The 142476-nt window shown below is 43.6% G+C and overlaps 8 protein-coding genes and 1 long non-coding RNA gene across 22 annotated transcripts in view; 3 read left to right on the top strand and 6 right to left on the bottom strand.

The window, feature by feature from the left end:
• Positions 1-9266: 9266 nt before the first annotated feature.
• LOC110503851 (solute carrier family 13 member 2) lies at positions 9267-19637 on the bottom strand. Of its 2 annotated transcripts, none has more exons than XM_036962059.1 (13): positions 19379-19637; positions 17860-17988; positions 17398-17534; positions 16123-16370; positions 15890-15952; positions 15216-15396; positions 14625-14747; positions 14071-14280; positions 13667-13761; positions 11332-11447; positions 11062-11223; positions 10668-10805; positions 9267-10311 (listed from the first exon to the last, which is right to left on the bottom strand). In XM_036962059.1, exons 1-13 carry the CDS (start codon positions 19382-19384, stop codon positions 10183-10185), a joined length of 1737 nt encoding a protein of 578 aa, XP_036817954.1. In that variant the 5' UTR covers positions 19385-19637; the 3' UTR covers positions 9267-10182. The 2 variants fall into 2 exon arrangements, with proteins under 2 accessions (XP_036817954.1, XP_036817953.1); XM_036962058.1 differs by having other exon boundaries at positions 19306-19636.
• A 5643-nt stretch (positions 19638-25280) lies between these two features.
• Positions 25281-29546, bottom strand: LOC118944076. Its single transcript, XR_005039384.1, has 3 exons — positions 29263-29546; positions 27254-27317; positions 25281-27079 (listed from the first exon to the last, which is right to left on the bottom strand). It is a non-coding gene; the product is annotated as an uncharacterized LOC118944076 (long non-coding RNA).
• On the top strand, positions 29184-34533 carry slc46a1 (solute carrier family 46 member 1). The gene is made up of 7 exons (XM_021582410.2): positions 29184-29746; positions 30696-30930; positions 31165-31321; positions 31492-31976; positions 32466-32549; positions 32732-32888; positions 32989-34533. The coding sequence occupies exons 1-7, from the start codon at positions 29426-29428 to the stop codon at positions 33044-33046; spliced, it is 1497 nt and encodes a 498-aa protein (XP_021438085.2). The 5' UTR covers positions 29184-29425; the 3' UTR covers positions 33047-34533.
• Positions 34534-37539: 3006 nt separating this feature from the next.
• On the bottom strand, positions 37540-50002 carry LOC110503849 (NAD(+) hydrolase SARM1). 2 transcript variants are annotated; one of them, XM_036961760.1, is made up of 10 exons: positions 48658-50002; positions 46839-47226; positions 46454-46684; positions 42464-42649; positions 41627-41718; positions 41300-41493; positions 41091-41223; positions 40729-40918; positions 38584-38705; positions 37540-38347 (listed from the first exon to the last, which is right to left on the bottom strand). In XM_036961760.1, exons 1-10 carry the CDS (start codon positions 49134-49136, stop codon positions 38179-38181), a joined length of 2184 nt encoding a protein of 727 aa, XP_036817655.1. In that variant the 5' UTR covers positions 49137-50002; the 3' UTR covers positions 37540-38178. The 2 variants fall into 2 exon arrangements, with proteins under 2 accessions (XP_036817655.1, XP_021438084.2); XM_021582409.2 differs by having other exon boundaries at positions 42464-42676; positions 48658-50001.
• Positions 50003-64794: 14792 nt separating this feature from the next.
• On the bottom strand, positions 64795-73958 carry LOC110503848 (scavenger receptor class F member 1). 4 transcript variants are annotated; one of them, XM_036961546.1, is made up of 14 exons: positions 73474-73958; positions 72872-73196; positions 72589-72650; positions 72368-72469; positions 71369-71636; positions 70939-71202; positions 70508-70726; positions 70213-70341; positions 69878-69984; positions 69605-69713; positions 69393-69517; positions 67768-67905; positions 67465-67654; positions 64795-67259 (listed from the first exon to the last, which is right to left on the bottom strand). In XM_036961546.1, the coding sequence occupies exons 2-14, from the start codon at positions 72970-72972 to the stop codon at positions 66185-66187; spliced, it is 2889 nt and encodes a 962-aa protein (XP_036817441.1). In that variant the 5' UTR covers positions 72973-73196; positions 73474-73958; the 3' UTR covers positions 64795-66184. The 4 variants fall into 4 exon arrangements, with proteins under 4 accessions (XP_036817441.1, XP_036817442.1, XP_036817440.1 ...); XM_036961547.1 differs by lacking the exon at positions 73474-73958 and adding an exon at positions 73252-73464; XM_036961545.1 differs by lacking the exon at positions 73474-73958 and having other exon boundaries at positions 72872-73464.
• Positions 73959-75014: 1056 nt separating this feature from the next.
• Positions 75015-93897, bottom strand: LOC110503847 (RILP-like protein 1). The gene is made up of 8 exons (XM_021582407.2): positions 92928-93897; positions 92234-92363; positions 88929-89050; positions 86933-87121; positions 84413-84582; positions 82878-83000; positions 82699-82785; positions 75015-75494 (listed from the first exon to the last, which is right to left on the bottom strand). Exons 1-8 carry the CDS (start codon positions 93516-93518, stop codon positions 75371-75373), a joined length of 1536 nt encoding a protein of 511 aa, XP_021438082.2. The 5' UTR covers positions 93519-93897; the 3' UTR covers positions 75015-75370.
• A 2543-nt stretch (positions 93898-96440) lies between these two features.
• prpf8 (pre-mRNA processing factor 8) lies at positions 96441-122020 on the bottom strand. Of its 2 annotated transcripts, none has more exons than XM_036961096.1 (43): positions 121768-122020; positions 121058-121178; positions 120673-120841; positions 120224-120388; positions 119803-120021; positions 119272-119484; positions 119020-119145; positions 118782-118887; positions 118193-118383; positions 117784-117903; positions 117410-117599; positions 116887-117006; positions 114959-115093; positions 114632-114761; positions 114128-114324; positions 113594-113800; positions 113070-113233; positions 112771-112897; positions 112343-112535; positions 111929-112116; positions 111429-111667; positions 111098-111244; positions 110711-110921; positions 110282-110398; positions 108803-109050; positions 108320-108499; positions 107894-108029; positions 107520-107689; positions 107001-107130; positions 106758-106904; positions 106324-106484; positions 105901-106092; positions 105410-105647; positions 105057-105185; positions 104559-104672; positions 104129-104302; positions 102237-102430; positions 101785-102024; positions 101297-101438; positions 100868-101008; positions 100463-100602; positions 98365-98567; positions 96441-97250 (listed from the first exon to the last, which is right to left on the bottom strand). In XM_036961096.1, exons 2-43 carry the CDS (start codon positions 121164-121166, stop codon positions 97096-97098), a joined length of 7017 nt encoding a protein of 2338 aa, XP_036816991.1. In that variant the 5' UTR covers positions 121167-121178; positions 121768-122020; the 3' UTR covers positions 96441-97095. The 2 variants fall into 2 exon arrangements, with proteins under 2 accessions (XP_036816991.1, XP_036816993.1); XM_036961098.1 differs by lacking the exon at positions 121768-122020 and adding an exon at positions 121308-121494.
• Positions 122021-122956: 936 nt separating this feature from the next.
• Positions 122957-129829, top strand: LOC110503846 (arsenite methyltransferase). 2 transcript variants are annotated; one of them, XM_036962005.1, is made up of 6 exons: positions 122957-123600; positions 124400-124793; positions 124933-125002; positions 125154-125230; positions 125428-125558; positions 129687-129829. In XM_036962005.1, exons 2-6 carry the CDS (start codon positions 124621-124623, stop codon positions 129803-129805), a joined length of 570 nt encoding a protein of 189 aa, XP_036817900.1. In that variant the 5' UTR covers positions 122957-123600; positions 124400-124620; the 3' UTR covers positions 129806-129829. The 2 variants fall into 2 exon arrangements, with proteins under 2 accessions (XP_036817900.1, XP_021438080.2); XM_021582405.2 differs by lacking the exon at positions 122957-123600 and having other exon boundaries at positions 124121-124793.
• A 9193-nt stretch (positions 129830-139022) lies between these two features.
• The window catches only part of LOC110503843 (breast carcinoma-amplified sequence 3), a 350355-nt gene continuing 346901 nt past the window's right edge, over positions 139023-142476 (top strand). For 5 of the 7 annotated variants that reach the window (XM_036961229.1, XM_036961230.1, XM_021582400.2 and 2 more), the window contains exons 1-2: positions 139023-139479; positions 141508-141598. In XM_036961229.1, coding sequence (XP_036817124.1) covers positions 141528-141598 — 71 coding nt within the window. In that variant the 5' untranslated portion in view covers positions 139023-139479; positions 141508-141527. Of the gene's footprint in view, positions 139480-141228; positions 141384-141507; positions 141599-142476 lie in introns of those variants that run through there. The other 2 variants (XM_021582402.2, XM_036961228.1) reach the window with 2 other exon arrangements.

The raw sequence follows: 142476 nt of genomic DNA, 5'->3' as shown, positions 1-142476 counted from the left end.
AAATAAGAAGTCTGTTTATTCTCTGTAAACTACAGAAACCTTCAGTTCCCAGGCACCATGTCATTATGTCATTATGAAACCTGTCATTCATCTGTCGTAAAGATGTCATTATAACCTTTCCCCCTTGGAGATTTATTGACAGCTGTCATGCTAACAATTCTAACCTCTCAGGACTTCTCTAGATTATCTGATTGTCTCTGCGCCTCCCTCTGACCTAGATTACCTTGTCTCTAACTTTGTTATGCTATATAACCCTAGCCTCTGTCACAGGCTTTCACCTCACCATCGGTAGCACAGCCTGGGAGTGGAGGTTAATATATCCCTAACCCCGACATGATCCATATATTTGCTTACAAGAGCTTATCACTTAGCATTTGGCTCTACAACACCTAATCCATATATTTGAAAATCACAGATGCTTGGATGACAGTAATGACTGAAATCTGTTAAATATTTTATCATGAATTAGTTCATCATACAGTAGGGATAGTTACTCAGTTCATTGTTGCTGACACAGGGCCAGTGGGCCACTAAAGCATGTTTAAAGTCATTAGTCGGTGTCCTTTCAACCGTTAAACATCAGAGATGCAGGTAAGAAGACAAGACTCATCTTTGTTCAACGACACAGCTTTTCTTTTGACACTAGTGTCACCCCAGCAAACACACAACCACCACACAAGGTCCCCTCCTTGTGGGCCTTAACATGCTATACATGAGGTTTTTCAATGCAATTTCACAGGCATGTCACAGGTTCGCCATACTTGCTCAAAAGTTTCCAACCTTTTCACATTCTTGACCATTTAGAGATGCTCAACTCACCCTCTTTGACTCGACAACAATCTTGTTCTGCCTTATACAGTAGGCCACAGTATCTTCTTTAAATCTCGTAGAGTCAATCAATCATTCCAGTCCAGTCTGATGAAGAAGAAGAATTTATTAAATTCACTTGGCTTAGCCTATACACTTTGAACACTTTCCAGCAGAACGATTCGATTCGTCTGTTGAAGAATACTGTTGATGTGATATTGAGTCAGAAGAGTGTGGTAGTAGGAAGCAGAGCTGAAGGGCTGGTTCCAGCCTTCAGAGCATTAATCTCATCCTCATTCTCTCTCTTCTTTAACTGTGTCTCTCTCTTTTTCTCTCTTTCTGTCTGGCCCTCAGCCAAACCACGGCAGCCCAGCAGAGCGCTACGAGATACATGGAAGGAAACCTGTCACAACAAGTTCCAAAGGCCTAGCTACTGTACTGCTGAAGTCACCACTTCTGTCTCTCTCTCCTTCTCTCTTTCTTTACCTGACTCAAAGAAGGGGACTTGTGTGAATGGGACATCAAATACACCTTAATCACATCCCCTATCCACTGGCAGAGAGTGGGTAGTTAGTGGTTTCAGAGCTCGCCCACGGCAAGAGGACCTGTAGGATAGGATCTGGTTCACTCTGTGTAATTGCACCAATCATAAGAGCCTGTATAGCACATTAGTTAAATTAGCTAGTTTGGTCTATTGACACTCATTTTTGCATATTTAACATTTTTGACAGTTTGATGCACCTGCATAAAAAAAATCATCACCTGCATAAAATAGCATTAGCTAACTAATGAAACCACTGGATTAGACGTACCCAGGTGTGACCAGGTGTGTCACGGACGCGGCGCCAGGCAGTCAGGTGCTGAGCAGACGGCACAGGGTCAGAGAAGAAGTGCCAGGTGTGTCACACTGTGAGGCCGGTCACATGCCAAGGGTTAGATAGACTGAGTGGCTCTGGGTAGAGGAGAGGTGTCGACCCTTTGAGCCTCTCATTGACAGAAGACCTCTCAATGAGAAAGGAAATGATGGACTGAACCGCTGAAGACCTCTTCCAAACTTTTATACTCACAGATGGACCAAGATCCACACCTGAGCCTAGAGAGGGAGAGAAGGGGAGGAGGGGGGAGGGAGCTGGAGAGAGGTGGGGAGAGGGAGAGAGAGAGAGAAAGTAAGAGAGAGGAGTGGAAGAGGTATGTCAATACAGGTAAATTCCTATCCTACCCTTCAAGTGAACCAGGAAAGTAGCACCCTCCCTCTCCCTCTCTCTCTCTCTCTCTCTCTCTCTCTCTCAGCTACCTTATTATTCAAACCATGTCCTCATCAGGAGGGCAAGGCTGAGGTGAATGATAGATAGACAGAGGGATAAATTACTGATGAATAATCTCTTAGGTTACAGTGGGAGGTCTCAGCCAACCTCTCAACACAGTCAAGTAGCCGCAGGGGGCGCCTCCTGACAGAACCAGGGGTTTCTGAAGAGGTGTAATGTGGGAAAATATTCTGAAGTGCACTTTACTGAAATGACACCAAAACCCACTACCGTCTGGGTAAAAAAAAAATGTCCTGGAGCACTGAGGTGTCCTTATTTGCTGTTGTTTTACTAGAATGGTCTCTTTTCGGGCAATGGAAGGGGATTGGAGTGAATTCAAGTCTTGTATCATTCTGGCACACGCTCCAGACAGTCTCATCAAAACAAACTGACCCCGCAAATCTCTGAAATTATTCATGTTGCAACATTTTTAACAAAATTTGTGTGCTATGTTATTACATGGTAACAGAGTGTAGTGGGTGCTAAAGAGAAACGGACATGTCTGAAGTGAATTATACCCTGTTCCTTGTTACAATTGTATCAACCAGTTCCTAGACAACTAAGATCCTTAGATCAGAATTCTATCAACCCTGGGATTCCACTTGTGTTACATATCTACAGTATGTTACAGTGGGGCAAAAAAGTAATTAGTCAGCCACCAATTGTGCAAGTTCTCCCACTTAAAAATATGAGAGAGGCCTGTAATTTTCATCATAGGTACACTTCAACTATGACAGACAAAATTAGAAAAAAAATCCAGAAAATCACATTGTAGGATTTTTAATTAATTTATTTGCAAATTATGGTGGACGGGCAGGCGACTCTGGCATCGCCGGACGACCCTTGCAGCGCCGGATGGGCGGGCGACTCTGGCACTGCCGGAGTGAAGGGTGACTCTGGCAGCGCCGGACTGGTGCGCGACCCTGGCAGTGCCGGACTGGCGGGCGACTCTGGCTCTGCCGGAGTGAAGGGCGACTCTGGCACTGCCGGAGTGAAGGGCGACTCTGGCAGCGCCGGACTGGTGGGCGACCCTGGCAGCGCCGGACTGGCGGGCGACTCTGGCTCTGCCGGAGTGAAGGGCGACTCTGGCACTGCCGGAGTGAAGGGCGACTCTGGCAGCGCCGGACATGCTCTGGCAGAAGACTCTGGCAGAAGACACTGGCAGCGCCGGACTGGCGGGCAACTCTGGCAGCGCCGGACTGGCGGGCGACTCTGGCAGCGCCGGACTGGCGGGCGACTCTGGCAGTGCCGGACTGGCGGGCGACTCTGGCAGCGCCGGACTGGCGGGCGACTCTGGCAGCGCCGGACGGGCGGGCGACTCTGGCAGCGCCGGACGACCCTGGCAGCGCCGGATGGACGGGCGACTCTGGCAGCGCCGGACGATCTTCTTAAAGAAGAAGTGACAGGTCTGTGAGAGCCAGAAATCTTGCTTGTTTGTAGGTGACCAAATACTCATTATCCACCATAATTTGCAAATAAATTCATTAAAAATCCTACAATGTGATTTTTCTTTTTTTTTCTCATTTTGTCTGTCATATTTGAAGTGTACCTATGATGAAAATTACAGGCCTCTCTCATCTTTTTAAGTGGGAGAACTTGCACAATTGGTGGCTGACTAAATGCTTTTTTGCCCCACTGTACATAGGTATAGGGGCACTGAGGGTAAAGTGTTGCCAGTTAACTCTGATGTCACGGTCGTCATAATGAGGAGACCAAGGCGCAGCCTGATAAGAGTACATAACTCTTTTAATGAGAAGAATGAACACTGAACAAAACAACAAAACGAACCGTGAAGCTATATGACTAGTGCAAACAGCTAACTAAACATAGAATAACAACCCACAAAATATCCAAGGAATATGGCTACCTAAATATGGTCCCCAATCAGAGACAACGATAAACAGCTGCCTCTGATTGAGAACCAATCTAGGCAACCATAAACATAAAAACACCTAGACAATACAAAAGAAGAACATTCATGAGATGCAGAAAAAATGCAAAGATGCCGGAGGAGTACTTGACGCCATCTGTGAAGCATGGTGGAGGAAATGTGATGGTCTGGGGGTGCTTTGGTGGTGGAAAGTGGGAGATTTGTACAGGGTAAAAGGAATCTTGAAGAAGGAAGGCTATCACTCCATTTTGCAATGCCATACCCTACCCTGTGGACGGTGCTTAATTGGAAACCAATTTCCTCCTATAACAGGACAATGACCCAAAGCACAGCTCCAAACTATGCAAGAACTATTTAGGGAAGAAGCAGTCAGCTGGAATTCTGTCTATAATGGAGTGGCCAGCACAGTCACCCTATTGAGCTGTTGTGGGAGCAGCTTGACCGTTTGAGGTGCCCATCAAGCCAATCCAACTTGAGGGAGGTGCTTCAGGAAGCATGGGGTGAAATGTCTTCAGATTACCTCAACAAATTGACACCTAGAATGCCAAAGGTCTGCAAGGCTGCAATTGCTGCAAATGAAGGACACAATTATTGTTTCAATTAAAAATAATTATTTATAACCTTATATTTCCTATTCATTTTGCAACTAATTTCATGTATGTTTTCATGGAAAACAAGGACATTTCTAAGTGACCCCAAACTTTTGAACAGTAGTTTACATATCCATCTCTCTTTGGTGAATGAGAACTTTCAATCAATCACAGACTCTATTGCTGTGAGTTTTTGCTTTGGTTATTTGGCTCAGGTGCTGACAGGGGTGCTCCCTGGACACACCTGCTTACCTGAGAAAACCTGACAACAGCTGCCCTGGAAATAATACAGAGCTGTCAATCAGAGCTCTGCTCTCATTCTTATAGAACAAGACTGTGGGTACTGTATTGGTAGCTTGATGATGTTTGATGCCAATGTGAGAGGCAGGTGAGAGAGGTAACATGTTGATGACCTGCTTTACTCAGAAAGAGAGGAAAAATCATGTTCCAGATTCCAGTTATTGTGTCCTTATATATTATGATTTATGACTTTAAACTCTGGAGAGAACATACCCAGCCCGCAGGGGAACCTATACAGATGTATAACTTAGTGATTCCACTCTTGGCTGATGGTAAAGGAATATAAATTATATATTTATTTACCCTCCCAGTGATTCAATGGGGACATCCAAAGTGGCACCCTATGTGCTTTTTGATCTGGGCCCTATCAAAACTAGTGTACAATGTAGCAAATAGGGTGCCATTTGGGACAGATGCAATATGCTATTAAACAGCAGCTGTCTACCCAGCAGACATATTAGAACAATATTATGCAGGTTTCTTATTTTACCTCTCTCTTTGAAAAGAAAAATGGGCATAAAAACACACCGTAAAAAGATATTGTGTACCTTGTCTTAAACAGAGTGTGGTAGCCTACAGAAAATGTGTGAATGACCTATATGCTCCACACAGGGTCAAAGGGCTTAAAGGTAAGCAAGTCCATTTATGAAGCTTGGCCACCAGAAATACGCTAAACCTCATAAAAAAGACATATATGTTACCTTTATTTAACTAGGAAAGTCAGTTAAGAACAAATTCTTATTTACAATGACAGCCTACCGGGAAACAGTGGGTGAATTACCTTGTTCAGGGGAAAAACGACAGATTTTTACCATGTCAGCTCGGGGATTCAATTCTGCAACCTTTCGGTTACTGTCCCAATGCTCAAACTAGGCTGCCTGCCACCCCATCAATAATCATCATCAATCCACAATCAATGGCTAATTTCATAAGCTCTATCCAGTAACACTTGACAGAGAGAAAACATATTGCATATATTGCAAACATATAGGATAAATACATGGCTAGTTAAACACCACTCAGAAGGGGGTGTGGTGGACCTAAAACTAAAATGTATATTTTGTTCATTTATGAATAAATGAATGAATCAATCTAATGTATACAGCCCTTTCTACATCCGCAGTTGTCACAAAGTCATTTTCAAGTAATCCAGCCTACTAGTGGCCTTACTGACCAAAAAGTATAGAAATAAACCCAAAGTGTCCCTCTTTGGAAACAAAGTAGGAGATCTATTGAGTGAGAAAGAGAGAGAGGGAGAAAGAGAAAGAGAGAGAGAAAATGAGAGAGAGACAAGGAGGGAGAGAAAAGGAGAGAGAGACAAGGAGGGAGAGAGAGAGAGACAAGGAGGGAGAGAGAGAGAGACAAGGAGGGAGAGAGAGAGAGAGAGAGAGAGAGAGAGAGAGAGAGAGAGAGAAGGAGGGAGAGAGAGAGAGAGAGAGAGAGAGAGAGAGAGAGAGAGAGAGAGACAAGGTGGGGGAGAAAAGGAGAGAGAGACAAGGAGGGAGATAAAAGGAGAGAGAGACAAGGAGGGAGAGAGAGAGATCTGCTAAAAAGGTCTGAAAGACGATGATGATGACTCATCCGTTATTGGAACTGTGGTAGTTAGTCGCCCGTCACACTCCTCAATTCTCCGCAATACGGAGTTGCTGGAAGGAACCACCTGACTATGCATGGAACCACCCTAACACCCGACTATGCATGGAACCACCCTACCACCCGACTATGCATGGGACCACCCTACCACCCGACTATGCATGGGACCACCCTACCACCCGACTATGCATGGAACCACCCTACCACCCGACTATGTATGGAACCACCCTAACACCCAACTATGCATGGGACCACCCTACCACCCGAGTATGCAGGGGCCACCCTACCACCCGACTATGCATGGAACCACCCTACCCCCCGACTATGCATGGGACCAACCTAACACCCGACTATGCATGGGACCACCCTAACACCCGACTATGTATGGAACCACCCTAACACCCGACTATGTATGGAACCACCCTAACACCCGACTATGCATGGAACCACCCTACCACCCGACTATGTATGGAACCACCCTACCCCCCGACTATGTATGGAACCACCCTACCACCCGACTATGTATGGAACCAACCTACCACCCGACTATGCATGGGACCACCCTACCACCCGACTATGCATGGGACCACCCTACCACCCGACTATGCATGGAACCACCCTACCACCCGAGTATGCATGGTACCACCCTACCACCCGACTATGTATGGAACCACCCTAACACCCGACTATGCATGGAACCACCCTACCACCCGACTATGTATGGAACCACCCTACCAGTCAATCACTATTTACCTTGGTATGCTGTCGATTTACTGGTGTGAGCAACAGTCTTGAGTCTCCATTTCCAGTCTTTCCACAGTTTTTCTGCCTCCTTTTTATTTATTCTATGATGGAGTGATAAGCAGCTGTTGTGTATGTTTTTTTTTTTGTTTTGGCATTTTGTTTTGTCATTCATCTGTTGACAGCCTTCGTGGACCACTGATCGGTTCTACATCTTGGATTTTCCCTCACACTTTTAGAAGTTAAATCATTTTTAATTTTTAGACAGTGTTTTATGACCCTAACACCTGACTATGTATGGAACCACCCTACCACCCGACTATGCATGGAACCACCCTACCACCCGACTATGTATGGAACCACCCTACCACCCGACTATGCATGGGACCACCCTACCACCCGACTATGCATGGGACCACCCTAACACCCGACTATGTATGGAACCACCCTACCACCCGACTATGTATGGAACCACCCTACCACCCGACTATGTATGGAACCAACCTACCACCCGACTATGCATGGGACCACCCTACCACCCGACTATGCATGGGACCACCCTACCACCCGACTATGCATGGGACCACCCTAACACCCGACTATGTATGGAACCACCCTACCACCCGACTATGCATGGAACCACCCTACCACCCGACTATGTATGGAACCACCCTACCACCCGACTATGTATGGAACCAACCTACCACCCGACTATGCATGGGACCACCCTACCACCCGACTATGCATGACACCACCCTACCACCCGACTATGCATGGGACCACTCTACCACCCGAGTATGCATGGTACCACCCTACCACCCGACTATGTATGGAACCACCCTACCACCCGACTATGCATGGGACCACCCTACCACCCGACTATGTATGGAACCACCCTAACACCCGACTATGCATGGAACCACCCTACCACCCGACTATGTATGGAACCACCCTACCCCCCGACTATGTATGGAACCACCCTACCACCCGACTATGTATGGAACCAACCTACCACCCGACTATGCATGGGACCACCCTACCACCCGACTATGCATGGGACCACCCTACCACCCGACTATGCATGGGACCACCCTACCACCCGAGTATGCATGGTACCACCCTACCAACCGACTATGTATGGAACCACCCTACCACCCGACTATGCATGGGACCACCCTACCACCCGACTATGTATGGAACCACCCTACCACCCGACTATGCATGGGACCACCCTACCACCCGACTATGTATGGAACCACCCTACCACCTGACTATGCATGGGACCACCCTACCACCCGAGTATGCATGGTACCACCCTACCACCCGACTATGTATGGAACCACCCTACCACCCGACTATGCATGGGACCACCCTACCACCCGAGTATGCATGGAACCACCCTACCACCCGACTATGTATGGAACCCCCCTACCACCCGACTATGCATGGGACCACCCTACCACCCGACTATGCATGGAACCACCCTACCACCCGACTATGTATGGAACCACCCTACCACCCGACTATGCATGGGACCACCCTACCACCCGAGTATGCATGGAACCACCCTACCACCCGACTATGTATGGAACCACCCTACCACCCGAGTATGCATGGTACCACCCAATTATGCATGAAACCACTGAGTCTTTCTCTTGTTTGTTTGCCTCTGATTGACACTACCATAGAATGATCACGGGAGAATGGTACCTAGATTATAACCCAAATGTTTTTATATCTCATTATATTACCGGCTGCCCTGATGACCCTAGGTCATGGAATGGTCATCCAAAGGTCATCCTGTCCTACTGTCCAATGAACACGGCCCCATGCCAGTGGTTCCTTGGATTCATTCTATAAATTGTCATTTAATTTGATTAATTTCCTTCTTTAACCTAATTATTATTTTGTACTATATTTTCCTTTATTTTTTACCTACTGCTTTGAAAAGACTTGGAATTATCTGAAAGCTTTATAATTGAAAACAACAATAATAACATTGAAATAGAAAGGATTTTCCTTCTGTACCCTTGTCTCCGTTCAAACCCAGTGGGGTCTCCGCCAGTGGGCATAATCCTATGGATGTCAATGGGATTTGAGCCCATCATTTTTGCCCAAATTCATATTCTGCAAACCTACAGGAAGTGGGTATGAAGGGAGCCCTGCCACAAAATGTATGAACCCAAGAAATTAATGTGCAAACCAAATAGTAATGTCATCATCATACATGAACTATAATACAATTACAACCAATACAAATAATAAAAACACATTTAAAATACATTTTGATTTCGTTTGAGATGGCCTGTGATTGGACACTTGAAATGATTCTCCTATTTCGAAGGCTTGAGTTTTTTTCTGTGTGCAGTATTTAATACAGTAGACATGATACATAAACACTGTCGAAACAATAGTAAAAATATATATTTTGTGCAGCAGCTTTAAGAACGTTTCATAATAATATGCCACTGATGCTTTTCCTGACTACAAAAATAACATTTGTATTCCAACACAGATTGCCTTTCACATTAAATAGATGTTTGTTTGTTGTTGTTTTTGATATAATAACATAATCATAGATCTCCCTCTTGTGTCCGCTCCTCTAAGCATAAACAGATTTGACAACCTGCATGTTTTAGCTGTACAAAAACCATTGATTAATCTAAATTCATTTAATTCAAATCAATCTAAACTTTGACAGAGGGAAGGACGAGTACCAGTCCGACAGGGTAAACAGATACTGTGTGCGTTGTTATATGGAGTGTGTATACAGTAGTAGCCTAGAACACCCTGAGTGGGTTGACCATCAGCACTGTCTTCTGTTCACAGCCTGTCCCAGATAGACGTGTACATACAGTATCTCTCCCCTCTTCCCATCCCTCCGCTCTCTTCCTCCTCTTCTTTTTGTTCTCCCCTTCCTTCCCTCCTTCCTTCCTTCCTTGCCAGTGTCTCCAGATCAGGGTATGATGGTAACATTGGCCCAGTCAGGGAAGGTGTTGAGATTGAACATGGCTGCTCCCCAGGTGTTCAGTGCGATGTTGATGGTGATGACACCAACAATGTTCAGAACAAATCCAGCCTTCGCCTGTTGTCAGCATGGTGAAAAACAGGTAGAAACATTGGTCACAGACGGAATGATTCCCAACCATGTATTCTACGAGCCTGGATCCAAAGTGAATTGCTCCGTTTCACTTCTGGTTTCAATGATTCTATCAATGAATCACATTTACTGTATTTACAGAATAAAACTATTTTTATATCAGCAATTGTCACAGAGTGTTTTTTACAATGAAGAGATGCCCAGACTGAAACAGTGAAACAGAACAATTCAGTTTGGATCCAGGATAGTATTTCACTCTCTACACAAAGTACTGTATGGAGAGGGGTGAGGGGTGAGGGGTGAGGGGCGAGGGGTGAGGGGTAAAGGGTCATAGGTCGTACCATGTCCATGACTTTGAGGTTGCCATAAGAGAAGGCGATGGCATTAGGGGGCGTGGCCACCGGCAACATGAAGGCCAGCGAGGCACAGATGGTGCAGGGCAGCATGACGTACAGTGGGTGGAGCTTAATGGCTACGGCCTGGGAACAGACAGACCCCTCATACATGAGTCAAAGAGGTGAAATGAACATATAGTGTATGCTTAATATGCTGACCAAACCACTCACGGGCCTTTAGTTTTCCCGGTGAAATGGAACCAATGGAATGGTCCCAAAAGGAGCACCACTTAAAATCATTGATCCAGGTTTTCTAAGTGGGACATGTGTGTTACCATGTGTGTTACCATGTGTGTTGCCTGGGTATGTGTATGTACATTTCTAAGGGATTCTGTCTTACCATAGAGGCCAGTATAGGCAGGAACAGTGTGGTAGTAGCTACGTTACTGGAGCACTCAGTGAATGTGGCAGTGAGTAGACACAGGAGGAAGGAAATGGCAAAGGGAGGGATGGACTGCAGGGGGGCCAGACTTTCTCCTAGCCACTGAGACAGACCAGACACCTGCACACAGAGAAAAACATATCCACAATTTTCATCATTTTTGTTTAAAAAAAGAAAACACAGACCGACCGATTTGGACAGACTGACCAACCTACAGACAGACGGTACCTCACTTCCCCGGGCCAGAGCGAAGCCTCCTCCCAGGAGCAGGAGAATGTTCCACGGCATCTTCTGTTGGACCACGTCCCAGTTCAGCAGGGTGGGAGGGGCCTTCAGGGGCTTTCCTATAGGGACAAGACACACACAGGAGAATGACACCAGGTTTACCATCACGGTCCTTACAGCCTTGATTCCAGGCACTCCTGCAGGAACTTGATAGTATGGTAACTCAAGACTACAGTCCCGGAGATCTGTGTATTTACATGGTAGTTAGGAAGGTACAGTGTTATTAAAGTGTACAGTATCTCTGTCCAAATCTATATGGGCAGAGATTATACTGTTATGATGTACAGGACTCTGTCCTAGATAGAACTGTACTAACTTACTTACATTGATACTCAGGGAGTAAAGGCCATCGATAACTCCTAGACACTAACATGACCACAAAAACACTCTATGCCAGGAACGGAAAACCAGAAGTCAAGGAGCCATGACAAGGCACCTCAAAGTCTGCCTCGCAAACTCTGCTGCCTCGCACTCCGAACTCGAACTCTTCACTAAGTGCCTTTAATCATTGTGACACCCATTTATTTACCAAACACATTAAGCTGCTGCCGTTTTGAGGTAGGAGCTGCATTACTGGAGCACTTCGTTTTGACCTTGTCACTTATCAGGAGTAAGAACACTAAACTCAGTTTAGGTTACAGAGGGAGAAAAGTCCATATGTATTTATATGAATGAATGAAATCTTATTTGGTGTCAAATCGCCAGTTGGCAACCCATCCCTTATGGCATTAATTGACACAAACAAACATTACAATAATTCACTGTGAAAATTCAGTGATTCTTGTCGTTCCGGTGTTCTCTGCAGTGCGTATTGCATAAAGAGTGAATTAAATGTTTTAAAGGGCAGAACAGAGAATACAGCCGTGTAGGGCAGGGCTGACCTTGAGGCTAGCGCTATCACGCTGCAGCCCTCTGATGTGTCTCGAGTATGTGTGTGTGTGTGTGTGTGTGTGTGTGTGTGTGTGTGTGTGTGTGTGTGTGTGTGTGTGTGTGTGTGTGTGTGTGTGTGTGTGTGGTGTGTGTGTGTGTTGTGTGTGCGTGCAAGCGTGTGTGTGGTGTGTGTGTGTGTGTGTGTGTGTTTGTGTGTGTGTGCAAGCGTGTGTGTGTGTGTGTGTGTGTGTGTGTGTGTGTGTGTGTGTGTGTGTGTGTGTGTGTGTGTGTGTGTGTGTGTGTGTGTGTGTGTGGTGTGTGTGTGTGTGTGTGTGTGTGTGTGTGTGTTTGTGTGTGTGTGTGTGTGTGTGTGTGTGTGTGTGTGTGTGTGTGTGTGTGTGTGTGCGTGCAAGCGTGTGTGTGTGTGTGTGTGTGTGTGTGTGTGTGTGTGTGTGTGCGTGCGAGCGTATGCAGCCCTGAGAAGTAAGGGTGCTATCAGGACGATTACAAAGCACTGAGTCCTGAAGATTATATCTCTATACCAGGGGTTCTTAAACTTTTTCAGCCTGGGACCCAAATAAGTCCTTCTTGGGACCCAAGCTCATGAAAACATGTGAGATTTGTTTGAGGGGCCTCCCCTCCTTGCAGGCAAAACATTTTATAGGCCTCCTTCCTGGCGGCGGAGAGAAAGGTTTTACAGCTTATTTCCTGCAATTCTACACATTTTGCCATGACTTATGCCATGTTTATATGATATCTGAGCGAGAGTGATGGCTGTGGAGGTCAAGACCCCTGGCGAGTGCCCTGCTTGGCCGGTCGGTATTCGACCATGACTACTGCAAGTTTAGATAGCTGGCTAGACTAATTTACTAATCTAAAAATTGTTAGCTGACATGGCTAATTGAGTGACTGTCAGAGACTGTTGTCACATTGTGGCTCAGTTGGTAGAGCATGGTGCCTGCAACGCCAGTGTTGTGGGTTTGATTCCCATGGGGGACCAGTATGAAAATGTATGCATTCACTACTATAAGTCGCTCTGGATAAGAGCGTCTGCTTTATGACTAAAATGTACAAAAAAAAATCTGACAATAAGAGAAAAACTGCTGATGCCCAATCAAATTTCAAAAGTGCACCTTGTGTATTCTACTATTCAAACTGTCAACAGTAAGTTGAGACCCTGACCGAGTTTCCCCCCCCCCCCCCCCCCCCCCAAAAAATGATGTCACGACCCACCATTAACATGTTCGAAAGTCTGCTCTATACAATAGTATCACAGACAGACAGGTAGACACACACACAATGTCTCTCTCAATCACACACTCGTTAACACACCAATGTACTCTCACCACTCATAGATATATTGACAAAACACACACATGCACAAACGTGCGCACACACACACACATACCATCCTCAGAGTACCCGCCACATCTGGGTAGTTGGGATGGGATCATAAAGAACAGTGTTGACATCAGGATGGCCACCGTGCCATCAGTGACGTACCTGGGACATAGAAATCTACATATAAACAATGTCTCTTGGTCCCATTTCTCAATGTGTCCATATGTATTGATATGGTAGTTACATAGACATGTACTGTGTAATTACAGTTTATGTCCACATTATGTGTAAAGCTAAATTGTTAACTTACATTAGAGTAAGAAAGCGGGAAAGAGCAAAGCCTGGGATACACAGCAGAAAGCTATCAGATAAAAAAAAAGTGAGAGAGAACCAGGAAGAACCACAGGGAGTGACTAGCAGACACAACACCCAGGAGTTACAACACAGAACATACTGTTATCTATCACTCACGGTCTGTCCTTGTTGAAGAGCACAGTGGCCCAGCCGGGCATGAAGCCTGGTTCTCTGGTGAACCAGAGCAGGACCAGCAGGACAAACAGCACCAGGACACAGCCCTCAGCGAAGCGCATACTGCCCAGCTTCTTATACTCATTCTTTATCACCCCGTACGCCTCCTTGTCACCATCTTTATTCATCCCGCAGCCAAACGACTTCTTCATGCTGTGGGTGAATGGGCCAAATAGATCTGAGACATATCAGAGATCTCTATATAGTGTCATATAGGTCTCTGGGTCTTACATAGGCGTGTATCTACTTTGTCTATATGGCAATGTCTTACATAAATGGACAATGAAGTATCTATATAAGTGAAATATGAGCATAAACCATTACCTTCTATTGTTTTACTATGCTTAGTCATTATATTGCATTTTTATGTTTGTGAATGTGTCACCTTTCAATATGGATTGCAGGCACACAATCATATTGCTTCGGCTTCCAGCCACGAGACGGTGTAATGGATATTGTTGGCTGTAGATAAAACATAACAGGAAAGAATGACTCACTTGCAGCCCAGGTACATAAACTGCAGCCACAGCCAGGAGATGATCAGCATCAGAACCATGTTGGGGAAGGAGAAACCAAACCAGCTGGCAAAGTTGATGATGTCTTCATTCCCTGGGAACAGCCTGTGGGGAAAGAATGATAGAATGATAGAATTAGAACTAGCATTAGTTACAGGAACATTCTAAAGGGTACTCAACTGTAGGTACACCCAATATGGCCGCCAGGCCGGTGCACCTGCCACAAAAAACTGCTTTGAACGGGAATGTGCAGGGAATTCTAATGCTATGCTAATGCTATGGAGGAAGTGACAAAGATGTTAGCTAACTCCCAAGCCAGGGAAGGAATTGGAAACATGATCAGAGGAGCCACTGTACAGTCAGTGTATCCATCCTTGTGCTTTAGCTGCTGTAAGTAAAGTAGACTGGGCACTGCAGTACTCCCAGAGATTAACCGTTGCTTAACCGGTTTGCAATACTGTATCCACACACAATAACCATTTAATGAGAGCTACTCAGATGGGTATCTTACTGTATTTACTTGTAATACTACCCACGCATATTAAACATTTATAAACAGACATATAAACGTACTCATCGACCTGTCCCTTGAGGATGAGGTTCGGGGTGGTGCCGGTGAGGGTGGCTGTTCCTCCGATGCTGGCAGCGTAACACACACTGAGACTCATGCCTTTATCTAGGTTCAGGTACTTAGCCTCCCTCTTCAGCCTCCTCTCCCTCGCCTCCAGGCTCTCCTCCACCTCTGGCTCGGGCTCTGGAGGGGGAGATCCATGGGTCAGCCAATCAAAATGTTCAGGGTTTAGAGGTCAGTCTATCAGAAGTTTTCCCAGGGGTAACTAAGGGTTTAGGGCAAAGATTTTTCACGTTGTATTCAGGGAGAAACAGGGATTGAGAGTATCTGGTGGTGATATTGAACATGATGTTCAATGCATCCGTGTACTTTGTATTCTATCTCAACCAGATGAGACGATAAGTCCAAACAATCTTGTCTCAACCAGACAAAATCAACAAGGTCACATCCTGAATTATCATATCAATGACATATCAATATCTCTTACTTAACTGTGTTCCTCTACTAAGATGAATGGTTGAATAATTGACAGAGGGGTGTTTCAGGGAATCCACAACAGGTGTGAATGAGGTGTGTTATTCCTGGGCTGGAACAAAAGCCTGTACACCCTGTGGGTTTCAAGGACCATGATAGAGGAACACTGATGTGGAGAGAACACATACTGTATTCTACTTACCTAACTTGACCCCATTCTCCCTGGGCTTGACATCCTTTGTATATGTAGCAGCACCTCCATCATCTGCCAAATAAGGGAGATATAATTTATTACAAAAACAGAAAGATGTGGACTAGCTTGTGATTGTGAAAGCTCATGGTCGAACTAATGGACACATAATCTTGTGGTACCAGGCTGGTCACACACACACATACACCCCCCCACCCACACCACTTTCTCCTAACAACACATACCTATGGTAATGCTTTTTTCCTTGTCACCCATCTCAAAGGCCTGGTTTTCCTGGTCCTTAGGTATCCCAGTTCCAGTCCAGGCCCCCCTGATGGCCATCAGGTCCATCTCCCTCTCCTCTGCCTGGGCCTCGGAGTCACACAGCTGCTTTAGCACGGCGTTAGCGATGGGCAGCATCATGGCAGTGGAGGCTGTGTTACTGATCCACATGGACAGGAAGGCTGTGGTGCCCATGAAGCCCATCATCAGACTGGAGAGACAGTGGAGAATAGAGAGAGAGAGAGAGAGAGAGAGAGAGAGAGAGAGAGAGAGAGAGAGAGAGAGAGAGAGAGATGTGTAATGTTTACTGTTAATTTGTATTGTTTATTTCACTTTTGTATATGATCTACCTCACTTGCTTTGGCAATGTTAACACATGTTTCCCATGCCAATAAAGCCCCTTGAATTGAATTGAATTGAAATTGAGAGCGAGAGAGAGAGAGAGAGAGAGAGAGGGAGAGAGAGAGAGAGAGAGAGAGAGAGAGAGCGGAGGGAGGGAGGGAGGGAGGGAGGGAGGGAGGGAGGGAGGGAGGGAGGGAGGGAGGGAGGGAGGGAGGGAGGGAGGGAGGGAGGGAGGGAGGGAGGGAGGGAGGGAGGGAGGGAGGGATGGTTGTATGGATGGATGGATGGATGGATGGATGGATGGATGGATGGATGGGGAGAGAGAGAGAGAGAGAGAGAGAGAGAGAGAGAGAGAGAGAGAGAGATGTGTAATGTTTACTGTTAATTTGTATTGTTTATTTCACTTTTGTATATGATCTACCTCACTTGCTTTGGCAATGTTAACACGTTTCCCATGCCAATAATGCCCCTTGAATTGAATTGAATTGAAATTGAGAGAGAGAGAGAGAGAGAGAGAGAGAGAGAGAGAGAGAGAGAGAGAGCGGAGGGAGGGAGGGAGGGAGGGAGGGAGGGAGGGAGGGAGGGAGGGAGGGAGGGAGGGAGGGAGGGAGGGAGGGAGGGAGGGAGGGAGGGAGGGAGGGAGGGAGGGAGGGATGAATGGTTGGATGGATGGATGGATGGATGGATGGATGGATGGATGGATGGATGGATGGATGGATGGATGGGGAAAGAAAATGGAGATAGAGTGGAAAAGCAAGAGTGAGGAGGATAGAGAGGGAGATAAAAAAACATTTAAAAATAAAACATTTAAGACACTTAATATGAATAAAACATTGGGCTATCAGAACACTAGACCAAACAGCTCTGTGATAGAATCATTAAAACAGGTATCTTACAGAGCAGGCCTCACCCCTACTAGGAGCAGTACTCTGAGGGCGATGCGTTTGTGAAGGTTCCAGTATTCCACAGCTATAGCCACCAACAGCCCTCCGACGAACAGCATGTTAGAGTCCTTCATGTACTGGTTACACACCTGGATGAGAGACAGACAGGGGGGTTCTGAACGAGTGTACTGGCCTGAGACAGGTTCTGCTTAGAAATACCATAATGTACTAATAATGGGATCAACAGTAAGAAGTTTATCAACAGTACTTAGGTGCTTTATTCATACGTCCTCAACACTGTATCTACTAAACAAAGATTTACATTTCACATTTTAGTCAACTGTTGACCTGTTTATTCTGATCATAAAACAGAATGGTGTTGTCTCCATTACTGAGTCTAATGGGTGGGTAAGAACCAGTCATTAGGTATGGAGGTGGTTGAGTAGAGAGGGGAGAGGATAGTGGTGTTGGTACCTCGCTTGACTCCATGATGCCCATCATAGGGAAGAGGATGACAGGCAGCAGACCGGTCACAGCCAGAGGCATACACTCTGTACACCAGTACAGGGCCATCAGGATGATCACATAGCCACAACTAGCCTCCTGTACACACACATGAGACAGACAGGGACTGTAAGAGTGTTGTTGAGGTAGGACAACATGTACAAATGCACACAACACACAGTCATTCCTCTCTCAGGACCAGTTTGTTCTTAGTAAATAATCATCTGAGACAACAGCCAAGAGCATCAAAGCACAGACAAGCTGTATAACTATTTTAGAACATAAAGAAGTGTCCTTGTGTGCAATTCAATAAATCTATTCAATAAGTCAGTTATAGATCTTGCAATGCATAGTTAATAACAATCAATTAAAACAAATATCATGCCTACCCAAATGCATATTACTGTCATTTCTAAAGGTGCTCCAGTTCTCTCCAGTTCTCCATGGCCATAGTATCTCCCTTGTAACTTAACATGATCACTTTGTTGTAGGCCTAATCTTTAACCACGATGGAGACGTCAAGAGAGGTTGTGTCTGCAGGATATAAACTGTAGCTGGGCCAGCAATGAGTTGGCATAATTATGTAATTTAGTTACAATGCCCTTCAGTTAACCAATTAAAGCTAGAATCCTCAGTTGCTACATCCATTTATTGGGATTATGTATGAATTATGTACCTGTTGATTTTTGAAGAATATAACTCATGATCTTAGTTTAAGTGTCAGACCCCTTCAGAACCCAAAATATAAGCTTGTTTTACTACACTGTTTGTAAACAATGTCAATGCAAACAAACACTGTATAGCCTCAAAACATGCTTAAACTTATAATTGCTATATCGTGGATGGTCAGTCCTTGCATCCCTAGCTCTGTCTATGAATTTGAGAGTGGTTATACTTCTCCAGCTCCATCCCTCAGCTGTTTACCAAAAGTTTTAATCAGTGACGGGGGGGGTAGTTGTATGAACTGCAGATTGCCCTTTTAATATCCATTTTGATCAAACAAATCCATTCTTAGAGGGGAAAAACAGGCTTGGATTTTCTATAAATATATTTGTGATACATGGTAAGCCCTTGGGGATAAAAGATGAAGAAGGAACTAAAGTGACTGTCATGCAAGTCTTTCATTCCTGATGGTTTATTGTCCTGGAGGACAACTGTAACTCACAGCGAACTCTGAACCAGCAATGTGCATGGCTGATGAAGTTCTTATCTACAGTGTCTACACACACTAAATGACCAGTCTACAGTGGACTCCTGGATATTCTGAAATAATACAACCAGGACTTGAAATGCTACAGAATAACTTCTGAACTTTCAATAGGTTTAAAACAAACAAATCACAGCCTCTGCACAGTTAGACACAAACAAACAGACACACACACACACACACACACACGCATACACAAACACTCTTACCGGTCCCCCAACTATTAGGGGTAAAGGTAGAATCAACAGAGGGATGAAGAATATGATCAGGTAATTCCGATACCTCCATAGTCCACTTAGACACACCACCATGGCTGGTCCAGATATCCAGAGGGTAGCGCAGGTACACAGAGAAGAGAAATTGATATATTAAATAGAAAATCTAATTGGAGTGCGGGGGAGATGTTACGAGATAAATGAGGACACTACCACAAAGAGAGAACAGGAGATAAAGGTGCAGTATATATATCACACAGAGAGAATTAAATATTAACTTTGGAGTGAGGTGACTGGGCTGAGGAGGGAGTGTGTTGTACAACACAAGACAGTAGTGTAACTGAGTGAGTGAGTGAGTGAGTGAGTGAGTGAGTGAGTGAGTGAGTGAGTGAGATCACCTTACCAGTGAAAGTTTGAAATTACAGATTCCTATTGCAGGATATACTGTATAAGGATGAGCATGGTTTTATAAAGTGTGAGTGTACAAATCTCTACAATCCAGGGAAATATTGTGTACTGTTATTTTGTCCAAACATATTTAAGATGGATAAAAAAAAGCATGAAAAGGCTAAATAAAACGACCCCCCCCCCCCCTCCCCACCCAGCAGAGAGAGAGAGAGAGAGAGAGAGAGAGAGAGAGAGAGAGAGAGAGAGAGAGAGAGAGAGAGAAAGAGAGAGGGAGGGAGGGAGGTGAGGGAGGGGAAAGGAGAGGAGAGAGAGAAGCCTTCTATACCATCAAGAGGAACATAAATTTCAACATACCAATTGGGATCTGGCTAAAAATACTTGAATCAGTTATAGAACCCATTGCCCTTTATGGTTGTGAGGTCTGGGGTCCGCTCACCAACCAAGAATTCACAAAATGGGACAAATGCCAAATTGAGACTCTGCATGCAGAATTCTGCAAAAATATACTCTGTGTACAACGTCAAACATCAAATAATGCCTGCAGAGCAGAATTAGGCTGATACCTGCTAATTATCGAAATCCAGAAAAGAGCCATTAAATTCCACAACCACCTAAAAGGAAGCGATTCCCAAACTTTCCTTAAGAAAGCCATCACCTACAGAGAGATGAACCTGGAGATGAGTCCCCAAAGCAAGCTGATCCTGGGGCTCTGTTCACAAACACAAACAGACCCCACAGAGCCCCAGGACAGCAACACAATTAGACCCAACCAAATCATGAGAAATCAGAAAGATAATTACTTGACACATTGGAAACAATTAACAAACAACAAAGCAAACTAGAATGCTAATTGGCCCTAAACAGAGAGTACACAGTGGCAGAATACCTGCCCACTGTGACTGATTAAACTTATGGAAAGCTTTGACTATGTACAGACTCAGTTAGCATAGCCTTGCTATTGAGAAAGGCCGCAGTAGGCAGACCTGGCTCTCAAGAGAAGACAGGCTATGTGTACACTGCCCACAAAATGACGTGGAAACTGAGCTGCGCTTCCTAACCTCCTGCCAACTGCATGCCCATATTAGAGACACATATTTCCCTCAGATTACACAGATCGACAAAGAATTCGACAAAACATACCCAATTTTGATAAACTCCCACATCTACTGGATGAAATACCACAAGTGTGCCATCACAGCAGCAATATTTATGATCTGTTGCCACAAGAAAAGGGCAACCAGTGAAGAACAAACATCATTGTAAATACAACCCATATTTATGTTTATTTATTTTCCTTTTTGTACTTTAACTATTTGCACATCTTTACAATACTGTATATTGACATAATATGACATTTGAAATGTCTTTATTATTTTGGAACTTCTGTGAGTGTAATGTTTACTGTTAATTGTTATTGTTTATTTCACTTTTGTTTATTATCTACTTCACTTGCTTTGGCAATGTTAACATATGTTTCCCTTGGCAATAAAGCCCCTAGAATTGAATTGAATTGAGAGGTGGGAGTGAGAGCGTGGGAGAGAGAGATGTCCAATTACATAAGCCTACAGTACACTGTAAAATCCCCAAAAAGGTGAAAACAAGATCATTTTCATGTTCCCTGTTAAGGTATACAGTCTTGCTGAATAAATATACACTGAGTGTACAAAACATTAGGAATGTTTTCATGACCAGGTGAATCCAGGTGAAATCTATGATCCCTTATTGATGTCACTTGTTAAATCCACTTCAATCAGTGTAGATGAAGAGGAGGAGACAGGTTAAAGAAGGATTTTTAATTATTGATACAATTGAGACATGGATTGTGTATGTGTGCCATTCAGAGGGTGAATGGGCAAGACAAAAGATTGCAGTGCCTTTGAACATGGTATGGATGGTAGTAGGTGCCAGGTGCACCGGTTTGAGTGTTTTTTACAAATTTGATTTATTTGACCTTTATTTAACTAGGCAAGTCAGTTAAGAACAAATTCTTGAGGCTGTTCTGAGGGAAAAAGGGGGGGTGCAACTCAATATTAGGACGGTGTTCTTAATGTTTTGTACACTCAGTGTATCTCCCACCCCATCCCACCCCCAGCCCTTTAGGCACTGCTGGCTTTTCAAGTGTTACCTATTGCTCTGTTGATCTATTGGGCACCCTGTCACGTGATCATCACATTCACCTGAGGCTGCCTCTCCCATCCACCTCACCCTTGTTTGGGTTGTGCCAAAGTCTATTGAAGAGAAAAACAATAAGAGCTGAGCAGATGGCCTTGTCAGCCAAATACCTGCATAAGGGCCTCTCCTACAGATACCTGGGTGGTTTTCAGTAACCATAAACTAAATTAAACGGGGAGTTACAATCTGAATGTTTCTAACATGATACACTCATATTCCTTTTCCATTGTACAAATGTCGCTACAGAATGCCCTAATGAACACAACCCATGAACTCCATCTTGCAGTTTTTTACAATCCCTAGGACCCAGTTCTCAATACTTAAGTCACTTTTGGAAAAACTATTCACACAGTTCTCCTAACCAACTTTCAGCTTGGCACAGCAGTTAATTTCACATCCAATATGCACCAAAACACTTCATACATGTCTCAAATCAACTCAGTCTTCCATAACACTAGCAAAGGTTGTCACCCAACAAGCACACTTTGTCACTCATAAAACAATGACCTAAAAAACACTAACAACAGGTAACATTACACAATGTTTTATTTTGTAAAATGTCTACAAAACAAGAATGACACCTCTCTACTGTTTAGAATTCACTGCAGTATATGTTACATGAATGAATCAGACATGATGCAATATGCTCCAATATGTTTAATGTCATTTTTTGGCATTGAGTCATTCCAAAATACAAGAATTTGTATGTACACCATCTACCGATACAGATACAATAGCAATGCTAGTCAACCCTGTCTTCTGCATTTGGCCACAGGTTCTCATTCACATCACATCTTATGTTGTTTTGGGCAATACAGCTACTGTAGGAAATAATATTTTGGCATGCCTGGTCCATCCCTGGCAATCTTCTGCAGATATGTCTAGGCATCCAGCATTCATTGCGGCCAGGAGGGACATTTGATCATGTGAATGGTGGTCATAAACCTTCCACCTCCATGAGGAAAATAATTCCTCTATGGGGTTGAGGAATAGAGAGTAAGGTGGGAGGAAAAGTGACACCATCCTGGGATGGGGCTGCGTGCCATTCTGTGACTGCACGGGAGTGGGGAAATGACACATTTTCCCATACAATTAAAAACATTGGCTGATTTTGCCCCAGTGCAACCCTTTCCTCACCTGGTACAACCCTTCCATAGAGGTCATCCAGGAATGAAATGAGACGCTCTGTGTTGTATGGCCCAATTAGCGGTTTGTCTAACAGCAATCCATCAGAGGATATTGCTGCACACATTGTGATGTTGGCACCCCTCTGGCCCGGGACATCCACTGTGGCTCTTTTCCCCAATCACATTCCTTCCTCACTGCCATGTTTATGTGGGGGGTTTGTGGGGTGTTTGCCTGGCTTCAATCTCCATGACTCTCTAAAATAAATCCACAAGGCAGCAGAAGAGTTAGGCTATTATGGTAGTTTACATTATACCTACAAATATGCCATTGTGTGCCGCTGCCCTGTTTGGTTTTGTTCAAAACCCGTTCTGTATTTTATAGTCATCTTACCTGGACATATTGGTTCCTGAGTTGCTTGACTCGTTCAGAGTTCCTCTCAAAGGGGACAGTGTACAATTGCTTCATCCTGACTTAATGTTGTTTCAGGACTCTAGAAATAGTTATGCTTACATTGTGAATATTTCCAAATGTAATGTGGAACTAACACCTGGGTAGGTGTTCAGCTACAATGGCAATCAGCTGTGGTTGGTCTAATTGTTTTGATTGCCAACACTGTCCCGAATCTCTGTGAGTTTTATGCCATTGTTTCTGAAGACCATATCAACGATTGCAGTTTCCTGCATAGCATTGAAAATCCTACCTGTCCCACCTGTGGGAGGTAACCTTTGGGTCCTAAGCAGAAATACAAAAACAATTACACACAAGTGGGTTTGGAGGCTTTGCTCAATTTACTTCTGTGGTGTACAGTTCAGTCAGATGCCCTTGCAGAATGCATATATTACCTGTTGTTTTGCCGGAAATTTCTCACAATAGATGCCACTGTTGAGCATTGCAGATTTGGCTGCACTCTCAGACCAGCCTCTCTTATTGATAGACCATGATTTATTACATGATCAATTATAGTGGCCCTAATCTCATCTGAGACTACAGCTCTTGATCTTCCTCTCAGTCTTCTTCCACCTCGCAAACGTACTCCTCTCCCTCTTCCTCTCCCAGCCACTCTTCTTCCTCTGTCAGCCACTTCTCTATCTCTGGCTCGGTCCATGTTTACATTATAGTACAGCATTATTCCTAAGATGTCCCTTTTTGTAAAGATGGTAATGAAATTGAAAGACTAACACCTGGGTAGGTGTTCAGCTACAATGGGAATCAGCTGTGGTTGGTCTAATTGTTTTGATAGTATTTCATGTTTTAGATTTGGAATATATTTCAATACGGTATTACTGTAGAAATGTAGCAAATCGCTGTCTTATTCAAGTGTGTTATGTTCGGTTTTGAACTTAAGTTTAACAGTTTTGAAAAGAGTATGTAAACATGCAAATTGGCCTGTAGGTATATAGAGTTTTGGTGGTGGTTGTGTCTGAGTGAGAAAATAATTCATGAAATTTGAAAGATGTTGTCATTGAATGCATTTTGTGCCAAAACAATGAAAAATGATCCACAGTTTAGCCCACTTATACTGCTGTTGTGCTCACTGTGTGAAGAGTTTTGAAAAAGTGACCTAAGTATTGAGAAATGGGTCCTAGCAATTGTAAAAAAATGTTTTTTAAGAAAGAGTAAGAGCACCCCTCCCCCCATAAACCTTTTTTCTGACAGAGCAAATGACAGATTTTGGAATACCATCAACTTTTTCAGATAGGTTTGGATGTTTTGAAACTATTCACTCTCTTTGAAGAGATTACAAATGATTGATCCCAAAGCAAAACAAATGTTGAGCCAAATGAAAATGTAACACCTGAAATGACTTTGTATTACCTTGCATCACTTAAACATTAAGCAAGCCAACTATAACGGTAAGCTTGTAATGAACATGATGTGAGACAGAGAGCTGGTTTCAAGCGCAGGGCGCAGCAGGTGTTTATTGGAAAAGGGCCACAGGAGGAGGCAGGTAGCTGGGTCCAGGGGCAGGCAGAAGGTCATACACAGGAGGAGGCAGGTAGCTGGGTCCAGGGGCAGGCAGAAGGTCATACACAGGAGGAGGCAGGTAGCTGGGTCCAGGGGCAGGCAGAAGGTCATACACAGGATGAGGCAGGTAGCTGGGTCCAGGGGCAGGCAGAAGGTCATACACAGGAGGAGGCAGGTAGCTGGGTCCAGGGGCAGGCAGAAGGTCATACACAGGAGGAGGCAGGTAGCTGGGTCCAGGGGCAGGCAGAAGGTCATACACAGGAGGAGGCAGGTAGCTGGGTCCAGGGGCAGGCAGAAGGTCATACACAGGAGGAGGCAGGTAGCTGGGTCCAGGGGCAGGCAGAAGGTCATACACAGGGGGCCAAAAAAAGGCTACAGTACAGGCAGGGAAAGGCTAGTAATGTCATCCAGGAGATCATGCAATTGGTTGATAACAGGAAATCCGATAGGCTAAAGTACAGGCAGGGAATAGTTTTTGCCAGCCTCGCTAACAATGCCTATCATTCATGGGAAACCCAGCACTCAAAAAGCTGTGTGTCACAAAACAAACAACACCTCACAGTGATGGGGTGCAAAGAACTGAACTAAATAGTGTGGGTTAATGACATACAGGTGTGTGAACAGGTGATCAGAATTCAGGTGATTGGGATCTGGAGAGTGAGCTGCGTTCAGGGGATCTACGTGTTTGAGAGTGTGAGCTGGAAGCAGACGTTATAAAGCTAGTCAATGTAATATGTATGAATCACCAACGGCAACAGGCACAGACATTTCCCTGCATCTGTCCCTTTTCTAACCGGCGTCTATACATTCATCAGAGAGAGAGCGACAGAGACAGTGTGTGTGGACGTGCATATGAATACTTTAAAATACAAAGTGTAAACAGATATGAGATGAGACAAGAATTCTCACCTCTTGGCAGCTCAGTTCAAGGACTGAATGTGGGTGGGTGTGTTCCATTTAAACCAATGAAAATGATATTAAGGTAAATATATTCTCTGAGTTAAACTGAGATAGAACTTCATCTAATTACAGCTCATCCTCGTCCTTCATTGTATCCATCTTGGACAACTGCACGTACAAAATAATACATGTTGGACATAAATCTGATTAGTGACAGACTATTATCCATAACTGTAACTAAGGAAACAAAAAAAAAAAGATTTGTGTTTTATGCCACTTTTCTGTTGAAGCCAGTTTATTGTGCCATAACAACGGTCATCTGCTGTACAGTAGAATAATAGTTGTTGGAACAACCCTAGGCCACTATGTTTTCCAAGTGAATACATCATATTAGACTAGAAAATGCAAGCTTCTGAGCATGTTTGGTGCTTTAACCACTGTCATTACATGGCTTTAACCACTGTCATTACATGGCTTTAACCACTGTCATTACATGGTGTCATTACATCATCTCTGGGTAAATTGCCCACATCACTGTTTAGAAACATGAAGGAATATTCCTCCATGCCACCCATAACTCCATAACTCAGATTCCCAGATAGTGTGTGTTTGTGTTTGTGTGTGTGTGTGTGTGTGTGTGTGTGTGTGTGTGTGTGTGTGTGTGTGTGTGTGTGTGTGTGTGTGTGTGTGTGTGTGTGTGTACCACAATACGTAAACTAGCATATAAACTTTATTGCCCAAGTCAGCCTTGAATTGGGTTGAGATAACTCTTCAGCACAAATTCCTGTTGAGTTATAAAGAAAAGTCTTTATATGACCTGTGTAACAATGCACTTCAGTTGCTGCAGCTGGAAGTCAAAGTTCCCTTTCTCCCAACAAGCCTTTTGTTCTCAGTAATAGTGGAATTTGAACTGCAATAATGGAAAGTACTTTTTCATCGATATGATTGATTGCTTAATTTTGGGTTATTTCTGATAGTAAACTAGCTTCAAATGATGTTCTGGAATTCTGTGCCTTTACTGTACAGATGTTTCATAGACATTATTTGGAAATATTATGGAACGCACCTTTAATACAACAGGATATGTCAGGATATTTCTGAGAGGGATTGGTGAAACATGTGAGGACACATGCAGGATGAAAATTCCCACCCAAGGCAGCAGCTACTCTTCTTGGGGTCCAAACACACTAAGACACTTACATTACACATAAAACCAAAGATAAAACAACACATCATATAACATTGTTACACCACTATATATTTACAACAAAAAATGTATGATACCACCATACAACAATATTACAATTACAATGTACGTGTGTGTGTAGAGTGTGTGTGCTAGCGCCCATGTGTGTGTGCGTGTCTGTACCTGTGTGTGTCTCTTCACAGTCCCCTGCTATTCCACAAGGTGCATTCTTGATACACATGGGAAGCTGTTGAGCATTAAAAAAAAAACAGCAGCGATGGAGTTTTTGACACACCAGCACGCCTGGCACCTACTACCATACCCCGTTCAAAGGGACTTAAATATTTTGTCTTGCCCATTCACCCTCTGAATGGCATACATGCCCAATCCCTGTCTCAATTGTCTCAAGGCTTAAAAATAATGATTTAACCCGTCTCCTCCCCTTCATCTACACTGACTGAAGTGGATTTAACAGGTGACATCAATAAGGGATCATAGCTTTCACCTGGATTCACCTGGTCAGTCCATGTTTTGTACACTCAGTGTATATCCATTGATTTTTGAAAATGTATTAATGCCTCATGAGTACAACTGTCACACCACATCAGAATCCAAAATATATGCTTGTTTTACTCCATTGTTAGTAAACAATGTAATTGTTTTTTTTTTTAAACTCCTCAAAAACATGGTTAAAACTATTATTCTGGTATAATGGATCATGGACAGTCCTTGCGTCGATGGCTCTGTCTATGCATTTGAGAATTGTTTCCCAAAAGTTTTAAACAGTGACGGGTGAACCTTTGTAGCTGTTCGAACTGCAGATTGCCCCTTTAATATGTATTTTGATCATTAAGTTCATCAAATCAATTGTTAGAGTGGAAAAAATAGACTTGGATTTTATAGAAACAAAGGTATTTTTAAGAAACGTTTTTTTAATAAATGTAAGTTTATCCAATGATGTAGGTCTAGAATTAGGAAACATGTGTAATAACTATCTCATAACATAAAGAGTACAGAATGTGTAATCATTTGTAGATTAAATGTCTAAATGTTTGACCATTTTTTTTAAATAATTACTTAACGAAATAAAACAAATGCATGTGGTGACATTGTGACAATTTGATGATCGGCAATTCCAAAGCAACAGTGACACAGACCCAGATTTTTCACTTTAAAATGTATATAAAACCAAAACCAATTATTGTAAAGTTCAACTCCATGCACAAGGACAAGGCCTACTTTTAGCAATTCCCACAGACATTTTTACAAAAACACATTTACTTGAAGAACATCGCAAATGCTAAATTTGGTAACAGAATGACAGAGCCACAGATGAGACAGATATTTAACCGGATGTATAAATGTGAAGCATCCGTTTGGCATTTACACACACTACCAAATATAGTGGTGAGAGAAAGCCCAGTGGCCGGCAGTGGGAGAAGATGGATTTTTGCCGACATTCTGCAAATGTTCTCATCGATGAAACATTTTATCTCAATACAGTTTTCTGTTTCCAAAACTAGAATATGTTACGAACAGAGTGGACTAAGTTTTGTAGACTTTACCCTTTGCCAAAGTTTCAAAAAAATGTGTTGTTTAGGAGTGCAAAGGCGAATTGAGTTACTGCATACGCGCACTTCACAGAGTAGGTGTTCCTTAACTGAAATATGCAAATACATGCTAGAAATAATAGGCTCTCACTTGCTCGTGTTTGGTTCTGCCCACCTCCCTGCTTGTTCTGCCTGCTATGATTCGTTTGCTCCCATTGGAAAAATCAGGCTGTGTTCTATTTTGGGTTGGTTCTAAAAATCTCTGAGAGCACCAACAGCACAAACCATCTGCACTGTTCCTAGGCCGTCATTGTGAATAAGAATGTTATCTCAACTGACTTGCCTAGTTAAATAAAGTTTTTTTTTTAAATCTGTGTTTTTGTCAAATATTCTGAGAAAATTGTTAAAAGTAGTCATTGTGCATAGAAGTGTGTGGTTTGTTTAACTTTGCAATCATTGGTTTTTGTTTAGCATTCAGTACATTTGAAAGTGAAATCGATGTCACTGACATCGTGGAATTGTCCTGAAATGGGAGAGTAACAGAAGCTCGAGGTGCAGTTCGAAGCTTCGTCCAGATGGGGCAATCTCGAGTCCATTATGCGGACAAGACTAGTGTTATTAACTTCTAGAGGTTTTACTTACAGTTTAAGTACGTTTTGTCTTTGTTTCTGATCCGAACAAGTGAATTATTTGAAGATTTTGTCCGCAAACTATTCAGTCTTGCAAAGACGAGTCTATAATAACAAAGAAACCGGATATCTTAGTTGGGGTCTTGAATCTTTTTTTAGTATCCTACAAACTGGCAATGGAAGATTCGGACACCAGAGCAATTCTTCCCGAAGATACTCTATCGTCTGTAGACGACGAAATACGGATAAATGACACATTTTGTAATAACGAGGAGGTTGAGAATAAGGGACACGTTTGCTATAGACGGCCGCCGTTCGCTTGCCCGCTTTCGGTTTCTGTTGAACCCGTATTGTTCTTATCGATGTTCTCGCTGTCTCTTCAGTGGCCGCTGTCTACGCAGTACCTATGGGACCGCATCAGTGAAGACGTAGGTTACAACGGAACAAAAGGAGGGGGGTGTGCCAACACTTCTGGGCCCCCAGACCCACTTCAAAAGGTGGGGGAAACCTAGACAATCCTCTATCACTCCTGTTCTTGTGTGCACGCTTTTATTCCAGCCTAGCACTAACACGGCTGGTTTAGCAAATAAAGGTCTTGAATGATGGTTAAATAATTGCTTAATTGGTTGAATACATCAAATAATAATCAAACTTCACGTTTAACATCTTAATGATTATTATGATAAATGTTAACCATGATCTGTACAATTAAGTTCCAATCCACAAATGTAAATCACTTTCCACAAATGTAAATAACCAATCCACAAACAAACACCATTACATTTGTATATCGATATATTGCATTAGATTTATTTTTATTCCTACAGATATGCAGGTCATTTCCAAGGGCCTTAAGTAAAATGACTGCCATAAGGTTTGTACATAGGAGAGATATGGCAAACATGACAGTTATGGCAAATTATGTACATTTCTTGTGTTACTTTTTGATTGATTCGATTTTTTAAAACTTTAGTTTATTTAGAAAATATTTTATTTAGTAAATATCTATTTCTTGAACTGCATTGTTGGTTAGGGGCTTGTAAGTAAGCATTTCACTGTAAGTTCTACACCTGTTGAATTCGGGGCATGTGACTAATACAATTTGATTTGATTTGATACACATCAATATTAAAAGCAGCACGTCAGTAAAGGACATGTACATGACACAATAGAGTGCAATATATCAAACGACGGCCAATAAAATAAGTATCAAAATACTTAATGTAAGACAGAATCCTTCCTTACATACTGCAACGCCAACTAGTGACATCAGGTGACAACTAGAAACAACTACATGTCTCAACAACCAGTCCATCTATTTGTCCTTTGAACTCCTCTTGGGACACCAGGTACTGGAGTTTTAGGTTGGCATGCAGATACCTGACCATGACAGTGAACTGTTTGCTTTCATCATAACTCAAACCATATCCTCTCATCATTCATCAGGAGGTAGAGACCCTGACAGCCCACTGGAACCTGTACATCAACTTGGGAGGATTTGCAGTGGGGCTGTTTGTGGTGACTCTGCTTGGCTCCTGGAGTGACCAGGGGGGCCGGCGGCCCGTGCTCATCCTGCCCAGCCTGGGTCTGGCCCTGCAGGCTGGGGTCTACCTGCTGGTCATGTACCTCAAGCTGCCCGTGGCCTGGTTCCTCCTGGGCAGGCTGCTCTCGGGCCTCTCAGGTAGGGATATGTCCTGTATTGATAAGAAGATGGGACATCATTATGTTAGCTTCAGGAAGATCTTTACTAAGATACAACCAGATAATACATCATGTCCAACTCAAGTTTTTCAGAATAAATTAGTTGCTCGGGCCAATTAACCAATTAATCCACTTCTTAAAAATATTTTTTTGATCAATGTGGGCATCCTTGACCGACTTATCGATTAATCAACTAACTCATCCTTACTCTCAGGCGACTTCAACACCATCCTGGCAGGCTGCTTTGCCTATGTGGCTGACACCAGCGACAGGGGCTCCCGGACCTTCAGGGTGGCAGTGCTGGAGGCCTGTCTGGGACTGGCGGGCATGCTGGCCAGTATCATAGGGGGGCAGTGGCGTCGGGCACAAGGGTAGGTTATATCATCTTAAGATGGCCCAAGGTAGCTCGCTATCTTCTTCAATTCATTTTTTGATTACAGTATGTTTGTAAGCTTCTTAACTGGATAACACTTATACCCCTCATGGGGACTTGATCCATACTGAAATAACCAAATTCTCCACCCTTTCTTTTCTTCCCCAGGTACATTAACCCATTCTGGCTGGTGCTGGCCACTAACCTGGCTGCTGCCCTCTATGCCTACCTGTTTGTACCCGAGTCCGTCACCCCTGACCCCAGTGCCAAACTCTTTACCACCCGTCACCACCGCGCCGTCTACCACCTCTACTCTGCACTAGGCGACCCCACCGAGGCCGGCAGTTACACAAAATGGAGGAGGTACAAACTGTGGCTCTACATCTTCTGCTTCTTCCTGGTGGTGACGGTCCACTTTGGCAGCCGCGAGCTGTTTGTTCTATATGAGCTGAGCTCTCCGCTGTGCTGGGGCCCAGGGCTGATTGGCTGGGGGTCTGCAGCTCAGAACCTGGCCTACCTCAGCAGCCTTCTGGGGTTGAGGACCTTGCAGCGATGCCTAGAGGACTCCTGGGTGTCTCTGGTGGGACTGGCCTCAAACATGACCGGCCTGGTGGTCATCTCACTGGCCAACACTACTGAACTCATGTTCACAGGTGAGAGGCTATCCCAGAAAACAAAACGAGTTAAAATGACATCATTACAACCATATTACAATCAGTTTAGAGTTTACTAGATGTATTGACCCTTTTCACAGTTTATTATTAGTCTTAGTGAACATGTGCTCTTGGCTCTGCTAGCAACAGTATAAGTCAGCAGTATTACCCGATGGTGTCTGGAGAACAGTACACAGGGAGAAACGCTCTAGTAGCACACAGTAAGACACATGTCTCCCAGAGTACTAGATCAATAAGCCTGCCCTGGAGGACTTCTGTTTTCTCTCTCCTCCTGTCTGGTTTCTTCCACAGAGATCACACAGCTGGGAGGAGGTTGCAAAACTCACTGCTTATCCACTGTCTTCTAGTGATGGTGATAGATTATACATGGAATATCCCCATCATCATTGTTGTGTGTCCATTCCCCAAGTTAACTTCCATAGTGTACCTTTAACAGGTAAACGTGTGTCTACTCCCCTTCTCTAACAGGCTATGGGCTGTGCTTCCTCTACATGGCAGCCACTCCAGTCCTCAGGGCCAAGCTGTCCAAGCTGGTGGGGCCTGAAGAACAAGGTGAGAGAGCGCTTTCAAAAGAAAGCCCTTAGCTGGGATATATTCGCCTCTCATGTATACAGTTTCATAGTGCTCTATGACTACATCTATAAGGTGCTGTAAATGTTCATAAGGTAGCATAACACTTCATAAGAATATGCTTTAAGTGCTACGTGCTATTTCCTGTCCTGTGTGTGTTTCAGGTGCGTTGTTTGCGTCGGTGGCCTGTGTGGAGGGGCTGTGTTCCCTGGTGGCCAGCAGCCTCTTTAACTCTCTCTACCCAGCCACCCTGCACATCATGAAGGGATTCCCCTTCCTGTTCGGAGCCCTCCTCCTCCTCATCCCCACAGGGATCATTGGGTAAGTCCTTCCTTACCTGAAATTCCAATTTCAGTTTTCCCCATTTAAAACACTGAGGCCATAAATACCTTGTGATTCATGCATGCTGTTGTGTGTTTAGGATAGTTGAGTGTCGGGATCAGAGGACAGACAGAAGAGAAGACTCTGCAACATCCTGACACTGACAGACAGACAGACAGACAGACAGACAGACAGACAGACAGACAGACAGACAGACGGGCAGTAGATAAACTTCCTCACATCACAGCTTGAGCCTGGAAGGCCACAGCCTCTGCTGCCCTACATACACCTTTTTACCAGTGTGCTGGAGAGGTAGCTGACTGTCATTAGACCACACAGAGTTTGGATTCCGTGGCTTCAACACCAAAAGACCAAGACCAAAAAGCTGAAATCACCAGCCAACCCACCATATCAGACATCACTGTGCACTACGTCATCTGAGACTAGAAGAGAAAGAGGTCTGAGTTCTCTGTTGTATTTTAAACTGAAAACCTAATGTGAGCTGACATACAATTGTGGTCAAATAATACCCACAGTACTATATCAAACTATCCAAGGACAGGCAGAAAATACATGACTCAGAAAATATGAAATTCAATAACAGTGCATCTCAATGTCACCATAGCATGCGAGCAGCAGATAGATCGACTTTAGCCCAACTTGTCCAGACTCAACCATTAGTATCTCTGAACAAAACGAGACCCATCCGCTTCTAGCAGCAGTCAGGGAGTACTGAGTTACACTGCTTACAGTTTACTGTCATCCCTCCATTCAACAGATAACCCAGTCTAACCCCTTAAGTGCCCTAACACAGCAACCCTGTCACCCCTCCATACTATACAATAGATAGGCAAGTAAGTGTGTGTGTGTGTGCCAGTGTGCCAATAGATGGCCTAGTCTAAACTCCCTGCTCCCTAAAGTGTTCTCACATAGCAACACATGATAACCCCCCAGCACAAGGCCACAGCTAGCTCACACACACCACACACACTGTCCTGGGTTCAACCCTGCGTAGCACAGGGGGCAACCAGATATCTTATAACACATTTAAAAGGATGCAACAGAAACTGAGGGGTTGCGGTCAGGGGGAGAGTTGAAGCATTAATTTCACTCAGTATTTGGGTGATATATTTTGATTTGCTGTTAGGGAGAAGTAAGGCCTGTGATATGCCTACTGGCTTTCTGTCTTCTGTTAGGGAGAAGTAAGGCCTGTGATATGCCTACTGGCTTTCTGTCTTCTGAAGTCATGTAACCAATGTGTTCAATGCACTGACTGGAAGTTGCTTTGGATAAGAGTTTCTGCTCAGTATTGTGAATTGATTTTAATGTATGCACCGTACAGTATTACTGATTTTTAAATACTGTGAATGATATTTATCATCTTTAGAAAATGGTACGAATGAATGATTGAATCATGCTACTGATATATTTGACACTTAAAGTTAAGTGGCTTCTTATGAAATATTATTGCCTCATAAAACATTCATAGCATCTTGTAGATGCTGATGTGGAAAGCCAATTATATATTTGATAACATTTAACTGGCTTCTTATGAAATGTTATTGCCTTGTAAAACATTTATAGCACCTTGTAGATGCAGACGTGGAACATATGAAACTCTACAATAAAGCAAGCCACAAAAGGTCATGGTATATGATGAGTGTTTCACAACTAGGGGCCTTCTGCCTCATGCCTTACTGATTTAGTATACCGTTTCATAATACTATTGAATCTATTAGCTGCTATGAATATGTTAATAATAATAATAATAAGGCAATATAACGCTTCATAAGAATCCATTTCAAGTACAGTGTTGCACTGTATTTTAATGCACAGAAAGATTCACAGATTTACTGTATCCTTTTTATTGCGGCACTATATTGTAAAATGACAACCATGCCTAAATCTTGAAGTCCAACATGTCTATGTATACAGTATATAATCAACATACCTATATTAAGAGCAACACATATATTAAGGCAACAGGGGAAATAGCCCAGAAGAGCCATCAAAACAGTGTCAAGATATACAGTGCCTTGCGAAAGTATTCGGCCCCCTTGAACTTTGCGACCTTTTGACACATTTCAGGCTTCAAACATAAAGATATAAAACTGTATTTTTCTGTGAAGAATCAACAACAAGTGGGACACAACCATGAAGTGGGACGACATTTATTGGATATTTCTAACTTTTTTAACAAATCAAAAACTGAAAAATTGGGCGTGCAAAATTATTCAGCCCCTTTACTTTCAGTGCAGCAAACTCTCTCCAGAAGTTCAGTGAGGATCTCTGAATGATCCAATGTTGACCTAAATGACTAATGATAAATACAATCCACCTGTGTGTAATCAAGTCTCCATATAAATGCACCTGCACTGTGATAGTCTGAGGTCCGTCAAAAGCGCAGAGAGCATCATGAAGAACAAGGAACACACCAGGCAGGTGTGTTCCTTGATTTCCCAAGCTTTAAACATCCCAAGGAGCACTGTGCAAGCGATAATATTGAAATGGAAGGAGTATCAGACCACTGCAAATCTACCAAGACCTGGCCGTCCCTCTAAACTTTCAGCTCATACATGGAGAAGACTGATCAGATATGCAGCCAAGAGGCCCATGATCATTCTGGATGAACTGCCGAGATCTACAGCTGAGGTGGGAGACTCTGTCCATAGGACAACAATCAGTCGTATATTGCACAAATCTGGCCTTTATGGAAGAGTGGCAAGAAGAAAGCCATTTCTTAAAGATATCCATAAAAAGTGTTGTTTAAAGTTTGCCACAAGCCACCTGGGAGACACACCAAACATGTGGAAGAAGGTGCTCTGGTCAGATGAAACCAAAATTGAACTTTTTGGCAACAATGCAAAACGTTATGTTTGGTGTAAAAGCAACACAGCTGAACACACCATCCCCACTGTCAAACATGGTGGTGGCAGCATCATGGTTTGGGCCTGCTTTTCTTCAGCAGGGACAGGGAAGATGGTTAAAATTGATGGGAAGATGGATGGAGCCAAATACAGGACCATTCTGGATGAAAACCTGATGGAGTCTGCAAAAGACCTGAGACTGGGACGGAGATTTGTCTTCCAACAAGACAATGATCCAAAACATAAAGCAAAATCTACAATGGAATGGTTCAAAAATAAACATCCAGGTGTTAGAATGGCCAAGTCAAAGTCCAGACCTGAATCCAATCGAGAATCTGTGGAAAGAACTGAAAACTGCTGTTCACAAATGCTCTCCATCCAACCTCACTGAGCTCGAGCTGTTTTGCAAGGAGGAATGGGAAAACATTTCAGTCTCTCGATGTGCAAAACTGATAGAGACATACCCCAAGCGACTTACAGCTGTAATCGCAGCAAAAGGTGGCGCTACAAAGTATTAACTTAAGGGGGCTGAATAATTTTGCACGTCCAATTTTTCCGTTTTTGATTTGTTAAAAAAGTTTGAAATATCCAATAAATGTCGTTCCACTTCATGATTGTGTCCCACTTGTTGCTGATTCTTCACAAAAAAATACAGTTTTATATCTTTATGTTTGAAGCCTGAAATGTGGCAAAAGGTCGCAAAGTTCAAGGGGGCCGAATACTTTCGCAAGGCACTGTAGCTAGCAGTGCTGAGAGCAAATATGGAAGCTTGGGACTGAGGTGACATTTTTTGTTTTCCTTTCCCCCACACTGTTTAGTACTGTGTGGACACATAAGTATCTACTGTACATCACTAACAGATATGAATCCACAAAACCAACACGTCACTAATAACCTAATAATTCCATGTTTAAAGTAAAGTGTTAGCATTCCACTTCATTGATTTATAAATACAATAACTTGGCGATTTTACCACTTCTGTGCTCATTTTGCAACACTTGGTTAGTAATATCTAAACTGATAATCAGGAACTGCATGATTGTTTTGTTAGATGTTTTTCTGATCATGTTACAGATAATAGTATAGACTTCAAATTATTTAGGCGGGTGGTGCATGCTGGTCTAAAAAAGATCCTCAATGTGAGCCATGTATACAGTATTTAGCGCTGCCCTCAATGTGATATCATTTATCTACTGAATTGCTTCTATCCAATAGATACAAGCCAGTGAACTAAGGCTAACTGTCAAGCAGCCAAGTCAATGACAGAATCTCTTTTGGCGTGAGGAAGGAATCAAACCACAAATCAGCATTGTAGTTACATCAGTTTAGCTGAACAAAGTAACGCAGCATGTTGTGACTGTATACTACAAGACTTTCTGACAGGCAGGGGATGGAAGTGTTTTCATGGAGTAGCTTCAGCCTTAGGTGGTAGTGTAGATATTGTTTTTGTAAACTGATTGTATCTTTGTGAACAGTGAGAGAGAGTGTCTATCCATTTTCACATGAGCAAGATACATTGATAATGGTATTTTTCATTGTCTCAAGTTTGGTTGAGAGAGAGAGTTCTTTGTGAACCCCTGATTGTCGCTGGGCAGATGAGTGTAAGTGTATAATGAGTATAGTTATTGTAGACCTCTTCTATCCTGGTCCCAGATCTGTTTGTGTAGTTTCGACATCTCATATGGTCCTTGTCACGACAATGACCATAGGAGTTGGCAAAACAGTACATAAACAGATCTGGGACCAGACTCGATCTGTATCGGTCAGAGGTCATCTCTGTTGGATTAGGCTGTTTGCCAGCACCCAGGTTACACAATCGTAAAGACACATCAAATCAATGCAATAGTCGACCACCAATGAGCTTGCAGGATTCCATTTAAGCACCATGAGAAGAAAAAAAAGTACATATAAGTACATACAAATACAGTATTTCGCATACACTATGTACTTTACGCAGGAACATTACTAAAAGCCTGGTCCCAGATCTGTTTGTACTCTTGCCAACTCCAAGCCTAACATGTCAAGGAGTTGGAATGATAGCACAAACAGGCTGGTACTCAGGCTACTATAAACCTGAATGTTGTATTTTCTTTGAAAGTATGGGCTTATTTATAACAATGAGAGAGCAGTGCTATGGAGAGGAAACAGAGATACTCCACATTTGTATTACGTGTAATGCATGATGCCATCAACGGCTGACTTTTAAGACGGGTTATTTCCTGAGAGACAAACAATATACCTGACCATGCTAATAACAGCTTATGACAGTTTTGGAGAGCACTACATGGTATTTACAAGTGCTGAAAAACATATGATTTAAATACTGACTATTAAACGTGTCTTCACATGCACACGGGTAGAGCTGACCAACCAGAGCGCAGACCATGCTCTGTTTGACATTATTGATTACTGATCACTAATGGTCACACTTTTATATCATCACAGACCAGAGCTCCACTAGGGCACTCTGTCTTGGGACAGTCTGCCTTGGGACAGTCTGTCTTGGGACAGTCTGTCTGGTCTTGGCTGGGGTTGCCTTTGAGAAAACGCAGGATCTTCTCAATGGTGGCCTCTTGGTACTCATGGGACCACCTGTATCGAGAGAGAAAGGGAGGGAGGGAGTGAAAGAGGGAGAAAGAGAAAGAGGAAGGGAGAAAGAGGGAGAGATAAAGAGAGTTTGAGTGATAGAAAAAGATAAGAGAGAAGGAAAGAGAAAGAGAGGGAGACAGGGGGAAAGAAAATGTAAGAAACTCCAGCGAAGTGCACTTTGGATAAGTGTTCAAACTGCTCATCTCTCTCAAACAGTCTGCCGTCTCTGTCTGACTTACTTGATGCCGTTGAAGTTGAGGATGGTTTTCATGTCCTCAGGCAGAGAGTTTGGGTCAGGCCACATGAAGTTATCAGTGACAGGGACGATGTTCTTCTTCTCAGCGAGAGCTGTGACAATCTCCTGCAGGATTTACGAGAGGTACGTTAAATCACAGACAGACACAGTGTCTACACAGTCTAGACATGTAAGGGGCACGGGTATATGGGGAAAATAATGTCTCAACTGTAACATTGTTCTGTATGCAGTGCAGGGGCGTCAATAGGGCATGGCAGAGTATGGCAGTCGCCAGACCCTAGCTCAACACCAACAACTTAAAATAGGCTACTAAAATCCTTCCAAGGCAAATGCATTATTAGTGGGCTGGCTTTAGGACCATGCACACGCCTTTGAGCGTGCGAGAAGGGTGTTTGTCCGGCTGGATGCCTTTGAGAGAGCACATCGACGCAGTTGCAGTGAACAGTGCAACTTTTCTTTCAAAACAGTGCAGAGGTGGAAGATGGTTGTAGATGGCTAGGTAGTTACTGTTTGACTTGACATGAAACTAAACTTGAGTTTTTAATACCGGTGCTGAACTAGTGGGTACAGTAGCAGCTAATTTCTGTATGACGTGATTGTAGAACGTTAAGTCCTTTATTGACTAAGGTGAATGAAGCTACAGCAGCAAGGTGATAATATCACGCCCTGACCTTAGTTATCTTCGTTTTCTTTATTATTTTGGTCAGGTCAGGGTGTGACTAGGGTGGGTATGTTAGTTTTGTATTGTCTAGGGGTTTTTGTATATCTAGAGGGTTTCGTAAGTCTAGGTATATGTAGGTCTATGGTGGCCTGAATTGGTTCCCAATCAGAGGCAGCTGTTTATCGTTGTCTCTGATTGGGGACCATATTTAGGTAGCCATAGGGTATTTGTGGGTTCTTATTCTATGTTTAGTTGCCTGTCTGCACTAGCCGTATTAGCGTCACGTTTCGTTTTGTTAGTTTGTTCAGTGTTGCATTTCTTTATTAAAAGAAGTATGTATGCATATCACGCTGCACCTTGGTCTCCTCCATACAATGAACGTGACAGATAATGTCCAGTCAATTTTGCAGTTTGTTTTTAGCATTTTTAAATTGTGTAGCAATGGAGTACATGAGCTTCAACTTTATATAAATTCCTTGGAGCTTCAACGTTGCCATAACCTAAGTTCAGCTGAAATGTTTTATTTGACCTTTATTTAACTAGGCAAGTCAGTTAAGAACAAGTTCTTATTTTCAATGACGGCCTAGGAACAATGGATTAACTGCCTTGTTCAGGGCCTTGTTCATTTTGCACCTTGTCAGCTCGGGGATTTGATCTTGCAACCTTTCGGTTACTAGTCCAACACTCTAACCACTAGGCTACGCTGCATCCCCAAATGACGCCACAGGTGCAGGAGACCTCTCTATGTCTAATATTGTATATCACCAACATATAGATGGAACATCTAGACATGTAAAGGCAAGAGTGACAGGATTATACACATAGAAACATTTTGGAATTCCATCTAGATACTATTGGATCTAGACTGAATGAATAAAACATTATGAACACCTGCTTGTTCCATGACAGACTGACCAGGTGAATCCACATGAAAGCTATGATCCCTTGTTGATGTTTGTCGGGGCATGGACTCTACAAGGTGTTGAAAGCGTTCCACAGGGATGCTGCCCCATGTTGACTCCAATAATTCCCACAGTTGTGTCAAGTTGGCTGGATGTCCTTTGGGTAGGGGACCATTCTTGATACACACAGGAAACTGTTGATAGTGAAAAACCCAGCAGTGTTTCAGTTCTTGACACAAACCGGTGCAAACCGGGTAACAAACCAGGTAAGTATTGCTTACCCCATTCAAAAGCACTTAAACATTTTGTCTTGCCCATTCACCCTCTGAATGGCACACATACACAATCCATGTCACGAGGCTTAAAAATCCTTCTTTAACCTGTCTCCTCCTCTTCATCTACACTGATTGAAGTGGATTTAACAAGTGACATCAATAACGGATCATAGTGTTCACCTGGATTCACCTGGTCAGTCTATGTCATGGAAAAAGTAATGTTTTGTATACTCAGTGTATATTGTCCTGTATGCAGAACCGATCTATGTATAGATCCGTCTATGTCTGACCTTGTGTACCCAGTCCTTCATGCCAGTGTCACCCATGCACTTGTCGAGGGCGTTGGCAGACAGCACCAGGATGAAGTTCCGTGCCCGCTGGACGCTCTGGATCAGCTTGTCAGCAAACTTCCCTGCTTCCAGCTTCTCCACGTCAATGAACACACTGAAACCTCTGACCTGCAGGTGGACCTTCAACAGACTGGGGGTGGGGGGGGGGGGGGGTAACAATTGACGATCTATAGATCTTAGCCTCCAGATAATCCTGACAAACCTGATAATGTTGTTCCAAAGCTCCCTAGCTTTCCCTCTCTCCTGACTATTATTCCTCGCCCTATCCATGACTCTCCCTCTTCCTCTCCCTCTCTGCAGACCTGGCGAGCTGGGATCCGGTAGTCCTGCGGTAGCTAATAAACACATCCGGTCCAGGGGGCTGGGCATCGGTCAGACACGGCTTAATCGGCCTACGGGTGGCTGCCAGGATCTTGGCGCGATGGATGCCGTTCTCTAGAAGGAGAAAGGAATACTTTATTCTCCATTGTCTTGCAGGGAACATAAATGTGGCTTTTGGCTCACAACCCACCTATGTAACAGTCTGACTGGAGCTGTTGGTCGGTGAGTTGGAGGACGTTCTTGCGGTCCACGCCAGACTGAACCAGGCCGTAGGTGTACTGGCGGAAGCGTGGGCTCACCTCGCCCAGCCAGTCAGCCATGTTGTTGGGGTCACAGGTCGAGTAGTTGGCGTAGGTCTTCAGCACACGCAGGTCACGGAGGAACCTAGAAGACAAAACAAAATGGAGTGGGAAGGGTGAGGTGGGGATTTTATTTCAATGCACAATTTCACTGATGTTGACTGGTGTAACAGACGTTTTATAAGCTTGACATAAACTTGATAGATGATTGAACTAACCTCTTGCGAGTGAGTCCTGCGGTCATGCCCAGGTCAGTGCTCAGCTCCTGGTCTGTGATGTTCAGCAGTAGGTCACCATCCACCTGCAGGTCCTGAAGGATGGGCAGAGAGAGTAGAGAGAAAGACTGAGTTAATTTAGTGAGTAAGAGGCTAAGGAGAAATACAGGTAACTGCCAAAACAAAGGAAACACCAACATAAAGTGTCTTAATAGGTTGTCGGGGCACCACGAGCCAGAACAGCTTCAATGCGACTTGGCATAGATTCTACAAGTGTCTGGAACTCTATTGGAGGGATGCTTTGCTGATGGTGGTAGAAAACGCTGTCTCCAGAATCTTCCATAAGTGTTTAATTGGGTTGAGATCTGGTGACTAAGAGGGGCACGGCATATGGTTTACATTGTTTTCATGCTCATCAAACCATTCAGTGACCACTCGTGCCCTATGGATGGGGGCATTGTCATCGTATGGGGGCATAGCCATGGTTGACAAAATAATGGCCAAAATACTGGCCTGCCCAGCATTTTTATACATGTCCCTAAGCATGATGATATGTTAATTGCTTAATTAACTCAGGAACCACATCTGCGTGAAAGCAGCTGCTTTCAATGTACTTAGTATCCTTCATTTACTCAAGTATTTCTATTATTTTGGTAGCTACCTGTAGGTATCCATATCTAATAGATATGAAACCAAACATTCACCTTATTTGGTGACCATCTTTACAAGGACTATAGAAGAACATTCTCTTTGTTTATTGTTCAAATCTTGTCTTTGCTATCGCTATCTCTATCTATCTTTCTCACTCACAAACACACACTGAGACACAGAAACACACACCTGGAAGCGCTCAGTATAAGAGCTGAATCCAATTACTTGGAGCCATCTCTGCACCTCACCGCCCTTCCAGTTGGGCACGGAGGACAGGATACGTCGCGGCACCTCCTCCCCCATCATCCCCAGTGCCCGCTTGGCCAGGGCACAGGCCGTCCCGTTGCTGGAGTACATGACAATCCTTTTCAGGCTCTGCACCGCACCTATCTCCTGGAAGATCTGGGAGGAAGAATGTACACACATTCAATTGTATGTCCATTGATATTGTAGGGCTGGTGATTTTAATGAAGGAACATTTAAATCTCTTTTACTTCATTTTTACCTGTGCAACTAGATGAAACAAAACTTGATCACATTTACTCTACACACAGAAACGCATACAAGGCTCTCCCTCGCCCTCCCTTTGGCAAATCTGACCATAACTCTTTCCTCATGATTCCTGCTTACAAGCAAAAACTCAAACAGGAAGTAACAGTGACGCACTCAATACGGAAGTGGTCACATGAAATGGATGCTAACGGACTGTTTCGCTAGCACAGACTGGAATATGTTCGGATTCATCCGATAACATTGAGGAGTTTACCACATCAGTCACTGGCTTCATTAATAACTGCATCGATGATGTCGTCCCCACAGTGACCGCACGTACTGTACATATCCCAACCAAAAGCCATGGATTACAGGCAACATCCGCACTGAGCTATAGGTTGGAGCTTCTGCTTTCAAGGAGCAGGATACTAATCCAGATGTTTATTCGAAATCCTGCTACGACCTTCAATGAGCCATCAAACACCCAGCTTGAACGCTTGTCGGATGTGGCAGGGCTTGCAAACTATTACGGATTGCAAAGGGAATCCCAGCTGCAAGCTGCCCAGTGATGCGAGCCTACCAGACAAGCTAAATGCCTTCTATGCTCGTTTCGAGGCAAGTAACACTAAACCATGCATGAGAGCGCCAGCAGTTCCAAACGATTGTGTGTTCTCACTCTCCGTAGCCAATGCAAGACCTTTAAACAAGTTAACATTCACAAGGCCGCGGGGCCAGATGGATACCAGGACACGTACTAAGAGCATGTGCTTACCAGCTGGCGGGTGTCTTCACGGACATTTTCAAACTCTCCCTGACCCAGTTTGTAATACCTACATGTTTCAAGCAGATCACCATAGTCCCTTTGCCCAAGAACGCCCAGGTAACCTGTCTACATGCCTATTGACCATAGCACTCACATCATTAGCCAAACGCTTTGAAAGGCAGGTCATGGCTCAGTTTACATACACTAAGTTGACTGTGCCTTTAAACAGCTTGGAAAATTCCAGAAAATTATGTCATGGCTTTAGAAGCTTCTGATAGGCTAATTGACATAATTTGAGTCAATTGGAGGTATAACTGTGGATGTATTTCAAGGCCTACCTTCCAACTCAGTGAGTCTTTGCTTGACATCATGGGAAAATCTAAAGAAATCAGCCATGACCTCAGAAAAAAATTGTAGACCTCCACAGTCTGCTTCATCTTTGGGAGCAATTTCCAAACGCCTGAAGGTACCACGTCCATCTGTACAAACAATAGTACACAAGTATAAACACCATGGGACCACGCAGCCATCATACCGCTCAGGAAGGAGACGCGTTCTGTCTCCTAGAGATGAATGTACTTTGGTGCGAAAAGTGCAAATCAATCCCAGAACAACAGCTGGAAGATGTGAAGATGCTGGAGGAAGCAGCTAGAAAAGTATCTACTGTATATCCACAGTAAAACGAGTCCTATATCGACACAACCCGAAAGGCCGCTCAGCAAGAAAGAAGCCACTGCTCCAAAGCCGCCATGAAAAGCCAGACAACAGTTTGCAACTGCACATGGGGACAAAGATCATACTTTTTGGAGAAATATCCTATGGTCTGATGAAACAAAAATAGAACTGTTTGGCCATAATGACCATCGTTATGTTTGGAGGGAAAAGGGGTATGCTTGCAAGCACACCATCCCAACCGTTAAGCACGGGGGTGGCAGCATCATGTTGTGGGGGATGCTTTGCTGCAGGAGGGACTGATGCACTTCACAAAATAGATGGCATCATGATGTAGGAAAATTATGTGGATATATTGAATCAACATCTCAAGACATCAGTCAGGAAGTTAAAGCTTGGTCGCAAATGGGTCTTCCAAATGAACAATGACCCCAAGCATACTTCCAAAGTTGTGGCAAAATGGCTTAAGGACTACAAAGTCAAGGTATTGGAGTGGCCATCACAAAGCCCTGACCTCAATCCCATAGAACATTTGTGGGCAGAACTGAAAAAGTGTGTGCGAGCAAGGAGGCCTACAAATCTGACTCAGTTACACCAGCTCTGTCAGGAGGAATGGGCCAAAATTCCCCCAACTTATTGTGGGAACCTTGTGGAAGGCTACCCGAAACGTTTGACCCAAGTTACACAATTTAAAGGCAATGCTGCTAAATACTAATTGAGTGTATGTAAACGTCTGGCCCACTGGGAATGTGATGAAAGAAATAAAAGCTGAAATAAATCATTCTCTCTACTATTATTCTGACATTTCACATTCTTAAAATAAAGTTGTGATCCTAACTGTAAAAATAAAGTTGTAATCCTAATTTTTACTAGGATTAAATGTCAGGAATTGTGAAAAACTGAGTTGAAATGTATTTGGGTAAGGTGTATGTAAACTTACGACTTCAACTGTATGTGAGAATGCTGTTCATTGACTACAGCTCAGCGTTCAACACTATAGTGCCCTCTAAGCTTATCACTATGCTCAGGACCCTGGGACTGAACACCTCCCTCTGCAACTGGATCCTGGACTTCCTGATGGGCCACCCCCTGGTGGTAAGGGTAGGCAACAACACATCCGTCATGCTGACCCTCAACACAGGGGCCCATCTGGGGTGCATGCTTAGTCCCCTCCTGTACTCCCTGTTCACCCACGACTTTGTGGCTTTGCACGACTCCAACACCATCATTAAGTTTGCTGACGACACAACAGTGGTAGGCCTGATCACCATCAACAATGAGGCCACCTATAGAGAGGATGTCACAGACCTGGCAGTGTGGTGCCAGGACAACAACCTCTCCCTCAATGTCAGCAAGACAAAGGAGCTGATCGTGGACTACAGGAGGGTCGAGCACGCCTCCATCCACATCATCGGGGCCATAGTGGACTTGTCAAAGACTCCAGCCACCCAAGTCATAGAATGTCCTCTCTGCTACAACACGGCAAGCGGTACCGATACACCAAGTTTGGAACCAACAGAACCCTGAACAGCTTCTACCCCCAAGCCATAAGACTACTAAACAGTTAACCAAATAGTTAACCTGACAATCTGCATTGACCCCTTTTGGACTAATTATTTTGACTCATTACATATGCTGCTGCTACTGTTAATTATCTATCATGTTGCCTATATGCACATATCTACCTCAATTACATCATACCCCTGCACATTGACTCTGTACTGGTATTCCATGTACAGTTTTTAGCCAAGTTATCGTTACTCATTGTGTATTTATTCCTTGTGATATTATTTGTATTCATTTTTCTCTCTTCATTGTTGGGAAGTAAGCATTTCATAGTTAGTCTATACCTGCTGTTTACAAAGCGTGTGACAAATGCAATTTTATTTTATATATAGTTAGGTAAGTGGGCACCAGAAGGGGTTTTAGGCCCCAAAAGGTTGTTGGGTGATATCCCTGTATCCACTACCCACTAAAGGTTTTTGTCCTAGCACTACACAGCTGATTCAAATAAAAATTAATCATCAAGCTTTGATCATTTTAATCAGCTGTGTAGTGTTAGGACAAAAACCTAAACGTGCACCCCTTGGGGCCCCGAGGACCAAGTTTGTGAAACTCTGCACTAAGGTGTAGTGGTCACCACTGGGAGGGCGTGCAGGCTTTTGTTCCAGCCCAGCACTAACACATCTGATTCAGCAAATCAACTGCTTATCAAGGTTGAATCAGGTGTGCTTTTGTTCCCTGATACTGACCTTGGTGTTCCGCTGGCGTGACTTGATGCTGGTCTCGACACACAAGTAGAAGGCAGCGATACACTTTCCCTCCAGTCTGGCCCCATCCAGTAGTGGCAGCAGCTGCTGTAGGTCTGCAGCCGTCCTCCCCTGCATGCTGTCTGCACTGTCCAGCAAGCTCCTGGCAAACTCATCAGGGTCCAGAGATGCAATAAAGGGCTCCACCAGCTCCAATGTCCCGGACTTCACCACCTATAATAATACATTTAGCAGACACTTTAATCCAGGGAAATTTACAGTGTTGTGTGCATATGTGTTTTTGTATAGGTGGCCAGTGCAGGAATCAAACCAACCACACTGGTGTTACAACCTCCATGCTGTACTAACTGAGCCACACAGGACCCACCTCCTGCTCAATCTCCCGGTTATTGGCGAGCACGGCCACCGCTAAACACGCATGGAAGCGGATGAGCTCGTCCTCTTTGGAGAACGCCAACGGAAACAACCACTCGGCTGCCTGCTTCTCGATCATCAGCCGCTGGCAGTGATGGCCGCCATACATGGCGCAGTTGGCGAGTGCCACGGCACAGTGGCGGAGGACGGTGGGATCGGTACCGCGGCACCAGAAGAGCAGGGCATCCAGGGCGCCATTGGCGATGAGCTGGGCGGACGTCTCCTCGGTGTGTTTGAACATGTGCTCCAGGATGCCTGAGACACTGCGGGCCAGCTGGGCATCCTCTGTCTCCCTCGTCAGGTTCAGGATCACCCCCAGACCCATGTGAGCCACGTAATCTCTGAATAGGAAGAGAGAGAGGTGAAGAGGGTAAAGAAAATGATTAGTATATAACTAGGCAGGGTTGGGTAGGTTAATTTCAAAATGTAATCCGTTACAGATACTAGTTACCTGTCCAAAATTCTAATCGGTAACGTAACTTTTGGATTACTCAAACTCAGTAACGTAATCTGATTACATTCAGTTACGTTTAGATTACTTTCCCCTCAAGAGGCATTAGAAGAAGGCAAAAATGTATGTAACCAATTGAAGACATCTATTGCAGGATAAATCAATGTTAAAGTTTACATATCTGGCCATATGGATGTTACATTTTACTTTATGAGTTGGTTATGTAAGTTTCTTCTAACCCATCGCTTTCTACTACATATAATAATATGATTAACTCATATCTTTACATTAAAAACCAAAGTCTTTCAGAATTCCAGTCATTCCAATAAATGTTATACCCCTGGATCTTCAGGAATGGGACTTGGAAATATGGAAGTATAGATTATCCAAATTGTTTTACCTGAGCACCAAAAACTAAGGACTTATTAGCCAGCGCTACTCTATTTATGATTTTGTTGTCATGGAGGACTGATTGGGCTCATTGTTTTGAGTTGAAAAATAAATGCTGCGCTCATGGAATGGCATGCTTTCATCAATAATAAGTGATATCTGTATCGCCTAGACTACACCACTGCTGTCATCCTTACCTCCAACGGTGCGACTAGAAAACATAGCTTGGACTGTAGCCTACAAATGACTATTCCTGCTCTTTTCCTTCGATCCATCAAACACATTTGGTGTGTTGTCATAGTGGTCTCTGACTTATGGTCAGACTCACTCAGGTGGAACAAATTTACATTTGCTCCTTTTTTCAATGCTGATTTGAATGTCATTGAGAAAACAGAGAACTGTCAAATATTTTTTCGCAAACATTCTTTCTGAATGTAAAACTTATCCTCAAAGTAATCATCTAGTTTTTCAAAAGTATCTGTAATCTGATTACAATATTTTGGCTGGTAACGCAACAATTACTGTAATTACCGTAACAATTCCATGTAATCAGCTCCTCCCCAACCCAGTGGCTGAGTTTATAAATGTTTTTTTTAACCTTTATTTAACTAGGAAAGTCAGTTAAGAACAAATTCTTATTTACAATGACAGCCTACCGGGGAACAGTGGGTTTAACTGCCTTGATCAGGTGCAGAACGACATATTTTTACCTTGTCAGCTCGGGGATTCAATCCAGTAACCTTTCAGTTACTGGCCCAATGTTCAAACCACTAGGCTGCCTCTGCCTGGTCTAACCACTAGGCTGCCTGGCGCCCCAGAACGACTAAGACTTATCTGTATCTGGGTCCTGGAAACTGGCCCTAAAGGTTAGGACGGAGGTAACATATTGTACAACTGAAAAAGTGCTTGTAAGCCTGTAGTGAATACACACCTATTCTCAGAGACCAGTATCTGCTCCAGTAGTTTGGCAGACTCATAGGTGATCTCCACAGCAGGTGTCATTAGGAGTTTCAGGAGCAGCTCCAGTCCTCCGTCCAGTCGTATCCTGTTGCATATCTCCTCCGCGACCTGCCGGCCAACAGTAGGCAGAACCCAGGCCTCCTCCACTAACTGGAACGTCTCTGCGATGGCCCTGCGGGTCTCGTCTAGATCCGATGTATCTTTGGCTGATTTCAGTGTCTTGATAGCGGAGCGCAGGGCCGGGAGCGAGGTATCCAAAACATCCTGGACGTCGGCACCGTGGACACCCGGTGAGACCGGTGGTGCTTTCGGTTCCGAGGATGAGGTCGAGCTGCCCGACCTCCGGTTCCCAATCCGAATGACATATTCCGGTACCGTGAGTCTTTCGGAGCTGAACATGGAGAGGTATCGATAGAGTCTCCAGAGGAAAACGGTTAGAGATAAGAGCATCAACCGCCAATCTCTGTCAGGGCCAAGGGGGCTTGTTGTAGGCCCTGATCAATAACAGATCAATTATCAGGCCAGTTTCTCTGGAGAAATAAACGTGTGCGTAATAACCTGGTTATAACTGAATGGGAAACAATGTTTGTCTTGCAAGCAAGTTGTTTAGATACATGAACAAACCATAATAGGTGAAATTACAATCCCATAATCTGGACTGGATGCTGAGCTATAAAATCAAAGTGACAGCTTTCACTAAATTGCATCATCATCACACTGATGTCATCTTTGAAAATAAGTGAATAAAGACTCATCTCGCATCATCATGACCAAGCCGTCACACTATGCTTGCATTTAAACCCGGATGTCCTCCGTTTTCTCCTATCATTTACACAAGGCCTTGTTGGATCAAATTATGTCTACTCAGAATAACCCGACGCCAAAAAAATGATCAAGCCTTCACTGTGTCCACTATTAGATAATGTATCACCACTGCGGATGTTTAGAGAACTCCTAGACAGGGAAAAACAATTGTCTCAAAAAGCCCATTACATATCAAATTATGTTTACCAGCTGGATGGAGAAATATAAACAGCTCTGTTGTCTTCTGTCTCTCGCTTGAGGTGTAATCCAGACAAAGACGCACTGTCGATCAAAATTACTCTCACGGTTGTCCTTTTTCCTGTCTATTCACATGACTATATTGAAACGACTTGTTATGCTTTAATCCATAACACATATATATTATTTAGGCTACGTATTCTTATAATAGACTCTCTCCTTGACATCCTTGACTCAGCATCCTCGAACGTCCTCGAAGCTAGGACCGCCCATTATCTTCAGGATATATTTACAGACGGACATGTCATGTCGAGGCCCGCTCAGCAACAAAGCGCCAGTATGGTGCTCATCTCCACTATGACCCCTTGTGGATAAAGGTAGAAGTATAATCAATCAACAAGGTGGTACACACATCAACTGTGCTAAATGGGTTATTATGGAGCTACAATAAGATAAAACAGTGCACATCAATTGATACACTACATGTCCAAAAGTATGTGGACACCTACTCGTTGAACATATCATTCCAAATTCATGGGTATTAATATGGAGTTGGTCCCCGTTTGCTGCTATAACAGCCTCCACTCTTCTGGGAAGGCTTTCCTATAAATGTTGGAACATTGCTGAGGGGACTTGCTTCCATTCAGCCACAAGAGCATTAGTGAGGTCGGGCACTGATGTCAAATCAAATCAAATTTAATTGGTCACATACACATGGTTAGCAGATGTTAATGAAAGTGTAGCGAAATGCTTGTGCTCCTAGTTCCGACAATGCAGTAATATCTAACAAGTAATCAAACAATTTCACAATAACTACCTTATACACACAAATGTGTAGGGATGAATAAGAATATATACATATAAATATATGAATGAGTGATGGCCGTGCAGCATAGGCAAGATGCAGTAGATGGTATAGAGTACAGTATATACATCTGAGATGAGTAATGTAGGATATGTAAAAACTATTAAAGTGGTGTTATTTAAAGTGACTAGTGATACCTTTATTAAATCCATTTATTAAAGTGGCCAGAGATTTGAGTCTGTATGTTGGCTGCATCCTCTCTATGTTAGTGATGGCTGGTTAACAGTCTGATGGCCTTGAGATAGAAGCTGTTTTTCAGTCTCTCGGTCCCAGCTTTGATGCACATGTACTGACCTCGCCTTCTGGAGGAAAGCGGGGTGAACAGGCAGTGGCTTGGGTGGTTGTTGTCCTTGATTATCTTTTTGGCCATCCTGAGACATCAGGTGCTATAGGTGTCCTGGAGGGCAGGTATTTTTGCCCCCAGTGATGTGTTGTGCAGACCTCACTACCCTCTGGAGAGCGGTGCAGTTGCCGTACCAGGCGGTGATATAGCCAGACAGGATACTCTCGATTGTGCATCTGTAAAAGTTTGTGAGTGTTTTAGGTGACAAGCCAAATTTCTTCAGCCTCCTGAGGTTGAAGAGGCACTGTTGTGCCTTCTTCACCACGCTGTCTGTGTGGGTGGACCATTTTAGTTTGTCCGTGATGTGTATGCAGTGGAACTTAAAACTTTCCACCTTCTCCACTGCTGTCCCGTCAATGTGGACAGGGGGAGCTCCCTCTGCTGTTTCCTGGTCTCCGATCATCTCCTTTGTTTTGTTGATATTGAGTGAGAGGTTATTTTCCTGACACCACACTCCGAGTGCCCTCACCTCCTCCCTGTAGGCCGTCTCATTGTTGTTGGTAATCAAGTCTACCACTGTAGTGTCGTCTGCAAACGTGATGATTGAGTTGGAAGCTTGCATGGCCACGCAGGCATGGGGAACAGGGAGTACAGAAGAGGGCTGAGAACGCACCCTTGTGGGGCCCCAATGTTGAGGATCAGCGGGGTGGAGATGTTGTTTCCTATCTTCACCACCTAGGGGCAGCCCGTCAGAAAGTCCAGGACAAAGTTGCACAGGGTGGGGTCGAGACCCAGGGCCAAATTGGAGTGGGTCTAGTGTATCAGGTAGGGTGGAGGTGATATGATCCTTGACTAGTCTCTCAAAGCACTTCATGATGACTCCAAGATTCCAAGATGGCGTAGCAGTAGGACGTGTTGTCGTGTTCCTTGTATATATCGTTTGTTTTCGTTTCGTTTTCTTCACATATCTTTAAAACTTTTTGCTGAACCTCAACTTCTTCTAAATACTCTCCTGCAACCCGCCTCACCCAACGTAACTTTTTTTCCTAAAGTATTTATATTTACTTCGGATCTGGAACCCCTCAACTGAAGCTAGCCAACTAGCCAACTAGCAAACTAACTACCAGCTTCAGCAAAACATTGCTAGCGGTCTTCAGCTAACCGGTCAGCTAACCGGTCATCAGCTAACCTTTAGCTCGGAAAGCTCTCGCCAGTTCGAACAACGCGACTCTAACCAGAGCATAACGGACCTATCTATTATTTTATTTTTATTTTTCACCCCCGGATTCCCATCGCAAACGGAACATTTTGAGCTCCTGGGCTACAATATCCAGACCCACGACCGGTCCATTGATGTCACCGCATGAAGAGGAATAAACAGACTCCCCCCATCGCGACGTCCCCAAAGGCTAACTCTCTAGCCCTTGCTATCTCCTTGCTTGCAAATTCGGCCTGCTAACTGCTAGCTTGTTTAGCCCGGTCCGCTAACTGCTACCGTGTTTAGCACCGTCTACTAACTGTTAGCTTGTTAGCACAGGCCTGCTAACCATCTGAATCGCCGCGTCCCAAACACTCACTGAACCCATATTTACTTTCTATCCCTTTTCGATTTTTTTATTTGTTTATACCTTCCGGTAACCTGCCTCACCCAATGTGATACGGAACCGCTATTATCTTTACACTTTTAGAACACACTCAAGAACCTTCAGAAGCTAACCAGCTAACTGGCTACAAGCTATTTAGTCATTGTTAGTTTTCTAACCTGGATAACACTCGCCAGTCCAGCTTCCCTGCCCCATCCACCGCTGCCCCTTGGACACTGATCACTTGGCTACATAGCTGATGCATGCTGGACTGTCCATTAATTCACGGTAATCCATTCTGCTTGTTTATGTTTTATCTGTCGGCCCCAGCCGCATTTAGGCTCTGTGTGTGGTTAATCCGACCCTCTCTGCCTAATCAATCGCCATTCTACCTGCTGTTGTTGTGCTAGCTGATTAGCTGTTGTTGTCTCACCTACTGTTTTAGCTAGCTCTCCCAATTCAACACCTGTGATTACTGTATGCCTTGCTGTATGTCTCTCTCAAATGTCAATATGCCTTGTATACTGTTGTGCAGGTTAGTTATCATTGTTTTAGTTTACAATGGAGCCCCTAGTTCCACTCTTTATACCCCTGATACCTCCTTTGTCCCACCCCCCACACATGCGGTGACCTCACCCATTACAACCAGCATGTCCAGAGATACAACCTCGCTTATCATCACCCAGTGCCTGGGCTTACCTCCGCTGTACCCGCACCCCACCATACCCCTGTCTGCGCATTATGCCCTGAATATATTCTACCATGCCCAGAAACCTGCTCCTCTTATTCTCTGTCCCCAACGCCCTAGGCGACCAGTTTTGATAGCCTTCAGCCGCACCCTCATACTACTCCTTCTCTGTTCCGCGGGTGATGTGGAGGTAAACCCAGGCCCTGCATGTCCCCAGGCACCCTCATTTGTTGACTTCTGTGATCGAAAAAGCCTTGGTTTCATGCATGTCAACATCAGAAGCCTCCTCCCTAAGTGTGTCTTACTCACTGCTCTAGCACACTCTGCTAACCCTGATGTCCTTGCCGTGTCTGAATCCTGGCTCAGGAAGGCCACCAAAAATTCTGAGATTTCCATACCCAACTATAACATCTTCCGTCAAGATAGAACTGCCAAAGGGGGAGGAGTTGCAGTCTACTGCAGAGATAGCCTGCAAAGTAATGTCATACTCTCCAGGTCCATACCCAAACAGTTCGAACTACTAATTTTGAAAATTACTCTCTCCAGAAATAAGTCTCTCACTGTTGCCGCCTGCTACCGACCCCCCTCAGCTCCCAGCTGTGCCCTGGACACCATTTGTGAATTGATCGCCCCCCATCTAGCTTCAGAGTTTGTTCTGTTAGGTGACCTAAACTGGGATATGCTTAACACCCCGGCAGTCCTACAATCTAAGCTAGATGCCCTCAATCTCACTCAAATCATCAAGGAACCCACCAGGTACAACCCTAACTCTGTAAACAAGGGCACCCTCATTGACGTCATCCTGACCAACTGGCCCTCCAAATACACCTCCGCTGTCTACAACCAGGATCTCAGCGATCACTGCCTCATTGCCTGTATCCGCTACGGAGCCGCAGTCAAACGACCACCCCTCATCACTGTCAAACGCTCCCTAAAACACTTCTGTGAGCAGGCCTTTCTAATCGACCTGGCCCGGGTATCCTGGAAGGACATTGACCTCATCCCGTCAGTTGAGGATGCCTGGTCTTTCTTTAAAAGTAACTTCCTCACCATTTTAGATAAGCATGCTCCGTTCAAAAAATGCAGAACTAAGAACAGATATAGCCCCTGGTTCACTCCAGACCTGACTGCCCTCGACCAGCACAAAAACATCCTGTGGCGGACTGCACTAACATCGAATAGTCCCCGCGATATGCAACTGTTCAGGGAAGTCAGGAACCAATACACACAGTCAGTCAGGAAAGCTAAAGCCAACTTCTTCAGGCAGAAGTTTGCATCCTGTAGCTCCAACTCCAAAAAGTTCTGGGACACTGTGAAGTCCATGGAGAACAAGAGCACCTCCTCCCAGCTGCCCACTGCACTGAGACTAGGTAACATGGTCACCACCGATAAATCCATGATTATCGAAAACTTCAACAAGCATTTCTCAACGGCTGGCCATGCCTTCCGCCTGGCTACTCCAACCTCGGACAACAGCTCCCCCCCCCCCGCAGCTACTCGCCCAAGCCTCTCCAGGTTCTCCTTTACCCAAATCCAGATAGCAGATGTCCTGAAAGAGCTGCAAAACCTGGACCCGTACAAATCAGCTGGGCTGGACAATCTGGACCCTCTATTCCTGAAACTATCCGCCGCCATTGTCGCAACCCCTATTACCAGCCTGTTCAACCTCTCTTTCATATCGTCTGAGATCCCCAAGGATTGGAAAGCTGCCGCAGTCATCCCCCTCTTCAAAGGGGGCGACACCCTGGACCCAAACTGTTACAGACCTATATCCATCCTGCCCTGCCTATCTAAGGTCTTCGAAAGCCAAGTCAACAAACAGGTCACTGACCATCTTGAATCCCACCGTACCTTCTCCGCTGTGCAATCTGGTTTCCGAGCCGGTCACGGGTGTACCTCAGCCACGCTCAAGGTACTAAACGATATCATAACCGCCATCGATAAAAGACAGTACTGTGCAGCCGTCTTCATAGACCTTGCCAAGGCTTTCGACTCTGTCAATCACCGTATTCTTATCGGCAGACTCAGTAGCCTCGGTTTTTCGGATGACTGCCTTGCCTGGTTCACCAATTACTTTGCAGACAGAGTTCAGTGTGTCAAATCGGAGGGCATGCTGTCGGGGCCTCTGGCAGTCTCTATGGGGGTGCCACAGGGTTCAATTCTCGGGCCGACTCTTTTCTCTGTATATATCAATGATGTTTCTCATGCTGCGGGCGATTCCCTGATCCACCTCTACGCAGACGACACCATTCTATATACTTCCGGCCCGTCCTTGGACACTGTGCTATCTAACCTCCAAACGAGCTTCAATGCCATACAGCACTCCTTCCGTGGCCTCCAACTGCTCTTAAACGCTAGTAAAACCAAATGCATGCTTTTCAACCGTTCGCTGCCTGCACCCGCACGCCTGACCAGCATCACCACCCTGGATGGTTCCGACCTTGAATATGTGGACATCTATAAGTACCTAGGTGTCTGGCTAGACTCTAAACTCTCCTTCCAGACCCATATCAAACATCTCCAATCGAAAATCAAATCAAGAGTCGGCTTTCTATTCCGCAACAAAGCCTCCTTCACTCACGCCGCCAAACTTACCCTAGTAAAACTGACTATCCTACCGATCCTCGACTTCGGCGACGTCATCTACAAAATTGCTTCCAACACTCTACTCAGCAAACTGGATGCAGTTTATCACAGTGCCATCCGTTTTGTCACTAAAGCACCTTATACCACCCACCACTGCGACTTGTATGCTCTAGTCGGCTGGCCCTCGCTACATATTCGTCGCCAGACCCACTGGCTCCAGGTCATCTACAAGTCCATGCTAGGTAAAGCTCCGCCTTATCTCAGTTCACTGGTTACGATGGCAACACCCATCCGTAGCACGCGCTCCAGCAGGTGTATCTCACTGATCATCCCTAAAGCCAACACCTCATTTGGCCGCCTTTCGTTCCAGTTCTCTGCTGCCTGTGACTGGAACGAATTGCAAAAATCGCTGAAGTTGGAGACTTTTATCTCCCTCACCAACTTCAAACATCTGCTATCTGAGCAGCTAACCGATCGCTGCAGCTGTACATAGTCTATTGGTAAATAGCCCACCCATTTTCACCTACCTCATCCCCATACTGTTTTTATTTATTTATTTTTATTTTTCTGCTCTTTTGCACACCAATATCTCTACCTGTACATAACCATCTGATCATTTATCACTCCAGTGTTAATCTGCATAATTGTAATTATTTGCCTACCTCATGCCTTTTGCACACAATGTATATATAGACTCCCCTTTTTTTCTACTGTGTTATTGACTTGTTAATTGTTTACTCCATGTGTAACTCTGTGTTGTCTGTTCACACTGCTATGCCTTATCTTGGCCAGGTCGCAGTTGCAAATGAGAACTTGTTCTCAACTAGCCTACCTGGTTAAATAAAGGTGAAATAAAAAAATAAAAAAATAAAAAAATAAAATAAAATAAAAAAGAAGTGAGTGCAATGGAGCGATAGTCATTTAGTTCAGTTACCTTAGCTTTCTTGGTAACAGGAACAATGGTGGCCAATCAAAGCATTTAAGGACGGCAAACTGGGATAGGGATTGATTTAATATGTCTGTAAACACACAAGCCAGCTGGTCTTCGCATGCTCTGAGGACGCGGCTAGGGATGCTGTCTGGGCCAGCAGCCTTGCGAGGTTAACACGTTTAAATGTTTTACTCACGTTGGCCACGGAGAAGGAGAGCCCACAGGCTTTGGTAGCGGGCCGTGTCAGTGGCACTGTATTGTCCTCAAAGCGAGCAAAGAAGTTGTTTAATTTGTCTGGGAGCAAGACGTCAATGTCCGCAACAGGGCTGGGCTGGTTTTCTTTTTGTAATCCGTTATTGACTGAAGACCCTGCCACATACGTCTCGTGTTTGAGCCATTGAATTGCGACTCTACTTTGTCTCTGTATGGACCTCCCTTGGGCGATTAGACCTGGCCCGCAGTCTGCGTTCCAATTCATCCCAAAGGTGTTCAATGACGTTGAGGTCAGGGCTCTGTGAAGGCCAGTCAAGTTCTTCCTCACCGATCTCGACAAACCATTTCTGTATGGACCTCGCTTTGTGCACAGGGGCATTGTCATGCTGAATCAGGAAAGGGCCTTCCCCAAACTGTTGCCACAAAGTTGGAAGCACAGACATTGTATGCTGTAGGGTTAAGATTGCCCTTCACTGGAACTAGGGGGCCTAGCCATAACCATGAAAAACAGCCCTAAACCATTATTCCTCATCCACCAAACTTTACAGTTGGCACTATGCATTCGGGCAGGTAGCGTTCTCCTGGCATCCGCCAAACCCAGATTTGTCCGTCGGACTGCCAGATGGTGAAGCGTGATTCATCACTCCAGAGAACGCGTGGTGATCTTAGGCTTGTGTGCGGCTGCTCGGCCAAGGAAAATATCAGCAGAAACAAATAACAATATTTTGTTCAATATAGTCATTAGGCCTTTTACTGTTGTTTAAAGGGGCAATCTGCAATTTCTACATCCATTTTAGGACTGTTTAATTAATGATATAGGCTAAGTATTCATACCTATTAACTTATTCCACATTTTGATGTGTTACAGGCTGAATTCAAAATGAATTAAATTAAAAATGTTCTATCACCCATCTACACACAATACCCCCATAATGACAAAGTGAAAACATGTTATTAGCAATTTTATCAAATTTATTGAAAATTAAATACAGAAATATCTAATTGAAACAGTATTCACACCACTGAGTTAATTCTTTGTAGAATCACCTTTGGCAGCGATTACAGCTGTGAGTTTTTCTGGGTAATTCTACACTGTCCCTAAGAGCTTTCCACACCTGGAATGTGCAACATTTGCCCATTTTTCTTTTCAAAATTCTTCAAGCTCTGTCAAATTTTTCAAGCATATTTAAGTCAAAACTGTAACTCGGCAACTCAGGAACATTCACTGTCTTCTTGGTAAGTAAGTCCAGCATAGATTTGGCATAGTGTTTTAGGTTATTGTCCTGCTGAAAGATGAATTAATCTCCCAGTGTCTGGTGGAAAGCAGATGGAACCAGGTTTTCCTCAAGGATTTTGCCTGCGCTTATCTCCATTCCGTTTCTTTTTAGTCCTGAAAAACTCTGCAGTCCTAAACGATTATAAGCATACCCGTAACATGATGCAGCCACCACTATGCTTGAAAGTATGTAGAGTGCTACTCAGTAATGTGTTGTATTGGATTTGCCCCAAACATAACACTTTGTATTCAGGATAAAAAGTGAATTGCTTTACCACATTTTTTGCAGTATTAATGCTTTGTTGCAAACAGGATGCATGTTTTTGAATATTTTTATACTGTACAGGCTTCTCTCTTTTCCTAATTAGGTAACTACAATGTTGTTGATCCATCATCTGTTTTCTCCTATCACAGCCATTAAACTTTGTAACTGTTTTAAAGTGAACATTAGCTTCATGGTGAAATCCCTAAGAGGTTTCCTTCCTCTCCGGCAACTGAGTTAGGAAGGATGCCTGTATCTTTGTAGTGACTGGGTGTATTGATACACAATCCAAAGTGTAATTAATCATTTCACCACACTCAAAGGGATATTCAAATGTCTGTTTGTTTTTTTTACCCATCTACCAATAGGTCCCCTTCTTTGCAAGGCATTGGAAAACCTCCCTGGTCTTTGTGGTTGAATCTGTTTCATAAGTTCTTTAAAGGGTAAAAGCTAACTTACCAACATTTAAACAAATTAATAATATCATTTTTTTTAAATTAAACTGTTTATTTACTGATTTTTTAAACAAAAACAAGGTTGAAACAAGGTTTAACTAAACACGCTGTAGAGGTGAATGACACTGGTAGCCACTGCATTGCATTGGTCATTGATTGGCAGCGCACGATTCTCTATCCCCTGGGTCCTCTCAGTCACACACCCAGAGAGACCCAGAGAGACCGACAGCATGAGGCTCGGGCTGATACTCTTGTTAGCCGGGCTAGCTACTGTGTTTGCTGCAGAGGGTAAGTATACCATAAAAAATATATATACACTGCTCAAAAAATAAAGGGAACACTAAAATAACACATCCTAGCTCTGAATGAATTAAATATTCTTATTAAATACTTTTTTCTTTACATAGTTGAATGTGCTGACAACAGAATCACACAAAAATTATCAATGGAAATCAAATTTATTTGGATTTGGAGTCACATTTGGATTTTATTTGATTTGGAGTCACACTCAAAATTAAAGTGGAAAACCACACTACAGGCTGATCCAACTTTGATGTAATGTCCTTAAAACAAGTCAAAAGGAGGCTCAGTAGTGTGTGTGGCCTCCACGTGCCTGTATGACCTCCCTACAACGCCTGGGCATGCTCCTGATGGATGGTCTCCTGAGGGATCTCCTCCCAGACCTGGACTAAAGCATCCGCCAACTCCTGGACAGTCTGTGGTGCAACGTGGCATTGGTGGATTGAGCGAGACATGATGTCCCAGATGTGCTCAATTGGATTCAGGTCTGGGGAACGGGTGGGTCAGTCCATAGCATCAATGCCTTCCTCTCGCAGGAACTGCTGACACACTCCAGCCATGAGGTCTAGCATTGTCTTGCATTAGGAGGAACCCAGGGACAACCGCACCAGCATATGGTCTCACAAGGGGTCTGAGGATCTCATCTCTGTACCTAATGGCAGTCAGGTTACCTCTGGCGAGCACATGGCTGTGCGGCCCCCCAAAGAAATGCCACCCCACACCATGACTGACCCACCGCCAAACCGGTCGTGCTGGAGGATGTTGCAGGCAGCAGAACGTTCTCCACGGCGTCTCCAGACTCTGTCACGTCTGTCACGTGCTCAGTGTGAACCTGCTTTCATCTGTGAAGAGCACAGGGCGCCAGTGGCAAATTTGCCAATCTTGGTGTTCTCTGGCAAATGCCAAACGTCCTGCACGGTGTTGGGCTGTAAGCACAACCCCCACCTGTGGACGTCGGGCCCTCATACCACCCTCATGGAGTCTGTTTCTGACCGTTTGAGCAGACACATGCACATTTGTGGCCTGCAGGAGGTCATTTTGCAGGGCTCTGGCAGTGCTCCTCCTGCTCCTCCTTGCACAAAGGCAGAGGTAGCGGTCCTGCTGCTGGGTTGTTGCCCTCCTAAGGCCTCCTCCACGTCTCCTGATGTACTGGCCTGTCTCCTGGTAGCGCCTCCATGCTCTGGACACTACGCTGACAGACACAGCAAACCTTCTTGCCACAGCTCGCATTGATGTGCCATCCTGGATGAGCTGCACTACCTGAGCCACTTGTGTGGGTTGGAGACTCCGTCTCATGCTACCACTAGAGTGAAAGCACTGCCAGCAGTCAATTAAAGAATTCTATAGTAAAATGTAGCAATCTCTCCTCTCTATTATCTGACCCAGTCCACAAGACGAGCCTTTAAAGGTTGGATTGACAGTGTGAAACAGAAACCCTACTACCACCTAGTGAATGACAGGCTAGAAAGACATCAACAAACACAACTGTGGACTACCAGGTCGTCATTTCCTGACTGCAGCGCTTTCAGTGGAGTATGATATGAGCTGTTTTCGGCTGCGTAGAAGGACATGTTATGTGGGAGACAAGCTTAACAGTGATCAAGAGGACAGAGGCTTAGCAAAACCTACAGATAGTAAATAGATTATGCCAGGAAGCATCTGTTACAATGAGACACTGTTCTGTATTCCTTTACATGACAACTCAATTCCACTTGAATTTGACAGTGAACGCGGTCCAGACTTGTTGATTCACTGCTGATTTAAAAAAAAATAATTCAGACATTAGATTAAAGAAGATCAAGTAATCAATCATCCATTCTTACCCTGTCTGTCAACCCCTCCTTATATCCTGTACAAGCAGAGGGGGAGTGGTCACCATAGAGATCAATATTGTATCTACAGTTATGTCTATGATGGCTAATTTCCTTTCTTTGTAAATGCCCACACATAACCAAAATGCTCTCAATTCTACCATGTTGTGAATGGCAGCTGACAGACATCATAATATACATACATCATATACATGGCAAGTATTCAACCAGGCATGCAGTAGCACCTTCATAATCCATTTGATGTCATCAGCTTCATCACTTGTTTTGTTTCACTCATGCTACATCCCCAATGGCACCCTATTTCCTTTATAGTGCACTACTTTTGATCAGGAATTAAAGTAATAGGGTGCCATTTGTGGCACAGCCTCAGTGTTCCAGTGAATAATATATACAGTGCCTTGCGAAAGTATTCGGCCCCCTTGAACTTTGCGACCTTTTGCCACATTTCAGGCTTCAAACATAAAGATATAAAACTGTATTTTTTTGTGAAGAATCAACAACAAGTGGGACACAATCATGAAGTGGAACGACATTTATTGGATATTTCAAACTTTTTTAACAAATCAAAAACAGAAAAATTGGGCGTGCAAAATTATTCAGCCCCCTTAAGTTAATACTTTGTAGCGCCACCTTTTGCTGCGATTACAGCTGTAAGTCACTTGGGGTATGTCTCTATCAGGTTTTCTTCCAGAATGGTCCTGTATTTGGCTCCATCCATCTTCCCATCAATTTTAACCATCTTCGCTGTCCCTGCTGAAGAAAAGCAGGCCCAAACCATGATGCTGCCACCACCATGTTTGACAGTGGGGATGGTGTGTTCAGCTGTGTTGCTTTTACGCCAAACATAACGTTTTGCATTGTTGCCAAAAAGTTCAATTTTGGTTTCATCTGACCAGAGCACCTTCTTCCACATGTTTGGTGTGTCTCCCAGGTGGCTTGTGGCAAACTTTAAACAACACTTTTTATGGATATCTTTAAGAAATGGCTTTCTTCTTGCCACTCTTCCATAAAGGCCAGATTTGTGCAATATACGACTGATTGTTGTCCTATGGACAGAGTCTCCCACCTCAGCTGTAGATCTCGGCAGTTCATCCAGAATGATCATGGGCCTCTTGGCTGCATATCTGATCAGTCTTCTCCATGTATGAGCTGAAAGTTTAGAGGGACGGCCAGGTCTTGGTAGATTTGCAGTGGTCTGATACTCCTTCCATTTCAATATTATCGCTTGCACAGTGCTCCTTGGGATGTTTAAAGCTTGGGAAATCTTTTTGTATCCAAATCCGGCTTTAAACTTCTTCACAACAGTATCTCGGACCTGCCTGGTGTGTTCCTTGTTCTTCATGATGCTCTCTGCGCTTTTGACGGACCTCAGACTATCACAGTGCAGGTGCATTTATACGGAGACTTGATTACACACAGGTGGATTGTATTTATCATCATTAGTCATTTAGGTCAACATTGGATCATTCAGAGATCCTCACTGAACTTCTGGAGAGAGTTTGCTGCACTGAAAGTAAAGGGGCTGAATAATTTTGCACGCCCAATTTTTCAGTTTTTGATTTGTTAAAAAAGTTTGAAATATCCAATAAATGTCGTTCCACTTCATGATTGTGTCCCACTTGTTGTTGATTCTTCACAAAAAAATACAGTTTTATATCTTTATGTTTGAAGCCTGAAATGTGGCAAAAGGTCGCAAAGTTCAAGGGGGCCGAATACTTTCGCAAGGCACTGTATCACAGACAGATGATGGTTTGGAAAGGGTTGGTGCTGCCAGTGCCAAGCCGTTTTAATGGTTCAAGCTGGCTCAACAGAGCAATGTTCGCTCTGTTCGCTCAGAGCAATGTTTGTATTTGTATTTATTATGGATCCCCATTATTTTCTGCCAAGACAGCAGCTACTCTTCCTGGGGTCAGGCAAAATTAAGGCAGTTATACAATTTTAAAAACATTACAATACATTCATAACATATTTCACAACACACTAAGTGTGTGCCCTCAGGCCCCTACTCCACTACCACATATCTACAACACAAAATCCATGTGTACGTGTGTGTATAGTGCGTGTGTTATCATGTGTGTATGCATGTGTCTGCGCCTATGTTTGTGTTGCTTCACAGTCCTCGCTGTTCCATAAGGTGTGTTTTTATCTGTTTTTAAACATTGATTCTACTGCTTGCATCAGTTACCTGAAGTGGAATAGAGTTCCACGTATTCATGGCTCTATGTAATACTGTGCTCCTCCCATAGTCTGTTCTGGACTTGGGGACTGTGAAGAGACTTCTGATGGCATGTCTTGTGAGGTATGCATGGGTGTCTGAGCTGTGTGCTAGTCGTCTAAACAGACAGCTCGGTGCTGTCAACAAATACCTCTCACAAATACAAGTAGTGATGAAGTCAACCTCTCCTCCACTTTGAGTCAGGAGAGATTGACATACGTATTATCAACGTTTGCTCTCCATGTACATCCAAGGGCAAGACGTGCTGCCCTGTTCTGAGGGCCAGCCGTGCTGCCCTGTTCTGAGCCAATTGCAATTTTCCTAAGTCCCTCTTGGGGGCACCTGACCACACGACTGGTTTGTTAAATCCATGCTTAGTAGTAATTTGGATAAGCAATTTCATAAATGTGTCAAGTGCAACGTCTCATTGTGCACCACGGACCAACAAATATTCTTTACATCAACAACATAGGAATCACTACAAAACTTATAGTATGACCTCTATTACACTCCTAGATATGGCTACTATACTGTGATCACTACACCCGATGGATTTGGATACTGCTTTTAAACACATTTCTGCAGCATTAGTAGAGATGTGATCGATACATGTTGATGAGTTCATTCCTGTGCTGTTTGTAACTACCCTGGTAGGTTGACTGATAACCTGAGCCAGGTTGCAGGCACTGGTTACAGTTTAAAGCTTTCTCTTGAGTGGGCAGCTTGATGAAAGCCAGTCAATATTTAAATCACCCAGAAAATATACCTTTCTGTTGATTTCACATACACTATCAAGAATTTCACACATTATCCAGATACTGACTGTTAGCACTTGGTGGTCTACAACAGCTTCCCACAATAATGGGCTTTAGGTGAGGCAGATGAACCTGTAGCCATATTACTTCAACAGTATTTAACATGAGATCCTTTCTAATCTTTACAGGAATGTGGTTCTGAATATAAACAGCAACACCTCCACCACTGGCATTTCTGTATATGTTATAACCTTGTATTGCTACCATTGTATCATCAAAGGTATTGTTTAAGTGAGTTTCAGAGATTGTCAAAATATATGTCATCTGTTACTAGCAAGTTATTCATTTAATGAACCTTGTTTCTTAAGCTACATATGTTGACATGTGCTATTTTGAGCAGTTTTCTGGGATGCTTGCTTGTTTTCATTGCTTTACTGGGAAGCTTAGCAAAAGTCGATATTCTCATGTTACTTATGTTAGTGCAGAGTGAGCTGCACACAGTGGACTTCCTGCTACTGCACACAGTGGACTTCCTGCTACGGCACACCGCCTCAGTGCTAACAGCATAAATATGGTTCATAAGCACACAATTGCTGCATAGAATAGCTGTAGGATCAGCAGAGGCATTCAGGGCACATAGAGGGACATAAATTAAGTTACTTACATTGTGTCTTCCAATGCCACTGGTATAATGTACATTTGCTAAACCATTATGATGACTCAGTGACACAATGGTAGGGATTAACTGAGCTGGGCTTGAGACGCAGCCTTATAATTCTGTGAAAGGATCCAGGAACCCAAATAATTTGGGTGGATCCCATCCTCCTTTTGTTTCCAAAAGGTATCGAAATTGTCAACAAAAGTTACACCCATTGGCTTGCAATAATCACGTAACCGGTTGTGAAGAGAAAGAATCCTGCTAAAGCGTTCAATGCCACGATTCAGAGAGGGCACTGTGCCAGATATGATGGGTCTTTTATTTGTGTCTAGCAGAGAGTCAATCAGCGCTTTAAAATCCAGTTTCAACTGATCAGAGCTGCCCTTCATAACGTCATTAACACCCCCATTACCTACGATAGAGTCGATTTCCATGTCCTGATGTAGTACATTAGGGAGCAGCTTAGTAATGTCATTTACTCGAGCTCTGGAATAGGACATTGTTTTTGCACCAGGAACAGTTCTTACCATGGAGCTGCCCAAATCATGGCTGATGAGAAGGACGAGGAAATACGCCCACTCCCACGCTTCACAGGCATGCACGCCTCTGACAGATGAAGAGGTCCCGCTTGATCCAGAGCAGGGATGGAAGGTTGCCGAAAGTCGACTTTGAAATCGTAGGGGAAGGAGTAGGAGGAGGAACAGCGGCCGCATATGCAGGAAGATCAGGCTCTAGGGCGGCAAAACAATTTGTTGTTTGTATCTGCTCCGGGCCTCTCATAGGGAGTGTAGATTGCATTGCGGGAGGCCGCTGTCTTCGGCTTCCACAGCTCATGACATGCGACCATCGTTGATTGCCATGCTCCTGTGCTCCTTCGACTCCGGCCAGTCGGATAACGACAAATGACAACACAGAGATGCATCCAACATGGACGAACGCAGTGCAGCACCGGCGTATAAATGGTAAACATTCCACTCTGCATTTCCACCCGTTTCTTACGTAGGCTGGCGACCTGCGTGATCAAGGAAGCCACCTCAAGCCTATAATCCTCGACAAGCAAACAATTGTGGCATTGGAACTCCGAGTGATCCAGTTTGTCCTGAAACAAAGGGTAGTAGATACAGCTCCTACAGTGCTGGAACCATTCATTTATTTCTCCAGACAAACAGGGGGCTCCATTGCAAAACTCATCTGGGACAAACTTTTCTAGCTTGATGGCTAGCTTGAACGTTAGCAGCTTAGCCTAGTGATGACAGACAAGCCAACGTGCACAGATCGGAGCATGCATTTTTTGTTTTAATTTGTATAGTTGTTTCACACATGGCAGTTACAGTGTCGATTACTATTTGGTAAGGCGATTTCAACATTATCCTATTGTTGTATGATATACATACAGTACATATTGTACAGAACCATCATGTACATATTGTAATTCATAAAATGGTATACTCAATATTGTAAAGTTAGTTAATGTCAGACTCAACTGTTAACTTCAGTACATTAAGCTAGTTTCCAAATTCCTCATTCATTAGTAGTCAAACTACATCCTCGATTGTGAGAGGAGATAGAGCAGCACAGTCATTCGCATCTGAAGTTAGGAATGCATAATCATCACATTCTCATATAGGATAGCTCCATCGTCCACACTGGCCACTACTCCGTCATTGGCGATGACTTCACTCAGACTAACAGCGTTGGTTACAACTCCAGCTGGCCCGACTGTTAGATATCCACTGTCAGTCTCAGTATGCATCCCAGGGTCACCATTCTCTCCCCTCACCGCTGACCTTTCACCCATGACTTCTAACCCAGCGACCTCTGGCACACTTTTCAAAATAGAGGACAGGGGCCTCGTAGGCGTAATGGTGGCATTGGCGCCCTCTGGTGGGGGGTGAGTGTTAGTGCCATCGTCAGTGTTTCCCATGACAGCAGGCGAGCTGTGGTGGGCGTGCTGTTTCCTCCTACTGGGTTTCCTCATAGGTACGCCTTCCCCTACAGGACCCTCCACCCCCAAGGGTGAGTGACCCCCCTGCTCCCACACACTGGCCCTGGCCCCTAGCTTCCTCCTGGGTGGCTTGGTGATTCCCTCCGCTCCCAGGATCTTACCCTTGGACCTAGTTCCCCCCTCCTGGTCTTTATGTCTCTGGAGGCTGCCTAGCCTGCGTAGCATGGCCTGTATCGGGCCCTCCGAGCTGGGGAGCTCTAGTTTAGACAGGGGCCTCCCCACCCCCGCCTTACCCACTGTCACGTACACTGTGGTCACCTTGTCCATCCCTTTATCGATCTCTGCCTTCTGGCCATCGGATGTGGACCCTGGTGTTTGCCCACCCTTTCTGTTAACAGCAGCGTTGGATATGGTGCGTCTTCTTCCTACCACTGCTCCAGGCACCTGCAGGGTAGACATGGCTTGGGACGGGGTGGCCGTGTACCTGTCCACATCAGGGTCCCCTGCTTCACCACTGGATCCTGGTTCTTCCAATGGTCCAGTCCCACCTCCACATCCATCCACACCCCTCTCACCTGTCTCCGTCTCTTCCCCCTCTGAGGCCTTCCCTCCATGGGCCTGGAGGGCTGACAGCATCAGGACCCCCCAGGGGGACTTAGGTTTGGTGCGGGGGGCCCCGGGAGTCAGGTCCTGGGCAGAGCCTCGGCGCTCCTTGGGGCTGAACCTGAGATGAGGTGAGATTGAACTTTATTAATCCCCAAGAAGAAATTAATTTGACAAACTCTCAACATTAAAAACAATCACAAGACAATTGCGATAACTATAACTTTGCAGAGACAAGTTAAAAATGGAATTGAAGTGCCGCGTAGTGTCGCGTGGTGTGTGTAGCGTCCAATGTCCTCATCATGATGACTGCGACCTGGTGTTACCTGGTGCCTTCGGCGAAGGAGACGGAGGGGCGTTTGGACTTGGCGTTGCTGGAGGTGCGGGGGATGCCAAAGGGGAGGGACATGTCTTCTGCACTAACGCTGAAGGCAGAGGGGTCGGGGAACATGTTACACTTAGAACTCATCTCATGCTGGAACTCCTGGAACTCACCGCCCGCCACTGCAGGGATGTCTGAGCGAGGAAGAGTTGGGTAAAGGGAGGGACAGGGAGAGGGAGAAAATAGGGAGTCAACAAAGCACAAAGGGTTGAACACACACACAGACACACACACACACACTGATTACCTTCTCTGGGGGGGACACAGTAGAGAGCCTCTCCGGTCTCCTCATCACTGTCGAAGGAGGATCCGTCCGTCACCCAGCCTGAGGAGGGAGGCTCTATGAAACTGTGGTTGAATGTCAGCTCAGGGTCGTGGTGGGACACTGGACAGAGAAGTGCTTCTTATTATTATTGTCATAATATTGTAATAAGTATAGCATGCACACCTCTCATGTTTCCAAGTGCATGGAGAAAAACCTTGAGAGCATCCAACAAGTACTGGAGTTTCTTCCTTACATACGGTACCAGTCAAAAGTTTGGACACACCTACTCATTTAAGGGCTTTTCTTTATTTTTACTATTTTCTAAATTGTAGAATAATAGTGAAGACATTCAACTATGAAATAACACATATGGAATCATGTAGTAACCAAAAACAGTGTTAAACAACTATATTTTAGATTCTTCAGAGTAGTGTGAGAGTTCAGTGACCAACCGGAGGAAGACGACACGACAGCACCCTCCACAGGGGATAGGTACTCAGTGTAAAGCCAATTAGTACACACCTGGGCCCACTAATTACTTTGTGTCTTCCTCTATATAGGTGTGCCAGGAGAGGAGCTGGGGGAGGATTGGGAGGAGAAACCTGTGGGGACGTCAGATTTTCCTACCTCAGAGAAAGCTTTGTTAACTGGGGCACCTTGTCTCTCTGTTAACCAAGGCAGGCTTTAGGTAGAGAGAAGCGTTCTTCCGGTAACTATGCTGTGTAGAAGAGAAAGCTTTGTTTACTGGGGCACCTTGTCTCTCTGTTAACCAAGGCAGGCTTTAGGTAGAGAGAAGCGTTCTTCCGGTAACTATGCTGTGTAGACGATAGTCTAAAGACAGGAGTAGCCGTTTGTTGTTTTGCATTCCCCTTTTGGCCACGGCCTTTTGGTCAATTGTTTAGTTTCTGTTTATTTGTTTTGTTACGCTGGTGACAGCGTTGGACGTTACCCTGTACTGAAATTATTTTGTTGAGCGAAAGAACCTGTTTAGTAAACAATCACAAGAAAAGGAATCACAACCACTGCCTCTGGTCTGTTCATGTTTTACCTCCCGCCTGTGTTAGGGTGTTTTGGACAAGCTGATCCGTTCACAGTAGCCACCCTTTGCCTTGATGACAGCTTTGCACACTCTTGGCATTCTCTCAACCAGCTTCACCTGGAATGCTTTTCCAACAGTCTCGAAGGCTTTCCCACATATGCTGAGCACTTGTTGGCTGCTTTTCCTTCAATGTGCGGTCCAACTCATCCCAAACTTGCCTCAAACGCATTAAGAAGAAAATAAAATTAACTTTTAACAAGGCACACCTGTTAATTGAAATGCATTCCAGGTGATTACCTCATGAAGCTGGTTGAGAGAATGCCAAGAATGTGCAAAGCTGTCATCAAGGCAAAGGGTGGCTACTTTTAAGAATTTAAAATATAAAATGTATAACACTTTTTTGGTTAGTACATGATTCCATATGTTATTTCATAGTTTTGATGTCTTTGTCTACAATGTAGAAAATAGTACAAATGAAGAAACACCCTTGAATGAGTAGGTGTGTCCAAACTTTGAATGGTACCGTACATACAGACATATATGATATCTAGTGTGATATTGGACTGACCTGTGACTCTGGGTAGCCCAGAGGACCAGACAGAGATACAGGGTACAGCAGAGCTCACGTTGGCCAGGACGTTATACACATGATGCTTCATACGGACAGAGGTACCACCGTCACCCACTGCTACCCTGTAGGACCAGAGCAAGGTCAGAGGAACACACACACACACACACACATGCCTTTGCCATCAGAATCATACACACACACACACACACCTGTCTTTGCCGTCAGTAGGTCCTCCACAGCAGCAGCAGCAGCAGACCAGACCCAGCAGCACCAAGATCAGAGGCACCAGTAGACCAGCGATCAGAGCCCTGTGACCACCTGACACCACACACACACCCACACATAAACAAATGTGATTCAAACTCACATATTCCTTCTTGAGGGGAAAAAATATTTGAATCCATAGACCCATCTACTTTTACTTATCAGTAACTACACATTAATAACCAACTAGAGCTGTATCCAATAGGAGGAGTGCATACTGTATGGACACGCCCCCGTTTCTGGGTGACAGGCGGTGCCCTCTCCACAGTCACAGACAGAGGAACAGTTAAAGCCATACAGCTGGTCTGGACAGGTGATGTTACAACTGGGGACACAACAGAGAGAAACCTGTTAGTGACAGCCAGATACACAATCACCTAACGTGACATTGAGATACACAAACAGCAAGATGTCTAAATCAGACAGTATTGGATTGGAGAAACATATTTATTTGAACCATTGTTCACATCAGATTACTTCAAGGAAGGGAGAAAGGAAAGATGCATTTTAAGAGTATTCGAACAGAACCTGTCTGCTTTCTCCATACTCTCACCTCTGTCCCTGGAACCCGGGCCCACAGACACAACTTCCTGTCACGTGATCACAGTGGCCATGGAAACAAGGGCTGCACAGGAAGCGGCAGGCGTCCCCGAATGTTCCGTTAAAGCATGGCTTGTCACATCTGCAGACAAACAGAGTGGCCCAGGTAACAGACGGACAACAAAACTGTCAGCAATTGAAGAAAACGCTGAACCTCTTCGGTATCATTGACACTGTCATGTCTGGGAATTACTGTAAAAGGTCTCAGATACATTTCACTGGTAGTTAGTCATCAAACACACACACACCTGGGTCCGGTCCATCCTGGATCACATCGTGAACACGCCCCCGTCCTGGGGTTGCATGGTTCACCGTTCCTGCAGCGTGGGCAGGCCTCATGGCAGTCATTTCCATGGTAACCCCGCTTGCACGGCCGGTCACAGCGTGTGCCATTCCACCCAGGCTCACAGGCCGTACAGACACCGTCAACCACAGAGCACGACTGGCCTCGTTTACAGTGGCCACAGCTACACAGGAGAGAGAGACAACCATGGAACAGTCCAACTGAATACATACTGTAGCCATTTCAGGATAGCCACAGGTACAAACCTACATAAAGTGCTCAGAAGTCTCCCGAACCATCATTCATCCATATTGATCAACAGCACAATGACAAGGCAGTACCATCCCAATCATGTAATCCAAAGCACCACTGCAATATCCATATACACTGGCTTACCTCAGTGTACACCCACTGCCATACTCCCCAGGTCCACATGGCGCATTACAGACGGCTCCCTTGTACCCAGGCTGACATACACACTCCCCGCTGACGGCATTACACTCGCTGTGCTCCAGGTCACAGTTACAGTGGCGATCACACGACGGACCCCACCACCTGTTCTGGCACTCGCACGCCCCCGTCTTCTGTTGGCATGACGACATGTAGCAGCTACAGCGAAGGCTGCACTTCTGACCCCAGTACCCTGAGGCACACTGACACCTGCCAACCAACGTTTTTTAAGAAAACATATATTTCTATTGTGTTTTAGCAATATGGTGTGTGACACCACCCTTTTAATTTGTGAATTGCAGGCTAATTTGCATCAAGAAGTTCATCTCTAAGCTAACTAATGCCTCCCACTGTAAATAAACTCATTCTCTCTCACCTGCCGGTCAGTGGGTCGCAGGTGGAGGTGCCTGGGTAGCACTGGCACTGCTTGGTACAGGTGGGCGTCCACCAGCCCTCGTCGCAGGTGCAGTTGCCGTGCACAGGGTGACAGTGCCCGTGGCGGCCACATCTGCAGGCGTTCTGGCAGAGTGGCCCCCAGCGGTTGGGGAGGCATGTGCACTCGCCCGTGATCGGGTCACATCGCCCGTGAGGGTGGCACTTGCACATCTCACGGCAGTCCGGTGCCCAGAACTCTGGAGGGCAGCCTGAAGAGGGAGACAGGTTGTAATACTTCAGTAGTACTCTGGAGGGCAGCCCGAAGAGGGAGACAGGCTGTAATACTTCAGTAGAACTCTGGAGGGCAGCCCGAAGAGGGAGACAGGCTGTAATACTTCAGTAGTACTCTGGAGGGCAGCCCGAAGAGGGAGACAGGCTGTAATACTTCAGTAGTACTCTGGAGGGCAGCCCGAAGAGGGAGACAGGCTGTAATACTTCAGTAGTACTCTGGAGGGCAGCCCGAAGAGGGAGACAGGCTGTAATACTTCAGTAGTACTCTGGAGGGCAGCCCGAAGAGGGAGACAGGCTGTAATACTTCAGTAGTACTCTGGAGGGCAGCCCGAAGAGGGAGACAAGCTGTAATACTTCAGTAGTACTCTGGAGGGCAGCCCGAAGAGGGAGACAGGCTGTAATACTTCAGTAGTACTCTGGAGGGCAGCCCGAAGAGGGAGACAGGTTGTAATACTTCAGTAGTACTCTGGAGGGCAGCCCGAAGAGGGAGACAGGCTGTAATACTTCAGTAGTACTCTGGAGGGCAGCCCGAAGAGGGAGACAGGCTGTAATACTTCAGTAGTTTGCACTTAATTACAATGTTCTTGCCCTTTTATTCCTGCAATGTAAAGTGCTACCAAAGTTACTATATTAACTCTTGTTCTGTTAAAAATATATTTCTTAGTGACATAGCCTATGTAACTTAAACGTCAGAGTTGGTTTGACTTACGTGTCTTGCAGTGGGCTCCATAGTAGCCAGGCCGACAGCGACAGACGCCCGGGTATACACACACCTCATCCTGCTGGCAGGCCTGCTCATCATCACACACAGCTGGAGTCATAAACAACAGACACAGTGCTGAATTATACAATAGTACCTAAACAAGATGAAAAACCTGTTCTTGTGTGCCCTGGATGGTTTTACACAATTTACTGTCTACTGGTACTCACGTATAGTACACTCCTCTCCCTGTTGCCTCCATCCAGTACAACAGACAAGATTGGAGGGATCCCTGTTTGAGAAGGGTAAACAAAATACATACCATAAAGCATAGTAGGAAGTTTCCTTATGGGTTACATTTCTTTTGACTGTTTTTTCATGAAATAATGGAAGATTACAATGATTAAGTTTCTGAGAATGTTTCATAAAACAAGAATATACTGCTTGATGGAAAAGGCAGAAAATGAAAGCAAGAGAGAAAAATAAGGTGTGAGAGTGGAATGTAGTCATCACCTGAGGTCCTGGCAGACATTTCTCCCTGAGGGAGCCAGTCTCTGAGGGGAGGAGAGGGAACAGCAGAGCAGTAATCCTAGACCCGTCAGAAACAGGCCCATGTCCACCCCACAACCAAGTCCGTACCAGCCCACAAAAGTTCTCAGACCGTCCAAATCACGCCTGTCCCAGAATCCAATCCCGGAAAAATCACTTTCTTCTTTTCTCCTCTTTCTCTCACTATTCTCTTCCCAAAAGAGGACAATGGAAATTGAAAGCACTCTCTTTCTCGATTCTTTCTCTCTCTCTCCCTATGTCTTTCTCCCAAGTCACTCTCTCTCTTTACCTTTCTTTTTCCCCAGCCCAGCTCTGTGTTCCTGGAAGTCAGTCTCTCTCTTTACCTTTCTTTTTCCCCAGCCCAGCTCTGTGGTCCTGGAAGTCGGTCTCTCTCTTTACCTTTCTTTTGCCCCAGCCCAGCTCTGTGGTCCTGGAAGTCGGTCTCTCTCTTTACCTTTCTTTTTCCCCAGCCCACCTCTGTGGTCCTGGAAGTCGGTCTCTCTCTTTACCTTTCTTTTTCCCCAGCCCAGCTCTGTGGTCTTGGAAGTCACTCTCTCTCTCTTTACCTTTCTTTTTCCCCAGCCCAGCTCTGTGTTCCTGGAAGTCAGTCTCTCTCTTTACCTTTCTTTTTCCCCAGCCCAGCTCTGTGGTCCTGGAAGTCGGTCTCTCTCTTTACCTTTCTTTTTCCCCAGCCCAGCTCTGTGGTCTTGGAAGTCACTCTCTCTTTACCTTTCTTTTTCCCCAGCCCAGCTCTGTGGTCCTGGAAGTCGGTCTCTCTCTTTACCTTTCTTTTTCCCCAGCCCAGCTCTGTGGTCTTGGAAGTCACTCTCTCTCTTTACCTTTCTTTTTCCCCAGCCCAGCTCTGTGGTCTTGGAAGTCAGTCTTTCTCTTTTTTTCCTCTCCCTCTATCTGTCTTTCTGCCCAGCCTAGCTCTCGTCAATCATTAGTCTTGTAGTTGTAGGCCCAGTAATGCCTGACTGAGCTGTCCAAACCCACATGTTTCCTCTCCCTCTTTCCTGGGGAAGTTAGAACCACTTCCTCCCATTCAATCTGCCTCAGTAAGGCTTTTTAAAGACATCACCACATACTGAGAGATTCTGGGAAGAGGTGAGCAGTGTGTTTTGCAAGTTTATTTGTGTACTGTACTTCTGTCTTCCACACAATAACTTCCTATAGCTCACAAACATACACATACACACACAAAAAACTTGTAAAAAAGATCAGAGGTGGGATGTTCTCTTGGCAAATTGATGTATGTTGACAGTCCAACTATCATTCTCCCACAATACACACTTCAGATTGAATGTCAGATATTTATTTAGTTTTTGTAGCACAAAAGCTTCTCCATTTAAAAACAGTCGGGAAATGAAATGTACATACAGTGTTGCAGGAAAATACGTCATTCCACACTATCACCAGCAGCATTCATTTAGAATGTCAGAAAACTACATCAGAGTCTGAGAGGTCCGAGTACCGATAAGATATGGTAGGGGGCAGCGGCAGCCATTGTTGTGTGTGTGTGTGTGTTTAACGACATGGTGAGATGGAAGGAGCGTGAGAGCACACACACCATTTCCTTTCAAGGAAACACACACTTCCTCTGTATGTACAGTAACCAACGTACAGGTGCTGGTGCCCCAGTGAACACACACAGACAGACAGGCAGGCACACGCACAGGACAGACAGGCACACACACCACACACACACACTTGGCAGACACATACATAACAATCAACCCCAATACCCAATTCATGGTCCTGGGGAAGACATGATTGAACTCATAATAAGACTCTATCAAATATGTGAGATGAGCTGATGGTTAAGAATATAAAGTCTAATCAATAAATGACTGTTACTATGAGGCAATACATTCAGGGTCAGAATCAACACACAGTGTACTTTACTGCAAAACGTTCCCTATAACTCACACCATGTCCATGACAGAGAATTAGAATTACAGCAACCACAAGGCATGGCAACACAAAAACACACTAGGTAAAATGTTAAACACATGGAAGTCCACCCACCATTGGTTGTTAATAGTTAGGATGCCCTCTTGTGGCACAAATATGTTCCTGCGATTACTAATGATTTCTGTGGTCAAAATACATCTTAAAATCTTTATTAAAATATCGCAATACAAATTTTCTTCAGAGATTCAACAGAGATTTTCCTGTTAATAATGTCCTGCATGGTTATTGTCAATGCAAAGTGTACAGTTGGCCATTTCACCATTCTGAACCTTTTCCTGAGAGAAACAGAGGGAGAGACAGAGAAAGAAAGAGAAAGGTATATAGAGCAAGGATGAAGAGGTAGTAAAAAAGAAAGAGGGAAGGCATGAGAGAATGCTCTTCCTTTCTTAGGGCTGCTATGGAGACCTAACCAGTATAAAACATTCAGTGAAAACTGAACAGAATGGAGGACAAGTGTAGTTGGACAGGTGTTGAGGGTTGTCATGGTGATCATCTGGTTTCTGTCTCTGTGGTGGTCTTGGTGTCATCGATGATTTCCCAGGAAGAAGCAGCCTTGTTTTCACTGGGACTACGGCTGCTGTGGTTGCTGCCGGAGCGAGTCAGGAAGCCAAAGCTAGGAGACAACACAGGTCTAGGATCAGATATACTAACTCACGACCAGAAGAAACTAAAGCTACACACAGGAGAGGAGACACCACAACACAGTTCACAGGTCAGAGATATTGTCTTGAAAGACTGAGTTGTTCCGCTTCCTAATAGGTCCTACACACTACTACAGTGTAGATGTTGACCGATTATGATTTTTCAACACGCAGATACCGAGTATTGAAGACAAAAAAAGCCGATACTGATTAATCGGACGATTTTTTAAATGTATATACAGTGGGGCAAAAAGTATTTAATCAGCCACCAATTGTGCAAGTTCTCCCACTTAAAAAGATGAGAGAGGCCTGTAATTGTCATCATAGGTACACTTCAACTATGACAGACAAAAGGAGAAGAAAAAAATCCAGAAAATCACATTGTAGGATTTTTTATGAATTTATTTGCAAATTATGGTGGAAAATAAGTATTTGGTCACCTACAAACAAGCAAGATTTCTGGCTTTCACAGACCTGTAACTTCTTCTTTAAGAGGCTCCTCTGTCCTCCACTCGTTACCTGTATTAATGGCATTTTGTCTGTCATGGTTGAAGTGTACCTATGATGAAAATTACAGTCCTCTCTCATCTTTTTAAGTGGGAGAACTTGCACAATTGGTGGCTGACTAAATACTTTTTTGCCCCACTGTATATAAACACACATTTTTGTAATAATGACAATTGCAACAATACTGAATGGACAATGAACACTTGTATTTTAACTTAACATAATACATATGGGCTTTTGGATGGGTGTTCTTAAGGTGATTCCACAGGTTGGTGGTATTTTTTTATTTAGAGTTTAAAAAATAGAGTTTAAGTTACCTGTGATGAATGTTGAAAACAAAAACTGTAATTTCTATATGCAGGAAATCCTATTTTAATAATGGACATGGTAAGAATTGACTACCAAAGTGCGAGTCATAATTCCCATGACACCTTCTACCAAATCTGAAAAGCGGTTCCTTCATTCATTTATTCCATAGGATATTTTTTAGATTCACTTAAAATAAGGTCTGTGTTTCTTGTAGGCTTACACCACCTTGCCAATTTTATAACTGTAGAGATTCATAGGACAAGGTAACTCTGATCAATATTGGCTAAATATATGCGAAGATCTTATTTTTTGTAGAGTGGACTTATGAAAATATGTTGCCAAACGTTACCTTATCCTAGTGAGGTTTACATGGATATCAAAACGCCGAGGCGGTTTAAGCCTGAACCTTAACCTGCACGAAACACGGTCTGTATTTGAAGTAGATCAAGACATTCTCTATGGAAAACATGAACAGTCGGTTTAAGCCTGCACGAAACACAGACCTTATTTGAAGTAAATCAAGACATTCTCTATGGAAGACATGAACGGTAAAATAACGAAGGAACCCTTTTCCAGTTCAGCCGCAAGTTATTACAGGAATTATAACACATCTGCTATTTCTCTCTAAACCATATACCTTTGACTATTATGAGCCTGCTGCTGCCTACCACCCCTCAGTCAGACTGCTCTATCAAATAAAAACTACAATATTAACTATAATAAACACACAGAAATACGAGCCTTAGGTCAAATCCGGAAACTATCACCTCGAAAACAAAAAATGTATTCCGTTCCGTATTTTATCTAACGGGTGGCATCCCTAAGTCTAAATATTGCTGTTACATTGCACAACCTTCAATGTTATGTCATAATTACATAAAATTCTGGCAAATTAGTTCGCAAAGAACCAGGTGGCCCAAACTGTTGCATATACCCTGACTCTGCGTGCAATGAACTCAAGAGAAGTGACACAATTTCACCTGGTTAATATTGCCTGCTAACCTAGATTTATTTGAGTTAAATATGCAGGTTTAAAAATATATACTTGTGCATTGATTTTAAGAAATGCATTGATGTTTATGGTTAAGTACACAGTGGTGCCACGACAGTCGTTGATTGTTTTTTATAAGATAAGTTTAATGCTAGCTAGCAACTTACCTTGGCTTACTGCATTCGCGTAACAGGTGGGCTCCTCATGTGGCAGGTCGTTATTGTGTTGGACTAGTTAACTGTAAGGTTGCAAGATTGTTTCCCCCGAGCTGACAAGGTAAAAATCTGTCGTTCTGCCTCGTTCCTAGGCTGTCAATGAAAATAAGAATGTGTTCTTAACTGACTTGCCTAGTTAAATAAAGATTGAATAAAGGTGTAAAAAAAAAAACTGGCAAAATCAGCGCCCAAAAATACAGATTTCCGATTGTTATGAAAACTTGAAATCGGCCCTAATTAATCGGCCATTCCGATTAATCGGTCGACCTCTACTACAGTGTCTGAGGTTATATACCGCATAGTCTCTTGTGACCAACCGTGACCATTAAACGGTAAGCGTGTATGTGAAACGTGGTTCTGGTCAGGGTTTCTGAGATTACATGCAGTACCCCCCCCCCCCAATCCGCATCCACATCCACATCAATGGGACCGCAGTGGAGAAGGTAGAAGGTTTTAAGTTCCTCTGTGTACATTTCACAGACAAACTGAAATGGTCCACGCACACAGACAGTGTGGTGAAGAAGGCGCAACAGCTTTATAGGGGGCAAACTACGTGCCCTCCAGGACACCTACAGCACCCGATGTCACAGGAAGGCACAAAAGATCATCAAGGACAATAACCACCCGAGCCACTACCTGTTCACCCCGCTATCATCCAGAAGGCGAGGTCAGTACGGTGCATCAAAGCTGGGACCGAGAGATTGAAAAACAGCTTATATCTCAAGGTCATCAGATTGTTAAAACAGCCACCACTAGCACAGAGAGGCGGCTGCCTACCTACAGACATGATATCATTGGCCACTTTAATAAATGGAACACTAGTCACTTTAATAATGCACATTACTCATCATGTATATACTGTATCCTTCACTATCTACTGCATCTTAGCCGCTCTTTCACTGCTCATCCATACATTTTATACTTATATATTCTCCTCCCATTCCTTTACTAGATTGTGTGTATTAGGTTTTGTTGTGGAATTTGTTAGATATTACCTGTTAGATACTGCTGCACTGTCAGATCTAGAAGCATAAGCATTTCGCTACACTCTAACATCTGCTAACCATGTGTATGTGACCAATAAAATTTGATTTGAGGAGACCAGAGGTAGTTTAACAGACAGACAATATAATCAGGATTCAGGACATAGCAACAAGTTGATGGAATGATTCACGCATGCTGGAGGGCTATGAAAGAAGCCAAACCGGTCTAACCAAACACAGACCTTCCTCAACTTTGCCTAGACAATCAGTGGCCTTCGAGTAAGGGTTATGGTAGGGCACTGCATATTTAACTGAGGCTCATTGTCATTGCAAATTAGGCTATTGCAGGAATTCTCCAACATAACGGTCCTGTGTCAGTTTACCAAAGTAACAACATTGTAACAAGCAACTATTCATACCAAATTTCTAGAACTATCTTCTGATTGGGTTTCTATGAACGTTGTAAATATGCTTTAAACATATTTACATTTATGGATGTAAATAGCTACAGTAGAAGAAAAAGTATGTGAACCCTTTAGAATTACCTGGATTTCTGCATAAATTTGTCATAAGATGTTATGATCTTCATCTAAGTCACAACAATAGACAAACACAGACTGCTTAAACTAATTACACACAAACAATTAGAATTTTTCATGTGTTTATTGAACACACCGTGTAAACATTCACAGTGCAGGGTGGGAAAAGTATGTGAACCCTTGATTTAATAACTGGTTGACCCTCCTTTGGCAGCAATAACCTCAACCAAACATTTTCTGTAGTTGCGGATCAGACCTGTACAACGGTCAGGAGGAATTTTGGACCATTTCTCTTTATAAAACCGTTTCAGTTCCACAATATTCTTGGGATTGTCACGCCCTGACCTTAGTTATATTTGTTTCCTTTATTATTTTGGTTAGGTCAGGGTGTGATGAGGGTGGTATTTGTGTTTTTGTCTTGTCTAGGGTTTTTTGTAATTCTATGGGGTTTTGGTATGTCTAGGTACAGTGCCTTGCGAAAGTATTCGGCCCCCTTGAACTTTGCGACCTTTTGCCACATTTCAGGCTTCAAACATAAAGATATAAAACTGTATTTTTTTTGTGAAGAATCAACAACAAGTGGGACACAATCATGAGGTGGAACGACATTTATTGGATATTTCAAACCTTTTTAACAAATCAAAAACTGAAAAATTGGGCGTGCAAAATTATTCAGCCCCCTTAAGTTAATACTTTGTAGCGCCACCTTTTGCTGCGATTACAGCTGTAAGTCGCTTGGGGTATGTCTCTATCAGTTTTGCACATCGAGAGACTGAATTTTTTTCCCATTCCTCCTTGCAAAACAGCTCGAGCTCAGTGAGGTTGGATGGAGAGCATTTGTGAACAGCAGTTTTCAGTTCTTTCCACAGATTCTCGATTGGATTCAGGTCTGGACTTTGACTTGGCCATTCTAACACCTGGATATGTTTATTTTTGAACCATTCCATTGTAGATTTTGCTTTATGTTTTGGATCATTGTCTTGTTGGAAGACAAATCTCCGTCCCAGTCTCAGGTCTTTTGCAGACTCCATCAGGTTTTCTTCCAGAATGGTCCTGTATTTGGCTCCATCCATCTTCCCATCAATTTTAACCATCTTCCCTGTCCCTGCTGAAGAAAAGCAGGCCCAAACCATGATGCTGCCACCACCATGTTTGACAGTGGGGATGGTGTGTTCAGGGTGTTGCTTTTACGCCAAACATAACGTTTTGCATTGTTGCCAAAAAGTTCAATTTTGGTTTCATCTGACCAGAGCACCTTCTTCCACATGTTTGGTGTGTCTCCCAGGTGGCTTGTGGCAAACTTTAAATGACACTTTTATGGATATCTTTAAGAAATGGCTTTCTTCTTGCCACTCTTCCATAAAGGCCAGATTTGTGCAATATACGACTGATTGTTGTCCTATGGACAAGAGTCTCCCACCTCAGCTGTAGATCTCTACAGTTCATCCAGAGTGATCATGGGCCTCTTGGCTGCATCTCTGATCAGTCTTCTCCTTGTATGAGCTGAAAGTTTAGAGGGATGGCCAGGTCTTGGTAGATTTGCAGTGGTCTGATACTCCTTCCATTTCAATATTATAGCTTGCACAGTGCTCCTTGGGATGTTTAAAGCTTGGGAAATCTTTTTGTATCCAAATCCGGCTTTAAACTTCTTCACAACAGTATCTCGGACCTGCCTGGTGTGTTCCTTGTTCTTCATGATGCTCTCTGCGCTTTTAACGGACCTCTGAGACTGTCACAGTGCAGGTGCATTTATACGGAGACTTGATTACACACAGGTGGATTGCATTTATCATCATTAGTCATTTAGGTCAACATTGGATCATTCAGAGATCCTCACTGAACTTCTGGAGAGAGTTTGCTGCACTGAAAGTAAAGGGGCTGAATAATTTTGCATGCCCAATTTTTCAGTTTTTGATTTGTTAAAAAAGTTTGAAATATCCAATAAATGTCGTTCCACTTCATGATTGTGTCCCACTTGTTGTTGATTCTTCACAAAAAAATACAGTTTTATATCTTTATGTTTGAAGCCTGAAATGTGGCAAAATGTCGCAAAGTTCAAGGGGGCCGAATACTTTCGCAAGGCACTGTATATGTAGGTCTATGGTGGCCTGAATTGGTTCCCAATCAGAGACAGCTGTTTATCGTTGTCTCTGATTGAGGATCCTATTTAGGTTGCCATTTTGGTTTTGTGGGTTATTGTCTATGTGTAGTTGCCTGTCAGCACTTGTGTTAGATAGCTTCGTGGTCGTTTTGTTAGTTTGTTCTGTGTTATTTCTTCATTAAAAGAGGAACATATTCATATCACGCTGCGCCTTGGTCTCATCGTTACGACGAACGTGACAGGGATGTCTGTTGTGAACTGCTCTCTTGTGGTCATGCCACAGCATCTCAATCGGGTTGAGCTCAGGACTGACTGGGCCACTCCAGATGGCATATTTTCTTCTGTTCAAGCCATTCTGTTGTTGATTTACTTCTGTGCTTTTGGTTGTTGTCCTGTTGCATTACTTAACTTCTGTTGAGCTTCAATTGGCGGACAGATAGCGTTACATTATCCTGCAAAATGTCTTGATAAAATGAATTCAAGTTTTCCGTCTGATAGCAAGCTGTCCAGGGCCTGAGGTAGCAAAGCAGCCCAAACCATGATGCTCCCTCCACCATACTTTACAGTTGGGATGAGGTTTTTATGTTGGTGTGCTGTGCCTTTGTTTCTCCACACACGGTGTTGTGTGTTCCTTCCAAACAACTCAACTTTAGTTTCATCTGTCCACAGAATATTTTGCCAGTAGCGCTGTGGAACATCCAGCTGCTCTTCTGTTAACTTGAGATGTGCAGCAATGGTTTTTTTTGGACAGCAGTGGCTTCTTCTGTGGTGTTGTCCCATGAACACCAATCTTGTTTAGTGTTTTACGTATTGTAGACTCGTCAACAGAGATGTTAGCATCTTCCAGGGATTTCATTAAGTCTTTAGCTGACACTCTGGGATTCTTCTTAACCTCATTGAGCATTCTGCACTGTGCTCTTGTAATCATCTTTGCAGGATGGCCACTCCTAGGGAGAGTAGCAACAGTGCTGAAATTTCTCAATTTATAGACAATTTGTCTTACCGTGGAATGACTTTTATAGATACTTTTGTAACCCTTTCCAGCTTTATGCAAGGCAACAATTCTTTATCTTAGGTCTTATGAGATCTCTTTTGTTCCGAGGCATAGTTATTCTCAGGCAATGCTTCTTGTGAATAGCAAACTCAAATTTTGTGAGTGCTTTTCATAGGGCTAGGCAGCTCTAACAAACATCTCCAATCTCATCTCATTGATTGGACTCCAGGTTAGTTGATTCCTGACTCCAATTAGCTTTTGGAGAAGTCAATAGCCTAGGGGTTCACATACTTTATCCAACCTACACTGTGAATGTTTAAATGATGTATTCAATATAGACAAGAAAAATACAATCATTTGTGTTATTAGTTTAAGAACACTGTGTCTGTTGTGACTTAGAATTTGATCTGATCTTCACCTATGTCAAATGTATGCAGAAATCCAGGTAATTCCAAAAGGTTCATATACTTTTTTTTTGCCACTGTCTATTAATAGATGTGTTGTTTAAATGAGTAAAAACAGGTCAGTAGTACTTACAGGTTCCTGATGCGAGACTCATGTGGTTTGCTGTGTTTGCTGTCTGTCTCTGCTCTCCTCTCAAACAGGGGGCCTTTCTCCTCATCACTGTTCAAGGAAATCACATCCACAAAGTTAGCACTGTGTGTGTGTGTGTGTGTGTGTGTGTGTGTGTACCCGTGTGTGTGAGTCAGTGTCACCTGCTGCATTCGTCTTCTGGCATGCCCAGCATCTTGGCCTTGATGACAGTTTTCTGTTTCTTTATGGCAGAACGTACTGCCTCCAGCAAGAATCCTGGACACCGCTCATCATTCAGGATCTCCCTGTGTGGATGACACACACGTCAGTACATACACACTAGAGGTCGACCGATTAATCGGAATGGCCGATTAATTAGGGCCGATTTCAAGTTTTCATAACAATCGGAATCGGTATTTTTGGGCGCCGAATTGCAGTTTTTTTTACACCTTTATTTAATCTTTATTTAACTAGGCAAGTCAGTTAAGAACGCATTCTTATTTTCAATGACGGCCTAGGAACAGTGGGTTAACTGCCTTGTTCAGGGGCAGAACGACAGATTTTCACCTTGTCAGCTCGGGGGATCCAATCTTGCAACCTTACAGTTAACGAGTCCAACACAATAACGACCTGCCTCTCGTTGCACTCCACAAGGAGACTGTCTGTTACGCGAATGCAGTAAGCCAAGGTAAGTTGCTAGCTAGCATTAAACTTATCTTATAAAAAACAATCAATCATAATCACTAGTTAACTACACATGGTTGATGATATTACTAGATATTATCTAGTGTGTCCTGCGTTGCATATAATCTGACTGAGCATACAAGTATCTAAGTATCTGACTGAGCGGTGGTAGGCAGTAGCAGGTGCATAAACATGAATTCAAACAGCACTTTAGTGCGTTTTGCCAGCAGCTCTTCATTGTGCGTCAAGCATTGCGCTTTTTATGACTTCAAGCCTATCAACTCCCGAGATGAGGCTCGTGTAACCGAAGTGAAATGGCCAGCTAGTTAGCGCACGCTAATTGTTGTTGTGTTGCTGGTTCGAGCCCAGGGAGGAGCGAGGAGAGGGACGGAAGCTATACTGTTAAACTGGCAATACTAAAGTGCCTATAAGAACATCCAATAGTTAAAGGTTAATGAAATACAAATGGTATAGAGAAATAGTCCTATAATTCCTATAATAACTACAACCTAAAACTTCTTACCTGGGAATATTGAAGACTCATGTTAAAAGGAACCACCAGCTTTCATATGTTCTCATGTTCTGAGCAAGGAACTGAAACGTTAGCTTTCTTACATAACACATATTGCACTTTCACTTTCCTCTCCAACACTTTGTTTTTGCATTATTTAAACCAAATTGAACAAGTTTCATTATTTACTTGAGGCTAAATTGATTTTATTGATGTATTATATTAAGTTAAAATAAGTGTTCATTCAGTATTGTTGGAATTGTCATTATTACAAATACATTTTCTGTTATTTTTTAAATTGACCGGTTAATCGGTATCGGCTTTTTTGGTCCTCCAATAATCGGTATCGGCTTTTTTGGTCCTCCAATAATCGGTATCGGCGTTGAAAAAAATCATAATCGGTCGACCTCTAATAAACACACAGGTATAAAACTAAACAAACACAAACATGTAAACACATACACACACTCATAACCCCTCCCCGACACACACACAAACAAACACACCCCCTATAGTACCTACCTCTGGTAGTAGGAGAGTTCCTCCTGCACCAGGAACAGGTTGGCTTTGAGCTCGTTCCTCTCTGTCAGCATCTCTCTGACCTCCTGCTTGGTGAAACAGGGTCTGTTGGGGTCCTTAAGGTCTATCACCAGCTTGCCTGTCAGGTCCCACTCTGTCCTACATGGACTGGCCTGTTGGGGTGGAGAAAACACAGCTGGACTATCACAATTGTGTTAATGTAATGACAGTTGTGTTTAAAGGGAAACAAAATGTTGTTGTTCACCTGGTATAAGAAATGTTGTGAACTTCAGTCTATGAAATTGTCTAAAAGCAATAGCAAAAGCTAAATACCAATCAAAATGACGAGATTTGGCTGTGTGTGACTATTACAAAGTAAAAAGACATTTCTTGTAGTGAGATTTCTTAGTCACATTGGACAATACATGGACAATACATACATGTACATCTTGTGCCACAGGTGTATCTGTTTCTCTCACAACAGAGTTAACTCCTTTGTCAGAGAGAGAAGTCACAGATATGACCTTAGTTTCTCTTATCTTAGTCATAACAAATATTTCAAAATGGCTACAGTTTATTTTACAGAGAGAAGAGTTTAAAGAAACAAAGGCCAAGTGTAAGACTTGGCAGAGAGAGGACAGTGACAAATGTTTAAAGATTACAGTTCAGCTCCAAAATAAACTGAGGGAGAGGGCAAGACACAAAGTTCTCTAGAGAAATGACAAGCAAGGTGTAACAAACAAGTCAGTAAAGAGAGTCAGAATACACCACTCTGAATGACTAACGCTTATGTAGTATTACTGGGTACTTTGGGTCCTGGATACGATTTGACAGAAACAGCATTTCAGCTGTGTGTACAGTATATCAGACCACGGGTATGACTCAAAAATACATGTTTACTGTTCTATTTATTGTGGTAACCACTTTATAATAGCAATAAGGCACCTTAGGGGTTTGAAGTACAGTGGGGAGAACAAGTATTTGATACACTGCCGATTTGGCAGATTTTCCTACTTACAAAACATGTAGAGGTCTGTAATTTTTTATCATAGGTACACTTCAACTGTGAGAGACAGAATCTAAAACAAAAATCCAGAAAATCACATTGTATGATTTTTAAGTAATTAATTTGCATTTTATTGCATGACATAAGTATTTGATACATCAGAAAAGCAGAACTTAATATTTGGTACAGAAACCTTTGTTTGCAATTACAGAGATCATACGTTTCCTATAGTTCTTGACCAGGTTTGCACACACTGCAGCAGGGATTTTGGCCCACTCCTCCATACAGACCTTCTCCAGATCCGTCAGGTTTCGGGGCCATCCCTGGGCAATACGGACTTTCAGCTCCCCCCAAAGATTTTCTATTGGGTTCAGGTCTGGAGACTGGCTAGGCCACTCCAAGACCTTGAGATTATTCTTACGGAGCCACTCCTTAGTTGCCCTGGCTGTGTGTTTCGGGTCGTTGTCATGCTGGAAGACCCAGCCACGACCCATCTTCAATGCTCTTACTGAGGGAAGGAGGTTGTTGGCCAAGATCTCGCGATACATGGCCCCATCCATCCTCCCCTCAATAGGGTGCAGTCGTCCTGTCCCCTTTGCAGAAAAGCATCCCCAAAGAATGATGTTTCCACCTCCATGCTTCGCGGTTGGGATGGTGTTCTTGGGGTTGTACTCATCCTTCTTCTTCCTCCAAACACGGCGAGTGGAGTTTAGACCAAAAAGCTCTATTTTTGTCTCATCAGACCACCTGACCTTTTCCCATTCCTCCTCTGGATCATCCAGATGGTCATTGGCAAACTTCAGATGGGCCTGGACATGCGCTGGCTTGAGCAGGGGGACCTTGCGTGCGCTGCAGGATTTTAATCCATGACGGCGTAGTGTGTTACTAATGGTTTTCTTTGAGACTGTGGTCCCAGCTCTCTTCAGGTCATTGACCAGGTCCTGCCGTGTTGGGCTGATCCCTCATCTTCCTCATGATCATTGATGCCCCACGAGGTGAGATCTTGCATGGAGCCCCAGACCGAGGGTGATTGACCGTCATCTTGAACTTCATCCATTTTCTAAGAATTGCGCCAACAGATGTTGCCTTCTCACCAATCTGCTTGCCTATTGTCCTGTAGCCCATCCCAGCCTTGTGCAGGTCTACAATTTTATCCCTGATGTCCTTACACCCTCTCTGGTCTTGGCCATTGTGGAGAGGTTGAGTGTGTGGACAGGTGTCTTTTATACAGGTAACGAGTTCAAACAGGTGCAGTTAATACAGGTAATGAGTGGAGAACAGGAGGGCTTCTTAAAGAAAAACTAACAGGTCTGTGAGAGCCGGAATTCTTATTGGTTGGTAGGTGATCAAATACTTATGTCATGCAATAAAATGCAAATTAATTACTTAAAAATCATACAATGTGATTTTCTGGATTTTTGTTTTAGATTCCATCTCTCACAGTTGAAGGGTACCTATGATAAAAATTACAGACCTCTAAATACACCTAAAATAGACCTAAAATACACACTTCTTACCGTGCCCACAGCAGCGTTGGCCTTTTCCAGCTGGGTGGTGAGGCATTCTATCTCTTTCTGTTTCTCTCTGAGGTCTGCCTCCATGTCAGCCTTCCTCTCCACAGCATTCTTCACCTGGGCCGTGACGATGCTCTGCTTGTGTCTCAGCTCCCCATTCATCTTCATGAAGCGCTCCAACTGCTCCTGCAGCTGTACACACACACACACACACACACACATGAAACAACATTAACATTACTTACATACACACTCAGGACGATGATATGCTAGATATCATAGTGGGCCTTGGTAGGGGTGCAGGGACTCATTGGGAGTAAGGGTGACCATATTACACAAACACAGGGGGACAATACTGGTTACTCCCATGAACACAAAAAACATGTTCAAGCATAATTTTGAGCAAACTTAATTTAGGAGGCCCCACAGCTTTAGGTCAGATGAAAAGGCCTAGAAACATCAACAAACTCGAGCTGGAGTTTAAAACCATTACTGTGTGACAGAGGGAGCTGCTGTGAATAGGGAGGTGGAGTTATTGCCCAGACTTGTCTCCAAGGTGTAGGTGATGCTCATCACAAAACAATAACCATGACTATTACGCCAGTATTGTTTCAATTTCAAGTTTTATTAGTCGCATGTACGGGATGGTATACCCCGTCACATGGTATACCCCGTCACATGGTATACCCCATCACATGGTATACCCCGCCACATGGTATACCCAGTCACATGGTATACCCGTCACATGGTATACCCCGCCACATGGTATACCCCGTCACATGGTATACCCCGTCACATGGTATACCCCGTCACATGGTATACCCCGCCACATGGCATACCCAGTCACATGGTATACGCCGTCACATGGTATACCCCGCCACATGGTATACCCCGCCACATGGTATACCCCGCCACATGGTATGCCCCACCACATGAAATACTTACTTGCCGATTCATTCTCAACAATAAGAAATAACATAAGATAAGACTATGAACATAAAGTAAATGGCTCAGTAGAATAGAATAAACATTTTAGCTTAAGTATAATACAATTTATAGTCCAATATTTGCACGTGTTTTGGGGAAGGGGTATTGGGGGGCAAGTGTTTAAATTGTGCAGTATTTAGCAATCATAATAGGAGCCTGGTAGTAGCAGTTGTGATGTGTGTGTAACAAGAATGTACACTGAGTGTACAAAACATGAATAACACCTGCTCTTTCCATGACATAGACTAACCAGGTGAATCCAGGTGAAAGCTATGATCCCTTATTGATGTCACTTAAATCCAGTTCAATCAGTGTAGATGAAGGGGAGGAGAAAGGTTATCGAAGTACTTTTAAGCCTTTAGACAATTGAGATATGGATTGTGTATGTGTGCCATTCAGAGGGTGAATGGGCAAGACAAAAGATTGAAGTGTCTTTGAACAGGGTATGGTAGTAGGTGCCAGGGGCACCAGTTTGAGTGTGTCAAGAACTGCAACGCTGCTGGGTTTTTCATGCAGAACAGTTTCCCGTGTGTATCAAGAATGGTCCACCACCCAAAGGACATCCAGCCAACTTGACACAACTGTGGGAAGCATTGGAGTCAACATGAGCCAGCATCCCTGTGGAGCGGTTTTGACCTTGTAGAGTCCATGCTTGACAAATCGAGGCTATTCTGAGGGCAAAAGGGGGTGCAACTCAATATCAGGAAGGTGTTCCTAATGTTTTGTACACTCAGTGTATATATATATGTGTGTGTGTGTGTGTGTGTGTGTGTGTGTGTGTGTGTGTGTGTGTGTGTGTAAGCTGAAAAGTGTCTGGGTCACTGCTGAGAGACAGACTTCCTATCGGCTGTTTATGACACCTCCCCACTCATGACTGGCTATTGGCTGACCTTCAGAGTATTGATACAATCACTGTGCCCAGGCGTGTGTGTGTGTGTGCGTGTGTAAACTGAAGCGTGTATGGCTACACTTGCATTCAGATGGACTGTACATGTAGTCTTTTTGTCCTTACCGCCTCCACCTCTTTAGACATGCTGGCTATCTGCTGTACTTTGGCCCTCAGCTCATCTCTCTGCTTGTCAACCACTTCCTTCAGTTTAAGCATCACCTCCCGCTCCTGCCGTTGTACACGGTCTGGAACACAGGACCACATGCAATATCATCACTGTGGGTATTCAATGGTCAACAGACAAATCAGAGAGAACATCATTAGGGCACACATTTTTTTAAATATAAATAATGTCAATGGAGTCTGGGAAGTCCCTCCTTGTTTCAGTCTGTTTTCTTCCGTTTGGTGCCTAACGAATATGACCCAGTAGCTCATCAACCACCAACAGTTTTATTAAAAAACAATTTAATTAAACAAAATAAAATAAAATAAAAATATGATGGGGGTCCCTGGGTCGCCAGTTTGCCTGGGCGGGGGTCCCTGGGCAAAAAAAGTTTGAAACCCCTGTAGTATGGTATCATATAATCTAATTGAGTTAAATGTAATTATGAGCACAATTAGATTATTCTTCTAGTCCTGAGAAAATGAAGAAAGTTAAATGTACATTTTAGTGGCTGGAGTAGATCCAATTATTGTGATGTTTCTTGACACAAATATGGCCTCCTCCAGGGAAAAATGTATCTGATTTAGGCCCCCCGCGGCTGAACAGACACTTCCGTGAAAACTAATACCTAATAAAAAATACCTCAAGACTTGCATACATTGCATTAACAGTTGAAGTAAAGAGGTACAGTATGCAAGCCATAGTGGACATTATCAGTAGACAGACTTAACTAAACTTTCAACTGCCCTTGAAAATTGCTCATATGCAATGAGTAAATCAAGGATAAGAGCATCTAATTTGTTGAATGATCTTAGGGTTGGTGCTCTTAGAAGCTTCTATAGCAGTGTGAGTATAGAGTACTAGGCAGAGACGAGATGAATAATGAATATCTTACAAATACTTCAGAATGCTTAATAAGTTAGTGTAATAGTACAAATGATATGCGTCTATCATATAATATTAGTTTATATGTATCTATTCTGCTTTGTTCTTCTTTCAGTCTTTACATAACAAATGTCACATTTACAGTCCCACATTCACTTCCCAAATAAACAAACACTGGAATTCCTCAGTCAGCAATGTGTTCCCCTGTGACTACCACCAGAAGTAAATACTCTGCATGAGCAACACAGTAACTCCATTCTCATAGCAAGATTACTTTGGGGTACTTTACCTGTTGTGGTGTATAGTATGTTTGCATACACGCGTGTGAGAAGGGGATTGTTTCTAAGAGGCGTGTTATATTATGTGGTCTTGTTGGTATCTTGTTGTTATATTGTGTGATATATTATGTGGTCTTGTTGGTATCTTGTTGTTATATTGTGCGATATATTATGTGCAACAGAAAGGGTAAGTACCATGCCCCGACCATCCTGAGCATGGTTGACCCTAGAGCAGATGTTTAAACTAACCTTCCTGAGCATGGTTGACCCTAAAGCAGATGTTTAAACTAACCTTCCTGAGCATGGTTGACCCTAAAGCAGATGTTTAAACTAACCTTCCTGAGCATGGTTGACCCTAAAGCAGATGTTTAAACTAACCTTCCTGAGCATGGTTGACCCTAAAGCAGATGTTTAAACTAACCTTCCTGAGCATGGTTGACCCTAGAGCAGATGTTTAAACTAACCTTCCTGAGCATGGTTGACCCTAAAGCAGATGTTTAAACTAACCTTCCTGAGCATGGTTGACCCTAAAGCAGATGTTTAAACTAACCTTCCTGAGCATGGTTGACCCTAAAGCAGATGTTTAAACTAACCTTCCTGAGCATGGTTGACCCTAAAGCAGATGTTTAAACTAACCTTCCTGAGCATGGTTGACCCTAGAGCAGATGTTTAAACTAACCTTCCTGAGCATGGTTGACCCTAAAGCAGATGTTTAAACTAACCTTCCTGAGCATGGTTGACCCTAAAGCAGATGTTTAAACTAACCTTCCTGAGCATGGTTGACCCTAAAGCAGATGTTTAAACTAACCTTCCTGAGCATGGTTGACCCTAGAGCAGATGTTTAAACTAACCTTCCTGAGCATGGTTGACCCTAAAGCAGATGTTTAAACTAACCTTCCTGAGCATGGTTGACCCTAAAGCAGATGTTTAAACTAACCTTCCTGAGCATGGTTGACCCTAAAGCAGATGTTTAAACTAACCTTCCTGAGCATGGTTGACCCTAGAGCAGATGTTTAAACTAACCTTCCTGAGCATGGTTGACCCTAAAGCAGATGTTTAAACTAACCTTCCTGAGCATGGTTGACCCTAGAGCAGATGTTTAAACTAACCTTCCTGAGCATGGTTGACCCTAAAGCAGATGTTTAAACTAACCTTCCTGAGCATGGTTGACCCTAAAGCAGATGTTTAAACTAACCTTCCTGAGCATGGTTGACCCTAAAGCAGATGTTTAAACTAACCTTCCTGAGCATGGTTGACCCTAAAGCAGATGTTTAAACTAACCTTCCTGAGCATGGTTGACCCTAAAGCAGATGTTTAAACTAACCTTCCTGAGCATGGTTGACCCTAGAGCAGATGTTTAAACTAACCTTCCTGAGCATGGTTGACCCTAGAGCAGATGTTTAAACTAACCTTCCTGAGCATGGTTGACCCTAAAGCAGATGTTTAAACTAACCTTCCTGAGCATGGTTGACCCTAAAGCAGATGTTTAAACTAACCTTCCTGAGCATGGTTGACCCTAAAGCAGATGTTTAAACTAACCTTCCTGAGCATGGTTGACCCTAGAGCAGATGTTTAAACTAACCTTCCTGAGCATGGTTGACCCTAGAGCAGATGTTTAAACTAACCTTCCTGAGCATGGTTGACCCTAAAGCAGATGTTTAAACTAACCTTCCTGAGCATGGTTGACCCTAAAGCAGATGTTTAAACTAACCTTCCTGAGCATGGTTGACCCTAGAGCAGATGTTTAAACTAACCTTCCTGAGCATGGTTGACCCTAAAGCAGATGTTTAAACTAACCTTCCTGAGCATGGTTGACCCTAAAGCAGATGTTTAAACTAACCTTCCTGAGCATGGTTGACCCTAAAGCAGATGTTTAAACTAACCTTCCTGAGCATGGTTGACCCTAGAGCAGATGTTTAAACTAACCTTCCTGAGTATGGTTGACCCTCTGCCAGCTGTGTCCCTATGGCTGTTCTATAACAACCAACCTCTATAGGTATCGTTGCCCTTAAGGCAGCTGCTTAAACCAATAATGTGTGTTTGTGTGTTTTAAACCAACCTTCCTGGGCATGGTTGACCCTAAAGCAGATGTTTAAACCAACCTTCCTGGGCATGGTTGCCCCTCAGGCAGCTCTGTAACTCCTGAATCTCAGTCTGTAGATGTAACACCTGGGCCTGCAGCTCCTCGCACCTGCTCCTCTGCTTCTCTGCCTCCTCCTGCTGCTGCACCTCCTGTTGGGGGACGAGGAGAAGCTGTCACTGACTCTGGGTTAGGAGGAGACACACAGCATACCCACCATAGAAATATAATGACATTCTATGCCCCCAGTGGAGTCTACAGGTACTTGGTGGTGGGGAAGAATAGCCTCCTAATTAAATCAAAGATATTGATAACTACTGAGTGCAAGCTGAAGAATGTTCCAAGTGAAAGAGAAAAACAAGCGTGCCTATGACGCCTGTGTTTATAACTTCAATTTCAGTGTTATGGTGACTACCAATATAACAACAAGATACCAACAAGACCAATAACACACAATGTAGTCAGGTGTGAGACAGAAGCAATGTTGGTGTGTGAAAGAATGTGTGTGGTGCATAGAGACGCGGTGTAGTGAAAGCTGTAGGAGATAAATGGGCCAAGAGCAAGTACAAACATACTGTTTCTTCCCAAATCAAATCTATAATCGTTGAGATCACAGACAAGATAAGTGATTTCCCAAATTCTATTGCGATATAGCCTGGGCTATATAGCCTACCCATGTTACTAACGGTACCATGTTGTTATTACCATCGACTCACCCGCTGTATTTCAATCTTTCTGCTTTCGTCGTATTCTTTCACAGATCTCGTCTTCTTCTGTTTCTGTACATGTAGCGTTTCAAATGCTTTGAGTAATTCTTCTTCTTTTGACTTGTGTGCATTGTTCCGCGAGGCGAAGCTCTCCAAAAGCTCTAGAACTTTGACTATTTTAGGCAGCAGTACTGTGGCGCTCTCTTTACCGTAGCTGTCAATAAGTTTTTCCACTTCCGAGCCAATCAATTTAGCCATTTCGTATACATCATCCACAGTTAATGCTGAACATGTCCTTTCAAAACAACACCCTGTCTTCTTGACGTCTTGCTTTTGATCGTTAATATCGCAATCATTCTCCATGTTTGCACCAGTGTGCATGCACGTTAATATCGAAACCCAGAAATAAAATAAAAATGTCGTTCTCGGCGTGACAAGACAGTTCCCCAGCGATAGAGTCGAAACACAACTAAAGCGAGTGTTCTCACAATAAACAGGTGTCTTATCTATATTGCGATATGCTGCTGCATCTAAAATGTGTGCATTATCCGTCACCCTATGCTCGAAGTTGACTCTTTCTTTAGTTGCATGCTTGGTCATCCAGACAGTAATAAACCCGTTCTAATTTGAACCTCATTCGAGCATACGTCACACATTTCGCTTGCCCATAGTCGAGAACATTAACTTGAGGCCCGATTCAAATTAAAGAACAGAGTTCCTCATCGAGTAGTCTTGAAAAGACAGAGCAGTGTACTGTCAACTGGACGCCCACATTTCAGCCCCCTCTCATTGCTCGGCTTGTTTACCATTCAAGAACTCTCCTACTTTCCTGACCAGCGTAATAGGAGTGAGCTTCTCTTAGACCCACATAGCATAGCGTACTGTTGAACTGGTATGCTAGGTCGAACGTACAGTAAAACAGTCCAAGCATACCAATTGGATTTCATCTGAAGGCATGGGAAGCGATCGAGGATGCTGTGTACTGTTGTTTAACAGTCGGCATACAGTACCAGTCAAAAGTTGACACACCTACTCATTCCAGGGTTTTTCTTTATTTTTACTATTTTCTACATTGTAGAATAATATTGAAGACATCAAAACTATAAAATAACACAAATGGTCTAGAACCGCCACTGGACCAAAGAACAGATTTTCACCAATCTAATGTCCATTGCTGTTGTTTATTGTCCCAACAAGTCTCTTATTATTGGTGTCCTTTAGTAGTGGTTTCTTTGCAGAAATTCAACCATGAAGGCCTGATCCACGCAGTTTCCTCTGAACAGTTGATGTTGAGATGTGTCTGTTACTTGAACTCTCCGAAGCATTTATTTGGGCTGCAATTTCTGAGACTGGTAACAGCAGAAGTAACCCTGGGTCTTCATTTTCTGTGGCGTTCCTCGTGAGAGCCAGTTTCATCATAGCACTTGATGGTTTTTGCGACAGCACTTGAAGAAACTTTAAACGTTTTTGAAATATGTTTCATATTGACTGACCTTCATGTCTTAAAGCAGGGGTGGGGGACATCCGGTCTCCGGGCCGTATACGGCCCCGAGACTATTCATAAATACATTTATTTGAATTCTAAAAAGCTCTAGACGTCGTTTTCCCATAATTATAACATTTTAAAAAATCCATCCATCCGCATTGGTGATAACATGAATTGTCTCATTGATCCAAGTGATTTAATTGGAGGCAACTGCATCATACATCAAGAAAGTCTGATGAAGGCGAACAACGTAATGGCAACGGTAGTGTCGACCATCAATTATATCAAAAGCAAAGGGCTGAACAACCGCCAATTTAAAGAGCCGTTGAGTGATCTTGAATCGGAGTATGGTGATCTGGTTTATCATTGTGAGGTACGATGGTTGAGCCGTTGAAACATGCTCGCGCGGGTTTTACGGACTGAAGGATGACGTAAAACAACTCATGATGGGGACACCTGTCGCGGAACTGAGTGATGACAAGTGGATGTGTGATTTGGCCTTCGTGGTGGACATAACCAAGTATCTGTCTGATTTGAACGTCAAGCTCCAAGGGCCAAACCAGTTTCTCAGCGATCTGCTGTCAAACGTGAAATCGTTCGCGGTGACAAGTCCAACTAGAAAGGGGTAACAATACAATTATTTAAAAAGTCATATGCACTTTCCCACCTCATCCGCCTAAAGTTTTTAAAACCAGCATTACAGAATAATTTTGACATCAAGCATCAGTAAAATGATTATTTTCCTACTCTGCAAGGACAAGAGCCTGAGATTACATGGGAATATGCCGGTGAGTGTGGAAATCTCGCGAAGGCATTCTGTGAGCGGTTTAAGAATGTGAAAAGTATACAACTGGAGTTGAACATATTTGCAACCGCGTTTAACGTCGAACTAGCGGATGTGCCAGACGGCCTACAACACGAAGTCATTGAGCTCAAAGCCAGTTTGACTGACACAAACCTGGAAAACCAGCTGCGAGTACCGTCATCTTCACTGCCAGCTGACATCAAACGCCTCGTCAAATATAAACTTTAAGCCATCGCATTAGAGGTGAGTTTGAACAAGTAATCATAATATTATTTACAATACTGATATTTATTTAAATAGGACTAGCAAGAAACATAAATCATATTTAAACTATAAAACCAATGTCAGTGATTAAAGTGACATTAAAACATGAAAGCAGAAAATAGCAACTTTTAATACGACCCCACATTAATTTAGAAATATCCAAATGCCCCTTGATGGCAAAAAGGTTCCCCACCAGTCTTAAAGTAATGTACTGTCATTTCTCTTCGCTTATTTCAGCTGTTCTTGGCTATAATATGCACTTGGTCTTATACCAAATAGGGCTATATTCTGTATATCACCCCTACCTTGTCACAACACAAATGATTGACTCAAACACATTAAGGAAATACATTCAACAAATTAACAAGGCACATCTGTTAATTTAATTCCAAGTGACTACCCCATGAAGCTGGTTGAGAGAATGCCAAGAGTGTGCAAAGTTTGGTTAATTTGAAGAATCTCAAATATATATATTGATTTTAACAATTTTTAGGTTACATGATGTGTTATTTCATAGTTTGTCTTCACTATTATTCTACAATGTAGAATATAGTAAAAACAAAAACCCTTGAATGAGTAGGTGTGTCCAAACTTTGACTGGTACTGTATGTAACAAACGGATTAGATCAAATGCAATCGAAGGACACAATCTACCCACATTTGCTTCATTGACATGACAATCAGTTTGCAAAGCAGGGTAAGAGTGCTTTCTTAGTCATCATCATTGAGGCAAAATACGTATATCCGTCTTTGGCCACAGCTTGCATGTCTCCCACAGTCCCATGACACCAATCTCTTCCAGCTGAGCCAACACTGTCCATCACCAATAAGTTTGACTGCAGACATGATCCTAATTACAATGGAAGTCAGTATCTCAGGTGTGTCCTTGCTATAAGACAGTGCTATTCACAAAATACATGATCACTGCACTCACACACAAAAACTGAGACAACCAAACAAGGGTAAATACTTATAAAATGTCAATCTTTATTTAAACCCAAACGACAGTGTCCACAATGAATGCACAACATAGCAAATGGGTAACAGAATGCTAGCGTAAAAACACAGGACATATCAATTCCATTACAGTTCCAATGGGAGAAAAGAGTTTTAATGATTAACCATCAATTTAAAGGAATGCCATAAATGCATTTTACAGCTATATCAACTACTAGACTGATGAGACACAAATACTGGTACACATTAGCAGCAATGTGTCAAAAGGAATGCCATAAATGAAATGCAGTATAATTCACATTCTGAAGCCTTATTGGAGAGATCTGATGGGAGGGCAACCAATTCAAGCAAACAATTTAGCAGAAAACCCCTCAAAATTGACATTGTGTCCAAAAAAAAGGTGGTCCTAGGCTTACATACATACAAATTCCAACATCTTCAGGCCATCCCTATCAGTTGGTACACTTGGTCCATCACAGTTATGGAGATCGCTATAGTTGTACCTCGATTCCCCTCCTTCAGGGAGCAGTAGTTAAATTCATAACTTCACGACTGGCTGGGCCAAATTGTCTGACTGTACTAGACAGGGCCGCATAAGGATGTCCATGTCATAGAATATCTACAATAGAGAGGTAATCCTCTCATCTCTGAGCAGAGCGCCAGTCTCAACCGTACATGTCCTCTCTGTCTGCGTTGTAGATCTCTCCCTCCTGCAGGGAGGCGAAGTTGAGGAAGTGAGAGGGGCGATGGACCTCATGGTAGAACTCCTTGGGGTTGGACAGCTGCAGGTCATACTTCATGTTGGGGTCGTGGCGGACACCTGAAAGAGGAGGATGTATAATTGATACACTACATTACCAAAAGTATGGACAACCCTTCAAATTAGTGGATTTAGCTATTTTTCAGCCACAGCAGTTGCTGACAGGTGCATAAAAATCTAGCAAATAGAATGTCCTGTACTGAAGAGCTCAGTGACTTTCAACGTGACACCGTCATAGGATGCCAGTTCGTCAAATTTTTGCCCTGCTTGAGTTGCCCTGGTCACCTGCAAGTGCTGTTATTGTGAAGAGGAAACATCTAATAGCGACAACGGCTCAGCAGCGAAGTCAAACTCACGGAACGGGACCGCTAAGTGCTGAAGCACATAAAAATCATCTGTCCACTACCGAATTCCAAACTGCCTCTGGAAGCAACATCAGCACAATAACTATTCGCCGGGAGCTTCATGAAATTGGTTTCCTTGGCCGATCAGCCACACACAAGCCTAAGATCACCATGCGCAATGCCAAGAATCGTCATGGTTCGCGCTAGGCCCCTTAGCTCCACTGAAGGGGAATCTTAACGCTACAGCATAATAACATTCTAGATGATTCTGTGCTTCCAACTTTGTGGTAGGCCCTTGTTTCAGCATGACAATGCCCCCGTGCACCAAGCGAGGTCCATACAGTACCCCGACTGCGAACCAGGCCTAATCGCCCAACATCAGTGCCCGACCTCGCTAATGCTTGTGGCTGAATTGAAGCAAGTCCCCGCAGTAATGTTCCAACATCTAGTGGAAAGCCTTCCCAGAAGAGTGGAGGTTGTTATGGCAGCAAAGGGGGGACCAACTCCATATTAATGCCCATGATTTTGGAATAAGATGTAAGATGAGCAGGTGTCCACATACTTTTGGCCATGTAGTGTATTTTGACAAACACACTGCAAGCACGTGGTTGTAAAAATGCTTATTTTTCCTAATATGCTAATTCACTGTTGTTGAATTTAATGGTTTCAAATACACTAATATTTGAAGACACTGATAAGAGGTTAGCCATTAAACAAGATTCTCTATTTAGCACAAGTTTTAGTCTGAGAATAGGTTTTAATGTGTCTGAAATCCGCCCTCAAAGCAGTGTGGGCTTAGCAGAGAATCCCGTGTTCTATGCACTACTCACCCATGAAGTTGTAGTTCCAGGAAACCTGTCCAGGCACCATGAAGAAGCCCAGGAAGCGGTCAGAAAGAAGCATCTGAACCCTCTCATAGTGGGAGGGCAGGTAGCCCTTGGGGTTGTTGCCCTTGTCTGTGTTCTGTCTGCCCCACTCGTACCCACTGGGAGTCAGCTTGTAGGCCGTCAGAGTGCATGAGCCAGGAGTGAAACTGGAAATGAATAAATATACATGATGCAACTAGAATGTTAAGAAGAAGAGATGCATGTATAGGTGGACTTTATCAATGTTTACAAATGTGGTTGGGATGGTGAACTAGACTTGTGTGATGAATAACCTTGCACGAGTCCTGAAGGCCTTAGCTCAACAGGCTAACCCAGTCTAGTGACGAGTAGACTGCCTGGATTCAAACCCAGACGGTCACACCAACCAACATACAATGCCCTCTATCATGAAGTAAAACCTTATTCAAATTAGCTGCAACAGTTGAAGTCGGAGCTTTTACATACACCTTAGCCAAATACATTGGAACTCAGTTTCACAATTCCTGACATTTGATCCTAATACAAATTCCCTGTCTTAGGTCAGTTAGGTCACCACTATTTTAAGAATGTGAAATGCCAGAATAATGGTAGAGAATAATTTATTTCAGCCTTTATTTCTTTCATCACATTCCCAGTGGGTCAGAAGTTTACATACACTCAATTAGTATTTGGTAGCGTTGCCTTTAAATTGTTTAACTGGGGTGAATTTTGGCCTATTCCTCCTGACAGAGCTGGTGTAACTGAGTCAGGTTTATAGGCCTCCTTGCTCGCACACGCTTTTTCAGTTCTGCCCACAAATTTTCTATAGGAGTGAGGTCAGGGCTTTGTGATGGCCACTCCAAAACCTTGACTGTGTTATCCTCAAGCCATTTTGCCACAACTTTGGAAGTATGCTTGGGGTCATTGACCATTTGGAAGACCCATTGGTGACCAAGCTTCAACATGATGTCAACTGATGTCTTGAGATGTTGCTTCAATATATCCACATCATTTTCCTCCCTCATGTGGCCATCTATTTTGTGAAGTGCACCAGTCCCTCCTGCAGCAAAGCACCCCCACAATATGATGCTGCCACCGCCAAGCTTCACGGTTGGGATGGTGTTCTTCGGCTTGCAAACCTCCCCCGTTTTCCTCCAAACATAATGATGGTCATTATGGCCAAACAGTTCTATTTTTGTTTCATCAGACCAGAGAACATTTCGCCAAAAAGTATGATCTTTGTCCCCATGTGTAGTTGCAAACCGTAGTCTGGCTTTTTTATGGTGGTTTTGGAGCAGTGGCTTCTTCCTTGCCGAGTGGCCTTTCAGGTTATGTCGATATTGGACTCGTTATACTGTGGATATAGATACTTTTGTACCCGTTTCCTCCAGCATCTTCACACGGTCCTTTGCTGTTGTTCTGGGATTGATTTGCACTTTTCGCACCAAAGTCTCCTTCCTGAGCAGTATGATGGCTGCGTGATCACATGGTGTTTATACTTGTGTACTATTGTTTGTACAGATGAACGTGGTATCTTCAGAAGTTTGGAAATTGCTCCCAAGGATGAACCAGACTTGTGGAGGTCTACAATTTTGTTTCTGAGGTCTTGGCTGATTTCTTTTGATTTTCCAATGATGTCAAGAAAAGAGGCACTGAGTATGAAGGTAGGCCCTGAAATACATCCACAGGTACACCTCCAATTGACTCAAATTATGTCAATTAGCCTATCAGAAGCTTATAAAGCCATAACATCATTTTCTGGGATTTTCCAAGCTGTTTAAAGGCAGTCAACTTAGTGCATGTACACTTCTGACCCACTGGAATTAGTGAATCATAGTGAATGATAAGTGAAATAATCTGTCTGTAAACAATTGTTGGAAAAATTACTTGTGTCATGCACAAAGTAGATGTCCTAACCGACTTGCCAAAACTATAGTTTGTTAACAAGAAATTTGTGGAGTGGTTGAAAAACAAGTTTTAATGACTCCAACCTAAGTGTATGTAAACTTCTGACTTCAACTATATATGCAAACTCACTGCTGGTAAGTGTAAAGAAAAAAGCAAGTACAAGAATCTGGCCTACCTGCAGGTGATGATGATGGTCTTCTCTCCGTCCCAGGCGGGGTTGTCAGCCATGATCTTGGCGTGGCTGGTGACGTCCTGGGGGGAGAGCTGGGGAGACTCGTTGGGCTGGGTGTGGATCCAACCCAGGGGCTCCATCTCCTGTAGGGGGGAGACAGGTTAGAGAAGAGGTGAGACACGGGAAGTAGAGAGGGCTGTGTGTGTTCTGCCCTCATCAGGAACTGAACACTTCCAATTTCAAAGGCTACGGCATACATAAAAACACAAGGAAAATGAATCATGGTCCATGGTTAATCACTTCCAAATACTGAGACGTGATCCAGTAAACCGCATGCATTACATGGCATCAAATCGTGTTATATGCATGTGTGTCCGAGTGTGTGTACATTATCCCCCAAGTCTGTACCTTGAGGTACTCGTGACCAGGCAGCTGATTGGGTAGGTGGACTGTCTGATGAGTTCCCCACTGGGGTACCATGACGATACACCTGATCTCCTTCACCTGGGGGTTGTCAGGGGGACTGGTGCCGTACAGGTAACCTGCAATCTGAAGACAGAGGAGATGCACACGTCAGCAACACACACATTCAGATTTACAGATATATAATACTATACAAGACATGACTGAAGGTATTCTAAGACCAAATAGTTCTGTTCCAGGAGCACTTCATTCATATAAGAGGATTACAATAATAATAGGATGTTGATAGATATGAAGGTAGAGTGATTTGACTGTTTTAGCATCATGGTAGGCATTTTATCTCAAGGGTCACAAGCAGAGACAACTAGGAGAAATATCCTGTGATACAAACAGGATAGACCGTAGGCTACTGACCTGGGCTCGCAGGTCTGAGATGCAGATGAACTTCTTGAGGACGTTCTTGGGCAGGATGTAGGTGTAACCTGTCTCCTTGATGTCATCAGACGACACGTAGATGTGGTTGGTCCTCAGGTGCAGGTTGGCAGCAGAGATGGCCCTGCAGGAGGACGAGGAAGAACCATGTTAGGACTTTCAGACAAGACAATAGAAACCGAAAATAATTCTTAAAAAAAGGTAAAGTTATCAAAGAGCCAATATAGACGCTCTGACGTCTGAAGCTATGGCCTTGATTTTGCAACTCCCGCTTTGAGAACTATAATATACCAATCATAAAGCTCCATGAAAGTTTATATTACATTCCTTTATCAGCACCATGTGTGAGTGGAAGGATATATAAACCTAGTTCAAATGTCACAATCATATTCTATGAGATCACTAATATTATTGTAAAAATATAGGGAAATCTACAACATTTAAAATCCAAATAGTCTCCCCCTACACACCTGACTCTCCATTCTGTCTTGGAGGAGAAGGTCTGTGTCTCGTAGTTGGAGGTTGTTGAGGTGATGATCTCGTCTCCATGTTTGTTGACTGTGCGTGTCTGCGTGGCGGTGAGCTGGGACTGCTCCTTGGTCTGCTTCTCGATCTCAGCGATCTGCTGGCGCTGCTGGGACGGAGCAGAGATCTCCATGCCCAGGATGATGTCACGGATCTCAGACTGGGTCAGAGACGCCACGTTGACGCTGGAGAGGACAAAGTTGAAGTCAGAAATGGCTGAGGGAAGTTTGGGAATGAAATGCATGCTCGCTTGCAGTGGGAATCCCAGATACTACTTGATTCCAAAAAATAGTCAGACGCATTTTTGCATTAGCTTATTGAGATTGTTAGAGATTTTTCTTTGAGAGGTGTTATGAAGCTTCATGACAGCTTTTCGAAGGCCACCACAGCCACTCACTTGTTCTTCTTTCCATAGTCGGCCAGGATGAGGTCTTTAAGCTGCACCTCCACCTTGATCCACTCCTCGTCGGTCAGTGTGGGCCAGATGTGGTGAGGCTCTGTGATGGTGGTCTTATCAGGCTTCAGGATCACCTTGGCACGGTCGTTGTTCACATGGAGCGCTCTTAGGATCAGGATAAGACGTGAGAATGCCTAGAGACAGGAAACAGAGCCGTATAGACACTGGTTAAACAGGGGAATGACAGAAACAGCCCCCCCAATTAAAGAGAGCTTCTAGAATGAGAAGAGCTTCTAGAATGAGAAACAGGACGTGACAATTATGCCATAAATATTCACATTCTTCAAGAAGCTGGCTCCTATGTATACTTTAATTGTTATTATTTTTTAATATTTTTTTTTACATTGACCTTATCGGCTATAATTGGTAGAAATCTCTGTTAAATTGTTTTTAGTCTCATTCTAGTATTATCGGTCACAGGAAGTGAGCTGCCACTCAGTCTGGGAGGAGAGTGCCTAGAGCCAGTCATTCTACCAATACTACCACCATCTTGCTTAAGTCTCATTCTAAACTCAGCAAAAAAATGTAAATGTCCTCTCACTGTCAACTGCGTTTACTTTCAGAAAACCTAACGTGTGTATTTGTACGAGACCAACTGAACAAGTTCTACAGACATGTGACTAACAGAAATTGAATAATGTGTCGCTGAACAAAGGGGGGGAGGGGTGTCAAAATCAAAAGTCAGTATCTGGTGTGGCCACCAGCTGCAAGTACTGCAGTGCATCTCCTCCTCATGGACTGCACCAGATTTGCAAGTTCTTGCTGTGAGATGTTATCTTCGCTGGCCATGGCAGGAAATCACACATAGAATGAGCAGTATGGCTGGTGGCATTGTCATGCTGGAGGGTCATGTCAGGATGAGCCTGCAGGAAGGGTACCACATGAAGGAGGAGGATGTCTTCCCTGTAACGCACAGCGTTGAGATTGTCTGCAATGACAACAAGCTCAGTCCGGTGATGGTGTGACACACCGCCCCAGAACATGACGGACCTTCCACCTCCAAATCGATCCCACTCCAGAGTACAGGCCTCGGTGTAACGCTCATTCCTTCTACGATAAATGCGAATTCAACCATCACCCCTGGTGAGACAAAACCGCTACTCGTCAGTGAAGAGCACTTTTTGCCAGTCCTGCCTTGTCCAGCGACGGTGGGTTCATGCCCATAGGTGATGTTGTTGCCAGTGATGTCAGGTGAGGACCTGCCTACAACAGGCCTACAAGCCCTCAGTCCAGCCTCTCTCAGCCTATTGCGGACAGTCTGAGCACTGATGGATGGATTGTGCGTTCCTTGTGTAACTCGGGCAGTTGTTGTTGCCATCCTGTACCTGTCCCGCAGGTGTGATGTTCGGATGTACCGATCCTGGGCAGGTGTTATTACACGTGGTCTGCCACTGCGAGGACGATCAGCTGTCCGTCCTGTCTCACAGTACGGACATTGCAATTTATTGCCCTGGCCACATCTGCAGTCCTCATGCCTCCTTGCAGCATGCCTAAGGCACGTTCACGCAGATGAGCAGGGACCCTGGGCATCGTTCTTTTGGTGTTTTTCAGTCAGTAGAAAGGCCTCTTTAATGTCCTAAGTTTTCATAACTGTGACCTTAATTGCCTACCGTCTGTAAGCTGTTAGTGTCTTAATGACCGTTCCACAGGTGCATGTTCATTCATTGTTTGTGGTTCATTGAACAAGCATGGGAAACGGTGTTTAAACCTTTACAATTCAAATCTGAAGTTATTTGGATTTTTACGAATTCTCTTTGATAGACAGGGTCCTGAAAAAGGGACGTTTCTTTTTTTGCTGAGTTTAAAACAAAAAAAGTAGAAAGTAGACTCACGGTGTAGGAGGAGATTGTCTTGAGCCAGTCGTCGTACAGGTTGAAGAGGACCATCTGAGGCTCGGTGGCCTTCAGGATTAGGTCTCCAAACTTCTCCACCTTCAGACAGGCCTGGAAGGGCAGCTGCAGCTCAGAGCCCTTGATCACAATGTTGGGGAAGTCCAGCAAGTGCACCTAGGAGGAGGAAGGGATAAAAAATGTTCCACATTGGTCATCTCAAGTCTTTCAATATTAATAATGTCAAATCGTATCAAAACAGATCACTTAACATCACAATAGTTAATATTTATAATCTCAGTCAAGTTCAACTGAGTCCTTTCCTTCATCTCTACTGATGTGGAAATTGGGCAGATTAATGCTATGTCTATATCAATGAGGAGTGTGAACCGCAATCAAGCAATCGATGTGATTGTGAGTTATGGGGTCTCACCTCAAGGGGATCCAGCATGCCCTTCCTGGTGACAATGATCTGTTTGGGCTGCTCCTCCACAGGTAGGGAACGAATAAGAGCAGCCACCTCCTCAGCTGTCTTCCACTTAGCCAGCTATAAAGGGAGAGGGAACAGAGGAAGGAAAGAAAGAGGGAAGGGAACAAGGAGAGGACAGTTCATTTATTAGATTGTTTATTTAACTAGGCAAGTCAGTTAAGAACAAATTCTTATTTAGAATGACGGCCTACCCCGGCCAAACCCTAACAACGCTGGGCCAATTGTGTGCCACCCTATGGGACTCCCAGTCACAGCCGGTTGTGATACAGCCTGGAATTGAACCAGGGTCTGTAATAACGCCTCTAGCACTGAGATGTATTGCCTTAGACCCCAATGAGCATAACTAGTCTTCCATGCATATTTGTTTTGCTCCATTCCAGAGTTTTATTGCCTTGTGCATTGCTAAAGAGAGTGACAGGTCTTTTTCATTTGAAGACGTACCTGTCCCAGACGTTTCTGTCCGGCCCACACAGAGGTATGGATGATCTTGAGGAAGAGCTGACCTGTCCTGGGGTTGAAGATGAAGATGGCTCCATTGATGGGCTTGGTGGTCAAGTTACCCTCAAACGTCTGCAAGGACAGAGCGGGAGTATTTACATGACTGAAGACAGAGGATGCTGAACACCGAGGCTATCTAACAGTAGATCTTTTCACAAATGTTTAATTGTCTGAAAATGTTACTCTGCATAAAAAGCCATTCTAGAGGTACTGTTGTGCCAGACAGAATCCAACCCATATAATTAGAATCCCTAGAACATTGACACCAATCTCAGAATGTCTGACTCCTCACTCACCTTGTGGATGGTGACACGGTAGACGTTAGTGTCGTCCACAAACCAGATGATCTGATTGGAGAAGAGCTCTCCGTAGTTCTGGGAGGACAGGTAGGGCTCAGTGGGCTCTGAGGAGTAGAGCTGCAGACCCTTACGGATGCGCTCCCTCAGGACATAGAGAGCAGGGTTGGCCTTCATGATCTTAGCCATGGCCTGCTGGATAAGAGGCTTGCCTCCCGGGAACCAGTTACCATACCCACTGGAGGGAGGAGAGAGAAAAAAGGGTGGATGATGAGTTCATATGTTATGTAACAGACGTAAACAAACACGTGTTCAATAACCCCCTTTAAGTTGAGGGAAACGGTTGACAAACAAGACTACTAGCTACGCTAACAAAAGTTAATCACTTATGTGGACAGAGGAAATGCTAGAACTCATGTCAACAGGCTAGAACATATCTCCATTACTTATCATGCAGACATTAGCAGAAATGCTAGCGTAGCTATGCTAACCTGTGGAGGTTGTAGGCCAGGTCGATGGCGATGAGCACCCCGGTGGGGGAGGGGTAGATGCTCATGTTGTCTGTGGTGTAGTCCAGGAACTTGGCTCTGGCGTAGCGCTCGATGTCGTGAGAGTCGTAGTCTCCCCAGCGAAGCTGTATGTCGATCCAGTACTTCTGGGTGGTGGTGCTGTCCATCACGTCCCTGAAGAGAGTGAGGTCAAGGATTAATTAGTACTAAGAAAGAAATAATGTCTTTATAAATTGCAAGAAGAACTTAGCTTCTTGTCAAACTTTCTTGTTTGACAAGTTTGGAAGCCGCTTCCATTTTGAGGGCATATTAAAAATGGATGTCTGCGAAACATCGTTCATATCCAACTAAGAAAAGGCTTCAGCGTTAACCTGATACAAAGTTTAAAAGACTGTAGTGTCGTACTTTGAGTCGGCGAGCAGCGAGGGGCGTGAGACGTTCCACTTGTAGGAGGCGAAGAGTAGTATGTCGGCACAGGAGGAGTTCATCTTGTAGGACTTCCTGGGGTGAATGGTTTCCTTCTGCACTGTCTCAATCTCCAGGGCATCCAGCTCCTGGTCAAACACCTACATAGACAGAGGGAATTCATTATTTTCTGGAAGAGTTTTTATACAATCAAAATGGACTTTTCAACCACGTTGTTTTGTGATGTTGGTAGAGAATGTCCTTTAAAGAAATGCAGTGACATTTGGTTTTTGCTGCCCGGAAAGGCAGTGAAGGCAAAGGTACACAAAACGTATCATTGGAGTCTACACTTATGTCTCAGAGTCATCCGACGTCCTGGGATCCCTGATTGAATCAAATACATCAAGCTGAGATATAAGCTCCTAGTAACGTGCCTGACAGAGATCCATGACGACGCTCTCGTGGATCTTCTGCCACAAGTGAGCCCTGAAGATCTGGATGAGGGAGATCTTCAGGGTGGGGATCTTTCCGTGCATGAAGATCCCGGTCAGATCCAGCTGCACCTGGAAACCCACGTACACCTAGAGAGGACAGAGTACGGAGCGGAATTGCGAGTGTCAAGAGTAGCAAAACAACATCTGGGAAATGCATCCGTGTGCGTGTAGTCGGGTACTCACGTTGGCCCTGTTGATGGTGGGAGACCACCAGAGGGTGAAGCGACGGTTGGGGATCTGGTTCAGACCAGATCTCTGGGCGTTGGTCAGCTTCTTCCATTTCATGGACTCCTCAAAGCCACTGGCCTTCTCCCTGTGGTGAAGTGGAGATCAGGCTGGAGGTTAGCGAGGTAAAAAACCCATACCTCACATCTACATTACTGATGTTATACTGTGTCTTGGAGCATGCATACCACAAATACTTTTGAAAAAAAAGTGTGCAAAGCAGTGGCTACTTTGAAGAAACTCAAATATGAAACATTTTGATTTGTTTCAATTTTTGGGGGTTACTACATGATTTCATATGTGTTATTTCATAGTTTTGATGTCTTCACTGTTATTCTACAAGGTAGAAAATAGTAAAAATAAAGAAAAACCCTGGAATGAGTAGGTGTGTCTAAACTTTTGACCGGTAGTATATGTATGCGCACACACGCAACAATAACAATTAAGTCATATAGTGAATGGGTGTGTGGTACTGACCAGAAGAGACCCTCCCAGGTGGGGAAGTAGGTCCCTTTGAAGAGCGTGTGTTCCAGGATGCCCTCCACCCCTCCCAGAGCCTGGATCATGTCTGTCCTGTAGTTGTTGAGGTTCCACAACTTCCCGTCATGCCGCTGGTGGGTCCACCAGAACGGGTTCTGCTTCAGAACCTACGGGACAATCAGACAGACTAGAGTTAATGTTCTGCTTCACAACCTAGGAGACTATAAAAAAGAGCATTGCATTAATGTTTGGACAAATGCTTAAGACATTTACCAGAATTGAAATGTATTTGTAATTTATTTGTAAATGTCCAAGTCAATCTTTCGTTAGAGCACATATTTTTTTAAATCTGCAGTATCTCCGTGTCTTACCTGGTACTGTTTGAAGTCAGTGCGGACCCTCCAGCCCTTGTCGTAGGCCAGCGTGTGTCTGTCCTTCTGGAACAGGGTGTTGATACGGGGGATACCTCTGTCCCAAGAGTCCTCCAAGTCCTCCAGGGTCAGACGCCTGACAGGGACAACACATCATCAACTCTCATAGTCCTAAGCCTCTGAACCATTTGACCATCTGGTTAGAGACTATGCAGCTAAATCTGGGTTTACACCCCACCAAGTGTTCTCCTTAGAAAAACCTCAAATGTTGAGTTACACATTCTGGCATGCACCAAAATATTCATGTGGAGCCACCCGTGCAAAGTGTGATTAAGTACGCAGAGTGGAGCTTAAATCCAGCCTACATGGGGACAAGGGGTTAGATTTGAGATAGAGCAACTGTCTTCCTGTGTAGGTGTTCAGTACCTGTTCTGTGCGATAGCCTCCTGTCTCTTCAGGGCGTACTCTGCCCAGACTCTCTGGGAGTCGATGAACTCACTCTCCCAGGGCTGGATGTAACGGTACAGGTTAGGAATCAGCTGGTCCTCCTCGTGGCTCATACCGGACCGGAAATGGGTGATGCCAACGTCAGTCTGCTTCGACCACCTGAGGGAGGGGGGGCAGGACAAGAAGGGTTAGTGGCAGGAAGAAAATCTTGCATCTAACTTGTAATTTAAAACACGTATCAATCGGTAATGGTGACATTTCAAGGAGGCAGTAATGTAGCCAGGTCTATCTTCATTAGTTAACTACAAACGTTATCGTTATCCAGCTCAGAGGCTTACATTTCTATCAATTCAAGGTTCAATTCAATTCAAAGCTTGCAGCAAGTTGACTTTGTTAACCTCATACAGGAACTTCTATGCCCCGGTCTAGACAAATCTTAGCTTCTACATATTCTGCGTTTACCTCAGATCCGACTGTGGGATGAGGACGTGTCCCATGGACAGCATGCCCAGCCCTCCCAGCTCCTTGGGGGTGTAGAAAACGACAGGGGGGAAGCGACTGGGCATCTTGGAGTTGAGGCCAATCTTGATACGGGTCTGGATCTTGTTCTCACACTTCACCAGCAGGTCCAGCAGCTCCTGGGTGTTGACCACCGCCTCGCGGAAGTACGTCATCAGACCGATCAGAGCCGTGTTCCACTTGTTCACAATCTGACGGGATATTATATTATTTCAACATTAGTACAGTTCTCATAACTCTAACTACATTTATGAACCCAACTAATGATTAAATTAAATGTAATATATTTATTTAGTTGGTATACTTCTATACACAATTATATTTAAATGTGAGAAAAACAACCTCGGTGAAGAAAGGAATAGTGGTTTTGTAAAAGAGTTACCTTGGTGAAGAAAGGAATAGTGGTTTTGTAAAAGAGTTACCTTGGTGAAGAAAGGAATAGTGGTTTTGTAAAAGAGTTACCTCGGTGAAGAAAGGAATAGTGGTTTTGTAAAAGAGTTACCTTGGTGAAGAAAGGAATAGTGGTTTTGTAAAAGAGTTACCTTGGTGAAGAAAGGAATAGTGGTTTTGTAAAAGAGTTACCTTGGTGAAGAAGGGAATAGTGGTTTTGTAAAAGAGTTACCTTGGTGAAGAAAGGAATAGTGGTTTTGTAAAAGAGTTACCTTGGTGAAGAAGGGAATAGTGGTTTTGTAAAAGAGTTACCTTGGTGAAGAAGGGAATAGTGGTTTTGTAAAAGAGTTACCTTGGTGAAGAAGGGAATAGTGGTTTTGTAAAAGAGTTACCTTGGTGAAGAAGGGAATAGTGGTTTTGTAAAAGAGTTACCTCGGTGAAGAAAGGAATAGTGGTTTTGTAAAAGAGTTACCTTGGTGAAGAAAGGAATAGTGGTTTTGTAAAAGAGTTACCTTGGTGAAGAAGGGAATAGTGGTTTTGTAAAAGAGTTACCTTGGTGAAGAAGGGAATAGTGGTTTTGTAAAAGAGTTACCTTGGTGAAGAAGGGAATAGTGGTTTTGTAAAAGAGTTACCTTGGTGAAGAAGGGAATAGTGGTTTTGTAAAAGAGTTACCTCGGTGAAGAAAGGAATAGTGGTTTTGTAAAAGAGTTACCTTGGTGAAGAAAGGAATAGTGGTTTTGTAAAAGAGTTACCTTGGTGAAGAAAGGAATAGTGGTTTTGTAAAAGAGTTACCTCGGTGAAGAAAGGAATAGTGGTTTTGTAAAAGAGTTACCTCGGTGAAGAAAGGAATAGTGGTTTTGTAAAAGAGTTACCTTGGTGAAGAAAGGAATAGTGGTTTTGTAAAAGAGTTACCTTGGTGAAGAAAGGAATAGTGGTTTTGTAAAAGAGTTACCTTGGTGAAGAAAGGAATAGTGGTTTTGTAAAAGAGTTACCTTGGTGAAGAAAGGAATAGTGGTTTTGTAAAAGAGTTACCTTGGTGAAGGTGGTGGATCCTGAGGCCATGAGTATCTGTCGGACTCTGTTGTGGAACCGCTGCATGGACTCATCATCCACACGCAGGAAACACTGGGCCGTACGCTCTTTGGTCACCTACATACAGACGGAGACACAGATGGACACAGTAAGCACAGCCATCTCACCACATTTATCCTACAGTTGAAGGGATAGTCTCCTCAAAAATTGTGTTCAAGCGATTCATAAAACTTTAGTACAAGGGACAAAAGTGTAGCAGTGTATCAGTTCCAGTCAGCCACGGTGATGACGGTCTGACCGTATCTGGTGGAGGCTGTCATGATTGTTTAGCATGCCACTGTTCCCCTGTATCGCCATGGAGACGCAGGACAGAGTCAACTGGTGTGCGTACAAACCAAGTAACATCACCCCTCCTCAGTCCCCTCTCACCTCGTTCTGCAGGTTCCAGACGCCGTCCTTGTGGGTGAACTCCTCGTAGCTGGTGCGACACTTGGGCAGGATGCGGCACTCGAAGCCACACATGTTGAAGAGCAGGTTAGGGTTGTCTTTGCTGTAGACGGACACAAAGCTGTTCTCCCATTGGACCGTGGTCACAGAGCGAGGCAGGCGGTTCTTAATGTCCCAGAACACAGCACGACCCCTGGACGGTTAGACAGGGAGGAACCACTATTATTTCACAAGTATCGCAGGGAAAATAACATGTGCAGGTCTCACGTCAGTACATCTCACACAAGGACTGCATTATTTTCTCAGCTACTCCACTACGGTTCCATATCAACCCCATCTTAAAGAACTAGCAACGGGGGGACGACTCACAGGTTGACGTCGTGCTTCATCAGTCTCATCCTGGCGTCTCTGGGCCAGCACTTCTTGTTGTTGTAGCCCACAATGTTCTCATTGTTGGGGTCAGGGTGCTCCGTCAGGTACCTCTGGATCAGGTCCCTGGCCTCATCAGCTGAGAACCTGGAAGGAGAAAGAAGGAGGACATGTCAACCACTGAGCTTCTACAGATACCTACATGGTCTAAACGGTTAGTCTGAACCAAGTAAAACTTTGTGTGCGTGTCTTCTGCTCCTATTCAGGTATTTGATGTAGAGTCAGTTAAGGAGTACTACCTCCTATCTAAGGTGTGGTCTAATTTGTGTACCTGAAAAAGATGTGTATGCGGTCGATGTATCTGCAGTAGAGGCGGATGGGGTGGGCGCTCTCTGTGGCTGTATCTTGGAAGGACAGGAAGTCGTTGGGCATCTGAGGGGGTCCGGCCATCTCACTGGCCCGGTGGAGGCCCAGCACCAACAGGTCCATGACGAGGCCGTAGTACTGCACGATGAACGAGGCAAACTGCAGACCACGGATGATACCGTACGAGTTGGTGTGGTTCATGTCCTGGGATGGGAGAGAGGAAGGATATGACGTTGGGTCTATATATACGCAACTAAACAGTTAGTAGAGAAGAGTGAAGTACAAGGTATGAAATCGAACAATGCCATCGTTCAACAACAAAAAGATATTCACAATGCAATATCTTCCTCATTGCTTTTGAATGAGGAAAATTGGAATCCCAGTTTACTTCATGATTTGACTGAAATGTAATTGATCTAAACCCTGCACAACAAACCCATCTTCAAGATGGCAAGGTGTTCTCACCTTGTAGTTGATGACCACGTTGTTCTTGGCGGTCATGTAGTCAGCGATGTTGTGGTCCACGATGAGACGCAGCAGTCTGTTGAGCAGCGTCAGATCTATTTTCTCATACATCTTCTCATAGCGAGACTCCAGCATCACGTTACACTCTCCCTCCATCGTCTCCCACACATCCTGCAGATTGTTGATGCCTGGCAACAAAACATAGGGTACAAACAGTGTTTTTGGCCAGCATTAATTGATATATAATGAAAGCGTCTAACAGAAACAATTGAAGTGGTTGTAGATACGTTTTCCTATTATACAATATGCATTGGCTGCATTGGCTTTGTGAATACACATATACAACTGCTATAAGCAACACTCAACATTTTGGGACTTTTGAAAGCAATGTTGTCTACCCAACATAGTCCTCACCTTGGCACCACTTGTAGACAAGGAGTGGAGGAGGCTCTGTGTCAGCTGGTTTGATCCAGGGGGGGAAGAGACGTCGTTTGTCAGCCTCATACCACAGGTATTGGTCCAGGTAGGCATCTGTGATCTTCTCCAGGGGCTCTACGTCATACACTGGCACCAGGTGGCTGTACAGGTCCATGAACTCTATGCCCACCTAGAGAGGAGGGAAGAGAGGAATAGGTGATTGTTAAGTTCATAGAACAGAGATAGATTTGGGTATTGATACAGTTGTCCTTGTCAACTGAAAGTTCAAATAATCTCCATCTCGTTAGGCAAAAATGGGGGGAACCTAGAGGTTAACTTGTGTTTTCAGAGTAACTTAAGTTGCTAATAAACCGATCATGAGGCAAAAATCTCAGTGTGTATATAGAGTTGGTCCTGGGACTAACCTCCTTGAAGGCTCTCTGTGTGAGCAGGTGACGTTTGATTCTGGACAGGGCCTCGTGAGGGTTGTCATAAGCCTGTTCTATCAGCCCCAACTCCTCTCTCTGGGACTGGTTCAGCCTGGACTTCACACTGGGAAGAGAAAACAACCACACGATCAAGTCATTGCAAGATCAAATAAATAACATACCTCAGCAGAAAGAATCTACAGGCATCTCATTATCCAATAAGCTATCCAAGGTAGCATTTAGCATTACAGTACATGTTCCCTAACAGGAGGCTACAGGGAGTTGGTGTGTGTTACCTGTAGGCCTCTTTGAGCCTCTCCAGGGCTAGGATGAGCAGCTTGGTGTCGTGTTTGTAGGACAGCGGGGGGAAGGGGATGGGGGAGAAGCGTCTGCTCTCCAGCCAGTGGACTGTGGTGGTGTAGATGGCCACAGCCTCCTCTGCTGTGATGTATGGACCATCCTGGGGGAGACAGATTACATACTATACACACTGCTCTAAATGGATATGGCAATATGAAGTCATAGGAACCAAGTTACCAGTTTTTAAACAAATAATAACTACACCTTTAAATGATAGAAAAAGACACGAACAAGTGTCAGAGTATTATACTACCGACTCAGCCTGTTCTTGAGAGACTGGTGGCCCTGTTAACTCTGCTGGTTTGCTGTTGCATATCTGAATTGTCTACACTTCTCACAGCAGAGTAGGTAGTTGCGCCATAGAGATAAAACTATGTTTTACTTCCATGGTTGCATCAGCTATGCAGTTACCTAGTGCATTCTTTCCCATAAATGAGGACCACAGTGTGCGCTGTATTACCTTCAGGTAGTTGTGCTGCCTCTCCTGCTCAGCCTTCAGGTACAGACGGGTCAGTCTGCCCAGGTTCTTCTTGCACACCGTTTTGTCCACGGTGGCGCCGCGCCTGATTCGCTCGCGGTTATAGTGGGCCGTGTTGGTCCACCAATCAGCTTTGGCCTTCACATACCGTAGGATCATGTTCTCGATGGGGGTGGGCAGGCCTGGGACCTGGAGGGAGGACACGGATGTGACAGGTCAAAAGCTGTCAGTACTGGATAGGTGTAAAGGAAGTACCTTCCAGGGAATCAAACTGCGTTTATTGCATACAATATTGTTATTGCTGATGACAACTGCGTTTGATGAAAGATTATATTTCTATAACATTTCACCAATAAATATTCTTAAAGCAATCATCTATGCATTCCCTGAACTGCCCCTACCTTTTCGACAGTCAAACCAAGCACACACACCCCTGGAATGAAGCCCCAACATTCCTTTCCCTCTATATGCTGCCTCCTCATCCCTATACATCCCTATACCTCTATGTCATCATACCTTCCAGGGAATGTTGGCCTTCCAGCAGCGCCACGACTCAGAAAGGTGCTGCAGGATGGTTCTGGCCTTGTTCTGCTTGATGCCCTCAGGCATCATATCCAGGATGTCGTGCATCACGGCCGCACGCAGCTCTAGGTCAAAGTGGGACTCCACGCGCTGCTTCGTCACAGTCTTCGCCACACCCTTGGAGTGACGACCTGTTGAAGGGGACATTCATGATTGGTTGATAGACTGATTGAGAACACAATAGGTACAAGAGCTTCTCATGTGAGTAAATCAATGATCCATAGTTAATTCATCACGGTTTTCTTATCATCACAGTCCTCCCTTTTCATAACCCTTCACACAGACACATCTAAATAGTTACAATTGCTCAAGGACACAAAAGAAACTTGGCAAACGAGTAGTTCATTGATGGGCCATACCGCATCAGTTGATAATGATACATTTCACACAAACAATTCTAACATGACCTGTGACAAAGGGGAAGTTAAAAGGCCTTACCTTCAAACTGCCTGGCCAGCAGGTTGCCGAGCCATCTCTCTAGCAGGGGGGTGATGCCCCTCATGAAGAACAGCCATACCCTCCATCCTGGGGCCCAGAACCCACAGCCTGGACCCTTACCCACCGGACCCTGAGAACACACAGGAAAACGCACACCTTCAACAACAAACTCAGGCTTTAGTTCTGTCCCAAAATAACCACCAATATTAGAGCAGATGTGTTACTTAGTGGTGTCTTCAGACATAATTACTTTACTAAATCTGCAATAAAGGTCATGTTTGTGTGCATTTACATAGATCTGTCTCTGTGTGTATACTCAGTACTCACAGTGTTGAAGCGGTAGTAGATGAGGTGCTTGAGGTCCTTGCACATGCGGATCTGTCTCATCAGCTTGTACTTGTAGCGGTACATGCCAGTCAGCTGGCCCACGTGGGCAAAGATGTACTGCAGCCCGTCTGCCAACTACAGACCAAGGAGGAAGTAGGGAGAAACAATAAATATTAACAAAGACTTTAAATTTAAATAGGTTTGACTCATTTGATAAAAACAGGTACTTCCTGGTAACTCGAAATGACACAAGGACAAGGTTCCAGTTTAACAACGTTTACAAAACTGTATTAGCACACTACATGGTTGCCATTGCACTCAGGCCAGGTTCATCAACAACGAGACTGCTGCACAGGTGCACTAATAACAGGGTGATAGCCCCGTAATAACAGAAATATAGGGATACTTAAAACAAGACATTAACACTTCCAATTGTGAGCCAAAATCAAATCATGCTATTTAAATGCCACACATAAAATCTTTTTATTGGAGCTTTAAATGTTTATTTTATTTTTATTTCACATTTATTTAACCAGGTAGGCTAGTTGAGAACAAGTTCTCATTTACAACTGCGACCTGGCCAAGATAAAGCATAGCAGTGTGAACAGACAACACAGAGTTACACATGGAGTAAACAATTAACAAGTCAATAACACAGTAGAAAAAAAAGAGAGTCTATATACATTGTGTGCAAAAGGCATGAGGAGGTAGGCGAATAATTACAATTTTGCAGATTAACACTGGAGTGATAAATGATCAGATGGTCATGTACAGGTAGAGATATTGGTGTGCAAAAGAGCAGAAAAGTAAATAAATATAAACAGTATGGGGATGAGGTAGGTAAAATTGGGTGGGCTATTTACCGATGGACTATGTACAGCTGCAGCGATCGGTTAGCTGCTCAGATAGCAATGTTTAAAGTTGGTGAGGGAGATAAAAGTCTCCAACTTCAGCGATTTTTGCAATTCGTTCCAGTCACAGGCAGCAGAGAACTGGAACGAAAGGCGGCCAAATGAGGTGTTGGCTTTAGGGATGATCACTGAGATACACCTGCTGGAGCGCGTGCTACGGGTGGGTGTTGCCATCGTGACCAGTGAACTGAGTTAAGGCGGAGCTTTACCTAGCATGGACTTGTAGATGACCTGGAGCCAGTGGGTCTGGCGATGAATATGTAGCGAGGGCCAGCCGACTAGAGCATACAGGTCACAGTGGTGGGTGGTATAAGGTGCTTTAGTAACAAAACGGATGGCACTGTGAATAAACTGCATCCAGTTTGCTGAGTAGAGTATTGGAAGCTATTTTGTAGATGACATCGCCGAAGTCGAGGATCGGTAGGATAGTCCGTTTTACTAGGGTAAGTTTGGCAGCGTGAGTGAAGGAGGCTTTGTTGCGGAATAGAAAGCCGACTCTAGATTTGATTTTGGATTGGAGATGTTTGATATGAGTCTGGAAGGAGAGTTTACAGTCTAGCCAGACACCTAGGTACTTATAGATGTCCACATATTCTAGGTCGGAACCATCCAAGGTGGTGATGCTGGTCAGGCGTGCGGGTGCAGGCAGCGAACGGTTGAAAAGCATGCATTTGGTTTTACTAGCGTTTAAGAGCAGTTGGAGGCCACGGAAGGAGTGTTGTATGGCATTGAAGCTCGTTTGGAGGTTAGACAGCACAGTGTCCAAGGAAGGGCCAGAAGTATACAGAATGGTGTTGTCTGCGTAGAGGTGGATCAGGGAATCGCCCGCAGCAAGAGCAACATCCTTGATATATACAGAGAAAAGAGTCTGCCCGAGAATTGAACCCTGTGGCACCCCCATAGAGACTGCCAGAGGACCGGACAGCATGCCCTCCGACTTGACACACTGAACTCTGTCTGCAAAGTAGTTGGTGAACCAGGCAAGGCAGTCATGTGATTCAAATGTGTGTTACTGACCTGGAAAGCATCCACGTTGCCCAGTCTGTACTGTACGTGGCTGTCCACCACCAGCTTGCTGAGACGCAGCACCTCTCTGCACAGATGGAAGGCATTCCCGAACCTGGACTTCTTACGTTCCTGAAGGGAGAGACACCACGGGCGCATTCAGCATGGTACAACGTTGTGGAACTCGTTTAGATAGAACTGCCATGATTCTACTTGTCAAAGAGGCATGTTCGTTCTATATATCATATTTCTATCTGCAACGTTCCACGAAGTTTGCCTACTGAACGTGGCCCCGAAAACCCCTAAACTGTTAACGCAGTACAGGTCAGATAAAACATGCTTGCAATGCAGCATGACACAAGCACCCCTTGATATTGAGCTACTACAGATTAGGATTTAGTTATTTAACTTAGACAACTAAGTAAGAAGGGCCACAGGAAGCTGAGGCAAGGTGTTGTTTTTGGACCAGACTTGGGTCTACTTTGCTCGGTCTTGCACCTTTTTACATCAGCTGGCAACTAGTTTGACTGGTTACCTTTGTGGTGAGGGTCTTGACCGGCTTGAGGTTGAAGTTGTAATCCAGGTGCAGGTAGTTGAGGTTCTTGCGGTGGATGAGCAGGTTCAGCATGTTGTATCCCTGTCTGCACACCTGCAGGCCCACCTCCACCCAGTCCAGCTTAGTCGACTGGAAGAACTTGGTGGCTTTGAAGGAACGGAACAAGTACCTGTAGGGGAGGACAGAGGAGGCTGGTCAGGTTCTGTTGTACATTTTTTCCCCCAAAATGGTGCTGCAAATAATACTACATTTCAGTTATTTTTCCGTATGAAACACCAACGAACAAACATTGCCGAAATTCATGGTTCGTATGGTAATTTGAGAAGAACTTGAGAATCATCATTGATGCTTACCTCTTCTTCTGGGCCTTGGGTGGTCTGTGTTTGAGAGCGTTGAGTACGTAGTACTTGAGCAGTTTCTGGTAAGACACACGCACCTTCACTGGCTGGCCGGCCGGGCAATGCTCACGATACCTGATAGGGGAGGCAGTCAGGCAGACACTCACTAATTAGATTTAATTCAGTATTAATATGCCATCTTTATTAGGTTTACAATATCAGCAGAGACAATAGTTCACAGATATAGCAGTCATCTTCAGTCATTACAGGTCTATGTAGGACAAGTTACTTAGTTTTATTGTATTAGAGAAATGTTTCCAATAACTTACCTAATTAAAAAAGGCAATAAATACTTTTATACAGCAACAACAATTCCCATACTACATCAACATGACCAAATAATGTTCTTTGAGTGTATCCTCACCAGTTCTTGATGAGTGGGATGTCGATGGCCCGCCTGGTCCTCCCAGATCGCAGATTGAAGGGGCGTGGCGCCCAGAGCAGAGCGATTCCATTGGCTGTGTTGTCTGTGTAGAGGGGCGTCTCCTTCAGGAAGGGCTCCACGTACTCTGGAAGCTCAAACTCCTCGTCATCATCTGGCAGAGGCTCCTGACTCTGTGTGAGTATGTGTGAAAGAAGTTGGGGGGGAAAGAGCGAGTGAGGGGACAGCAACAGGAGCACACACACTGCAATAGAGATATCCACTATTAGTTGACTCTCCCATTCTCAAAATAAGCGTTTGAATGCGGATGGACTAACTGCAGCACAGGTTCAGCTCAACCAGTAATCCACCATTCAATTATCCTTCGGTCGCTACTCACTTGCATTGGTTTGCTTGCCTTTGTAGGAGGGCTAGTAGCCAGGTAGATATAATTTTAGAAAACACTTTTGTTCCCTAGACAGAGTTAAAGGCGCTGCTGGGGCAGGGTTCATTACAATTCAAGAGAACTTTGTCCCCGAAGGGCAATTTGGATGCATTGCATTACGTACAGTACACTAAAAACAACACATACCTTGACTGAGTGTCTGTGGGAGATGGGGTTGATCAGGGGGTCAAAGTAGAACGCTGGCAAATCAGGATCCTCAGTCTTGATGAAAACCACGTTGGGAGTGTGGTACCTACAGAAACACTAGTTAGCATTGGTGGCGTATCACCCAAATGTGTGCATATCAATAGGTTTCCATTTCAAGGAGTCTGGGAGGTTGTTCTGGGGCCTGTATGAGATTGTCAGTAGAGGGCATCTTTCTCACCAGGTGAGGTGAACGTGGTGGGGAAGGTTGTTGTACAGGTATGGGAAGGCAATCTTGTACTCCGTCCTGATTGGCTGTCTGATTATAATCTTGTTGATGTCGTTGAACTCGTTCCAGTCTTCATCTCTGAGATGGGAGAAGAGAGTTCAGGAACAGATACGTCAACAGTGTAATGCCCAAAAGCCACCACATGGTAGACAATACTAGGCTACTACCACTAAGGGGTAACAGTCTAAAGACCCATAATCTTACTGGAGGTTGATGTCCCTAACTAGGGGTTCAAACTTGGGTCCCCCAGGGATGGCCATGTTGAGGGCCTTGGAGGTGAAGAAGGCCTTCAGGTCAAACAGGTAGAAATAGTTGTAGTCCACAAGGTCAGTCAGCAGCTGGTTGGCCAGACGGTACAGCGTGGACATCATGGGCAGGGTGAACTGCCAACGCCTGTACGTGGTCCCGTTCACATACCTGGAGTTGGAGGGAAGAAGAGAAAGGCAGGTTCATACAAGGACTAGAAGAAAATTGACACCCATTTCAGTCATGTTTTGTCTTGAAGAATACTTGACTGATTTCAACTTACCCAGAACTTGTGCTAAACCAACCAAGACTTGTGTTTAAATATTGTGGCCTACGTTAATAGGTTTCAGGTCTTTGGTACGCTGTGATAATGTTCTGATGACCACCAGGCAATAGTATAAACCATGCTTATTTGAAAATAGAGCAAAACTCTGTGTTTAGGTGTCCTTTCTGCATCAGGACCGTCCAGAGAGAAAACAAAACTCTCACTTGTTGGTGTCCTTAAGGGGCTGGTGCTCGTAGAGCCACTCCGCCACAGAGGAGTCCTCTTCTGCATCCAGCTCCATCTGGATGGCCTCCAGCGGCTCCACATCCAGGATGTTATCAGCGTAGTCCAGCGGAGGTTCCTCATCATCAAAGGGAGGGAAACGCATACGCTTGAAGTGACGACGGTCCCTTTTCTCACGGCGCATCATGATCCACATGGCGCTATGGAGAGAAGAGAGAACACGGATCATCTAGGTGGTTTGAGGCATCTATGGCTAACTCTAGTTTCTAACAATTCGTAGAGAGGACTTTATGGAAACTAGGCATGCTTAAATCCAAAAACAGACCTCAATTGTTACTTCACTTTAAAAATATACAAAAAAAGAAATAAAAATTGCTTGAACAGAATATTAGCCCGTCTCACCCCCACTGGGCGATGTAGACAGGCTCTATGACCCAGGGGATCTCGTTGACAAAGGAAATGGCTCCGGTGATGTGGTATAGAACAGGCACGTCTCTGATCTGCTCCCAAGGCATGGGCATGTTCTCCAGTAGCTTCAGCACCGCATGGGGCATGTACTTCAGGGCTCTGTGGAGAAGACCGCACAAAGAGGGAAGGGAAGTGAGGAAGAGGTGTGTGAGTGTTGGGAGATGGATGAAAAGAGGAAAGGGAGGGGGGGGGGGGGGCATGGTTAGCAAACTACAATTGTTTTAATTATTGTGATAGGTTCATGTTTTACCGGTACGGCATACCACCACTATTTATTTTGCAGGCACACTGTACCACCACCCCTGGATATCATACACAACATTTTCCAAATTCTCCTCAAAATCCCCAGAGTTCCATAGAGACACTGAGAAGTTGCTTCATACCCCAGGTAGACCCTCTTGTCGTGACGGAACTTCCTGTTGGTCATGTCACCGTGGTCCCTGATGATCTTACGGACGTGCTCAGGTGGCATGTCCTCCTTCTGGGCGTCAACAAACCCAAACTTCCTCTTCTCAGAGTAGCGCTTCGCCTGCAACTGCTGCCATTTTCTGGCTGTTGTATTGTGAAAATAACAATAATGGTTGAATTATAGTTTCATGCAATGGAATTTTCTATTTCATGAATTGAATAACCACCCCATGGAAATCATTGGCAAAGAGGCAATGAAATGTTATGGTTTTTGGTAGATGACAGACACATGAGGCCAGTCCAGTAGCTGTACATTAGATAAAACACATTGATCAAACGTTCCCCTTGAGCTGAACCCACCTTTCTCTTGCAGTTTTTCCTCGGACATGTAATCTGGAACCTGGGCTGGGGGGTGGATACCTGGGGGCATTCCACCAGGTACCCCTCGATAAGGGAATGCAGCTGCCATTGCGGCTCACAACTAGAAATATTTATAATTTAAAATAATAATAAAAAAGGGTCAAACAATAATCATGTATTATTAGTTAGGTAGTACTTCAGCAACGAACATAGTTCATGAGTGTCAATAACAAGTAATGTATCAGCTTACTGTGCTCAATTCATCATGAAATGTTTCGATTTACCAACACGTTTACAATGGCTGATGTTTTCTGGTAAATATAAATAAACTAAATCAACTATGAGAGTAATTGTGTCAATATTTCATAATGTTAGCTAGCAGGTGAAATCTTGATCAGTGCAAAATCTGGAAAGCTAGCTTGGTCGCTGGCTAGCTAACTTAATTAGCGGATGTTTTATAACGTTAGCTGTAGCACGCGTACAAATTCAAGTGTGTCGTTAGCACACACAATGGGGAAAAGCACAGGTGGGCAAATTAATTGACCAATCGATTAATAAAATTCTAACCAATCATACGTGAGTTGATTTAGCTAACTAACGTTAGTTGGCTAGTCTTTATTAGTTGGGCAACAACTTTTTTTTGTGAAGGCCCAGAATGAAAGTGCTAACGTTAGTCTGCTAATGCTAACCGGATCAATTGCAAAACGTACCTCCTCCACGTCCAGGGCAACTGCTTTGTATTGAAAATAGCCTCGATTTGCACACGATTATAACAACATCTCTCGGTAAAGAATTATTAACTTTTTCCTGCTTTCACGATTGTGTTGATTAGCCTTCCTCCTGCCCAAAGCACGCAGTGTAAACGACACCGCACGTTGCGCGCACTTCCCTTGAATTCACGAACGTACAGTACGCTGTTTGATGGCTTTCGAACAACACAAACAAAGGGGGCTACGCAAGAATATGCACAAACGTAGAAGACAAGCGCACTAATTCAAAGTCCCCGGATGAAGAAACGGAAGTTTCGTCAGTTGGACAGGATGTTTGGGTTTCAAAGTTCATCCTGTGTCTGCCTCTAAAAAAAACATAAATTTGTCAAGACGTCAACACAAGTGCATGACAATGTCAATGTAGGTTTGTTATCAGATTACAACCATGTATGTAGCTACACTCATTGTTAAACGGAGCTAAAGTAAGACGTTTTATATCTTTAAGTACCAACCATGATACCGACACAGACCAGGCATCCTGTAAATCCACCATGGCTACTCCCACCTCCAGTAGTTGATCTACTAGTGTTGGAGAGACTACAGAAAGATAGGGAGGGTGTTAATCCATCTGGATACTGTGTATCAGGATTTTGTGGCCATTTACACAGATGGTTTCAAAGATCCAAGAACAGGACATACTGGGTCAGCATTTGTAGTGCAGGAACGTATTACAGATCATCTGGCTGTATATACGGCTGAGCTGATGGCCATACTGTTGGCCTTGCAGTGGGTGGCGGAAGTCAAGCCAGACAGAGTAGTTATTTGCTGTGATTGATGTGAGGTGTTGATGAGTCAGCAGTCCTTTAGCTCATGTAGCAGACAATACCTGCTTTATGAGGTACTACAAACTCATGGCATGATTAGACAGATGGGTATACATATCAGATTCACTTGGGTCCCAGTCCATGTGGGGGTGTAGGGGAATGAGGCAGTTGATGTATTGGCTAAACAAGCACTTAGTAGTTGGGATCTTATAGTTTCAATGAGCAAGGCAGAAGCAAAAAGCCTGATATTGACAGTGATGGTGCCACGATGGCAGGAGCAGTGGAATAGAGATACTAAGGACAGGGATTTATTTCAAGTACATAGGAAAGTCTGGGACGGCAGGACAGCATGAAGGGGCAGAAGAGAGAAGGCTATTTTTACAAGGTTAAGGGTGGGACACAACCGGTTGAATAAGACTTTAAAAGGGATAGGAAAACATCCAACAGGAAAGTGTGATTATTGCCAGGAAACAGACCGTGGAGCATGCATTGCTACAGTGTGGCAGTATCAGAAGGAAAAAGAGAGGATGAGAGCTAGTATGAGGGAGAAGGAGATACAGGAAAGTAGTTTTAAAAGTATATTGAGTAGAACTTCATTAGTTATAGTCTCAAATATTTTATATATTTTTTAAGATGAACGGGGCTGGCAGGATTTAGTTTCTCCCTGTCTCTGGCCCACACTCCAGTACAGTAGGTGGCGGTAATGCATCATGACGCTGAATTGTGAACCGAAGATAAACCTCACCGAAGAAGAAGCCCAGGCATGCGCAAAAAGTGGCGCACCAAGTTCTCGTATCGATTTTTCTACATAGTATGCTGTCGCCACTCTCTTGCAGTAATTGTTCTACACAATTTGAAAAGAAACCAAAAGGTTTCAAAATATTACGTATTTAGCACTAACAGATGAGAGGACAGCTTAAGTACTTTTCCCGGACATTACCCCTTCACTACAGTCAGTCCGCATTTCTGTGTCCAGATTGTAACAAAACAAGTGCATGACAATGTCAAGGTAAGTTTACCCTTACTAAAAATAAGTGCCGTCAGTGTGCAGTATAACTGAAGAACGCTGTAGTATAACTGTAGTTAGAATGTAGTGTACTGCAAATACTCCGTCCAAAATAGCACAATTTTTTTATTACCTTAGTAATTTTCAAATCAAATTGTATTGGTCACTTGTTTTATCAGTTGTTATTGCAGGTGTAGCGAAATGCTTGTTTCTAGCTCCAATAGTGCAGTAATATCTAACAAGTAATACCTAACAATTTCACAACATATACCTAATGCAGACAAATCTAAGTAAAGGCATGGAATTAAGAATATATAAATATTTGGATGAGCCATGTCAGAGCGGCATAGACTAAGATACAGTAGAATAGAATACAGTATATACAGATGAGTAATGCAAAATATGTATTATTAAATAACATTATTAAAGGAGGGCAGGTAGTTTGCCCCCGGTGATGCGTTGGGCAGATCGCACCACCCTCTGGAGAGCCCTGCGGTTGTGGGCGGTGCAGTTGCCATATCAGGCGGGGATACAGCCCAACAGGAATAAAGACTACTATTGCAGCAAATGTGAAACTGTTAGGACACACATTCCTCTTTGTTCCAGATTTACATTTGAGTTATTTAGCAGATGCTCTTATCCAGAACAACTTCATCTTAAGATAGCTAAGTGAGACAGCCACATAGCACAGTCATAGTAAGTAGCTATCAGCAAAGTCAGAGTTAGCAAGGGGGAAAGTGCGAGTGTTAGTTAATGAAAGGCTATGTTTCTCGGTTCTTTGGCTGTGCTCTACCGGTTCCAGAGAAACTTCAGGACTGCAGAATATTGGACCTGGGCAGCGGTTCCGGCAGAGACTGCTATGCCCTCGGTATACTGGTTGGTGAGACTGGCCATGTCACATGTCACACACCTAGACCTACATTGAATCACCTTACATCTTCGGTAATCTATCAATAATTCTATTAAATTGGTGTGTGGTACTCTGCTTTGTGCTGTGGGCCTGTCTGGCTCAGTTGGTAGATCATGGTCCTTGCAATGCCAGGATCATGGATTCAATTTGTGCTGGGGTCATCAATACAAAAATGTATGCGTAAAAGTGGCCTTTTTTGTGCTCAGAGTCTAGCTTCCCGTAAATACATCCATTACCACCAGGAGAAGTTTGGCTTTTTGTTGAGAATGACTATGGATATCATAGTGTAAGTTCAGGAACCATCATGTTACTTTACTATCAAACAATGAGTCCTTCTTTCTCAAATGTAATCTTATTTTATTCTGTTTCACGGTTCTGTTGGGAAGGTGAACAAAAATCCCCCTCTTATCTAATTTTTCTTCTAGGTCAAACTGTGTCATCTGTTTATGCCCTGACAAGAAAACAGTTGTACGGGAAGCCTACAAGGTCCTCAAGGTGAGTAGTCCACAACACTGCCTGTTATCATTGCATAATATGATTATTAAAAACAGTATCCCAGAGCTTAAGAAACTACAGATGGCAGTGACTGTGTCTCATGAAAAGTACTAATTCCTTTGTTCTTCCATCTCTCTCCCATGTGATAAAGGAGGGTGATGAATTGTACTTCAGTGACATGTATGCCAGCAATGTTGTTCCACTTAAAAGAAGATCCAGTTATGTGGGGTAAGGGATCAAGTTTCCCCATCCTAGCATACAAAGAATGTTTGATAATCTACATTCTGCTCTTATCTTCCATATTTTTCAGATGCAGTCTCATTGGTGACGTCTCAAAGTTCATTTGCCCAGAAGTGGTTTTGTTTGACCAGAATGTGCCATGCAAATTGTACAAATGCTCTTCACACTGTTGTGTTTTGTGATAGGTGTGGGAATGAGCGGTTCCCTCTGTTGGTGATACCTCATCTCATTGGTCTAGGAGGTGGGCTTCAGCACTCCTCACCTCATCTCAGCCAGTCACATCGAGGTCCACAACTGCGAGCTCAAAAGAAAGCAGGTACAAGCATCTCCATGACTGTCTTAAGGCTGCTTACTATAGGATGGAAACAGTATGCAGTTCTTACGTTAACCTAACTTCACTAATAACACATTTATTCATGTCGTCTAGAAACAGTTAGTATAAAAAATGTAAGCCTAGTTGTGGCGGTCATAACATTTTGTCAGCCGGTGATTGTCAAGCAAATAACTGCCGGTCTCACGATAATTGACCGCTAATTAACATAAACACATTTAGCATCTCCTGGCTTCCACACATAGCCTACAGGCCACTGATGCAGACCTTGGAACATCTACATTTTAAAAAGTCTAATAAATCCATGTAATATAGCCTACACCATCACAATAAATACATGATTTATTCGAGACAGGTCTCAAAATGTAGTTATTTCAGAAGAACAGAATAGTAAACTCTGCTTTGCCCTTATGTTAGGCTCTGATCTGGCTATGCCATATGGCCGTGGGCTACACTAGTTAATTTAGCAGACAAGATTTGCTTGGATACCCGTGGCATTATTTAATATTATTTTATAGTGTGAAGAATACAATTGAACATAGCTGAATAAAATGGAAAATATATACACTAGTTCATTGAGCAAACAAGATTTGCTTAGATTCACATGGCATTAATTTCTATTATTTTATAGTATGAAGAATACAATTGAAAATAGCTGAATTAAATAGGAAATATATTTTCTACAAACAATTTGAGGGAGGGCGCACATGCAGCTATTCTGTGTTGATCGGTTAACAGAGAAATGGATACTCCTATATGCTTAAGTTAGAGTTATTTATGTATCTTTAGTTGTGATACAAATGTTGGGCTATATATGTTTATATTTTTAATACATTGTAAGGCTGCATGATGCGACTCTAATGATGATTTGAAAAAAGTTACATAAAAGGCATAAGCTCTGCTTAGTTTTTTTGTGCAGACTGAACACACTTCATCAGTCTCTCATTCACAATTTGACAAGCAAATTACCTGGCTGCATAATCCCCCCTGCAAAAATCCATCCCTTTTGCGGCTAGTGGCCGTTGTGCCCTTGGGCTGAATATAATAATTATGATCCCCTTCTCCCCGCTGCGTGCCGAAGCACCTCTCACTCACATGGCTCTCAGTCACGTGATCGGGTCTTTCTTACAGGCTACAAGTGAAGACAGACACATCGGGGAGGCAACTGCGTGCATCCTTATTCAATTCCGAGGTGCATATTGAAGATTTTGGAAGAACTGTCCACATTTACGTTTTGTCAGCCAACAAGATGAGTAGGCCTAAGGAAAACCAAAAGCACTAGCCTATGTCAATCTACTATCCCAAATTAATACAACCACAAGCATTCAAAAAACTGTTTTAAGCTGTGAGCCTGATGCAACAGATGAGAACGGTTAGCTTAAAATGTTGATAAACTATTAGGCAATTTCTTCACATTATAAGTTCAGCAATGCGCACACAGCAATATTACCAGGAAAACGCCATTCTCAAAAGGAACCACAAATGAGATTATGCATGTAATGATTTTATTATAAAGGAACATTCTTATCTTCCCCAAACATGAAACTCACATGCTGCGTATGTATGTCAGGCTCTACACCCATTTGTAAATCGGATTAATTTTAAGAAGTTATTTTGCCACTTTAGTTGTGATACAAACCTTATCAAAACATATAGACCTATGGGCTAGGCTACATGAGGTGTGATACAAACCTTATCAAAACATATAGACCTATGGGCTAGGCTACATGAGGTGTGATACAAACCTTATCAAAACATATAGACCTATGGGCTAAGCTACATGAGGTGTGATACAAACCTTATCAAAACATATAGACCTATGGGCTAGGCTACATGAGGTGTGATACAAACCTTATCAAAACATATAGACCTATGGGCTAGGCTACATGAGGTGTGATACAAACCTTATCAAAACATATAGACCTATGGGCTAAGCTACATGAGGTGTGTGACTGATTAGAAAAAGTTCAAAAAAAAAAGCATGCGCTGTTTTCCTTAAGCTGGCCATCATTCACAAGCCGTAATATATCATTCACAAGTGATAGGCTAATATTGTCACCCATCAGACTATTTTTGATTTAAACATAACATATTCTAAATAATATACAGTACCAGTCAAAAGTTTGGACACCTACTCATTCAATGTTTTTTTTTTTTTTTTTTTTTTTTTTTTTTTTTACTGTTTTCTACATTGTTGAATACTAGGGAAGACATCAAAACTATGAAATAACACATTATGGAATCGTGTAGTAACCAAAAAAGGGTTTAACTAATCAAAATACATTTTATATTTGAGATTCGTCAAAGTAGCCACCCTTTGCCTTGATTACAGCTTTGCACACTCTTGGCATTCTCTCAACCAGCTTCGTGAGGTAGTCACCTGGAATGCATTTCAATTAACAGGTGTGTCATGTTAAAAGTTAATTTGTGGAATTTCTTTCCTTCTTATTGCGTTTGAGCCAATCAGTTGTGTTGTGACAAGGTAGGGGTGGTATACAGAAGATAACCCTATTTGGTAAAAGACCAAGTCCATATTATGGTAAGAACAGCTCAAATAAGCAAAGAGAAACGACAGTCCATCATTACTTTAAGACATGAAGGTCAGTCAATACGGAAAATTTCAAGAACTTTGAAAGTTTCTTCAAGTGCAGTCGGAAAAACCATCAAGCACTATGATGAAACTGGCTCTCACGAGGACCGCCGTAGGAAAGGAAGACCCAGAGTTACCTCTGTTGCAGAGAATAAGTTCATTAGAGTTACCAGCCTTAGATATTGCAGCCCAAATAAATGCCTCACAGAGTTCAAGTAACACACATCTCAACGTCAACTGTTCAGAGGAAAAGGCGTGAATCAGGCTTTCACGGTCGAATTGCTGCAAAGAAGCCACTACTAAAGGACACCAATAAGAAGAAGAGACTTGCTTGGGCCAAGAAACACAAGCAATGGACATTAGAAATGTGAGATTTTTGGTTACAATCACTGTCTTTGTGAGATGCAGAGTAGGTGATTGGATGATCTCTCCATGTGTGGTTCCCACTGTGAATTATGGAGGAGGTGTGACAGGTGATTTATTTAGAATTCAAGGCACACTTAACCAGCATGGCTACCAAAGCATTCTGCAGTGATATGCCATCCCATCTGGTTTGCACTTAGTGCGACTATCATTTGTTTTTCAACAGGACAATGACCCAACATCCCACCAGGCTGTGTAAGGGCTATTTGACCACGAAGGAGAGTGATGGAGTGAAGCATCAGATGACATGGCCTCTACAATCACCCGACAACCCAATTGAGATAGTTTGGGATGAGTTGGACCGCAGAGTGAAGGAAAAGCAGCCAACAAGTGCTCAGCATATGTGGGAACTCCTTCAAGACTGTTGGAAAAGTATTCCAGGTGAAGCTGGTTGAGAGAATGCATTGAGTGTGCATGATTCCATATGTGTTATTTCATAGTTTTGATCTATTCACCATTATTCTACAGTGTAGAAAATAGTAAAAATAAAGAAAAATCCTTGAATGAGTAGGTGTACCTTTGACTGGTACTGTATGTGTGAAATTTGTTTTGATTTAGAATGGACCATTATCATGCTCCTGTCTCAAAACAGGGGCAGAGGGAATAAAATACATGTCTGCACTTAAATTGCGAATGGAGGATGTTTTTCCCATGTTTCATTTTGAAGGCAAAACTCCTGTTTCAAAGATAAGCAATGTGCTTAAAATTTGGAAGGTTGAGAAATAAATATAGTTGGCCTAGCCTATAGACAGCTGATTGGATCCTCAGTTCTCACGCAATTGTATAGCCTAAATAAATGTTGCAGAACATGAGCTCATGGGCTCTCATGAAGTGTTTTGATTAGAATTTCGATTACATTTGCAGTGATGTCAGAGTGATTAGAGGGACAATAGAGTGTGGAGTCCCAGGCAGTTAGCACGTTTAGTAGGCTAGTAATGACCATCAGCAGCATCAGAGCTTAGAGAAGCCTAATTACCATGACTAAACGGTCACATGGAATTTGACTGCAATCATGACTCATGAACGCCGGTGTGGCAGTAATGTGGTCACCGTAACAGCCCTAATCCTAGGCAGTCACTTCCATTTCCAATGTGTTGCAGGTGATATTAGCTATGCGTCTGGCACTTACCGGCTCTTCAAATTGCCCAAAAAGCTTGAGATGTCAAGCGCAATAGTGACCTACAAGGGAACTGTGTCTGACTACCCTTGTCAGCTGTAGTTTGACTCCTCCCACTGCTTCAAGGTATGTTAGTGCAAACACGGCAGGGCTCTCCAACCCTGTTCCCAGAGAGCTACCGTCCATAGGTTTTCACTCCAACCCCAATCTAGCGCACCTGATACTAATAATTAGCTTGTTGATAAAGTGAATCAGGTTAGTTACAACAGGGGTTGGAGTGAAAACCTACATGAGGGAAGCTCTTCAGGAACAGGTCATAATAGGACTGCCCTCACCAAAGCATTTTTCATGAAGGCAGCATTGGTTGTTTCTGTTTATATAGCAAAGTAATTTTGTTCCCAAGTGTTTTACTTGTGTATTCATATTGCTACAGACATTTCTAAAAATGGATTCCACACTACATTAGGTCAATGCACAAATTGTGTGGGTTGTCTCATATGCTAAATGTATAATCCCCAGACTTCTGCATCCAGAAGGTAGGTACCACTTTACAAAGGTAACACCTTAGCGTTGTTGCTGTGATAGCTCTGTAATAGCAATATAATTACAATTGTAACATGGTACCCAAAAGCAATCAGGAACTGTTTATTATCATAGGAAATAAAGCTACTCCGCAAATACTTCAACTGGCGTTTACTCAGGATCATCTGAATTCTGAACCGTGTCCTCTGCTCTCCCTTTTCAGCATGGCCACCTCAGCCCTTTCTTGCTGGGCTGCTCGGTGAATCAATGCTCCAAGACAGGCAAAGCCCCAGTAGCCTGTGGAGAGACCTAACTTAACGACACCTGGATGACATCATATCCATGATGGAACCTCCTCAGAAGGCCAGGGTGTATGGCCCAATAATCTTGCCTTCCTGCTGAAGTGTGCACTCATTCACTACTTCCCACAAATCTAAAAGCTTTGGATTGTTGTTTGACTGGGATATTGGGAGTTTCCATGTTTATAGTGATAATTCCCAAGAAGCCGGTGTTTGTTGGGTATGTTGGCACGGTGTTGTTAGGCCCGAGACCAAATCGAGGACTGGCAAACCATGCCAATATATCCAACAAACACCAGCTTCGAGGGCATTATCACTTGTACACTTACCAACATATTCAAATAATGATCGACATTTTCATTAATAACGTTATTTTTATACATTTTATTTGTACAATTTCATCCTTCCACAAGATATAGTCCGTACACAAATCTAGGGTTGCTAGAGACGCGACCAAGTCGCTCGTTCTTTTTGTTCTGTATCTATCGACGTGACCCAACGAGCTAATGAGGCATGATTTCGCCTGGCATCGAAAATGTGCTCTCTCGTTAGGACACTGTTGATCAGAAGAGCTAGCCAACAACACAGCTAACACAATAACTTCTAACTGAAGCAGCAAAGACTGCAAGCTAGGTTCGTTTTGTTTTACCTTTGTATACAGTGGGGCAAAAAAGTATTTAGTCAGCCACCAATTGTGCAAGTTCTCCCACTTAAAAAGATGAGGCCTGTAATTTTCATCATAAGTACACTTCAACTATGACAGACAAAATGAGAAAAAAAATCCAGAAAATCACATTGTAGGATTTTTTATGAATTTATTTGCAAATTATGGTGGAAAATAAGTATGTGAGATCATGTCTAAATGCTTTTTAGAGTGGAGATCAAGTTTATAACTTCCCTGCCTGGGCGGATGAGGCAGTGGATTGCACAGTCAGATGGAACAGAGTAAATAGGCATTTTAACGTCACAGATTTAGCCAGTGGTAACTTGTGGAATAGACACCGGCTGAAATGCGCTTTTAACCAATCAGCATTCAGGATTAGACCCAACCATTGTATAATACCAGACATTTCATTTCATATCAGTGAAGGGAAGTGAACAAGTACACTTGATGGAGAGGTTATTTGGATGCACCCAATGTGACAGAAAATACATCCGTTTTGCTGTCTGCACCTATGTAGCACAAATTATATAGAAACGGTTGTAATGTTCCTTTTCAGACTAAAAAGCCTAATGTGCCTTGAATTAACATTTTTCTTCCCATGTCCAGCTCACAGAATTCAACGACAATAGTTATTTTATTAGGTGACATTTGGAGCATTACCTGGATAATACATGAGACCATAACCTACACTGCTCAAAAAATAAAGGGAACACTTAAACAACACAATGTAACTCCAAGTCAATCACACTTCTGTGAAATCAAACTGTCCACTGAGGAAGCAACACTGATTGACAATACATTTCACATGCTGTTGTGCAAATGGAATAGACAGGTGGAAATTATAGGCATTTAGCAAGACACCCCCAATAAAGGAGTGATTCTGCAGGTGGGGACCACAGACCACTTCTCAGTTCCTATGCTTCCTGGCTGATGTTTTGGTCACTTTTGAATGCTGGCGGTGCTTTCACTCTAGTGGTAGCATGAGACGGAGTCTACAACCCAAACAAGTGGCTCAGGTAGTGCAGCTCATCCAGGATGGCACATCAATGCGAGATGTGGCAAGAAGGTTTGCTGTGTCTGTCAGCGTAGTGTCCAGAGCATGGAGGCGCTACCAGGAGACAGGCCAGTACAACAGGAGACGTGGAGGAGGCCGTAGGAGGGCAACAACCCAGCAGCAGGACCGCTACCTCCGCCTTTGTGCCAGGAGGAGCACTGCCAGAGCCCTGCAAAATGACCTCCAGCAGGCCACAAATGTGCATGTGTCTGCTCAAACGGTCAGAAACAGACTCCATGAGGGTGGTATGAGGGCCCGACGTCCACAGGTGGGGGTTGTGCTTACAGCCCAACACCGTGCAGGACGTTTGGCATTTGCCAGAGAACACCAAGATTGGCAAATTCGCTACTGGCGCCCTGTGCTCTTCACAGATGAAAGCAGGTTCACACTGAGCACATGTGACGCCGTGGAGAACGTTCTGCTGCCTGCAACATCCTCCAGCATGACCGGTTTGGAGGTGGGTCAGTCATGGTGTGGGGTGGCATTTCTTTGGGGGGCCGCACAGCCCTCCATGTGCTGGCCAGGTTGGCCCTGGGTTCCTTCTAATGCAAGACAATGCTAGACCTCACGTGGCTGGAGTGTGTCAGCAGTTCCTGCAAGAGGAAGGCATTGATGCTATGGACTGGCCCGCCCGTTCCCCAGACCTGAATCCAATTGAGCACATCTGGGACATCATGTCTCCTTAGTCCAGGTCTAGGAGGAGATCTCTCAGGAGACCATCCGCCACCTCACCAGGAGCATGCCCAGGCGTTGTAGGGAGGTCATACAGGCACGTGGAGGCCACACACACTACTGAGCCTCATTTTGACTTGTTTTAAGGACATTACATCAAAGTTGGATCAGCCTGTAGTGTGGTTTTCCACTTTTAATTTTGAGTGTGACTCCAAATCCAGACCTCCATGGGTTGATAAATTTGATTTCCATTGATAATTTGTGTGATTTTGTTGTCAGCACATTCACCTATGTAAGAATATTTACTTCATTCAGATCTAGGATGTGTTATTTTAGTGTTCCCTTTATTTTTTTGAGCAGTGTATATACTAACTTAGACACTGACGTGAACTCCTAAGGCCCAATCATTCAATGTAGAATATGTTTTTTTTTATACAGTAATTGTTAAATTCTCAAACTACAAATACACAGGCTGAAGGTCCCACCAGCCCATACACACAGATCACTTGACAAATACAAAAGAGTAGAGAAGGAAATAATTAAACAAGACGTGACCCACGTGACTCACAGCGCAGGGTGCTTTCAAGACAACTTTAAACTTAGGTGGAAAAAAGGTCAAATCACGACGCCAGTGAGCTTCAGGTCGGAATGTTGGAGTACTAGAAATATGCTGAGTGTCTGACTTGGAATTCCGATTTGAATGACCGTCAGGTGATCACAGTTGTCTTGATCGCTCAGAAGTCTGAGATTTCCAGGTTCCCAGTTGTTTTGAATGCGGACAGACTAGCAGGGTTTTGACTAGTTACCACAGCCACAAAATCATAATTAGATTTTAGATGAGTTTAATAGTCACATGTACAGGGTTACAGATGTAATTACAGGGTGCAGTGAAAAGGGGTAGCTGATTAGTGGTGGCTATTCAGCAGCCTGATGGTCTAGGGATAGAAGCTATTGGCCAGTCTTACAGTTTTTGCCATGATGCTCCTATACTGCCCATGTCCGAGTGATGGAAACTGGAGAACAGGCTGGGGTCCCTGATGATTTTTTTTGGCCTTCCTGCAACACCTGGTGTTGTAGGTGACCTGGAGGGCAGGCAGTGTGTGTTCGGCTGAACGTACCACCCTAGCGTAGCGCCTTGCGGTCCTTGGTGGTGGAGTTGCCGCACCAGGCTGTGATACATCCCGACAGTATGCTCTCGATGGTGCTCATGTAGAACACTGTAAGGCCCCTCTGGGACACACTGAATTTCTTCAACATTCTGAGATTAGAGTCGCTGTCATAAAAATGTATGGAAACTAAAATTAGCTTTTTGGTGGTTTTAAGGTTAGGGTTAGGCATAAGGTTAGCAGTGTGGTTAGGTTTAAAATCACATTTTAAGAAGATAAATTGTATAAATTAGCAGGGTAAGACTTTGTGGCTGTGGTAACTAGTGACGACCAACTATCACAGCATGGTCCAGTTGCATTAAACATCTTAAAGCTGCAATATGTAACTTTTTGGGCGGCCCACTAAATTATATTCCTCTCATTCTCATTGAAAGGAACTCTAAGGGATATATCTGTTTTATGTGCACTGTTTCTATGCTTCTTGTTAAGTTATTAGGCGAGCTATTAGAATTTTAGCGGAGTGATTTCTGCATAGTGCATCTTTAAGTGTTTCCCTTCAAGGTTTACCTTACCTAAGGGAATTGTGTTGCATAGAGTCCCTCAAACATTTCCCTAGGTAAGGGCATAATTTAAGGGTTTAAGGTAGTTTGAAGGCATGTACTGCAGATGGTGAGGGTAGGCAACAACATCTCCCCCCCGCTGATCCTCAACACTGATCCTCAACCACCCACGACTGTGTGGCCACGCACGCCTCCAACTCAATCATCAAGTTTGCGGACGACACAACAGTGGTAGGCTTGATTACCAACAACGACGAGACGGCCTACAGGGAGGAGGTGAGGGCCCTCGGAGTGTGGTGTCAGGAAAATAACCTCACACTCAACGTCAACAAAACTAAGGAGATGATTGTGGACTTCAGGAAACAGCAGAGGGAACACCCCCCTATCCACATCGATGGAACAGTAGTGGAGAGGGTAGTAAGTTTTAAGTTCCTCGGCGTACACATCACAGGCAAACTGAATTGGTCCACCCACACAGACAGCATTGTGAAGAAGGCGCAGCAGCGCCTCTTCAACCTCAGGAGGCTGAAGAAATTCGGCTTGTCACCAAAAGCACTCACAAACTTCTACAGATGCACAATCGAGAGCATCCTGTTGAGCTGTATCACCGCCTGGTACGGCAACTGCTCCGCCCACAACCGTAAGGCTCTCCAGAGGGTAGTGAGGTCTGCACAACGCATCACCGGGGGCAAACTACCTGCCCTCCAGGACACCTACACCACCCGATGTCACAGGAAGGCCATAAAGATCATCAAGTACAACAACCATCCGAGCCACTGCCTGTTCACCCCGCTATCATCCAGAAGGCGAGGTCAGTACAAGTGCATCAAAGCTGGGACCGAGAGACTGAAAAACAGCTTCTATCTCAAGGCCATCAGACTGTTAAACAGCCACCACTAACATTGAGTGGCTGCTGCCAACACACTGACTCAACTCCAGCCACTTTAATAATGGGAATTGATGGGAAATTATGTAAAATATATCACTAGCCACTTTAAACAATGCTACCTAATATAATGTTTACATACCCTACATTATTCATCTCATATGTATACGTATATACTGTACTCTATATCATCTACTGCATATTTATGTAATACATGTATCACTAGCCACTTTAACTATGCCACTTTGTTTACATACTCATCTCATATGTATATACTGTACTCAATACCATCTACTGTATCTTGCCTATGCCGCTCTGTACCATCACTCATTCATATATCTTTATGTACATATTCTTTATCCCCTTACACTTGTGTCTATAAGGTAGTAGTTTTGGAATTGTTAGCTAGATTACTTGTTGGTTATTACTGCATTGTCGGAACTAGAAGCACAAGCATTTCGCTACACTCGCATTAACATCTGCTAACCATGTGTATGTGACAAATAAAATTTTATTTTATTTTATTTGAATATCTGGTTAGAATGGAGACGACTTGATTAACTTGGCGTGTTTGAGTGGTAAGGTGAAAGGAGCCGACTGTAGACGGAAGGGGGTACATATGCACCGACAGCAAGTCAGACAACTTGTGCTGTTTCTTGGAAATGCAACAATGTCAGATATGGCATTCACCTTTGTTATTGATGAAGAAGTGGATGCAATGGAAGTACCACTTCTCCTACACAAAGCTGAACATGATCAACGTGGTCCAAGGAAGTAATATCCTGATAAGGACATAAGATACCTACCCAAGCTGCCTAATTCAACCTTTATGTTGCTTTTGTCAGTAAGAATGTGAAGAACAGAATTGGATTAAATCCCATAATGGACAAAACACTCACTGTACAGAAAATGATTAAATTAAGCATGCACATCAGTTCACAAGTTACTGGGTAAACAATATGAAAATGATTATACTACATGTACATGTTCACATAAATTACTGGGTAAACAAAAGGATTAGACTACATGTACATCAGTTCACAAGTTAATGGGCAAACAATAAAATGATTAGACAATACATGTACATCAGTTCACATAAATTACTGGGTAAACAATATGCCAAGCAGTCAAATGCACTTACTATTGACCCCACGATTGGGGTCTGGGGTACTTGCTCATTAAGGGCCGGTTTCCCAGACACAGATTAAGCCTCTACAATTGCCAGTGTAGAAATCCCCTAAAATAACCCTTGTACACTAATTGTAGGCTATACCATGGAATATTACAGTAAGCTATATAAATAAATAAAGAGAGTCGCACGCTGTCTCTCTCTATATATATACATAAACTTCCAGTAATTTATTGGGTAAAACACCCATGTTTTGGCATCACTGCCTTCAGGGTAATGTCATGTATACTTGAAACAGGTTATATAGACAAACAGTGCAATTAGATCAACCAATGACAATAGTGAGGGGTGTGTCATAATTATTAGGTTGATTAGAATGAATTGAGTGAAACTGTTAAAAGACAATAGTTTACAGCACATGGAATATACAGTTGCAGTCAGAAGTTTACATACACTTATGTCGGAGTCATTCAAACTTGTTTTTGAAACACTCCACAAATTTCTTGTTAACAAACTATAGTTTTGGCAAGTCGGTAAGGGCATCTACTTTGTGCATGACACAAGTAATTTTTCAAAAAATTGTTTACAGACATATTATTTCACTTATAATTCACTGTATCACAATTCCAGTGGGTCAGAAGTTTACATACACTAAGTTGACTGTGCCTTTAAACAGCTTGGAGAATTCCAGAAAATGATGTCATGGCTTTAGAAGCTTCTGATAGGCTAATTGACAACATTTGAGTCAATTGGAGGTGTACCTGTGGATGTATTTCAAGGCCTACCTTCAAGCTCAGTGCCTCTTTGCTTGACATCATGGGAAAATCAACAGAAATCAGCCAAGACCTCAGAAAAATAATTGTAGACCTCCACAAGTCTGGTTCATCCTTGGGAGCAATTTCCAAATGCCTGAAGTTACCACGTTCATCTGTACAAACAATAGTATGCAAGTATAAACGCCATGGGACCACACAGCCGTCATACCGCTCAGGAAGGAGATGTGTTCTGTCTCCTAAAGATGAACGCACTTTGGTGCGAAAAATCAATCCCAGAACAACAGCAAAGGACCTTCTGAAGATTCTGGAGGAAACAGGTACAAAAGTATCTTTATCCACAGTAAAATGAGTCCAATATCGACATAACCTGAAAGGCCGCTCAGTAAGGAAGAAGCCACTGCTCCAAAACCGTCATAAAAAAGCAATACTACAGTTTGCAACTGCACATGGAGACAAAAATTTTACTTTTTGGAGAAATGTCTGATGAAACAAAAATAGAACTGTTTGGCCATAATGACCATAGTTATTTTTGGAGGAAAAGGGGGAGGCTTGCAAGCAGAAGAACACCATCCCAACCGTGTAGCACGAGGGTGGCAGCATCATGTTGTGGTGGTCCTTTGCTGCAGGAGGGACTGGTGCACTTCTTATGTGGATATATTGAAGCAACATCTCAAGACATCAGTCAGGAGGTTGCAAATGGGTCTTCCAAATGGACAATGACCCTAAGCATACTTCAAAAGTTGTGTCAAAATGGCTTAAGGACAACAAAGTCAAGGTATTGGAGTGGCCATCACAAAGCCCTGACCTCAACCCTATAGAACATATGTGGGCATAACTGAAAAAGCGTGTTTGAGCAAGGAGGCCTACAAACCTGACTCGGTTACACCAACTCTGTCAGGAGGAATGGGCCAAAATTCACCCAACTTATTGTGGGAAGCTTGTGGAAGGCTACCCAAAACGTTTGAACTAAGTTAAACAATTTTTAATGGCAATGCTACTAAATACTAATTAAGTGTATGTAAACTTCTGACCCACTGGGAATATGATGAAAGAAATGATGAAAAAGCTGAAATGAATCATTCTCTCTACTATTATTCTGACAATTCATTCTTAAAATAAAGTGTTGATTCTGACTGACCTAAGATAGGGATTTTTTTACTAGGATTTAAAGGAATTGTGAAAAACTGAGTTTAAATGTATTTGGCTAAGGTGTATGTGAACTTCTGACTTAAACTGTATTAGTCTATTATATGGAAACACAATTAGATATTGTACATACTATTAGCATCAACATAAATTATTAAATTAATTTCACATATGTAATTATTTCCAATATCTTTAAGAATATGTTAATTTATAAGACTTGTTCATAAAAAATAATCGAGAAGAAAAAAATGTCATAAGAGCCTGATATCAAAGTTAATATTCAGAGCACTAGGGGTCAATGGTTTTAGATGGGATGTCCAATATGCCTCCCTCTGTGGTAGGCGGATCTCCACTTATCTCATCTCCTTGGTAGAGTAACATGCTTAATGCCTGTGTATTTGAGGGAGGAGATGGAATGGTTAGCTTCAACAAAGTGAGCTGCTACTGGGTAGTCAATGTTCTTACACCTGATTGAGCTGCGGTGTTCAGCTATGCGATATTTTAATTGTCTTTTCGTTTTTCCTACGTAGACTTTCCCACATGAACAGGTGATGAGAGAGATTACTCCCTTTTGTCTTGCATGAGCTGATACCCCCTCCCAGGGACTTTTCGACCCGTATGTTTTTGTAGTGCTGTTGCACTGTGCGCATGCGCCATATTTGTATGTCCCGTTTGGAATGGGTGTCAAGAGTGTTTGAGTGGGCTCAGGTCAGATCTCACTAAACTATCCCCAATATTGCGACCACGCTTACAGACCACAATATACGGTATTATTGTTCACTCTGATTGGTCGAGGACCTACAACACCGCCTTTGTCGTACCCTGATTGGCTTGATGAATGCACAGGAATGCTGCCATTGGTCTCAACACCTCTACGGTTTTCCCACTGTTTTGTGGCATTTGCTAAGGAGCTCCGTTGAACTAACGAAGCTAACGTTAGCTAGACAACAACACTAGACTAGGTACGTATTGAATACCATATAAATTAATTGGTTAAGCGAATGATATTTAATAAATAGATGTAGCTTCTGGTGTTTGACAATTTATGTTGTCTGGTGGTGGTTAGCTAGACTCAGACACAGGACTCTGACTCTTGTTCTTGACACAGCTAGCAAGCTACTATAGCTACATTTATCAAACAATGTTGGCATTTTCCCCCTCAAACTATTCATATCAGCAGGTATTTGCTTGTTAGCTAACTAAGTCGTCTTCAGTTGGTGATTTGAGGCTGGCCATCTAGCTGGAGGAACCAACTTGAACTAGATAACGTTAGTTAGCAAATGTTGCAATCCTTGGCAAATAGCAAGGCTAACAGTAGTTCGTGTAACGTTACCTCTTCATTATTAGTTTGTTAGTTTAACCCAAGTTCCGATAACCATTTGTCGGGAAACTTATTAGCTACAAACATAAAACCAAACCGCAAGAGGGCTCTAAGTTAGCTAACGTTACTAGGGGAGAGTGGCGTAAATTGAGCTAAAGAGGTACGTTGAGCCACTCTTCTAGGAAACCATACACAAAATGTGTAATTTGACCAAATATTTAGCTTCGAGGTCATCATTTCATGGAGTCTGTGAAGGAAAAAAATACATGGAATGGTGCTCAGCAAGTAAAAAACAAAGATTTTCACCAAGTCAAATTAATTTATTGTTAGAGGTTTCATAATACTTTTATCAAAACCAAAGTAGATAATTTCTATACATCAATTGGGGTCTCCTATAAGCTTCAATATAAAGTCCTAAACCTAGCATGAAAGTGCATCCTTGTAGCTGTGTGTGCATATATATGCACGCACGCACGCATGGGGTAAGTCTTGCCAATGGCAAGTTGAACAAATTGAAGTGTTTCTTCCCAGGCATGACATTGCAAGGCATTATTACTGCAAGGCATTATCACTGGGATATGAGGTAACAACAGGGTTCAAATTAAGACAAAAAGTGGGTGTGTTGAATTGTGTTTGGGAAATAAAGATGAACATGGTTTTAAAAAGGTTATGGTAATCTTTAATTCAGTACAGACATATTTAGGCGGCATAATGTATACTGTCGTGCAGCTCAACTTATCCCATACCCAAGGTAAGTTGTGCCAGGAGACCACTTTTTTGGGCAAAACTGTAATGTTTACTTGATTTCAGATTATTTCCAGGGATACACAACATCCTGAAATATATGTAGCCTAGATATCTTTGTTAGAAACAATTCTATATTTCCCTTGACGGAGTGATGCTGAATGTAAAACATTCAACTTACCCCACTCTCCTACTGGTTAACAAGTGCTTTCACAGACTGACAGCTGGCTAACAACACTACACAAGTTTCAAATTAGACACAAAAGGGAGATCATTGTAGTCGCATAAAGTTCCAGATTTGGTGCATTGGTATCGCTTACCGTGCAGTAGCAGAGAGAACAGTCTATGACTTGGGTAGCTGGACAATTTTTAGGGCCTTCCTCTGACACCGCGTGGTATAGAGGTCCTGGATGGCAGGGAGCTCTGCCCCAAGGATTTACTGTGCCGTACGCACTACCCTCTGTAGCATCTTCTGGTCAGATGCCAAGCAGTTGCCGTACTAAGCAGTGATGCAGCCAGTCAAGATTCTCTCAATGGTGCAGCTGTATACATTTTTGAAGATCTGTGAGGTGATGCCTTATATTTTCATCCACAGGAGGGGGTGTTGTCGAGGCGTTGTCGAGACCTCTTCATGACTGTGTTGTTGTGTGGACCATGATAGATCATAAGTGATGTGGACACAGGAATTTGAAGCTCTCAACTCGCTCCAATATAGCCTTGTTGATGTGAATGTAGTCCACGATCAGCTCCTTTTTCATGCTTATGTTGAGAGAGGTTGTTGTCTTGGCACCACACTTCCAGGTCTCTGACTTCCTCCTTATAGGCTGTCTCATTGTCATCGGTGATCAGGCCTACATTTTATATAGAGACATAAATTACAATCAGCTAATAGCAGGGTTTAATGGTCTTGTTCTTTCCTCTGTAGGATAAAGACTTGGAGCTGAAATGGCATCAGACTCCCCGCGCAGACCAAGCCGCTGTGCTGGAGGGGTTGTGGTACGAGCACAAGCTGCCACGTAAGGACACGCACACACACAATAAACACACACACACACAATAATAGGTTTTCAGTTATTCCACCGGATGGGTCTGGGCAGCCAACTAATACAAGTTTCCCCTTACAAAGACATATTACCTAACATCACATGATGGTTGTTATTAACCATCGGTTTCAGACATGCTTCAGTGCTATGGATTGATATGGTCTGGTTCAATATATTTCCTTACCACTTTTCTGAGGTAGAGATGGCGTTACAGAGTGTTATCTGCAACCAATTTGACTGAATAAAGTGCCAAGATAATACTTATATCTATGCATACACTACCTTCAATAATTTTAATCTTATACTTATTGGTATGTATACAGTACCAGTCAAAAGTTTGAACACACCTACTCATTCAAGGGGTTTTCTTTATTTATATTATATTCTACATTGCAAAATAATAGTGAAGACATCAAAACTATGAAATAACACATGGAAGCATGTGGTAACAAATGTAAATGTATTTAAGATTCTTCAAAGTAGCCACCCTTTGCCTTGATAACAGCTTTGCACACTCTTGGCATTCTCTCAACCAGCTTCATGAGGTAGTCACATGGAATGCATTTAATTTTAAATTGTTATAAGTTAATTTGTGGAATTTCTTTCTTACTTAATGTGTTTGAGCATATCAGTTGTGTTGTGACAAGGTAGGGGTGGTATACAGAATAGAGGTCGACCAATTAATCGGAATGGCCGATTCATTCGGCCCGATTTCAAGTTTTCATAATTGCAAATCTGTATTTTTGGGCGCCGATTTGCCGAGTTTTATATTTTTTTATACCTTTATTTAACTATGCAAGTCAGTTAAGAACACATTCTTATTTTCAATGACGGCCTAGGAACGGTGGGTT

Source organism: Oncorhynchus mykiss, chromosome 24 (genome assembly GCF_013265735.2).
Source record: "Oncorhynchus mykiss isolate Arlee chromosome 24, USDA_OmykA_1.1, whole genome shotgun sequence".
NCBI classification, from domain to species: domain Eukaryota; kingdom Metazoa; phylum Chordata; class Actinopteri; order Salmoniformes; family Salmonidae; genus Oncorhynchus; species Oncorhynchus mykiss.
The sequence above is the reverse complement of the archived record's forward strand: the minus strand, read 5'-3'. Positions and strand labels throughout refer to the sequence as shown.

What these genes read in the sequence shown, in the direction of transcription:
- LOC110503847 (XM_021582407.2), bottom strand. Translation starts at nt 93,518, where the DNA reads ATGACCAAGCATGCAACTAAAGAAAGAGTCAACTTCGAGCATAGGGTG. An exon ending in GAAAGATTGAAATACAGCGG is followed by an intron (nt 92,364 to 92,927) that starts GTGAGTCGATGG and finishes GTCCCCCAACAG; the next exon opens with GAGGTGCAGCAGCAGGAGGA. An exon ending in GAGTCTCGCATCAGGAACCT is followed by an intron (nt 75,495 to 82,698) that starts GTAAGTACTACT and finishes GTTGTCTCCTAG; the next exon opens with CTTTGGCTTCCTGACTCGCT.
- prpf8 (XM_036961096.1), bottom strand. Translation starts at nt 121,166, where the DNA reads ATGGCAGCTGCATTCCCTTATCGAGGGGTACCTGGTGGAATGCCCCCA. An exon ending in GTCTACATCGCCCAGTGGGG is followed by an intron (nt 120,022 to 120,223) that starts GTGAGACGGGCT and finishes TTCTCTCCATAG; the next exon opens with CGCCATGTGGATCATGATGC. An exon ending in CACAGAGAGCCTTCAAGGAG is followed by an intron (nt 112,536 to 112,770) that starts GTTAGTCCCAGG and finishes CCTCCTCTCTAG; the next exon opens with GTGGGCATAGAGTTCATGGA.
- LOC110503846 (XM_036962005.1), top strand. Translation starts at nt 124,621, where the DNA reads ATGGTCCTTGCAATGCCAGGATCATGGATTCAATTTGTGCTGGGGTCA. An exon ending in ATGACTATGGATATCATAGT is followed by an intron (nt 124,794 to 124,932) that starts GTAAGTTCAGGA and finishes TTTTTCTTCTAG; the next exon opens with GTCAAACTGTGTCATCTGTT. An exon ending in AGAAGATCCAGTTATGTGGG is followed by an intron (nt 125,231 to 125,427) that starts GTAAGGGATCAA and finishes GTTTTGTGATAG; the next exon opens with GTGTGGGAATGAGCGGTTCC.
- LOC110503849 (XM_021582409.2), bottom strand. Translation starts at nt 49,136, where the DNA reads ATGCTCTTATCTCTAACCGTTTTCCTCTGGAGACTCTATCGATACCTC. An exon ending in ACCGGGAGATTGAGCAGGAG is followed by an intron (nt 46,685 to 46,838) that starts GTGGGTCCTGTG and finishes GTATTATTATAG; the next exon opens with GTGGTGAAGTCCGGGACATT. An exon ending in CTTATACTGAGCGCTTCCAG is followed by an intron (nt 41,719 to 42,463) that starts GTGTGTGTTTCT and finishes CCCATCCTTCAG; the next exon opens with GACCTGCAGGTGGATGGTGA.
- slc46a1 (XM_021582410.2), top strand. Translation starts at nt 29,426, where the DNA reads ATGGAAGATTCGGACACCAGAGCAATTCTTCCCGAAGATACTCTATCG. An exon ending in CCCCAGACCCACTTCAAAAG is followed by an intron (nt 29,747 to 30,695) that starts GTGGGGGAAACC and finishes ATCATTCATCAG; the next exon opens with GAGGTAGAGACCCTGACAGC. An exon ending in CAGTGGCGTCGGGCACAAGG is followed by an intron (nt 31,322 to 31,491) that starts GTAGGTTATATC and finishes TTTCTTCCCCAG; the next exon opens with GTACATTAACCCATTCTGGC.
- LOC110503851 (XM_036962058.1), bottom strand. Translation starts at nt 19,407, where the DNA reads ATGGTGGTGTGTCTAAGTGGACTATGGAGGTATCGGAATTACCTGATC. An exon ending in GTAGGGGTGAGGCCTGCTCT is followed by an intron (nt 16,371 to 17,397) that starts GTAAGATACCTG and finishes CTGTCTCTCCAG; the next exon opens with TCTGATGATGGGCTTCATGG. An exon ending in GGAAAAAAGCATTACCATAG is followed by an intron (nt 15,953 to 16,122) that starts GTATGTGTTGTT and finishes CTTATTTGGCAG; the next exon opens with ATGATGGAGGTGCTGCTACA.
- LOC110503848 (XM_036961546.1), bottom strand. Translation starts at nt 72,972, where the DNA reads ATGGGCCTGTTTCTGACGGGTCTAGGATTACTGCTCTGCTGTTCCCTC. An exon ending in AATGTCTGCCAGGACCTCAG is followed by an intron (nt 72,651 to 72,871) that starts GTGATGACTACA and finishes CTTCTCAAACAG; the next exon opens with GGATCCCTCCAATCTTGTCT. An exon ending in AACGGGGGCGTGTCCATACA is followed by an intron (nt 69,714 to 69,877) that starts GTATGCACTCCT and finishes GTGTGGTGTCAG; the next exon opens with GTGGTCACAGGGCTCTGATC.